General features: G+C 40.3%; 2 protein-coding genes and 1 long non-coding RNA gene across 6 annotated transcripts; 2 read left to right on the plus strand and 1 right to left on the minus strand.

The window, feature by feature from the left end:
* The first annotated feature begins 376 nt into the window (after positions 1-376).
* On the plus strand, positions 377-56383 carry ANKDD1B (ankyrin repeat and death domain containing 1B). Its single transcript, XM_064481639.1, has 15 exons — positions 377-548; positions 10283-10386; positions 12984-13082; positions 18053-18151; positions 18244-18348; positions 29545-29643; positions 30407-30505; positions 34874-34972; positions 40546-40644; positions 43252-43350; positions 45856-45954; positions 48728-48823; positions 52241-52442; positions 54662-54793; positions 55804-56383. The coding sequence occupies exons 1-15, from the start codon at positions 377-379 to the stop codon at positions 55863-55865; spliced, it is 1665 nt and encodes a 554-aa protein (XP_064337709.1). The 3' UTR covers positions 55866-56383.
* A 448-nt stretch (positions 56384-56831) lies between these two features.
* Positions 56832-90878, minus strand: POC5 (POC5 centriolar protein). Of its 4 annotated transcripts, none has more exons than XM_010975010.3 (13): positions 90766-90878; positions 87316-87408; positions 80575-80716; positions 78585-78668; positions 75786-75991; positions 73960-74136; positions 72199-72303; positions 70487-70666; positions 69126-69279; positions 65202-65476; positions 61622-61798; positions 58580-59070; positions 56832-58250 (listed from the first exon to the last, which is right to left on the minus strand). In XM_010975010.3, exons 2-12 carry the CDS (start codon positions 87394-87396, stop codon positions 58927-58929), a joined length of 1725 nt encoding a protein of 574 aa, XP_010973312.1. In that variant the 5' UTR covers positions 87397-87408; positions 90766-90878; the 3' UTR covers positions 56832-58250; positions 58580-58926. The 4 variants fall into 4 exon arrangements, with proteins under 4 accessions (XP_010973312.1, XP_031302696.1, XP_064337697.1 ...); XM_031446836.2 differs by having other exon boundaries at positions 78585-78671; XM_064481627.1 differs by lacking the exon at positions 90766-90878 and adding an exon at positions 86808-86881 and having other exon boundaries at positions 78585-78671.
* Positions 90879-91075: 197 nt separating this feature from the next.
* LOC105084806 (uncharacterized) lies at positions 91076-112257 on the plus strand. Its single transcript, XR_836741.3, has 5 exons — positions 91076-91167; positions 91610-91697; positions 103523-104805; positions 107396-107675; positions 111656-112257. It is a non-coding gene; the product is annotated as an uncharacterized LOC105084806 (long non-coding RNA).
* Positions 112258-144179: the final 31922 nt, after the last annotated feature.

The following is a 144179-nucleotide window of genomic DNA, read 5'->3' on the forward strand; positions in this document are numbered from 1 at the left end:
ACTTCATTCGAAAGAAAATTCTAGAATAAGCCCACTTAGAAATGATTCAATACTGAAGTTCCAGCAGTGTTGGTTATAAAGCTAACCTTGACACTTCTCAAAATCGTCTGAAGAATGGCTTACGTGTGCGCCGGGCGTTTTCTCCGAGCTTTCACCTCTGGTGACCACCCCACGGCGCGCGCCACACCTCAGGGCGGCCGCGCCCGGGCGGCGGGACCCGGTGAGGCCGGAGCCCCGGGGGCGGGCGGCCCGCAGAAGCGCGGGCAGCGGAGAGCCGAGCGGCCCGACGCCGCCTTCACGCCCGGGCCGGCCCGCCCGCCCCCAGCCCCGGGTCTAAGCGGCGCCGGCCCGCGCAGCGCGGGCCTCGGGGCTGGCCATGGAGCCCGCCCCGCGCGCCCCGGGACGCAGGGCTGCGGGGAGGCGGCGGCTGCTCGGGGCGGCCGCGGCCGCCAAGGGGCTGCGGGAGGACCTGAGGGGCCTGTCCCGGACTCCGAAGCAGGAGGGGCCGCGGGAGGACGAGGAGGCGGCAGCAGCCGGACACGAGTTCCGTGAGTCCCGGGACGCGGCGTGGGAACTCCGGCGGTGGCGGTGCTGGGCGCGGGGTGGCGGGCGGGCGGGGGACGGACTGGCTTAGCAGGTGCCCGTGCGGCGCTCGGGCCGCCGCGGGAAGGGCCCTCAGTGCCCCCCTCCAGCCCTGCGCCCGCCGTGGGCTGGGTTTCAGCTTCAGGATCCACCCCCACCCACGTCTGGCACACACTCTCAGGATGTTTTTCCAGGTGAACTCTGCGCTGTGGGTGGAAGGAAAGTGTTAACTCTCAGATGAAGGAAGAGGATTTTTCAAAAAATGATTAAGCCCTTTGACAAATAAGGAAAGAGTTGCAAGTGCTGTTATCCCGTGTCCTGACTCATGCACTGGTTTATTTTGTGACTTTAAATACGTCTCTTAATCTTTCTGTACTTAAGCCTTTAAAGCACGGAGTGGATCATCTATGCCTTGGGAATAATTTATAGCATAACATGAGGCACTCTGTTGAAGAGCCCTCAAAGTTGAGAATGACGGCAAGTCTCTTAAGGGGTACACCATCCAAGTGGGAAGTACCCTCATTTCCTGAAGACCAGCCTAGAGGGCAGAGCAGCAAAAACGTCTTAAGATAATGTTCAGTTATTTCGTCCATGATCCATCCGTTCATCCATCGTTCTAGAAATATTTTCAAGAGCTTACTACTTACTAGACATAGTCTAGATTTGAGGATGCAGGGAGAGCATGACAGCCCCTATTCTAGTGGAGCTCAGATTCTGGTTCTGGTGGAGGGTTGATACATGACGAGATCAGTCAGCAAATAAATGAATAAGATATTTGAAGGTAGTGGTTAAGTGCTGTGGAGGTCATGGAATAGGGTGACGAGACTGGGACAAGGACACAGGGGGACTTCAGATTTGGTGGTCAAGGCAGACAGGACATGGACAAATATCTGAATGATAGGAAGGAACCAACCATGGGAAGTTCAGAGGGGAGAGCATTTTAAGCAAGAGTAACAGCAAATGCAAGGCAGGAATGAAATTGATGTGTTCTTGAAAGAGGAGGAAGATCAGACTAGTTGGATATTAGGAGTGACAGGGAGACCAAATGAGGTAGGGGTGTACATGGAACCAGTTCACACATAGCCTTGATGCCCTAAGAAAGAAGCTTAAATTTGATACTGTCAGTATTTTTAAACTTTAGCCTTTCTAATAGGTGTGTATTGGTATCTCCTCATGGTTTTAATTTACATTTCCCTAATGGCTAATGATGGTGAACATGTTTTCATTGCTTATTTGCCATCTGTACATCCTTTTTGTTTTGTCTTTGTTCCCTTGAAGTCTTTTCCCCATTTTTTTCATTGGGTTTTGTTTTCTTACTCTTGAATTATGAGAGTTCCTTATATATTTTGAATATAGTTCATTTGTCAGATGTGTGATTTGCAAATATATCCCCCCAGTCTATAGCTTGTCTTTTTATTCTCTTAATAGTGCTTTTCATGGAAGGAAGTTTTAAGTTTGGATGAGGTCCAATTTATCTTTGTTTTCTTTTATGGTCATGCTGTTGGTGTCTTATGTAAGACAGAACTCTTTTCCTAATCCCAGTTTATGAAGCTTTTCTCCTGTGTTTTCTTGTAAAAAGTTTTACGGTTTTATGTTTTACATTTACATCTATGACTTATTTTTGAGTGAGTTTTTGTGTAAAGTGCAAAGTTTATCTCAAAGTTCCTATTTTTTCATTTGGATGTCCAGTTGTTCAAACACCCTTTGCTGAAATAATCATCCTTTCTCTATTGTCAAGACCGTCAAACCTTTGTTAAAAATCAATGGTTATATTTGTGAAGGTTTATTTCTCACAATCTATTATTATTATTTATTATTTACGTTATTCCATTGATCTATGTGTCCATCTCTTTGCCAATACCATTGGTTATTGTAGATTTATGATAAAATTATGTAGTGTGACTCCTTCAACTTTATTCTTTTTTTAAATTGTTTTGGCTATCCTAGTGGGTTTTTGTTGTTGTTGTTGTTGTTTGTTTTTTTTTTTTTTTTTTTTTGCTTCGCTATATACATTTTAGAATCAACTTATCTGTAGCTACAAAATATCCTCTTCTGGCATTTGGTTGAATTGCATTTTATATATATAGATATACAGATACATAGATCAGTCAAGGGAGAACTGATGTTTTTACTATGTTAATTCTTCTAATCATAGACATAATATATCTTTTCATTTATTTAGATATCCCTTGATTTCTTTCATCAGCATTTTGTATTTTTTTGGTATAGAGAAACTACAACTTTGGCTCGGTACTTTTTGTAAGTTTACTTAAGTATTTTTATTTTTTGGATCTGTTGTAATTATTGTAATTTAAAATCTATTAGTATTATTTTTTAAATTTTAGTTTTCATTTGTTGTGTTGGTATGTAGAAACATTACTGATTTTTATGTGCTGATTATGTATGCTGCAATTTTAACCTGCTTTGTATATTCCTTTGGATTTTATATGGAGACAATCAAGTTATCTGCAAGTAAACTAAAGACAGTTTGATTTCTTGCCAATATATATCCTTTTAATTTACTTTTACTGCTTTATTGTACTGACTAGAACTTCTAGCACAATGTTTTAAGAAAGGAGTGAGAGTTGGCCTCTCTGTTCCTGATATGCAAAGAAAGCATTGAGATTTTTATGATTAAGTATGACGTTAGCGCTCAGTTTTTTGTAGCTGTTCTTTATCAGGTTAGAAAATTCCCTTCCATTCCTAGTTTGCTAAGAAGATTTTGTTTGTTTTTGTTTTTGATCGTGAATGGATGCTGAATTTTTAAAGTGCCTTTTTTGCATCAATTTAAATGATTTCTTTTTTAGACTACTAATATGGTAGATTACTGATTGACTTTCAAATATGGATGTAGTCTTGCTTTGTCAGGATAAGCCCCACATGGTTATTGGTGTATTATACTTTTTATGTAAGACTGGATTTGATTTGACAATGTTTGAGGAGTTTTCAGTCTTTGTTGTTGAGGGATATTGGTTTGTAGTTTTCTATTCTTGTAATGTCTTTATCTGGTTTTAGAATCAAGGAAATGCTGGGCTTATAAGATGTATTTCCTCCTCTGCTGTTATCTAGAAGAGAGAGTATAGTCTTGGTGTTATCCTTTAAATGTATGGTAGAATTCACTAGTGAAACTATCTGGGCATGGGGACTTATTTTTTGGAATATTTTAGACTACAAAGTCCATTTCTTTAATAGTTACAGGATTATTCAGGTTATCTATATATTTTTGGCAATTTGTGTTTTTTGAGGGTTGTTCCATTTCATCTAAGTTGTTGAATTTCTGTGCATGGAGTTGTTCATAATATTCCCTTATTACCCTTTTAATGTCTGTGAGGACTATAGTGCTACGCTCTCTTTCATTCCTTATGTTGGTAATTTGTGCCCTTTCTCTTTTTTGTCTTACTCAGTCTTGCTAGAGGTTTATTGATTTTATTGATGTCTTCGAAGAACCAGCTTTTATTTTTACTGATTTTCGCTATTGTTTTTGTGTTTTCAGTTTCATTGATTAGTGCTTTTACCTTTGTTATTTTTCTTCTCTCTGCTTGATTTAGGTTTATCTTGCTCTTCATTTTTGACTCTCTCAAGGTAGGGGCTTAGATATTGACTTGAGACCTTTCTTCTTTTCTAATAACTTAGTGCTGTAAGCTTTAGCCGCATCCCACACATTTTAATATATTTTATTTTTATTTTCATTCAGTTAAAATATTTTATAATTTCTCTTGAGATTTATTCTTTGATTCATTGCCCAGTTTTTTTTTTTTTTCTTCTTCAAAAATTGGAAGTTCTGCTAATATTGGGCCTACATTCCTTCTTGGCAGTATTCTTCTGGAAGTGGATAGAGGCTACCCAACCCTTCTATCCATCCATCTAACAGAATTTATTGAATGCCTGCTAGCACTGGGCCCTGGGACTTTTTCTTTCCGCTTGGATAGTGTGTTCAAGTGACAGAAGCAGACAGTGAACAAGTGAACAAATGTATGTGTTGTAATGTTAGATAACAACTAATGATATGAAGAAGGAATGAAGTAGGGCGTAAGAGTAGAGAAGGATAAGGAAAGGAGAATTGGCTGGTCAGGTATGTTTTTTCAGAGGTGGTGTTACTGAGTCCAACCTCGAACTGCTTGCTGCACAACAGGCCAGTAAATCGAGAGACAAGTTGTTGGGGCAAGGAATAGCGACTTTATTTGGAAAGCCAGCAGTCAGAGAAAATGATGGGCTAGTGTCCCAGAGAACCATCTTACCCAAGTCAGAATTCAGGCTTCTTTTATACTAAAAGTGGAGGAGGTGTGGTTGGTTGGTGCAGACTTCTTGGTATCAGAATCCTTTGTTCTTGCAGCTGTCCACATAGGTCAGTTCACTACGTTCCCGTAAACCTCCCCCAAGACAAACGTTATTCTTTGTTCTACAACTTTTTATCTCAAATGGGTAAGTGTTACACCTTTACAGGTTAAAGCCTTGAGAATGGGGTATCATGTATATTTCAGGCTACAGGCAACATTCTTAACTTGTAGCAAAAGCAATAGAATACAAAGGTTAAAGTAAAAGACACAGATCCAGTATGGAGTCAGATTTGTTCTCCCTGTTACAGTGGTACCATCAGAATGAAATGAAAGAAGAGCCTGGATTTGTTTTTCTAGCTCAGCATGGTCCCCTCGTGTTCTGACCCTTTTTGTCATACTGGCTTAGCTACTGAAGGCATTAGCATGCTTGACCCCTAAAAGTTTAAGTGAATGATACAGCTCTCTGTAACCTGCTGTTTTTGATTGAACATTTAACCCTTCCTTCATCTCATCCATTATAATTTTTAATACTTATATAGTAAAGTACTCCTCTAAATACTATTTAGTCAATTGATATGTTTACGATTTTTTTTCTGGGTCATTTTCTCAACTCTGTCAGTTACTAGCAGGCAGGTGGTCAGTGGTGTGTTGATAAATGTTTAACTACCAGCTCTCTCGGGGAAGAAGTTCTGATTTGTAGTATTTTCCGCTTTCCTTTGTGTAATACTTCCACCATGACTGATTTCAAACTACAGTGTGATGTCACTGAACACAAAGCTGGGAAGAGATACACAAAGTAGGTTCTACAAGCCTGTAAAAGCTGGCTTTTTCACACCACTGAAGATAGGTTTTATAATCTCCATTTCACAGGTTAGGATACTAAAATTCAGAATTGTTACAGGGTTACCTGATTAGTAAGTTGTGGGCAAGTCAGTGAACATTTTGAGCCCCTAAAGATTCTGATGTCATTAGCTTGGGTTGAAGAACCTAATGCGGATTTTTTATTTTAAAGCAACCCAGTTGATTTCATTGTGAAGCCAGAGCTATGAACCATTGATTTAGTGGTTCAAGAGTCTTTTATGGTGCTTCCCAATTGTCTTAGAAACAGCCTCAAAATTAATTTTCTTTATAGATATGGTAGAAAAGCGGCAAGATATTCAACTTCAGGGACCGAATAGAATCTTTGTGTCACATTTCAGGGCATAGCGAGGTCTTGATTTGCCCTGGGATATACCAAAGAGGAACAAGGACCTGGAACTAGAACTTCCCTTCCACTAGATTCACACATAGGGGCAAGGAGCTAGGGTCAGGTCTGTAGGAACCAAGGTGGGGAGCTGGGAGAAGTCCAGCCTAACTGGCAGAATGCATTCGCTAAAGCATATGGCAAGTGGGTAGTTTGGATCTCTCCTTCAGCACGACACTCTCATGCTGACACCCTGGACACATGCAGTGACTGGAAGCTTGGGGGTTCAATTCAGGCTGCATAGGAGAGTTCTGTCATTTATTATCTTTAAGGCATGCTCAAATGATTTAGCTTTCTAAGTCTCAGTTTCCTCATCTGTAAGATGGGGGCAGTAATATCTATTCCATCAGGTTGTTAGTTTTATAAAAATCCTAGGGTGCTTCAACATTTGGAGATCAAGCAGAGGAGGAAGAACCAGTGAAAGGAACCGGAAAGGAACAGATGGTCTAACAGAAGCCTAGAGAAGAACTGCTACAAGGAGGGTGTGGTCCTGTGTCCAATCTGCCAAGAGTTCTGCACACAGGACAGAGAAGTGATAACTGGATTTTAGCAAGATGGAGTGACCCTGTTAAGAGCAGTTTCAGTGGAGTGATGGGAGTGATGTCTGATTTGCATGGGTTGAGATGAGATGGGGAGATTGAGGACGTGGAGACATCATTATAGAACACTTCTAAGAAGTTTGGGGGTAATGGGAGACTGAGAAATGAAGTGGCAGTGGGAAAGGAATGTGAAGAGATTTTTGTTTTTACACTGGAGGCACTAGAGGTATTATAGCATCTCTGTATATGTTGAGGAAAGTGTTCCGCTGGAGAGAGAGTAAATGATGCAGAGGAGAAAGGGGATAATTTCCAGGAGATTGATATATGAAACAATTTAAAGGCTGAGAAGGGATGGGATTCAGAGCCCAAGTGGAGGGGTTGACCTTGGGTAGGCACAAGGATGCTTCATCAGTTGTAACAGTAATACAAGCGAAGAGTGTGGGTATAAATGTCGATAGGTGGTTGGTTGACTTAGTGGTGGGAAGATGTGGGAATTCCTATCTGATTGTTTTTATTTTCCCTATGTAATATTATTATTTGCGAAGTAGATGATGGTAATGGTGGACACTAAATAAGGTAAATTAGTAGATGAGGACATTTGAAGAGAAAGAAAAAGCATGAAATTTTGGAGAATGAAATACTGGGGAAATGTAGTAGGATTGCTGTGCTGAGATCCTACTTGAGATTAGTGGGTAAGAATTTAGGAGCATGTTATTTATGTGTAGCATGTTAGTATGTGTATCAGTCAGGATAGACTAGCTTTTCCTGCAGCAACAAATAACCCCTCAATCTGAGTGACTCAATATAATAACGAACTACTTCTTGCTCATACCATGTGTCCAGTATGAGGGTCTCTACTCTACTGAGACTCTCAGGAACCCATGTGTCAAGGTCTGTAGAGGGGCCAAGATTTTACTCTACTTGCAAGCTAATGAGTTAGCCTACCCTGGTATCATAGAGGCTAGCAGAAGATACTTCTGGATCAGGTACTAAAGGTAGTTAAGATTTTATTATTTACAGTAGGAGCAGTAGCCAGAGTGTCAGCATTTGTGTCGGTTCTCCACACCCCGGTTCCCACAGGGAGATGCAGAGAGCACCAAGTGCTAACCTGCACATGCAGTGGGTTGTGTCAAGGAAGAATCTTGCACTTGGGGAACCCCAGTCACTTGTAGTGGGCAGTAAGCTTGCCTTACTCTCATTGTTTTTCAAGGATGTAGGCAAACCTGCCTCTTGCTCCAGAGGAAGACATTAGCTTTCTTTACCAGTACAGTTCGCTATATAAACATCCTGGAAAAGATGGTCCAGAGCAAAGGCAGCCAGTGCCGCTGCTTGTAAGATGTGCAGAAGTGTAAGAGACCCGTGGAGAACTGTCTCCCAATACCAAACTGATGGAGGCTCTGCCATCTTGCTACCTCTTGTATTAGTTTGCTAGGGCTGCCATGACAGGGTGCCGCAGACTGGGGGGCTTACACATCAACAATTTACCTCATGGTTCTTGATGAAGTGTGAGGGCAAGGTGCTGGCAGAGCTGGTTTCTTCTGAGGCCTCACTCTCTGACTTATAGATCCTCCCTGTATATTCACATGTCTTCCTTCTATCATGTCTGTAGCCATGTATTCCTCTTTTATAGGACTCCAGCCATATTGATCTAATTTTAATTACCTCTTTAAAGACCTTATCACCAAATATAGTCACATTTTGAGGTACTGGGGGTTAGAATTTCAACATGAATTTTAAGGGGATACAATTCAGCTAGAACACCCCTGCATTTAAATATACAGCTTTGAAAAAAATTTTTAAAAAGTTTTTTTTAATTTAAAAAACAAAACAAAACAAAAAACAAAAAGAAAAAAAAGAAAAGAGAGAAAAAAGAACAAACAAACAAAAATAAATATATAGCTTTCAGGACTGACAAGACAGGGGAAGAGAGACCTGGACCATGACATACAGGGGCTTTTCACTGACTCAGCCCCAGGTGACACACTGTCACTCCTGCTACCTCACCTAACTGCACACAGGCTTGGGTGTGTACTTATCCATGAGGTCAGATAGGAGGGGAGCATCCGATGTTGATGAGCACTAGCACTGTCTGCCACTGCATGGTTGTGTGTTTTTCTCCAGTACCATTTAGCTGTTCAGGTGCAGAAATGGAGCAGATAGCAGTTGGGTTTAATCTCAGAATTGGATCCTGTCAACTAGTCTGATGAGAGAAGAGAATGTGAGGGAGGTAAATGTGTTTGCATGGAAGTGAGTTCATAGATGGACCATAGGATCTAAACTGGGTGCGGAGGGAAGTAAGGGCCTAAGGGGTGGATAATATGAAAAGATGGTGAGAAGACTGAAGTGGAGGACTTGATGAGGTCACAGAATTTCCGGGCTGGGAAAACTAGAGCAGGTGAGCTGAATGGATGAGGTGATGACCAGAGAATGGGATTCCTGACGATGTCAGGGGTAGTGCAGTGTTTGAGGGTGGTCATGTCAAGAGCATGACTCTGAAATCAGATGGCTAAGGTCAGGTGAGGAAAAGACTATTGGAGGTGAGGGGGGTCAGGGAACTGAGAGACCAAGCTATTGGGTTAACCGTCTACATGGATGTTGAAGTTACTTAGATTGGTACAAGAGTAGGGGTAGAAAGGGAGTGGTGCAAGCGATAGAATGAATATGTGTATCTCCCTGGAAGATACTCCCTCGTCTTTGATTGGACTTGGTAATATTCTGAAAAGTCCCTGGCAGATGCTAGGGAAACCACTCAACAACACATCTGTCAAATCTCTCTTAGAGTCCTTTCTTTTTGAAGATGGTCTATTGCTGATTTCAGATCATTCCAATTTTGACTTAATCCCCCAATGTTGGGACTGTTCCCTGAGTGTTTTCCAGCTCCTTTATATTACCAAAAAAAAAAAAAAAAAAAAAAACCCACCAAAAAAACAAACAAACAAACCCCCAACAACCCAACTACAATAAACAAAGACCAACTCCATAAATCTTGGCCTCTTCTCTAGGCTATTTAATAAAACCTGCCATCTGAATGTATATATATGTGTGATCTATAATGTTCACAGTGTATTGTAATGTTAATGTTTATAGTTAAAAGTGTTAGTCTACTTTTATCTCCTTTTATATACATGAGAATAAAACATGTTCAGCCCTTTTAGCCTTTGTGCATGTTTATATAAGTGCTGCATTTTAAGGTTTTGTTTCTGCAGGTCTGGCATTCTGCACAGAGTTCTGCAGACAACAGTTTTCTGTCTGTAAGCTCGTATGGAGCACTTGGCTCCTCCCTGTCTAATCTTGTACAAACATTTTATAAACAACGGCCCCTGGAAAGTCCATGGCCACCCTCCCATCTCCCAGAGCAATACTGCATTGCTGACTTCAGGGTGGTCCCTGGGAATAATGTTTTGTTGGGGACTGGGAAGATTTTTAAGGCTGTGAAAACACTCGCAGTGTGAGGAGAAAGTAGAATCTTGATAATACGGCTTTATAAAATATTGAAGCAAAGGTCCCACGTCCAGAATAGCAGAATGGGAAAAGCTCAAGTCTGTTGTTTCAGGTTTTCAGTTCCAAGGTTTGCCACGTGAGATTTGCTTTCTCTTCAACCCCTTAAATCCCCCCAGTCATGCTTGTTTGCTTGCTTTCAGTGCTGCCAAATAAGAGAAGCTTCCAGAATGCTGCTAAAAGCAATAATTTGGATCTTATGGAGAAGCTGTTTGAAAAGAAGGTTAACATTAATGCTGTGAACAATGTGAGTAGAAGTCACAAATGTGAAAACTGACTGCTCAAGGAGTGTCGTGGGTTTACACAGTCCAACTGAAATAAAAATAAAAATGGTCTGCTGGATGAGGTGTGGGAGAGCTCCTTCCCTGACAATTCCAGAATGTTTAAGCTAAAGATAAAATCAAGCAGCGGAAGAGGCTCCAGGTGTTTTAACTGATCTAATCGGGGGAGAAGAGTGCAGGGTCTTTGTGTGCAGCTGTGCTAAGTCTGTGGGTGGGTAGTGAAGCCAGCTATGGGCCTGGATCATAGCCTGGGATCACTTTGGCCTCATACATTCTGGAAAGGCAGAACATCTTTTGCTACACAGTTCATCATTGTTTTCTTGCCAGTGATGTCCTTTGTGGTTCAGTTCTTCCAAATTTAAAATCCAAAGGAGAGTAAGGGTTTGCATTTTATTGCTTTTGAAATACATTGCATCTGCATGTTGGGCAATGGAGCCTTTTCTGCAACCTGGGTTTTACTTGTTCTTTGTATGCCTGGGTTTAGGAGAGAAGCCTCCTCCCAGAAATGTAGATTTCCAACTGCTTGGTTTTTGTTGTTGTTGTTTTTAAACATTTTTAAATTGAGTTGTAGTCATTTTGTAATGTTGTGTCAAGCCAGCTGCTTGATTTTGTACAGATTCCTGACAGCCCTGCAAGGCAGGGTTTATCAAAGTGAACAGGCCGGGGGCTGGGTCAGTTGTTTAGGACAATTAGTGGAGTGGTTCAAAGTAGGGATGGCAGAGGTGGAATTAATGCGAAATGAAGCATAAAGTTTAAGGTTTGTGCAGAGTCCTTCCAAGGCACTGTAGCGGGGTGGGGAGGGGCGGGCAGCGCTCTAGCAATGTGTTCCCATGCCTTTATGATTTTGTAAAATCTGAAAAAGTAAGAAAATTTAACTTCAACCAGTTAAGCTTTCTGACTCTGGCTTTAAAGAGGGCTCCTAAAGAGTGTAAACTTCATGTTCCACAAAACCTGAATCTATCCCAGGCAGCGAGGTCACAGAAACTGAAGTCACGCATCATGTGCAGCGGAAGGATGTTTAGCAGTTGTGCGTGTGTGTACATGGGGGGGAGTCTGTGTTTATGTGTATGTGAGAGTGTATGTGTATGTTGTGTGTGCGGGTCTGATGTGTTAGAGGTGTACATAGTATTCATTGTCCACAGACATCCTAGAACGAGTAGAAAAATAGCAAAATTTTGCAGCACAACAGTTATAAGAACAAAAAAAGGAATGAAGGAAGGAAGGAAGGGAGCAAAGAGAAAAATAAGCAAGGATCTTTGAAAGTAATATCTGAATTAATTGTTGAATAAGGAAAGCAATAATCATTTTCCAAGTAGCAGGAAATAGATTCTTTAATGTAGTTTATAACCACTTGAAAATTTTTTTCTGTACAACTTTGATATTTTAAACCATACTTTTATATTAAAGTACTTAGAGAGATAATACACTTATACTTACAGTCAATGTAGCAAGTTGTTATAAACTCCTGAAGAATTATATAATGCTTTCTAATGACGTCTCTTTTAGTCCTGTTTACAGCAAATTGTTGACATGGTTACTTGTAGAGTTCCTTAAAATCTGTGATGACAGAGATAAAAAAAAGGGGGTGATTTTATTGAATTATCTTGGATGCTATTTTGGTTTCCATCCTTATTCACAAACAGAGTTAAAGGGGGAGTTTATAAGCCCAAATCTGACGCACTAGAACAAAGCTTTAGGCTGCAGGCAAGGTCAAGGATAACGCATGTTTTGTCAGGCTTAGTTTGTCACTGATTTAGCTATCAAGGAAATCAGATGTTTAAACAGCTTTCATATTTTTTGTGATAAATTATTTATGTGAAACAAAGGATAGCAAATCCATGCCCAGGCACCTTTTTTGGAAGCAAAACAGTGTCTAGAATATGGGAAATATGACGCGTGTTTTACTTAGAAACAAAACTTCCATTGTCTGAGCACATCAGACTGTCTCTGGATCTCCCGGGAGCACCAAGTTGGCTTTTCTTTGAAGCAAAAGATGTTCATAGCTTTCTTTCTGGGTGACTGTCTGCCTTCCTTCTTTCCTTCCTTCCTTCCTCCCTCCCTCCCTTCCCTCACTCCCTCTCTCCCTCCCTTCCTTCTTTCTTTTTTGACTTGTTTGCTTCAATAAAATTTACAGTCCAAAAAATTATACAAGAAAGACCATACATAGATTACACTTCTAGGAAAATTTTGTTTTACATTATCATTATATCCTAATCACAAAAAATTACCATTTTTAATGATTACATATGGGAGAAATACAGCTTTTACTGTATTTGATTTTTGATAGAAATTCATTATATTGTTACAATCAATGATAGGTTATGCAGTGGATTTCAGCTTGAGGCATATCCTCCAGTTGATTGCTAAGTTCTCTGGTATTATCTAGTAGTAGACACATGCAAGATTATGCTGGACACCATTCTCACTGCTTTCAAAGGCAAGGCAAAGAGTAGATACTCAAATACGAACACCAGATAGAAAATTATGGCTGTTTGAGAAACAAGAATCTTAAGAAAGGTAAATTATAATAGTATGATTGAAAACACAAATTATGTTTCCTCAGATGAACCGCACAGCCCTGCATTTTGCAGTGGGGGCAAACAATTTATCTGCTGTGGATTTCTTGCTTAATCACAAGGCCAGGGTGGATGTTGCTGATAAGGTAAGCTCCTCTGCATTTGGTGGAATGGATGAGAACATAACCAATGTATGCAGAAAATCTGGTCATTTGGGTTATCTTTTCTTCACATACACGCAAAATATTTCTATTAGCAGTGTTCATTTTGGAAAGCTCTCTTTAGAGAACATATATGCACACACACACACACATATATATATATCCTCCCTGTGTTTGGTGACTAAATTGTTTACCTATTACCTATAGGACTTAGCCTTTTACTTACTTTCCCGTGTTGACCTTGTGGCCAGTAGCATGCATTTGTAAGAATAACATGGTTGCCCAGAGTATAACTGGGGACATGGAAGATAGATGCTAACTGGACCCAGGGACATGAAATCTGGACTTGGCCCTGTGAACTCTGATAAATATATAAGGCATATTAAACACATACTGTGTACTGGGCACCAGTCTCAGGACTTTGATATTTAGCCCCCACAACCTAGTGAGAAAAGTATTACTATAATATCCAATTTATTGATGAGGAGCCCGAGACACACTGAGACACTTGAGCTCCCACCTCTGCAAGATCATCTCCCCCACATTCTCCAGCTGCAAGGTCCCTCTCCACCTTTTCCTGATCCTCTGCCTAGAAAGCCAAGGGTGTAGTCTCCCAGCTCTGCTGTGTACTTCCCACAGTTAGGTCTGCCTCTGGGACTAAGAGAGGAAAAAAGCAACATGCTCCCCTCACTCCCCAACCTCCTCTCCTGACCACGGATTCCCTTCAGCAGGTTTGGGTGCTTGCCTGGTCGCTGCTACTACCCCTTCTAGGGTTGCAGCTTAGGGAGTGAGGCTTGCCTGGGGCAGAGCCAGAAGAGAAAAAAGAAACAGGATTTCCCCCACCTTCTCTGTCCTATAGAAGCCCCCTTCCCCTCCTTAGAACAGAAAGAGAGGCTCCTCTTGGAGCATTTTCTGTCCAGGTCAGGGCAGTACTGTGGTTTGTGCGGCCTTGAGTTTGAGCTGGAAAGAATAGAAGGAAAAAACAAACAAACAAAAAAACCCCCAAAAGATCAGGAAACCCTGATTGTTTATATTTTGGGTTCTGGTTTTCTTCCCCAGTCCACCTGCTGTCATGTGTTTCTCCGAGTTCCAATCATTCTGTCCAGAGATTTTAGTCACTTTTGTTGGGAGAGACAGAGTGGAGTCTACTTACGCCATCTTAACCAGGACCAGGACCCCAAATCTTGAACATACTATAGAAGTGGAGAGAACTGTACAATAAATTCTGATGTATCCATTGCCCAGGTCCAATAGCATCTTTCCTTTAAAACAGCATGTCTGAGGATTGCCATGTATCTAATATACTAAATACACTACTGGTCTATGTCAGAATGTAAGGCAGTTATACCCAAAATGATGAAGACAGGTTTTAGCAACTTGTTCTCTCTGAGGCTTTTCCAAACATATATTTGTCTTACCTTGTATTTGAAGCATAACTCTGGCAAGCGTCTGCTTCTTGTAACTTTGCCTTGTGAGACTGAAATGCTGTTAGGTGGGAAATACTGTCATGCCTGATATATCTTTATACTTTGCCTTGAAAGTTTCACTAAGTTAAATATTTTCATGTCTAATTCAGTTATTCACAGTGGCATTAGAACATAACTAATAAAATGGTTTTTATAGTTCAAGCAGTGCCCTGTTTTGGCACCTTCTCTATCTGGGTTCTGAGCCCTGAGCTTGATTTGGCAGATCTGTCTTCTAAGTTCTAATGTCTGTTTGCAAAGAGCCAACAGTTGTACCCCTTCACCATCAATATTTATTTAGCGCCTGTGGTGGGTATCAATGCCAATTACTGGTGTTTCAACTTGATATAAGTCCTTGCTACTCAAAGTAGGTCCTGGGACCAGACGCACTGGCATCACGTGGGAGCTTGTTAGAAGTGCAGAATCTCGGGTCCCACCCCAGACCTCCTAAACTAGAATCTGCAGTTTAACGAGATCCCCAGGTGGTTGTGTCGGGAAGCGCTGGTGTGAGATATAGTCCCTGCTTTGAGGAACTTACAGTCTTTGGGGGAGCAAGGGCTGAGACTGTCACAGATATGCATCATTTGAGAAATTGCTTGCTGAGGATCAGATGCATTGCCCAGAGGCTGAGGACTCCAGGTTCAAAACGGGCAGCATCCTCCAATCTGGGGACGAGGCAGACGAGATCAGTGAAGGCTCTTACCCCAGAAGTGAACAAAGAAAAGACCCCAGGTGGGATGCAGGTGGTGTTCAGAGGATGATGACAAGCATCTGCTCTCAGAGCTGCTTACCTCTGGGAAGCTTCTCGGGTGCAGGTGTTCCCCAGAGGATGTTACTGACCTTCTCACCGGGGACTAGACTGGTAATGAGGACAGGATGTCAGTGACTTGTGAGCATTTTACACGTTACAGAGCACCACGTGCTGTCTGTGAGTGCAGTCCATGACTATGCTCATAAGCTTCTCAGGCATGTCAGTTTCCTATCAGAAGACTTAGCTTTCCAAAGGTCTTGTGGAGGAACTTACATCTGTGAGGAATGATTCTTTGCCTCTGAGGAATGATAGCTCCATTTGGAATTTATGGTTTCAGAGACTCAAGTTGTTTGCAGCTTGAATTTCTGGCTTTTGGATTTTGTGATGAGTATTTAAAATCCTTAAGTGTTGGCTTGCTTTAAAATTAGGAATGACCTCTTAGGGAAAAATAGAGCTCCTGTCAAAACATGATTTATCATCTGTCCCAAATATTTCTGGCCTCTTCTTTTGACCATATGTGAAACTAGATTAAGTGATACTGGATGTAGAACATTAATTTATAGGGAAGGCTAAATTAAGGGGCAACATTTCTTGAAGAACTTCAGCTAGTCATTGTACATCATTGTTCCTTGGGAAAAAGTGCAGAAATTGGTAAGCATTTTCTTCATACCGGAGTTGTAAGTGTATAAATAGACTTAAATAGACTGACTCACTGTGCAGCGTGACAGCTGAAGTGTGCATTTTTTAGGGTGTGAACATTTAGAGCAGGGTTTCTCAGCAGTGGCACTGTGACATTTTGGTCAGATAATTTTTGTTGTGGGGGGATGTCTGGGACTATAGGATGTTTTGCAGTCTTTCTGGTCTCTACCCATTAAAGGCCAGTTATCTCCCCTGGGGCACATCAATCAAAAGTGTCTCCACACATCTCCAAATGTCCCCTGGGGGCAAAATCGTCCCTAGTTGAGAACCACTGATTTAGAGTTACACCTCAGTAATCTGGGACTTGCTTTCTCACTTCCCCATACCTGAACTTTACTAAGAATAGGAGAAAATGCAGCTTCTGGGGCAGCCAAATTTACTGCCAAAAGGCTTATATACTTAACGCATGGAAGTCCCCTGCAGACCCCCCTCCTTGTTTATTTGTTTATACTGTGTACATTTAGCAAACTGGTCTCCAGGATTACAAACATAGTTGATTAGGAGAGGCAAATAAGATGTGCTGAGAAGGCTGACTTTTTGTAAGGCGCTTGTACAGAGGGAACGGACAACTTTTTGATGGGGCTGCTAGGAAACCGAAAAGCAGACACATGAACTTACAGATAAGGGTCCTAAGCCTGAGAGTTAACTGAGTTGACTAAGATTACAACACTTGAAAGTGGTAGGGCCAGAATTTGAGGTCAGCTTCCTTCAGTCTGCAGATCACGCTCATAGTGTCTGCTCTAGCTACTTCTTTAACGAGGGGCCCAGGACGCAGGTCCCAGCTTTTCCCAGTTTACAGCCCTCCAGTCCCTCCTTCCTGGGACAGCCAGTGTTCATGGCCAGCTGTCTCCTTTCACGCTTTTCTCCCTGCTCATTTGGTAACAAATCTATGTGCTCCCAGAATCACTGCAACTCTAGGTCCTGAGTGGAATCTCTCTTTCAGCCTAAGTTATGCACATGTGCTCACACACCTATATGATTTTATAGAGAGAATATCTTAAATAATTTATATACAGATAGAATTATTTTTATAACGTCAGTTTTTTCTGTCTTTTCTTTTTTGCATAACTTCCTCTTCTCCAGTAACTACGTTTAACAATGTAGGATCTGTGTGTTTAATTTTGTGCTTTTCCTCATGCTTATATAATCATTTCTATATTGTTATCTATCAGAATCCATCCACCTACTTACCCATTTATAGATAGATATATACGTATACCTGTATGAGCTTTTTGGTCGTTGCTTGTTTTATAAACAATGGGATTAATTTCTATTTTCTCTGCATCTTATTTTCCACATTTAACAGCTACCTCACGGAAATCTCTCCAAGTCAATTGTTACAGCCCTAATTCACTATTTTTAATGGCTGTTCACTAATTTGTTCAGTGTTCCAATGTTGCACCTAGGTTTAAGGATTGCAGTTAATATCCTTGTTTATATAACGTTAGGTCTTAAAACTTATTTTCACGGAGTAAGTCCCAGGAGTGGGACTGCTGGTTGTATTTAAAATTTTAATAGATATTGCCAGGTTTCATAAACTGTAATGGTTTCATTTTCACTAATAACCTTAAGAGAATACCTTGTTTGGTCCATTTTTCAATTGGTTTAATTGCCTTTTTCTTGTTGATTTGTTAGAGTGCTTCATATATTAGAGAAAGTAACCATTTATCTTTAAGATATATTTTCAAAATCTATTGCTTGTTTATTGACTTTGCTTATCATCTCTTTTATAACTTCTGAATAAACACATTATAGTCTAGATTTTCTTCTAATGTATTGTTTGTATGCTTTTCTGTGTGTGTGATATGATATAGGATTTAATTTTATTTTCTTCTAGATGGAGAGCCACTTGTGCATGTAACCACTTATTAAATATATTCACTTTCCCCATGGAATCGAAATAGCACCTTTACTGTATATTATACTCTCTTCTTATTTCTTAATTTTCAACAGTTAGGTGTTAACTTGGCTTTCGTTGACTGAGATAGTGTATTGTGACTCACTCAAGTGATGAGTTCTTTTCCTTTCTCTTCTTGAGGAAGCATGGCTTGACAGTAATTCACCTTGCAGCCTGGTCTGGAAGCCTTGAGATCATGCTCATGCTGGTTAGAGCTGGAGCAGACCGGAGAGCCAGGAATCAGGTCAGTATGTGGGTCATACCTGGACGTAAGTGCAGGAGGGGGAAGTCCTTAGATTGCTGTGTAATTACCTCCCCTACCCTGACTGTCTTTAGGATGGAATGAATGCCCTGCACTTTGCAGCTCAGAGCAATGGTGTGCGCATTGTGGAGTACCTCATTCAAGACCTGCACCTGAAGGACCTGAACCAGCCGGATGAGGTGTGCTCGCTGTAGTGGGCCAGGTCTCACATATACCCCCACCAGATTCCGCTTTCTTCCTGCTCCTGCTGGAACTGCTGAAGCAGCCAACACAGACGGACCCGGCCCTGTAGCCAGCTCCTCCATCATTCTGGCAGAACACGGAGCAGAAGGGAAGTGTTGGTGCTGGTGGTGGCCCTGGCACCTGCATGTGGGAGGATGGGAGTACTGAGGAAGCAGGCTCTACTTCCTCATCCTGGCCAGGGTATAGACAGTCTCCACCCTCTTTGGGTGCCTGCATTGTACTCTGTTATTCCTGGCTTTTGGGGATGTATTTGACCCGAGGCTCTGCCATAATGAACATGGAATACAGTGCGGTTTTACCAGATTCATCTATATGTTTTTCTTTTCATAAGAAGCGATATAATAATAACAGCTACCACTTATTGAGCACTTATTAGTGCTCTGGGTACAGAGGAAAGCTACATACACACGTTATTTCTGTGAGAGATCTAGGGCCTGGCACGTACAGATGCTTAACAAATCATTGCTGAATGAATGAATTATACTGTTAAGCCCTGCAATAATCCTATAAAGAAGGAACATTATACTTATTTTTATGTATATCTGAGGAAGTCAAGGCTCAGAGAGGCTACGTACCTTGTGTGAAGCCCCCGTACTGGAAAGCGGCAGATGCAGGGTTGAATTCAGGTCTGGCTGACTCCAGTCACCATCGCTGTGCCGCCTCCCTTCTCAGAGGGCACTGGGCATTGCCCATGTGCTACGGACTGTCTTTTCTTTAGAATATCTCCTTTCAGGCTTTTTTCAGAGGTTGATATCCTCTGTGGGATTGATATTTTGATTTCGAATGGCACCTCCTTTTCACTGTGCCTCTAGAACTTGATTCTCCGTTAAAGTTCTCTCTAGAAGTTAATCAGTAATATTCACTTTATTTCACCTCTTTTAAAAAAACTTTCACATGTTTTTCTGACCTCAATCTTAAAAGTAGTAACAACAAAGACTAGTTCTTCAAATGAAGTCTGTAAATTTCTTTTACTTCTTCTGAGTAGGACTGAGCAACTATGTATTTATACCTTGGAGGTAGACAGACTTCGGCTAAGGTCTGGACATAAATTACCTATGTGGCTTTAGCAAGTTCTCCAACTGCTGAAAGCCTCATCTCCATCTGTACAGTGGGAATAATAAAACCAACTTCGTGGTAGCACCAAGGCATGGTGAGGGAGATGTCTTGACCTCCATGGCATTTTTTTAATCAGCAATACCTCCATTCTTTGATTTAAATGATTTTGATACTTCTTCAATCTTATATAAAAATACCTATGCCAGGGAGCTAAATGGTAAGCCATTCCACCACCCCTTTCCAATCAGACACCACCCTTAAGCCATTCCTTTGCAGTAATACTAGAGCAACCACCGTTGGAACGCTTAACTGAGTTAACAACTATAAAGCACTTAGCAAAGAGCCCGATGTGTGGTAAGCGCCCACTAAATGGTAGTTACTATAACAAGTATTGTAGGGTAAAATACTATCTGATTTCTTCAAACTGATAGCCATAATCAAACAGCATTTAATGTCAGGATGAGGAAATCAGATATTATGGTTTGATGCATGGTAACTAGGGGTGTGGCCTGTGAATGAATTCCATTCAGTTCAATTCAGCAGATATGTGTTTAGCACCTGTTCTGTATGAGACAGAGGACTGTCTTCCTTTTCACGGGGTTCTGTATGCATTCCTGGGAGACAGCGGTGTGTGGGGAGGATCAGGCAGGCTGAAGAGGCTCAAAGACCAAAGGTTTGCGGGGAGCCTTCCCCACTTCTGGAACCCCTGCCGGCCAGCAGCCTCCCTGTCCAGCGTTCTTCAGCTGGCTCTGGCCTTGTCCTGTTACACTCCTCTTCCTCCAACTCTCTTTGCTGGGGAAAAGGCTGAGGAGCCCTGACAGCAGACTGTGCAGGGCCAGATGTGCAGCTGAGAGATTCTAAAATTAAGATGGGTTGAGAGACATATGAGGAATGAGCAAATAATGAGTCCACTGGGTCATCTAGGAAGAGAAGAATCTTGGAAAGAAGTCCAATTTTAGTCCTGAAGAAACCTGGATTGATCATTGGAAAAGACAAAAATCTTTCCTTTTCCTGAGAGCTGAGATCTGGGGTCAAGGATATTGGCAAAAGCCAGTAGGAACTGGGATCGGGAGTTCAGAGTCAGTTAATTCATTATTGGATTTTCCATCTGTATTTGCTTAAAGGTATTGTGGAGCTCGTGAAATACAGTTGATAGAAAAGATTGCTCCACCTTCACAGCTAGCCCTCTTGCCTAGTTTCTTATCAACAGTAAGTGACTGACAGCCTGTATACCTGCCCAGAGTTAGTAATCCTTCTCATTAGCCTGGAGGGAGCTCCGAAAGCTAATAAGGAGAGCCTTACTGGGAGTAGGTCTTTATTAGTAAAATGGATTTAACTAGGCCCAGAAGGGATTGGTGGGATGGGAGAGATGGAGGACACAGGGAAACATGTTGAGGTTTCTCGTGACTCCATGGCTCTAGAAACAGGTGGCCTCTCCAGGGGAGAGGGATTAGAGCAGGAGAGGCTATGGGTAAAGTCGTCTAGATATTTTGAATCTACTTGTAAACACTTACCTAGCCATCGAAAATAAGTACTCGGGCTAAAATGTTTGGAGAAGGAGGGACACAGAAAGGAATGCTCTCAGAGGCCATGCCTGTATTTGTTCAGTATTCCCGAGAGTGTGGTGGTACAGCGTTAGGCTGGTTTCAGCCGCACGTGTAGGGGACTTCCACTGGTTTAAAGGAAGTCTCTAGAGGCCAAAATGCAGAGAAGCACCTTTCTTTTTTTTTGGAGGGCTGGGAATAATGAGCATGAGGGAATTTGAGAAGACATAGTTTCCTATACGGACCTGAGGCCAACCTCTGACAGCCTTGGGTTTAATCAGACCTGTCAGCTCCCATCTGGGGATAATGGACCCAGCGGCCCTGCTCACCCCAGTTGCATCCTTCCTCATACTCACCGCACTGCTCTTCTGGCACTTTTTATCCACGGCAATGTTAGATTCCTCTCTCCAATCTCTAGTTACTCAGGGACCTGCTGGTTTTCCCCTTTTGCTGGGGTTCTGCTGTGAGGTCCTGAACGCAGGGGGAAGGGAAATGTCGTGGGGTGTTGTGTGCCCAGGAGGCACTGGGGGGCTTTGTGCTGGGTTCTGCCCGCCTCCTCTTGTCTGAGGCTCCCCAGGGCGCCGTCTCTGGGATCCCTGTGGGGAGGGTGGGCAGGTTGGCCTTTGGGTGCTCATTCAATGGCTGTTTGTGAAACTTTTACTGACCTTGGTAATTTGTCAAATAGCTCTGGCAGTAAACTTAAAAATGAAAAATAATTTCTAATGAGTAATTACAACTTCTCAGACTTATTCACGTGCAAAAAATTTAAATGCATTAAGACATATTAAGTTAAATACACATGAAGTTAGTAAAGGAAAAAGACAACAGGATTTCTCGACTCTCCTTATTTAAGTTGATAAAGAGATTCCTGAGCCAGGAAGGTGTTATGATTTGTCTGGAGCCTGAAGCCTTGTCGCTGAGTCCAAACTTGTTCTGCTCACCACACAACAGGCCAGTAAGTAGGGAGAAGAGGTGTTGGAGCAAGGAATAGCGACTTTATTCAGAAAGCTGGCAGACAGAGAGGATGGCAGACTACTGTCTTGGAGAACCATCCTGTTCTAGTCAGGCTCCTTTTACACAAAAAATAAGGGAGGGGGTGTGGTTGATGTAATCTTCTTGCTGCAGGCATTCTTTGTTCTTGCAGCCATCCCCGTGGGCTAGGTCATGATGTCCCTGTAAACCTCCAGCAAAATGAAGGTTATTCTCTACTACAGTCTGAGACTCTGACACCAGGTTCCACTGTCCTCCTGGCTGGAAAATCTCCCTTCCTTCCAAGTAGGGCCAATCCTATGAGGCTGCACTGGATAGAGGCCGACTTGAACATAGTTTAAAAGGGTTGGATGGTTAAAAAATTAAATAAAAGATAAGAAACTGTATTTTTTTTAAAACCACATTTAAAAAATTCCTGTTGTTATTTTGTCTGATAACATGTACTAGAGATGCGAGAAAAGATTTAGATCTCATTTTAATGTCTCCTCACCTTTTGTTATGCTGCCTTTTGATATGTTTATAAGGTATAGATTGCTTTAAATGTCTTTATTTTGTGTAATTTGGCTTTCACTTTTTTTTTTTCTTGATGATAACATTTTTCAAAGGGCATCCAAAGTTTAGTAATTGTTTTCTTGGCATGGAAAAATGTTTTGTCTTTGATAACCTCCCATTTCTTACAGGACTAGGCCTTCTTTGTGGGTAGATCCTCTGTCGTTTTGTTTAGCCATGCAGAAATGCAGGACTTTGTAGCAACCAAGGATAAAAGAGTAAGGCCATTTGAAAGTTGAACAGACTCGTGACATTTCTAGTAGTGTTGTCTGCAGACTGCTAAATATGTGTTAGTTAGAATTTTTTCTGTTATGAGTGACAAAGATCCAGTTTAATCTAGATTAAACATTAAAGGTAATTTATTAACTCCTAACTAAAGAGTTTGAGGATGTAGCTAGCTTGCTTCAGGCATGGCTGGATCCAGCTATTTTTTCCCCCCAACTCTTGGCTATCTCTGTGTTGACATTATTGATAGATATACTCTCCATACAGTGAGAAAGATGGCTACTAGTAGCCTCAATTTTATATTCTTACATACATTGTTAGAGATACTGATTTATAAGTAAGAAAGTTTCTGTCCCATCAGATGTTCATATTGTAAATCTCAGAAACAGCTGTTTAGCCCTGTCTGAATCATATGTCCAATTCTGAACCCATCACTGACCAGCATGGGTTACATGATCATTTCATGTGGCAGGTAAAGTCTGGCAACTGACAGCATGAAGTGGACTAAATGACCTGATTTGTGTGTGTATGTGAGGGATTCTCCCAAAGAAAATCAAAGTGCTGTTACAAGAAAGAAATAGAGAGACAAAACAACAGATGTTCACTCTGGGACACAACACTCTCATGTGATATTTATGGGCTTGGTGGGTAAAGGGCTAACAAAACCCCTTTTCCTTCTGCATGAGAATTTAAACTTTGGTTGACTTTCTGGCTCTGTTTCCCTGCAAACAAGACAAAGATCCAGTATTAACTGTTACTTAGCAGCGTTGCTTATGATAAAAACGACCCCGATGGGTAAACTGCACCTGGGCATGGAGGAACTTGGATGAACTGTGAATTAAGAGGGGAATGGGCGTCTCTGAGTGCAGTGACTCTTTTAACTGACCGGGCACGTCCCTTGCAGGTCCTGGAAGCTATACTGAAGAAGTCGTTACAAGAGATGTTATTTCTGTGGGGCACATGTCTTCAAAGCCAGGATGGCTCCCACACTTGCCCAGTGTGCGACTTGACCCCTGGCAACTGAGCCATCGCCTGAGGGGACAAAGACAGCAGCTCCCGGGCAGCTGTGTGGAGGATGGTATGAAGAGGAACAGCTGACACGGACAAGCTGTGGTTTGTGGCCCCTGTCTTCTGAGTAGACAGGTGTCAAGTGTGGCCTGTGATAACTATGTGAGTCTGAAATGTTTAGTTGACCCTGAGAAGACCTCCTGATGGACTTTGAGGTCACTCATAATTCTGTGAGGTAGGAAGGGTGACAGAAGCTCAACTCAAACTACCTTAAGGGAAAGAAAAAAGGGGTGAATTTATTAACTCATTCAGTGAAAAATTTCAGGCATGGGTAGCTTCAGGCTTGTCTGAATCCAGGAGCTCAGATGATGTCAGCGGGGCTCTTTGTCGCTTCTCCCATTTTTCAGCTCTGCTCTCCGCTCTGCCAGCTTCACTCTTAGGTGGTGTCTCCCTTTTAGAAGGCTCCTTCTCCTTAAAGAGGGCTCCTGACAGCTTAGCTGATGACACTAGAGTGAAAATAGGATGTGCCAGAAAAAAAGCCACGGGGGACTTTGATTGCCCTGGCTTGGCACGTGACCATCCCTGAACCAAACACTGTGACCGAGGGCTGTGTGGTAGAAGAGGCAGGAGCTGGAATGCACAGCTCCACAAAAATGGGGTGCAGGGGCTGTTCTCTGTGGCAAAGATGGGGGCAGGAAGCTGGTCACCAGTGCTCTTTTCTCCTGTTCCAGTGCATTTGTAACCTTATTTAAAGGTCATCATCCACCCTTTCTTGTCCCCTGCCTCCGCAACCACACACACACTCACACTCAGTTACCTGCCCCCACATATCACCAGCACTCAGTCGTTGCATTTCATTATAATCGCTTGCATATGTGTCCGTCTTCCCTACGGGACTGTGAGCTTATTGGGGATGGGGCTCTATAGTTTTTATCTTGGCCACTCTTGCTTAGCACAATATCTGACATATATAATAATATTAATAACTGAATAATTAACATATAAATGTTAACTAAATAAATGATTTATAAGGATGTGTGCCTAAATGTTTTCATCTAGTATATAATCAGTGTTTCTCGTCCCCCTTTTGTGATTTGTCTATATGGACCTTTATCTGTTGTCATTATTTGCAGGTGTTTGTATAAGCCAGACACAGTCATGTGGGGTCTGTCATGCCCCAAGAGCTGTGCATGGTCAGGACTAGATCTTGCTCTTCGCTTAGGCGTCTGTCTCACAGGCAGCACACAGGGGCCACGAGCAACCTCTGTCTTTTCCGTTTGCTTCTCCTTAGTGACTCAGTGAGAACGATGATGGGTCAGGACTTCAAACTTCGAAGGGCTGGGGACATAAGTCTAATTGGCAACATATCTGGCTCAAGAATATAAATGAAGGGAACTTTTTGGTACCAGTTTGTTTTTTTTTTTTTCTCCAGCCTCTGTTCATGCATGAATACAGAGCCCTGTAGGGCTGAACCCTATACACATTTTTGGTGGTGGTGGGGGCATTTATTATTTTGGCACTTTTCCTTCAATTTTTCTCTAAGTTATTGCAGAATCATAAGCTATTATCTCAAGTTAACAGTGACCGTTAACTTTTTATTATCTTGCATTAGCAGGCAATCCGATGACGAATCTCAGATTCAGGAACCTTCTTGTAAAGAGTCTTGTATCTTGTTTTTCACATTTCAAGCATCTTGCTCAGCTTTTAGTTAATAACAGTATTGTGAATTTTTTCTTTAGCCAATTTGTGAATGTTTTCTTTAGTTGAAAAAATACTTCTGCCTCTATTTTGTCACCCCAACTTCCTTTCCTGCTTTTAAAGATTCCAGAATTGAGTTTTCTATGGGTCTTTCACTATTCTTGATGACATTTTGGCTTTTGAAAATGGAGTCTCCCTCGGCAATGTGAAAAGTTGGAGAAATTACCGTAATCAGAAGATTCTCCATTTGAACTTTCCTCCTCAACAAATCACACCTAAAATCCCTCTTAAGCTGTATTCTCTGAATAATTCCTAATTTCTCCTTTCCATTTCATATAGACCTGTTCTCAAGAGTTTTCCTGTTGATTATTTATGAACATTGGAGAGAAACATGTGAGCAAGCTAGGAAGGCCTAAAAAGAAGCAGTTGATACAATGTCATTTCTGAATGAGTCATGTAAATATTAAACCCTGGAGAATTTCTGCTTCAAACAATTTTATCTGTAGGGTGAAGTTCACTGAGTGGTGTGTGGGTGACTCAAACAGAATCTGGCATAAAATTAGCTTCTCAGAAGATAGTTGAGTGAAAGAACTATTCAGTAAATGCAGAAAGTTGGTAAAATTGCTGCATTTGAAAGGGAGTCTCATTGTCTGACTGAGGTGGCACCTCCCCAGACACCTTGGGAGGACCATTTTTTTTTTAATTAATGAATTAAATTGAAGTATAGTCAATTTACAATGTTGTGTTAGTTTCTGGTTTCAGCAGAGTGATTCACTTATACATATATATATATATATATATATATACACACACACATACATATACATATATACACATTCCTTTTCATATTCTTTCTCATTAGAGATTACTACTAGGTACTGAATATAGTTTCCTGTGCTATACAGAAACAACTCGTTGTTTATCTATTTCATATATAGTAGTTAGTATCTGCAGATCTTGAAGTCCCAATTTATCCTCTACCACCTTTTTCCCCTATGGTAACCATAAGTTTGCTTTCTTTGTTTGTGAATCTGTCTCTGTTTTGTAAATGTTCATTTGGCTCCTTTTTTTTTGAGATTCCACATATAAGTGATATCATATTGTATTTTTCTTTCTCTTTCTGGCTTACTTCACTTAGTATGATGATCTCCAGGTCCATCCATGTGGCTGCAGATGGTATTATTTTATTCTTTTTTATGGTTGAGTAGTATTCCATTGTATACATGTACGACAACTTCTTTATCCAGTCACCTGTCAATGGACATTTAGATCACTTCCATGTCCTGGCTATTGTAAATAGTGCTGCAATGAATATGGGGATGCATGTACCTCTTTCCTTGTGGTTTGATGACTAGAGAAGTTCCTTTAACATTTGTTGTAAAGCTGGTTTGGTGGTGGTGAATCCTTTTAGCTTTTGTTTACCTGTGAAGCTTTTGATTTCTCTATCAAATCTGAATGAGAGCCTTGCTGGACAGAGTGTTCTTGGTTGTAGGTTTTACCATTTCATCACTTCAAATATATTGTGCCACCCCCTTCTGGCCTGTAGAGTTTCCACTGAAAAATCAGCTGATAACCTTATGGGAGTTCCCTTGTATGTTATTTGTTGCTTTTCTCTTGATAATTTTAATATTTTTAATTTTTGTCAATTTGATTACTGTGTGCCTCAGTGTGTTCCTCTTTGGGTGGATCCTGTGTGGAACTCTCTGCACTTTCTGGACTTGGGTGACTATTTCCTTTTGTTAGGGAAGTTTTCAGTTATTATCTCTTTGAATATTTTCTCAGGTCCTTTCTCTCTCTCTTCACTTTATGGGACCCCTATAATGTGAATATTAGTGTGCTTCCTGTCATCCCAGAGTTCTCTTAAACTAGCCTCATTTCTTTTCATTCTTTTTTCTTTTTTCTGTTCTGCCATAGTGATTTTCATTAATCTGTCTTCTGGCTCACTAATCCATTCTTCTGCCTCATTTGGTCTATTCCTGGTTCCTTCTAGTGTGTTATTAAATTTCAGTAATTATATTCTTCAACTCTGTTTGAGTTTTCTTTATGTTTTCTGTTTGCTAAAAGCTTCCCCCTGTGCATCTGTACTTCTTCTGAGTTCTCTGTCCATCTTCACCATAATTACTCTAAACTTTCTCAGATAAGTTGCCTGTCTCCGCTTGACTTATTTCTTCTTCTGGAATTTTATCTTGTGTCTTGGCCTAGAAGATATTCCTCTGCTGCCTCATATTGTCTTGATTTCTATTTGTATTTTTAGGTAGCTTAATTATGTTTCTAGACCTTGGAGGAGTGGCCCTCTGTGGGAGCAGTACACTTCTCTCTTGTCACCTAAGGGCCAAGGTCCAGCTGGTCCCAGGGTAGAGTGTGGCCTGCATTTGTGGACTCCTTCCACAGGCTTTGGGATTATCGTTTTCTTACTTCTGGTACCTGCCCCTGGTGGATGAGGCTGGACTAGAGGCTTATGCAGGTTTCCTGGCAGGAGTTGCTGGTGCCTGCCCATTGCTGGGTGAAACTAGGTCCTGGATCTCTGGTGGGTAGGGCTGTGTCTAGGGGCACGCCTAGAGGCGGTTGTGGCTCAGGAAGTCTGCTGATGGGTGGGGCTCTGTTCCTACCCAGTATGTTATTTGTCCTGAGGCTTCCCAGCACTTAAGCCTACAGGCTGCTCGGTAGCAGTAGCGCTAGGTGGTAGCGCTAGGTCTTGGTGCTAATGACCCAAGCAAGATGTCAGCCTCCAGGAAAGCTCATGTAAATGAACATTCCCCAAATGTCTGCCACCAGATTTTATGTCCCCTGGGTGACAGCAGTCCCTTACCTCCCCAGGAGACCCTCCAAAACCAGCAGGCAGGTCTGGCCCAGGTTCCTATGAAATCACTGCCTCTGCCCTTGGACCCAGCATGTCCGAGATTCTGTGTGCACTTCCCAAGAGAATGAAGTCTCTGTTTCCCTCAGTCCCATGGAGCTCCTGAAGTTCAGCTCCGCTGGCCTTCAAAACCAGATGTTCTGGGGTTTCCTCTTCCCAATGTTGGAACCCCAGGCTAGGGAGCCTGACATGGGCTCAGAACTCTCACTCCTATGGGACGGCCTCTGCGACTTAATTATTCTTCAGTTTGTGGGTCACCCACCTAGGGTTATGGGACCCGATTTTATCATGAGCACACCCCTCCTATCATTCTGCTGTGGTTCCCTCTTTATGTTTCCAGTTGAAGATCTTTTTTGCTAGGTTCTGTTGTGTGCTACGTCAGGGTGGTGCAAGCTGGTGATGCAGGTTGGTAAAAGAATTTACCAGAGATAAAGCATGAGATAAAGTATGAGAGTAGTGAAGGAATTTATTGGGGTACGCTGCCATAGACAACAGCAAGTCACGTGAATGAGAGGTGCCTGTGTGAGCCCTATGGGTTAGTTGTTGGGGTGTTTTATAAGGTAGGGTCACAAGGTGCCTGATCAGCTTGTGCATAAGGCTCTGATTGATTGTAGATGAGGTAAGAGGTTTAGGGTCCGTGAAAGGTGGTGGGATTTATGACTCTGATCAGGTGGGTTGAAACAAGCCAGGCTGAGCTATTGTGGGATTAGGCATTACCTAGGGCTATTAGTCTGTTAGGGCAAACACACCCAGTAAAGAGTGTACTTTATCTGTTGGGGGATCACAGGCAGACATCTGACAGCCCAGGAGTGGGGGTTGTTGGACTTTCAAGGGCATCAGTTGTCCCCGCAGTTTTCAGTCTTTTTTTCTGATGGTTGTTTAGCAGTCAGTTGTGGTTTTGTTGTAATGGTAAGGAGAGGTGAGCTTGTGGTGAGAAGGCCATTTCTGAGCAGTACTTCTCTGCCCGCATAAAAACGATTCTGTGCTGATGCGGAGTTCCCACTGTTTGGGGCAACAACTCGGAACTGGATCTGGTTTGGAATCAGAGAGATTGTTATCACCCTCCCCCAAGAAGGGCCCAGAATTCTATGACCAGAGTCACTATCTTGTCCTTCTCGTCCCCCGCACAGTGCTGCCCACTGTCATTTGCCTCGCCTGTTGGGTCAGTGGGTAATTAACACTGGGGCGTTGTGATTGATTTTCAGAAAGGAAGAAAACCATTTCTTTTGGCAGCGGAGAGGGGACACGTTGAAATGATAGAAAAACTCATGGCCCTTAACCTGCATACTTCAGAAAGGGACAAGGTGAGATGGACTCTGGTGTCTTTGCTGAGTGCTGGAGAAAGGGGAGTGACAGCTGATGTGCAGGTTAGGTGGTGGTGGTGTGGTAAGCAGTAGAGTTGTTCAGTTGTTACTACAGTCAGAGAGAATCATGGAATATCCAGATGAAATCAACCCACTTTTGCAGTGGGTTGTCCAGATTTCCAATTTCTCTCCATAAATGCTTGTGAAATCAGTGGACTACATGGAATTTCTACTGTCAGCTCCAGTCTACTCTTTTCTTCCCCTGAGGTCTGCTGGAGACTCAGCCCCTGAGTCTGGGGAGAGACACATTGGCTGCACATCCGTGTCTATGTGCATATCTTTGATGATTTTCTTAGGAGAAATTCCTAGGTGTGGAATTGTATAGGTCACAGAGTTCTGCACATTTTAAAGTCTTTTGGTATTTATTGTTAAAACTCCCTCCCAGAAATCTTTCACCAGTTTGCCTTCCCAAAGATTATATGGGAAAAAGTTTTTGTCCCACTTTTTGCTAGCAAATGAGCAGCAAAGGTAGGGCAAGGAGCATGGATGATTTTTTCTCTACTGCTTCGAACAGCTATGTATTTTCATTTAAAACTTTTTAAAAATTGTGAATTTCACTTACAGCTGTGGATAACATGGCCCACACTCTGGCCACAGCTTTAATCAAAATAATACCTCCCCAGAAGCCCTGCAGCAGCCCAGACTATGGGAGGGGGTGTTCCTTGCTGCAGTGGAATCTACCGTGGGTGTGTCTGTGTTGCAGGAGGGGAACGCTGCCCTGCACCTCGCAGCAAAGAATGGTCACAGCCCTGCAGTCTGGGTGCTGCTCACCCAGTGGCAAGAAGTAAATGAGACCAATGAGGTATGTGGAGGTGCTCATTACAGGAGGACATGAGGCTCTAAAGTGGAAAAGTGGGAGGAACAGCTTTCAAGAAAGGAAAAGGAAGCAAACAAAAATGTTAGTGCCACAGGGTGTACAATGTGATGCTAAAAGATTCCTATTTTTTCTTTAAAGTAACCCACAGAAGTTCATTTATTAACCCATTCATTTATCCACCCATACCTCCAGGAGCTATTTAATATGTGCTCTATGCTAGGTAGACTGTGTATTCTTATTCTAGAAGCCTACAGGGCAAGAAGGTCATAAAAAAAATTCATGTATTGGGCTAAATGCCATTATAGATGTATGTACACTGTGCTGTGGGAACACAGAGGAAAATACCCAGGCTTCACAGAGGGGGTGGTATATTGTCTGGGTCTGGGCATTGGAACGGGCACAAGGGTAGAGTATTCCAGACAAGGGAAGAGCCCGTGTAAAGGAACCAAGGCGAGAAAGAGCACGATGTTGTCCTGGGAAAGACGAGCTGTGGGGTGGCAGGAATGAAGGGTGGGTGGGCCAGGAAAGGTGGCTGCTCAGTGGACCATGGGAGAGAGATGATGAAAGGTGGTGCTTACCAGGAGGAGGGTTTGGCTCTAGCTTGTTGGCAGTAGAGAACTTGAAGGGTTTTAAGCAGCAAACAGGGGTGGGATCCATCTTGGGTGCAGGCAGGTAGCTGTCAGAGTGGTTTGAAGGGGGGATTGGTGCTTGGAGGGGCTGGAGGTGGGGAGTCTCAGTCAGGTGACCACGGATGTGGCTGAAGCCCGAGCTCCGGAGAGCCTGTCACAGGCAGCAAACAGGGCAGAGGCTTGTGTCCAGGGATGAGGGAGAGGGAAGACTTTCTGACCCCAGCTCTCTGGCTTGGACTGTGGGAGGGTCGGGTACCATACCTGAGCTGTGCAGCACAGGGGAGGAGAGGGTGAACGAGGTCGGTAATGCGGGTTTGGATGGGCTCACTCTGAGGCATCCGGGATGAGGGGGTATATTCAGGTGGGGGGCAGCAGGGAGATAGAAACTGGGCCTGGGGTTCAGTGGAGAAGCTGTGTCTGTGGAGGCAGACTTGTGAGTCACCTTTTAACCTCTGGGTCAGTGCCTGTGGGGCTGGCTCTTTGGAAACTCAGGCAAGGGAGTCCTCTTGGACCTCATAGTTCAACGTTCTGATAAATTCTAACCTGACACCTCTCCTGAGAGATACTTCTAGAAGTAATATCATAATCACTTAATGTAAGACACCATTGCTTGTAGGGCACATCATTGTTTTATGTAACACTAAGAAAAAATAATGCTGCCAATTAAACTATGACACACAAAAAAGCTTTCTTTTCAGTTAGAATATTTTATACCTATTGAAAGAGTTTTTAGATTTTCATCTTAGAATTTTTTTTTTTATCACACCCATGTAGAGGAACAGATAAGCGAGGCAAGCTGGTTAAGTATTCGTGTACTTCACACATTGAGCTCAATTCTTCTAAATCACTTTCTTACTCAGAGTCTTGATGTCCTTGCCTTTCCCAACAACATTTTCCCTTCTGTGCCTTCAAGGGCGCTTGTGAGGCAGTGTTTCTTCAAAGGCTGCCTCGCTGTAGTTCCTGAGATTTTCTTCTAAGCCACTGACACGGATTCTGGTTTAATGCACATCACAAACGATGACAACTGTGTCATGTCTGCTACCTGCTGGGCTGAGATTGTGAGCTACATCCTGATCTCAGATATGTTAGCAAGAGAAGCAGTATCTGACCTAGAGTTGGTGAAGTATGACCATCAGAATAGCCACAATGTAGCCATAGGGCAACATAATGAAGACTGAAGGCTCTCAAAGTGGACATGTGTGATGCCTGGGAAAAGTCAGTATTCCCTTTGGACCACAGAGGCCCATTAGCCTGGTCCCATGCATCCCTGGACTGGGGCACACACAGATGAAAAGCAGGGCTCCGACTACTTGGGTCTGATCCTGGCTCCATCACTCCGGCTGGATGATCGTGGGCATGTTACTTGGTCCCCCGGAGCCTCAGTTTCCTCATCTGTCAAATAGCCTCATAAGGCCATGATGAGGTTTAAAATGAAAGGCTGCGCTGCACCCTTAGTACAGGGAAGAGTGCCTGGCATGGGCTAAGTGTGTAACAAGTCGTATCCGTTGTTATCACTGGTGTCATGTTGTGCAGTAAGTGGGATCATGGTTGTCATCGGAATCAGTGGTATATAGCGTTGTCATCCTCCTTTTTTCTCTTCCAGTTCCTGGGAGAATGTAAGCCAGACTTTCAGCTGAGGATCAGGGACAAAAATAGAGCCTTCATTTGTTTATTTTTATGTGTGTAACCATCTGGCATTGTGATGATCAGGTTGAATTGGTTTAACTTAAGGAAGATTCTGGGAGTTTGGTCTTCTTGAATAAAAGTTATGAATGATGTGTGGGAAACTCAAAAAGACCATGAATCACCTAGGGTAAATCTTCGGCGTGATTGCCCTTCGCAAATCAATACAGAGATCCAGTCCGATAGTCACAGGATTTAACTTAAAGCTCTAGTCGTTCTTGCCCTGCTGTTTTCATGCTTTACCACTGGAATGTGTGCGCTTGGATTTCATCCACCCTTTAGCTATTTTTGAGTCAGGGCACACTGGGGAAAAGCCATAAAGTCCAACAAAGTGTAACTGCAGATTATGATAGGTCTCATTTGCACAAAGTCAAGTATCTAGTGATAATATTAGCCTTTTGGATAAGGTCCACAGTGTTCACACAGCGTTGGGCTGCCTCCGTTTCTTTACATAGGTTCTTGCCAGACCAGTTGGAGTGACTCACGGGACTATGCTCTGCAGCAGTGGTCTCCAAACATTCTTGGTAGCAAACTCATACCAGTAAAGAAACTCACATGGACCTAATCACATGTACATTTATAATTAAATTAATATATTATAAAACATGCCAGAGAAGTAAATTTTAAAGATTGAGATAAAAATAAACATAAATGGCAATTCTCATATTTTCTCTATATTGAAACATCGGATGTATTTTCCTTCCAGTTTTCTTTGTGTTCCTATTCATGTGTACTTTTAGTGGCTGCCCAGAATTCATTGAACTGTTCTTTAGCACTTGGACGTTTAGGTTTTGTTCAGTTTTTATTATTAAAGTGATGCTGTCACGGCCTTCCTTGTATGTAAACTTTAGTCTGTATTCTTCACTGTTTCCTTTGAGTATATTCTTCGAGGTAGGATTGCTGGGTCAACGATATGAATGTTTATTAGGCTCCTGATATAGATTAAAGACATGGATTCTTTCCTTCACAATTTTTGCAAAAATTTTTCCACTGGGGTTTGCCTTTTGGCATCTCTTTTCCTGGAAAGCAAGAAGTCAGATGACTTTGTAGCAGAGGGCTGTCCCAGGCACCCAGGTGAAGCAGCCACAATACGACTTTTCCATCTTGGTAGGATAGGATCATTGGTCCTGGGTTCTTTTGTTCCTTTTGACATGATTGTTCGTACCTAATTGGCTGTGAGTAAAGCTTTCTGAACTTACCCTAATGCAGAATAGTGTCCAAGGCGGGAAGTGGTTAGGACATGGGGAAGGAATTTTGCATTTCTTCCTACTATTTTTAGGAAAGAATCCGCATGAGGAGGGGGAAATTTCTAAGTTATTATGTGAGACCAGTTCCTTCTTTTCTATGTTTTGGCCTAAACTCACCTTATACTACTAGTGTTTATCATGGTGAGTTTCAGAAAACTTGATTACAGAGGTAGGTATTACATTTTTTTGTATGTGACATACAATATTTTAAATCAGTTTTAAAGGTTAAAGCTGTACTTGGTACATACGTGCTTCTATTTCTGTATGTTTCATACTGCATTATAATTCCTCATTCCTGTGATTATCTTTCCTAACAGGCTGTTACCTTCTTGTGGGCAGGGTCTGTATCCTAGTCATCTTTCCAGTCCCAATGCCTGCTAGTGCCTGCTGAACACTAGGAGTCTCATAAATGTTTGTCAGATTAATTAATAAAGCTTAAAAGTATGAGTGGTGCAGGGAAAGCCTGAAAGGAGGCAGCATGACAGAGTAGTTAAGAATGCAGGCTTTGGAGCCAAGCAGCTGGACTTGCATATTAGCTTTGCCACTTTTCAGCTGAGGCTTAGTTTCTTTATCTATAAAATGGATATAATAACTCTGACCTCATAGGGCTATTGTGCAGTTTAACTGTGCCAAAGCATACAATCTTGGCAGTATAAGTTGGCACATAGATGCTCAATAAATGCAATCCATTAAGAGTAATGCGCCAAAGACATAGAAAAAGCATGCTGTTTCTCAGGTAATTTCATTCCATGCCAAGGGGCAATTAATTTTAACTATTTTTTCCCTTTTGTTAGAATGGCGAAACACCATTCTTCCTAGCTGTTGAAGGAGGTCATGAAGAATGCAGCAAAGTGCTCTTGGCAGCTGGAAGTGATATCAACATTCCAAATAAAGTATGTGCTCCATGCCTGCTCACTCACACAGGGAGGGGGACTTGAAATGTTCTTTGGGTAATCTGGTCCTGGGCTGGGCTTTTGTAAAATGAAGCCAGTCCCTCAGTAATCGTAGGGGTTTGGTTCAAGGACCCGCCCGGGGATACCAAAATCTTGGGATGCTCAAGTCCCTTCTATAAAATGGCATAATAGAGTCGTTGTCTGTGGTTCTGGATCTGAGGCTTCAACCAACCATATTCAACCTGTGATTGGTTGAATCTGCCAGTGCAGAACCTGGGTCAGGGGTTTGGAGGGCTGACTTTTGCTTACTTTGGGACAAGAATTAATGATTTACCTCTGATATTCCCGTATTAACTTTTCCTCAAAAACAATGCCATTCTTAATTATTTGGGGCAGGAATAATTGAAAACAGGGCCAAAGTAGCTGGTAGTTGTCACTTCTCAAATACAGAGACACTCCTACCCTAGTTTTTCTACCTTATACATGGTAGGTGTGGAAAAAATATTAATGTACTGTGTGAAAACCCAAGTGGTCAGTCTGGAGCCTGAAGAAGACAGGATGGTGCCTTCTTTTAAATACAAAATAGTTTGGTGCTAAGATCCTTTGACACTTATTTTCATTTTTCAGATGAGAAAACTAGAATTTAGAAAAGGCAAGGAACTCATCCAGGATCATACAGCCATTCAATGAAAGTGCAAGGATTCAATCTCAGAGCCTGAGATTCTAAGTGCTGAATAGCCTTGTCTTCAAATGGTTTTACTTTCTTTTTCTATTTTTCTAATTAATTTTAAATTAGAAGGAAAATAACAAAAAATCTGAATAGTACCAAAGGGTATATGATGAAAAATATTTTATTCCAACTCCCCATCTCAATTTCATTTCCTCAGAACTAATATTATTAATAGTTGATCTAATCTTGCAGGAATTTTCCGTGCAGTCACTTGGAAAATGTGGTTAAACACATGCACATATACTTACTGACCCCACATAAATGGTAGGTAGCTCACCATCTCTATGTATGCATACATATACGTACATTTAAATACACACCTGTTCACATATGTATATACTGCTCTGCACGTTGGTTTTTTTACTTGCCAGTATCTATGCATCTATCTATCTTGGAGATCTCACCATATTAGCACAGTGTGTATACACAGTTCCTTTTCAAAAAGTGTAAAGTTAAACACTAGAATTAAGAATGAAGTCCCAAACCGGAATGTTTTATATCCTTGTATTCTGCTTGCAGGAGTGTACGCTTATTTAACCCATTTGAAAAGCAATTTGTCTCTTCCTATTCATCCATATTTGGGAAATTATGTTAAGGCGATAATCTAAAAGCGGGGGAAGCTCTGTGTTTTAGGATAGATGTTAAAGTTACCACCGATAGCCAAGAATTAGATATAACCTATAAGGGCAACAAAAGGTCAGGGAAGGCTAAAAAAAGTTTGGTGAACCTATTTCTATTATGATAAATACTAAATATACCGCCATATAGAAAAATATTCATTCATGATAGAACACTAATTGAAAAGACAGTATGTGTTTGTACATGTGTTTGTCACTGTATAAAATTTGTAAAAAAATGGACAAGTTTGCAAGAGAAAATAGAAAATGAAGCTAGTGTGAGGTGATTCCACTGATGCTGCAAGGTTATTCAGGCAATAAGTGAAAGCAACGTTAAGAATTCATGGGGCCCAGGAAATATTCAGGATATGGAGAGCGGTGCTGTTTTTCTGTCATTGCCTGGGCGCCTCTCAGCCCCGGGTCTGCAGCCACCCTGGAAGGAATCCCTGGAAAGGCCTCCCTCATTAGCAGGATCCTCCTGGGCTCACTCCTGTCAGCTCACTGCATTGCTCTGTGCCCTCCCTCCGTCACTCCCTTTAATTATTTGGCCCTCAGAGGGGATTTACTTTCTAATGGCTTTCACATGCTCACGTTCTCCCCACCCTGCTAGGACGGCAGGCTCCACGTTGTCCACATCCTTATGGCCTCGACCTCATCCAGGCAGCCTGGAAATTGTCCTGAGTTCATTTTTCAGCTTTTGTATTATCTTGAGTCTCATTAGCACACTTCCTGGATCAGCAGCCTCAGAACCCCGACTGCTGTCCACACCTGTCTCCGTCCCACTCAGTGAAGACCCCAGGGAAACGGGCAGCTTGAAGCAAGAAGCCAGCAGCCTGGACACACACCCAGGGCGTGTGAGACTCATTTTGCTTCCACATCTGTGGGTGATTACTGTGTTTGGTCTTGAAAATGCTTCACGCACTGACACTGATTAGCCCTGGGCTCCCGGAGCCTGTGCCCCCACCCCGACTAAGGGAGGGCATCAAGGCTGAGTCATTTCTGCGGAAGTGCCTGGAGAGAGATTATGGCATTAGCTGCCTCTGGAGGCTTCCCCTCTTTGTGCTAAGGGGAGCGGCTGCCCAGAGTGTGGGCAGCAGGATGTCTTCAGGGCCTTACCAGCCGCCCCAGGTCTAGTGAAGACGTCTGGAGACCCTAAGAACTCTGTATTTCCGGAGGCCCTACTCTGACATCTTACCAAATATTTGTAAATGCCCCCAGATACCCTATTAAATATATCTTTTTTTGCTGTAAATTATTTTTAAAGGCATTTTTATCTGTGCTTTTACAATTATTTGCATATGATAAACTCCCCTAATGTATGATTGACTCTGGTTTCTTAGAACTCCGTGCACACTTGAGAATTTGAGGGAGGTGAAAAAATTGACCCTACATATTGTTTACAAATGTAATGAATATCTTATGAATATTACATTTAACAATCAATGAAGTATGAATATGTCTATTAAATATTTATTGACTTCAATTTCATGATTTTCTTTTGGTATCTTAAAACAGATTTTTTTTTTTAAGATTTCAGGTATTTCTTTGGCTTTTAAAAACTCTATATGCCCTACACACTGTACCTGGAATGCTTCATGGGTGAAATGGCACAGACTCCTACAGCTCTTTCTGCTGTAGGGTTCCTGGCTTTGGCATCTCACAGACTTATTTCCGCTTCACATCTTCCCACTGTGGGGCACTGCCCATCATTCTAAGCTCAGTCTAAATGCCACCCTATCCACGCAGCCTTTCTGATCACTCAGTGCAAAGTCATGCTGTTTTACTTCTCACTGTAGCACATACCACTAGCAGATACTGTTCTTCTAATAACGCCTAGAATCTAATAAATGGGTTTGTTCTAAATCTGCTGAGTTACTGATCTACCAGTCTACCATCTATAGATTAGTTGACCGTCCACCCCGACTGGAGTATAACATCAGAGATCTTGTCGGTCTAGGCATATCCCACCCCCAACTATCTAACACAGGGCCTGACACATAATAAGTACTCTATAATTTTTTGTGGAATGAATGTAATGATTGTTATGATTACTGTATACGTTTACTCGCTCATTTATTTTCCCAGTATTGTTGTTTGAGAGAAAGAAGTAGGATGGTGTGGCAGGTGGAATAATGGCCCCCAAAGATGTTTGCATAATCGTCCTCGGAACCTGTGAGTATGTGAGTTCCCACAGCAAGGGGAAGCTAAGATTGCTCATTATCTGACCTTACAGTGAGAGCAGCCTGGATTATCCAGGTGAGCCTACTGTAATCACAAGGGTCCTTTAAAGCAGAAGGAGGAGGCCGTCAGGGAGGTCAGAGCGATGCGATGTGAGAAGGACTCAGTATACCATCGCTGACTTTGAGGTTGGAGGAAGGGGACCATGAGCCAGAGGATATGGGTGGCTGCTACAAACTGAAAGAAGCAACGAAATGGATTCTCCTTAAAGCCTGCAGAAAAGCCTTTGTTTTAGCCCAGCGAGACCTTTTTCAGACTTCTGACCTCCAGACCTGTGAGATAATACATTGGTATTGTTTAAGGCACTAAATTTGTGGTAATTTGTTATTAGCAGCAATAGAAAACTAGTAATATAGGTGGTTGTGTCATTTTTACAGAGGAAGACTTAGAGGCCCGTCCCTGAGAGGCCATTTATTCAATGTCATATAGGCATTTAGTATCAGCTCAAGCTAGACTCCAGTTGGCCAGAGCGCGTATCATTCCTGTGAACATTTGTACCATTTATCTGTTGGTTCATAACAAACCAACCCAAAGCACAGTGGCATTACTGTCTTCCATGGCTCTGAGGGTTGACTGAGCTCAGCTGGGGAATTCTTAACATTGGGTCAGCTGTGTGGTTGCAGTCAGATATTGGCCAGGATTTCAGTTATTGGCAGGCTTACCTATGTGGATGTCCACAGTGGCCCACTCACAGGCCGGGCAGTTGAGGTTGGCCATCAGCTGGGGCTCTTGACCGGAGCACCAGCATGTGGCGTCTGCATGTGCCTTGGCCTTCTCGCAGCGTGGCAGCTGGCTTCCGTGTTGTAGGGAGCAGAAGCTGCCGGGCCAGCTAGGGGCCACACTGGAACCAGCGTACTATCACTTCTGCCATGTTCTATTAGTCAGAGCAGTTACAGGGTCCACCCCAATTCAAGGGGATGAAGAGATAAACCCCACTGCTTGATAGGGAGTGGCAGGGTCACACTGCGGAGGAGCGGATTGGATGGCACGTACTTATGCAGCCGTTTCAGAAAAAAATAATATCCTGTGGCATCCTTATACTGAGGATCTGAAAATACCTTGTAGCAATCTTGCAATTACAGCTGTCCCTCAATATCCACGGGGGATTGGTTCCAGGACCCGGCTCACATACCAAAATCAAGTCCCTTATACAAAATGCACAGTATTGGCATGTAACAGGGCACAGCCTCCTGTGTAAATGCTGTGTAAATAGTTGCCAGCACATGAGCAAATTCAAGTTTTGCTTTTTGGCACTTCCTGGAATTTTTTTTCCAAATATTTTTGATCCATGGTTGATTGAATTCACAGATGCGGAGTCCGTGGATACAGGGGGCCAGCTGTAATCAATCACTAACTATTCATTGGACTTTGTCTTATTGCAGGGCACCATGCTAGGCCTGTTGGAGGGCGGCAGGATAATGAAGAGTAGACCCTGACCTGAGCACTTTGCCATCTAGTGTGGGCACTAAGTGAGGATATTTGAGCAGGAGCCGGGGAGGCAGCTGGTAGCAGAGTGAAGGAGAGGTACTAAAGGGGTTGAGTAGAAGGACTGTGAGGAAATCTGCTTTGAGGCCGTCTCTGCAAAGGGGAGGGTTGCTAGTAAATGGTCAGGGCAGGAGAGTATTGGGGCATTTCCTCGGGCCAATACCAAATTCAGCTGTTTCAGCTCAAGAAGGGGGTTTGTAGGGTGTATAGAAAGGAGACTGGCCCCAGTCCTTTTTGTACTTCCTGGAGAAGGTGACAGGTTTAATTCATACTTGCCTGAGGCATGTGTTTTCTCTAGGACTTTGACTCTTTTATGGGAGACACCTAGAAGCAACAGAGAGCCCCACCCCTCCACCCAAATAATCAGAAACATGTGGATTTTCTTTTCTAAGAAGTCGTACTATTACACTGTATCAATTGATTACTAGTGAGGAACTTCAGAAAGCAGGCTGGATTCTAATGGGGGTCCCTCCCTGCCTTCTCTCTCCACCTGTCTCCTGCAGCTCAGTATCAGTGCTTTGCAGACAGCAGCCCGGAATGGCCACGCATCCCTTGTCAGCTTTCTTCTCAGTGAGAACGTTGATCTGCACCATAAGGTGGAAGTGAGTCTATTACGGTAACACGGGCTTTGGTCCCGGCTCTGTGAGGCTGGCTGTGCTGGGAGATGCTCCTTGGTGGATACGTGGGGGGCAGGGTGGGGGGAGGAGGTTTTCACCAAGGAGGGATTCTTTCGGGGAGGGCTGACCGACTTCTTTTGGAGACTGAGCTTTACTCTTGAGAAATAAGATCTGAGGGATGAATTTTAGAAAGTCATTGAAGTTCCTGAACAAAATGAAATCTTTGTGTTTTAAATGTTTATATTTGCTGCCATTAAACTTTCTCATGTGTCTAGAGATGCCATTCGTGTATTAAAGTTATCAGTCTGGGGAAATGATGAAGCTGTTGTAAATGAGAAGGAGAATGATTATTTTTTCTCCCCCATCACCGAGTGGTCTTGTTTTTCTTTGGAAAGTCAGTCCTTTATACTGATTTAGGTTTTTTGAAGTTTTAATTGGCTTTGGTAGAGTTAACAGAGGCCCTTTGTGGTGGAATTAAATGGAGAAGCACTCCTCTGTTTTTAACTCTACTTTCAGTTCTCCTGAGAAAATAGTTTTTTCTTTCATCCTGCTTAGCCATTACTATTTATTGTATCAACTTGAGAGGAGGGATGTGATTAAACCATGATTGGTAGTTCTCGGAGAATGGCGTGAGGGGAATTGGCTCTGAACTTGCCTGGTCCGTCCAAGCATGCTTCCTGTTTCTCAGGAGGGACTGGGCCCCAGCAAGGCTGGTGGTCCCAGCGGGAAGGGCACTGTCGGTGTCCCTGGGACCAGGGATATGTTCTCTTCTTTCATGCTTAGTACCTCTAGAAAGAAAGTTCTCCCCGAGCAGAAGCAGCCCGCACAGAAAGGCTTCCCCTGCCACTGCCCTCTCCCCCACCCCTCTCTGATTTCCCTTGTTCACTCTTGGACAGTCTGCAGCCATGGCATCCCATCTGCCCTTCTCCTTCTCCTCTGGGCGCTGGTGAATCCCTTGCCAACTCACTGCATCTCTCTTCCATCCATCTACCCTTGTTTCCTGGGAAGGAGCCTGGTGCTGATGTTGGAGGCAGGAAGATCTGGGTTCAGATCCTATCTCTGCCACTTCCTAGTTTTGATGCCTCATGGAACTGATTTAACCTCTGTGCCTCCTGTATCAAGTGGGGAATGGAAGACCTAACTGCTGTGAGGTAGTTGTGAATGAAAAGCTATTAGCCCAGTGTTTGAAAGAGTGTGAACTGTTGGGGATGTGAGCATGTGGTAAGTGCCATCAGGAGAATGTGCTGGATGTGCGTAACTGATGCTGAGTAGTGTCCTCTATTGCGATTGAGCAGTGCTGCGCCCGGTCCTCACCACCCGTCCTCACGGCGTCTGCCCTCCCCCTCTCCACTCGCTCTGCTTCTCAGCTCACCTCCCACTCCCCCATAGTCTCACTGGATCTGCCGCTCCTGCTCTTTCCCACCTGTGCCCTTGCCCCCTCCTCCCCACCGGATGCCTGGCACCTCGCTCCCTCTTATACCTTAACTGTGTTCTCACCTTTTTCCCCCTCGTAGCTGCCTTTTCTTCCCCCAGAGACACGTTTTCTCTAGAGCCTCCCCGGGCCAGTGGCAGCAGTGGGAATGAGGCAGCAGGGGGCTGTGTGTGTGACCCTGGCGGTGGGCACTGAGCCTGGCAGGGCTGGGCAGGGTAGGAAGCCCACAGCGGAGGTGGCTGAGTGTGTGGCTGGAAGATGGGTGTTTTAGCCACAAAAAAGGAGGAAAGGGGAGCAGGCTGAAGGGCTTGGTGAACACACTGTGGGAGGCCTGAGCGTGAGCAGTGCCCCTGGGTGAGGGGGGCCTTAGTCCCACAACTGCCTCTAGGGAGAAAGAGCCTTAGATCAGAGCAACTTGGGAAATGCTGAACGCGAATGTTGCTCCTTGCTTGTGGCTATTCCCACTGCGCTTTAGCTCTTTGAAGGCTCTGAGAAGTCCTGCGGTGAAGCCTGTTTAATACTTTCTTAGCCTTCATATTTAAGCTCAAATGTCAGTTCTTCAGGAAGGCTTTTTCTGACCTCCAGAAAGGTTGGCCCTTTGCCCACCCCACATACACTCTCATACTACTCTCCGCTTTTCCTCCAAGCACTTATCACCATTTGTAAATGTATATTTATTTTGGGGGGGTATCCTTGATTAATTTTTTTAATGGAGGTACTGGGGATTGAACCCAGGACCTCGTGCCTGCTAAGCATGCACTCTACCACTGAGCTCTACCCTCCCCCGACAAACTGTATATTTATTTTGTGACTTAAAAAAAAATCAGTATTTGCTTACCTTACTAGATGGAAAGATTCCTGAGAGTCAGTCAGGTTCACCACTGGATCCCTAACATCCTGAAAAGAGCCTGGCCCATAGTAGGTGCTCATTGTCAAGTTCCAGAATGAATAAAGTGGGAAAGCTGATTGCTGGTGAGCAGGTTTGCTGTAGAGCCTTGGGATGGAAATGATGGCAAAGACTTAACTAAGGGCCCGCCACTGTGCCTGGCAGTGCTGGAATACAGGAGATGATCAGGAAACACCTGCTGAATGAGTTGCCTTTTGATCTGAATGATGAAACAAGAATCGATTGAATTTGAAATTTTCATTTCTTTCTGCAGCCTAAGGAGTCCCCTCTTCATTTAGCTGTTATCAACAACCATATTACAGTGGTGAACAGCTTAATAAGTGCACAGCATGATATTGATGTCTTAAATCAGGTAAGCTGGGCAAATCAGAACCTGGAGAGTCCATTTTTTTGTTTCAATGCAGTATGTGTTTAGGGAGCGTTTTAATCAGGTTCAAGGTGCTCTAAAGATTGGTGGGAGTAATAGGCCCATTCTTTTTTTAATCATTTTTCTTCTGTAACCCCCACTCCCACTTGCATACACTATTTTGTCTTTTTCAAACACACAACTGGGATTCAGCCCCTGCATTATTAAACTGTTCACATTTAACAGGCCCAGTATTTCTGACAGATAAACAGTAGCTCAGAGGTAAATTGCCAGAGGCTCTAAATTAAATCAAAAGATACTCCCCCAGTGTGAAATGTTGTAATTAACAGGGAGTCCTTCTCCACAAGAAGGAAGCTTTGTTTTTATATTATAGACAGTAAATGTGTCATCTTTTTGCCCAAAGGCAAAAGAGACCTCTTGGAATTTAAAAGAAAAATCACTATGAATTCAATCCACTGGAGCAGAACTAAATGCCCCATCAAAGGCATCCAGCACTGGCTGGAAATGGAAATACTGAGGTGAAGGAGTAAAGAGGATGGGGGTGGGCGCTGTCTGAGCCAGGGCCTGCTCTGGGATGGGCTGCCCTCCTCCAGAGGTTGGGAGTGGGAAGAAAAACCCTTGGGAGACTCCTCCCTCCTTCTTGGCTGCCTCTTCCCAGAGAAGCTTCAGCTGTGCCCCCCAGGTTTCCTCATCTGTACCCAGGGCACTGACTCAGATGTCTGCAGTCTGCTCCACCTCCAGCCTGTGATGTCACTGGGGCCGCATCTGAATGGGGACTTCACTCCTCTTCCGTCCCTTCCTTCCCTGGGGACCTTCCTCCTCTCCTGTCTTCTACTATCCCAAAAGTTTGGGGGAAGAAATTCTTGTTACTAAATACATGTATGTATTCAACTATGTTAATGCCGCAAATCTTGCCTCCTGGGCAGAATCTTTGCTCGACACGTGGACAGCACTCTGTGTGATTCCGATTTCACCGGAACCGGCTAATCCACTTGAGTGAAGGAGGGCTCACTAGGCTGCCACTCAGTTACAGAACTAGACTTTATTATGTATGTTTTTTGTTGGATTAGGAATACGCAGAATGTGTAAAAATAAGAAGACATAAATAAGCTAAAAACTTACAATTTGCTTGTAATCCCTCAAAGAAAGAGAACTCTTGTTAACGTTTTGGTGCATTTCCTGCCTTCTAGACTTCTAGCAGTGTGGGCAGTGAGATTTTATGGGTGTTTGATGTATGACACTTGTGTCTCTGATCCATATTGGTATAGGTCCTTGTTAGGTTTGTCACTCAGTGTAAGTTCGACATCTCAGATAATGAGCCCCCAGAGGGGCACATCACCATCTAAAAGTGGGTCTTTAATAAATGCTTTTTGACATTAATTGTGTTAACATCCCAGGCAGGTTGGCCCTGTGCTGTAGTAGGAAGAGCCGTGGGCTGGATGCCATTGTCCAGCTGTGTGACCCTGGGGAAGTTGCTTCCTCTCTCTGATTCAGGGCTTGGGCTAAATCATAACCACTGTTCCTTTCTGCCCTGATATTTTAGAGATGTCTTCACATCAGTATTCCTTTTGGTGGGAGGTGAAGATGAGTGATTTTTTTTGTGATTTCATATAATTCTCTGAAACACTCTTATCCTCTTGATAGGAAAATGATTATTCCAGAAAGAATAATTCCAGAAAAGTTAGAAGTCTTGCACTCCTTTACATAAAATGATGTAGGAAATTTACAAAATAAAGAAAAGCATCAAGAAGGCAGTAAAAATAACCTCCAACGCCTCCATCTAGACATTATCATTCTTCACATCAGTAATACATTTCCTTCCCTTTCTCTATTTTTATATATAAATTGAGCTCAGCTAGATATAATGTTGTTTCCTAAGGTTTTTAATATTGCATCTTAAGCATTTTTTAATTTTAAAAAAATCTTTAAAATCACTTTTTATTGTGATGAAATACACATAACACAAAATTTACCATTTTTATGTGTACAGTTTAGTGGCATTAAGTACATTCACAGTGTGTATAACCATCACATCCATCTCCAGAACTTTGTCTTCCCAACCTGAAACTTCGTACTCCTTAAACAACTCCTCATTCCTACTCCTCCTGCCCAGAAACCACTGTTTTACTTTGTGTCTATGAACCTGATTACTCTAGGTACTTTCTATTGAAATCATCTAAAAAAAAAATCATTTGGAATGGTTATCAACTATTTCAGTGTGTGGATATACTTTAATTTATCTCATAAGTTTCCTTATTAAACATACAACTTCCAATTTTTCACTGTTATAAATAACACTACAATGAATGTCCCCGTAGGAACTGCATCTCGCAAAAGATGTACCTATTTAAAAATATGTGACCTTATCTGTTTTCCCTTCTGCCTGCGTAGAACACTTCTGCTTTCACTTGACCTTTTCACTATGCAAGCTTTTTTTTTTTTTTTCTCTTTAACATGCTTGGATTCTCTTTTTGAAATTTCTCATGGCAGAGGCAGCAAACCCCTTTGCACATAGCTGCTGATCTTGGAAATGTGGAACTGGTGGAGACCCTGCTGAAGGCGGGCTGTGACCTGAAGGTTGTTGATAAGGTGAGTGCATGACCTTCGCTCTGCTCAGCCCAGCTGGGTGCTGAGTCCTCCCTGCTGGCTATGAGCCTTGAGGGGCAGCGTCAGCGTGTCCTTTGTGAAATGGGCACAAACTAGGGAAACCTTGCTCTTGACAGTCAGTGAAACATCCCAATTTTGACTGAGTTGTGTTGATAAGAAGATGCAGTTCCACAGGCTCAGCCGTGGGAGGGTTAGGTTGCAGCTTTACTGAAAGGTGTGAAAGACTCCCACCGTGTCTTAGTGGCCAGGCGTTCAGACGCACATTTTACTTCAGTCCTCACGCCTCCTCTGTGAGGTGGACAAGCACGTGCAGAGAGAAGGTGCAGCTTCCCCTTCCTGGTGTTGGCCCACACTGTTCATCAGCTCCACGAACCCCTAGCTCTCAGGGCAAACCTGCGTCCTCCTGGTCTATTCAGAACCACACATTTCACGTTTTACTTTTCTCTGTATGTCAGCTTTTTAAATGAGCTCTTTTCTTTTTTCTGATCATGAAAGTAACACAACTTGGAAAACATAGCAAAGCATGGGGAGGGAAAACCCAGCCACCCGTAACCCCATCACGCAGGTGGAATCCCACCAGCGGTAACGTCCGTTAGCAGTCAGCGTTAGTATTAACACTTAGCGTGAGTAGTTTCTTCTCATGCTTTCTTTTGTCCTTTATTCTGCTCTCTCAGTAACACTTAGCACCTCCAGGGCAGTCTTGTGAGTGGAGAATCTAGAGCACTGGGCAGAGAACTCATGTTGGGTCCTCAGCATGAGGGGGCTGGATGTTCCAGGGAACATGTCAGGGCTACAACTTGACTCCGTTTTCAAAACAGAAGCCGCAGTTTCCACAGTCTGATTCCCCAGACCTTCCTTCTCCCCCTCCCTCATTCTTCTCCAGGTTTGGCACCTGGTTGGCACCCAGGACATATGTAATTATTGAATAAAAACTACCCTTTCTACCTCCTGCCACAGTTTTTACCAAAGATAAGTGATTATTTCTAAGACTGAATTAAGATCTGGATGGGGAAAAAGGAAGGTTTGGTGTAAAGTTGACTCCCCCTGTCCTCTGGGCCTGAGGCGTCACAAAGCCCCCCGAGGGCCACCCACCCTCACCAGCACAAGTATTTAGGTCTCTGTTCCAGCTACACTGCCTGGGAAGGTTTCTCTAGGAGCTTGAAACCTCTGGCTCTCAGAATGCTGCCTTCCCAAAATAGGCTAATTATGGTGATTCAAATGGCTTTACAAGCCAGAATTTAGATAACGTACAATTAGAGGCTTGCTAAATGCCTGAAAAGTGCAGTTCTTCCTAATTTCATTACTGTCTCTTTTGATTGGAATCTGATTACTTTCAGCCCTAATTTTCAAGATCACCTGGGTCCTAGTGACTGGACTAACAGTCAAATCATTTGAATTGGTGGGAGTTTAACCTCACAGATACTCAGCCATGTGACAGTTACTGGGATAAATTTCTAGATCCCTTCGCATGGAAACATGGGCTTCAAAGATTGGAACTTCTCCTGGGGTTATCTCTGAGCATTCATTAATTATCTTCAGGATTCTTGAGTAGATTCTTCATGGGTCATTTGAAAAACAAATGAGAACCATCATCTTTTGCTTGGGAAAAAAATGAATAGATGTATAGCTTGTGCACTGCATGAAATCTGGGAGACACTGCTTGCAAAGCTGTGTGCTGTAGCTTTGAGCTGTATCCACCTTGCCAAAGGTACAGTTTTTGTAATTTGTACAAAGTATTACATGGGCTCCAGACCACTCATGCCCCAGATTATATCCAGAATAGCCCTTACTGGTAATTCCATTTGGTTAGGATTCCAACCCCTCATCTTTGTTTAGAGGTGGTATGAAATCATAGGAAAAAATTCTGGATCAGAGTCCAGTGAGCTGAATTCTGTACTGTGTAGTTTTACCATTATTGATACTATTCCGAATAAGATCCAGCTCTTTTCTGTCTCATTACTGCACCCTCCTCAGCACATGGTGTCACTTCCTGGTCTAAAGTTGCTGTTGAGGCTCCTGCCATCATGCAGCATTCCACTCAAGGAGGAGGAGAGAAAGAAGGGGAATGACATCCCTCCTCTCTTTAAAGATACTTCCCAGAAGTTGCATGTGCTGCTTCCATTTACATACCATTGGCCATAAGTTAGTTCACATAGCCAAGGTTAAGGGAGGCTAGGAAATGTTCAGGGTGTCCAGTGGCCAGCTAAAATCAGGAGGTCTCTTCCTGTGGAAGAAAAGGCAATTGGGAGAGCGGAAGGGGACATACGACCTTGACTAAAGCCTCTGCCAGCATAGGTGGAGTCAGCCTTTGGAGGAGAAAAATGTGTGATGCTGTTATTTACTTGCTGAGGACTTCCCAGTGCAGTGAGCCAGGGAGACCCCCACCAGTCTTGGAGAAATGCTTGGGTTCTCATTGATAGCATGTGTGTAAAACATCACCTGTTGATGGTGGGTCCCTAAGCCCAAATCCTTCCTCCTGCCCGGCTGACACAGCACCAGACACCATCAATATCTAGTGTCTCTTGGGCAATTACCACGTGCCACACACAGTCCCAAGGGCCCTGTGTGCATTATCACTTACCCCTCACCACTACACAGGGGTAGTTCTTGAGACTCAGTGAAGCTGGGGACGGGCCCAGTTTCGCCCTGCAAGGAAGCAGGAGGGTAAGGATTTGAACCCAGGCCCCCTTGCTCCAAAGCGAGAGCTCCTAACTGGTAGGCCCCATTGCCTGACGCTGTCACTTTTGACTTTTAGCACGGGAAGACTGCCCTGGCCCTGGCCGCCAGGAGCAACCACAGCCTCGTTGTGGACATGCTCATTAAAGCCGAGCGCTACTGCGCCTGGAGAGAGGTGAGGAAGGACGACTGCAGCTCAGCAGGGTCCTCTTCTGCACCCCCTTTTCTCCCGAGCAGTGTGAGGTCCGTGTAGTTCTTTCTTCTGCTCTAGTGGGCATGGCCCTGGTCAGAGCAGTTATAACTGTCCCTTCTGTCCTGTGCTGTCCCATTCATGGTGTGAACAGCTGCCTCTCATCCTCCCCTTCCTTTGTCAGCACAAGTGGTCAGAACTGCGTGTGTCTGGGCCAAGCAGGCCAGTCCACGTCGGCTCTGAACAGCCGGGCGTGCGTGCCCCGGGGGTTGGCTCCCGGCTGTGCCCGCTGTCACACAGCCTCTGGCTGCGGTCCCTTCTGGAAGCTCCCAGACCCACATTCTGCTGAGTGGTAAGGAAGTTCATATTTACAGTTCTGCGGTTTTCCACACAGCCCTGTGCTGGCTCCTCAGCACTCAGGCATTCTGTGACAGCCACCAAAACCCTATTCATCCTGAGAATACAAAACCTGCCTCCAAGACATTCCTTGCCTGCCTTCATTAATACTCCCTGTGACAGCTGCCTCTCACGCAGCTTCTCAGTAGACCGCCCTCCCCTCCAAGGCTCAGTTTCTTTACCAGATACCACCCTCCATTTCTAGTAGGCGTTGTCATCCTAGGCTGATGTCCGCCCTGGTCCAATAGGCTCGAGCCAGAATCTAGGTCCTAGTCCCTCACCTGTCTACCCCTGAGGAGCCCCGAGCCCAGATGACTGTCTAATTCGCCAGTCCTGGGAAATTTCCCTTAAATCCTTGAGGCAAAATGCTCGATTTGCCTCCTTGCTCGCAGTCCTATTTAATTGGCTCAGTAGTCCTGGTATATGTGGATCATTTGAAAGGTCACACTGATCTCTGCAAACTTTTCTTACTTGCCTGTAAAACAAAATTAAACCAAATAACATTTGACGCCTAGAGTTCTGTTTCATCTCCTCCTTCCTTCTCCTCTGATTTCTACTCCTTCTCCTTTTGCCTCTTTGTCCTTGTCTTAGCCTCATTCTCATTTTCTAAGATCATCATTGTATTTTACTGAGGATGACTTACCCAAGTTCCATCTTTTCTCTAGCTCTTTATATTGTAGTTTTCACATTTTCTCTAAAAAGTTGGAATATTCATTGGTTCTATTTTTAATGCCTGTTAGCATTTTAAGAGATGAATAAGCCTTCTTTCCTAACAAATCTTTAAGATGTGAGAGTTAGATGAACTTTGAAAATCATAAATAATGCATAAATATAGCTGAAGTAGACTCCCAGAAATGTGCAGAGTTGTTAACCCTGGTGACAGCTGGGAACCTGCGGTCTGGAATGGGAGGAAGATTTGTTTTTTAATATATATTGTTAAAAAGCTTCTTAAAGGGTATGTTTTCAACAATGCAAAAAATGCATTTATTGTTGTTATTTAAAATTCTCTTTGTTATTAAATAAGTTTATATTCTGGCCTAATATAAAATGGTTCCTAATGAAAAGACTGAAGAGGTGATTGAAATTTCCTCTCTCATATCCGTTTATCTATCTGCCTAGCCACCCCATCATCTGTCATTAAATTCAGCGGTTCAGAGGCAAATGGGAGCTTCCTAAAATCCAGCTTATGCTATTTTTTTTCATTTTTCAGTTTTGTTAGGTAGAATTGTTACAATTTGACTGCACATAGACAATATGTTGCATGTAAATACATATATACAATATACTGCACATATTTTTTTAAATTTATATATATATGTACTGTTCATTGTTTCTAAGAATGTTTAGAGCTTTAGCTTTTTAAACTTACATAGTTATGAAAGGAATCACTGGCTTATGGTATTTTAATGTCAACTAGTCCAGGCTTATATTATTCCTGCAAATTGTTCAGTGCTTTGTGGGCAAGCTATTAATTCTTCTTCTGACTGTTGAAAAAAACCTGGGCTTTCAAAGTCCCTGGCCCTTCACTATGGAAGCCTGAAGGGACTGCCTAGCCCAATCCTGGAATGTACAAACCTTGCATGATTCTCAAAGAAATAAAAATGCTATGATGCAGAGCCAAAAGCAGAGGCATTTTGTACTCCTCCCTTTAGTTGGTGGTGTCTGGGGCTTTGATATTCCTGGATGGAACACTTCCAGGAGATGGAATGAGGAGAAAAGGGAAAGTACAGTGCCTGCAGCTCCCAAGCTTGTTGGGCGCCCCTACTCTCAGCCTGACCTCTCTTAGGATTTCCCGGGAGCCGGGCGCTGGGGGAGTAGTGCGAGCTTGGGGTGGACACGACCCTGCATTCTAGGCCTTGAAACAATTATGGGAAATTCACACCTCTCATTCCTTTCCCAACTTCTGTGCACAAAGTCCAGATGCTAGAGAAAGGCCTTCCCCTTGCCCTTGACCAAGTTTCCCAGGAGTTGGTAGACCTTCTGGAGGAGATTGCTGATGCTGTGAAGGGTGCGGGCTGATCCGTGATGGGGGCTGAGGCACAAGCCCCACCACGTTCTCCTCACGGGTCTTGAAAACCAGGTCCCCATACCCTTTAGTGCACTTCCTGCCCCAGCAGGATCTTATCTTTCATTAAGATCCACTTTTATGTAAATGAAAGATGAGAATAGATGGGAAGCACCAGGCCTCTAGGTGGGCTGTGTGAGCTGCGTGTCCCTAACTGATTGGCACCTCCGGAGGGAGGCTTGTCTGGAGCTTGACATGTGCCTGACAGGTGCAGCACTAGGAAGGCATGACACCCACCTTCACTTTGAGATTTTCTCCAGTTTTTTGGGTTGGATTCTGTAGGACTCTGGTGGATTCTTAAAAAAAGTTCAAAAGGAACCTTTAAAAAGTCAGAAAACAAGAATCAGTTAAGGCATGGTGGTGTTGGGCTGAGCCTGGCTGCACTGCTGTTCATACAAAGTGACATGGACCCCTGTCCTCTCCAGTCCTTGGCCCCAGAGTTAGGCTCCTCATTTGCTCTCCTCACACTCACCAGAGAGCAGGACGAAGTGAAGGACCAGCTATGGGGTCTAAAAAAGAGTACATTCAGTCTCGGCTCCCTGAAACTTTGATACAAGAAAACCAAACGCCCAAAGGAAGGGAAAGGGATATCGGAAGAAAGTAAGGGCTTTAAAGATGCATTTGTTACTGTGACATTTCCTTAGCCAAGACACCCCCTCCGTTTTCTGTTGGGGTGGCCAGCAGGCTGAGATAGAGGCACGGGATGCAGCACGGCAAAATCCCTCACATCTCCTGTGTCAGACGGACAGTACTCCGGCTTCTCATTTCAGACATCTGCCTCTGTCTTAGATGACGAAAAGGATCCAGTTACAATATTGAAAACATAGTTGCGGTTACCACTGTAGGGGTTCTATCTGAAAAAATACATATGAATATCCTCTGAAATAAGGCAACAGGTAGAAAATGTCTGACATCATCTGTTACTGTTACCTTCAACCTAGGAGCGTGGGGAGAACGTCAGGGACCCACCCACCAGCTTTACTCTGACATTCAAGCAAGACCACAGTCCGGAGACCAGGCACATTCGCAGTCTCCTCTGGGACCTGGCTTACCATCAGCTGAAGGCCAGTGAGTGGCAGAGGCAGGCCCGTTCGTGGCACTTTACAGACGCCCAGATCAGAGCCATCGAGGAGCAGTGGGCAGGTGAGCACGGCCCGGCGAGGTGGGCAGGCGGCATCGGTGTTAAAAGAGCCCTCCTTCCCGACGCATGTCTTCCACGTGGGTGCCCTGGGCTTACAATAAGGGGCAGATGGCAGGGGCCCAGGAGTGGGGACAGTTAGTTTAGGACCACAAAGGTGACTGAGGACCTTGAGACTGCCAGTACTCACAGGAATTTGCAGGAGACTGAGGTTTGCAAAGGGTGATTACTTTTACTGAGCCATGTTAAAAGGTGGCATTTTAGCCTAACAGGAAATTAAGTGAATTGGGCACCAAGGAAGCCAGGATTTAACAGTCGGCTTCTCACTCCTGACTTCTCGAGTTCCTTGAGATTGTCCTGGGGTGAATGGGTCCATTCCCTAACAAAAGGCTCACTGGTTAGGGCTTCCACTCCAGAGAGGAATCCCTTAAACCACGCCTGGGGCAAGAGGTTCTTGTGGGACCTGGCCTTGGTGAGACCTGCTGTGCCATGAGAGATGTGGAGGACGCAAATTGATGACTGTCTTGGTTGGAGGATTCCAAGTCATGGAATTGTTTCAGCCAGACTCCAGCTGTTAGTGAGGTTGGGTCAACTGGAGTCCTTAGCTTTGCTTTTTTATGATTTAATCCAAACCTAGGAAATATAGAAAGTTTGTTTGTATTATCAATTAATTAGCATTAAAGACAAAGAAACAAACACTTTTATTGGCAAAACTTTCTGCTCAGAGGGCTGTCCTTACACGTCTGTCATGAGATGTGAACGAGTCCCATGCCTGGGGGGGATGGGGTGGGTGATTCACATTACTGGTGGCCGGGGATTGGAGAGAGCAGAGCCACTGCCCATGGGCACATGCTGTTTACACCACACACACAAGTAGACTATGGCACTTTTTATGGCTCATTCTAAGGATACATTTCCATGTGAAAAAATGGAAGATAGTACATTGAAAATGTTGAATATTGACTAAAAAGTTTCTAAAAAAGATTTCTTTTGTATTACGATTTCTCCTTGTTGCTAACTAGGCATATAGTGTCCTGTGAAGTTTTTAGAAAGATGGAGTTGCTTTCTGGAAATCTCTCTTGACTAAAAACAATGATTTGGAAATACAGTGTGCCTTCAGAGGACTTGTCATCAGGAGAAGGGGAGTTGGAAGTGTCTCATTCACGAATGAGGGAGTGCCTAGGGGTGTTGAGCTGTGCCCGGTGAGGGACACATCGGCTCTGTAAGCCATGGTGCATGTTTGATGGAGCTGGTAACCTAGCTGGTGTGGTAACAGTAACATTCATAGTCCAATGAATTCCCTTGTAACCCAGGGTTAAGCTTTTGGCACCAACGAGTTTGGTGGGCCTCTGAGCAAAGGAGTAGCACATTGATGATGGTATTTAAGAAAAATTAGTCTGGTCAAGGCAAGACAAAGGAACTGGATTCACCTACGAGTATGTTTTTAATGCATGCAGTTCACTGACCCAACAAACGCCTGCCCCTCTAGCAGTCCGTGCAGCAGGCGTCCTCCCCAGAGTGCAGGCCCTCCTCAGTCGCGGCATCTGGTAGAGCTCAGAGCCTGTCAGAGCCCGTCCGGGGTCTGTAACTGTGAACTCCAGCAGGGAGTGGCAATGGCTTCCCATCTCCGTACCCCAGCACTTCCCCCAGCTCTTCTCAGGGGTGAGAAGTCCTGGCCTGGCCCGGGGACTGCAGGCTTCCACGGGAGGAGTTTCCTTGAAGCTGGAGCAGTAGGATGGTACGAGCTGGCTGTGCAGGGTGTGGTTAACGGGCCCCAGCAGTAGCAGCAGGACACGGGAGTTTACTAGACATGCAGATCCTCACCCCAGACTGACCGAATCAGAATCTCCATTCTGACAAGACGCTCAGGGGAAATGTGCACTTTAAGTGTGAGAGTGCTGGACTTAAGCAGTGCCATCTGAACACTGAAGGAAAAAAAGCTCCGTATCTCTCTAAGACTGTCCTTCCCTACTGAGCCAGGGACACAGCTATTAAATCTCTCATCCGTAACTGGTCTGTCAGGCACGGCAGGCACGTGACTGCAATCTCTGGTGTCCCTAGAAGTACCAGTGAGGGGACTGGAAGGGGCTTTCATCCACTGGGCTTCTCACCTAACAGCTGCCAGTGGAGGAATGAGCGTGGAACCACAGTCACACAGAAATTCAGTTAGCACTGAGTTTACAATGAGGAGATGTCAGCATTGGTCCTTCTGCGCTTGACGCAGGGGAGGAGAGCTTCCGTGAGCACGGCCACAGGGCTCTGCTCATCTGGCTGCACGGGGCCCTGGTGACACAGGCCACGCCGGTCAAGCACCTGTACGAAGAGCTGGTGCACGCGGGCTTCCCAGAACTAGCTGGTGAGTTACAGCTTTCAGCAAACTCCTGCTCCCTACCGTGGCAGTGGGCAGAAATACTCCCCTGAGCCGCTGCAGTCCCAGCCTGGTGTCAGCTGTGGCTCATACAGGACCTGCAGCTTCTCCTTCGGTGAGTGACTTCATCAGGACTGGGTCCGTTTTTCAGCCTGCTGGTTCTCAGTGTCATTCCCCTGCTGGGCATTTGATAATGAAGGAGGATTTTCATGTGTGTGTATGTGTGGGTGGGGTGGAAGGAGCAGGGGATCAGGAATGCTAACCCATCTACTAAGGTTACAGGACAGTGCTCAAAACGCCTGCTCCTGCTGGGAGCTCAACTCTGCAAGCTGGTGTATTTGAAAGTGTTACCTCTAGGTTGTGAGAAGACAGCAGGCAAGCCATTATTTTGCGAGCTGAGATTACTGCTAAAGTTGCTCTGCCAAAAACCACATTGTCAGGGAAGATGCTTTGGAAACTTACTGATAAATTAGGCGGTAGTATAACTCTCATGTAATAACCATTCAAATGAAATATAGGAACATCTGCCATTATTTTCAGTTTTACCTGAAACTGAAACCTTAAATGCACGTCAGATCACGGATCCAGTGTTCAGTTTCAAGCAGTGGTGGGTACAAGGAACAGTGTGTGAATGACGCCTACTTTCTGTGACATTATCCTTACAGCCCTGGGGTTGCTCCCTTAACTTTGAACTTAACTCGTTTCTATGAAAGAGTGTTCACGAGAACTCTCAGGGAAGACAAAGAGGCAGCCCACGGCAGGGGTAAGGGCATATGCTCTGGAGTCAGACTGTGTGGGCTGATCCCCAACAGTAATGGGCTGTGTGACTTTGAGCAAGTTCTGGAACCTCACTCTGCCAGTGTTCTCAGTTATTAACAAGAAAGGAAAAGCGTCTGTTGTCAGTGGGCTGCTGTGGGATTAAGTGAGTAATAGTGCCTGACAGGTAGCGAGTGCTTAAGAAATGTTAGCTATTAATAATATTATCTAATTTTTTCCAGAAAAGATTTGTCAGTTCAAAAGTGAAACTGACTCAAGGCCCAAGAAGTGTGCAGTTTCATAAATGCGTGAAGCAATTTTATTTAAATGATTTTGCACCCTGTATTCAGTCCTCTTAAATTCAGTTCTTTAAATGCCATAAAGGTCTTACAGCAGTAGTACTGATTTTCCTTTCAGCTATGAAGATGGTGGTGACAGGACTCTCTGAAAGAGGGAAAAATGGTACTACTCTCTAACCACTGAAAAGTGAAACATTTTTTGGGTTTTGCCTAATTGGGGCAAGTTGGGTATGATCTTCCCATTTCTGTCATTTGATGCAACATAATATGTGATCGCATGTCTAGTGATGGCATAACCTAGGATTTTGTACATCATGTTTTAAAAAATAATGGTGGGAGCATCATGGTGTGTGAACCAAGGGTCTTAGAATAGACAGTCGTGGTTTCGCCACTCACTAGCTGCAAGGCTTTGGGCGTGCTAATGGTCCAAGTTCTCAGATCTTCAGCTTCCTTCTCTGTAAGTTGGGGAAAAGGTCTGTCTCTTCTGTAATGCTGAGGTGAAGATGAAGGGAGAACACTTGTGAAGTGCCTAACTTCATCCAGAGTATTGAAATCATTTAACTGTTAGTGATTTCTGTTCCATAAGAGAAATTTGCTTTGGGAATTTAGTCACTTTTGGCTTTAATAACACCTATGTGTAAATATATTACTTAGAAGAGACCAGAGGTACACTGATGTTTTTTAAACTCTTTGTGATCTAAGTACAGATGATTTTAATTTTCTTTGTACTTTTGGTATGTTCCAATCTTTCATATTGAACATGCATTATTTTTTAGTCTGAGAAAGTTCTGAAATAACTATGAAATCAAGTATCAATTTATATCAGCTTATGTGCACCTATTCATTATAATTTAAGGCTCTCCATTTTCAAATTGACTCTTAAGTCTAAAGGCCAAAAATAAAATCATGAGCAATTTCAGTCCAATTATATCATGAATTTATAGTTTTACATCTTCATCTCATGTTGATTATAAATAGTACACTTAATACCATGTATGTTTAAAACACATAATATGTTCACATGACTCCAAAAAGTTTTTAGAAAGGTAGTGAAAAGTGTTGTCCCCACCTCTTCTTCAGAGATCGCCAGTTTTCAGACCTTGCTGCTCCTCCCTCCCCAAATCTGGGTAACCTCTTTATGCAAAAATAAACAAATATGAATACATACTCTTACTGTTTAAACAGTTTAATTGAATGTAAGTTGAATTAGGCTAACACTAATTACTTGGTGCTTTAGACAGTATACAATTTCTAGAGTTGAGATAAAGCTTAAAGAGATACTTAACAATCTTCTTAATCACAGTGTCCACAACACTCTTTATTCATGTGGTTATGGCGTGGCTGCCATTCCTAGTTGTCATGTTGGTTCCTCAAAAAGCAGAGCCCGAGGCCAAAGTTAATGAGAAATGCTTTTTTTAAGGAGTGCAAATCCAAGGAAGCGGGAGTGAAGGAAAAGGGGAGTGGGGTGGGAGGAGCGAGAGCCAAGACCAGGGTGACTTATTAAATTGGTCAATGCTTGGTATCAAGCACAACTGATTATTTGACCTCAAGGATGGACCAGTACCTCTCAGAACAACTCATACAAGGGGGAGAAAGGAAGAACTATCTGTTTACACCAATGGCGTGTTAATTCCGGGCTGCGTGTGAGTTGGCTCCAGGTGGAAAGTGCCAGTGTCTCTGCACAGGGAAGCCCTGGGCAGGAGCATGCCCCTGGTAAGTGCAGCAGGAGACGAGGTGCTGTTGGTTTGTGCTTACTGAGACCCAGGAGGAGCTGTCTGCTGCAGCAGTGGCTGGCCAGAACCCAGAACAAGTGTTGCATAAGAAGGATCTAATACTCTCTAACACATAGCCAGATACTTTTATAGTTCAAAAAAGCCTTGGTGTGTCCTTTAGAAAATGGGATATTTATCTGTCTTACATTTATTCTCTCATGTCCTGTTACAACATGAGTTAATAAGAAAAACTACTTCCAGTAGTAAAATTAGAGCACAGAGCTAGATCATATTCAGATTGAAAGAGGCTTCAGATTATTAAGTCCATCCACTTCTGTTAAAGATACGGAAACTGAGGCTGTACACAAGTTTTTCAGCGTCCACTCGTCTTTAGGTAAGCCATTAGTGCCTTGTAAAGTAGGTGAGGTAGGCAGATTGCATTATTTCACAGATGAGGATCCCGAGATTAAACTGTCTGGCCCAAGATAACCCAGTCAGCCAGCAATAAAACCATTGAGGCCCAGTCTTACTCTCCTAAAACAGTTTTGCCCAGATGGTTTCTTCCTATTGCCAGCCATTGCAAAGTCCCTGCCCAGGCCTGGAAGCCTTGCTGAATTGCCCGGGGATGTACCACCACAGGATGATGTCTGGATGTTCACAGCAAAAAAGGGTTCAACGCTGTGGAATTTCAAAAAGGTAAGAAAGAACATCAGTAACAGCGTCATTCTAACAGAAAATTTCTTTTTGATGTTTCTGTTACTGTTTTTGTACTAGTAATTTTTCTCCCTTTTAACAATAAAAACTATTCATAGGTATTGCCATTTGCCCCTATTTTTAATTGTTAGAGTCCTAGAAAAATGAGGACTGATGTACTAAAGTCACAAAAAACTTTGTGATAAAAGGTTATTATTATTACTGGTCTTTATCTTTTTAATTTTTAAATAAAAATACTACTTAGTTTCTATTATAGTTTTAATAATTTTTTTAGTAAAGTTCTCAAAGCTCACCTGATAACATTGGAAATGATTTGGCCTTTTAGAAATAACATTGCAAAAACAGGATTTATACACTTTGACGATATAATCAGTGACAGGCTGAACCTATTAAAAGAAAGTCCAGTTTCTTTTTTAATTAAAAAAGTTTTACTTAATTGCTTAAATAAAAAAATAACATTAAAATATTCCTACATATAGTTACAAAGGATGGTATAGCATGAAAAAGTCTCTTCTAATTTTGAAAAGATGAACATGATGAATGCATGATGTTCTAAGAATATGGAATTCAAAAAACTAAAGGCTTCTAATCCTTGGTAAAACCAGAAGAATTAAAAGACCTCAATGTGAACATATTCATTTTAGTCAACCACTTTTATGGAATGAATGCTTGTGAGAGACTGGCTATGAGTTGATCTGGTTCCGAGAGATCTGGAAACTGAAGTACTACTTTCAGGATGAATGGTCCGGGGGTATTTTGCTGCAGCAGCTTGAGGGATGGTTTGCTGAAAAGGCAAAAATATGCTTTAATAACTCCATAAAATTATACATATTAAATATCATTTCATTAACTATCATTTCATTATCTTTAACCCAATAAACACTAGTACATGTAGATTCCTATTAAAGTCTTCCATTTATCTTTAAAATACTTGAAGTAAAATTATATACATATCAGAACATTCACCATGTATTACAAAAGCTCTATGATACAGCTTTTGCTTAAAAAAATGAATGAAACCTCTTGAACACCTCCTGTCAGATTCCACTTTAAGACTAAGAGTTCCTCTTTGCAGAAATGGAAAAATAACCTCCTTTCTTTATATAAAAGTATTTTATATAAATGTTTCTTTGTACATAAATAACTGGATAATCATTACAAATGGGAGAGATTCTTGCGACTGTATGAAATTTAGTTGCTAACCACCTAATCTGACCCTGTCCAAAGAGCTATTTCTCCTTCAGGATGATGGGCAGGAGGGCTGCAGAAACAGATTCATGGTACCACTGGCATCGTGATGTACAAAATACAGCATAAAGTGAAGCAGCACTAGGAGAAAGCAATTATCCAGCAGATGGAGCTCAAGTGTCAGAAATCTGATTAATGGTTCATTTATAATAACTGTTTCTGGTAGTTCCAGATCTTAGATTCCCGGGATAAAATGAAAAATAGTACAGAGCACTGCCACTGTGCCTGTTACACAGTCCAAAGTAAGTAGTATTGGAAGCAGTTTATGGATATTGAATTCATGGCCGATTGCTGGAGAGTCACTGGGCATACGAGATAAGCAAAGGGCAGTTTGGGAGATAAATATCAGAAAAAGGGGTGATAAGTCTTTAATTCCTTGATTTTCTTCTATAAATATTCCTATCAATAGTACAAACCAAAGGTTGTCTGAATTAAAAATAAACACATGTGCTCTTTATATCTTCTTTGTCTTACAGATAGTCTCTCTCTCCCATCTCTTTATAAACATCATATATGCTGAGAAAAATAGAAATGAATTCATTTTTTCTCATTTTTGATAACTAATTTCACATTTTCAAAAATACACAGATAAGTCATCTAAGGACTTTCAGAGTGAGTCTGTCCAACCTATGAAGGCTAAGATAATCCTCCACCCTCCAGGTCTTCCATCTGGACTGGACTTCACTGTGGTCATACTTTTACCTGAGGCTAAATTTAAGCAGTCAATCCAGCTTCTTTGTCTTAATCATCTAGCAACAATCTAGTATTCAGAAAGAAAAGGGATTTAAAATCATTCCTTATGTTTTTTTTTTGACATACTAAGTAGGCAGGAATGTTGTTTAACGTTGAGAATCTGTATAGAGGGCACCCTCTTTTTCTCTCTCTTTTTTTTTTGTATTGAAGTATATAGTCAGTTACAATGTGTCAGTTTCTGGTGTACATCATAATGTCCCAGTCATGTGTGTGTGTATACACACACACACACATATATTTGTTTTCATACTCTTTTTCATTAAAGGTTATTACAAGGGCATTCTCTTTTAAAATCAGTCCTTTACTGTATAGCACAGGGAACTATATTCAATAACTTGCAATAACCTATAACAAAAAAAGAATCAAAAAGAATATATATAACTGAATCACTATGCTGTACACCAGAAATTAACACAACACTGTAAATCAGCTATACTTCAATATAAATAAATTTTAAAAATCAATCCTTATTTCTCTTTAGGATACGTTCGTATAACTTTTAAATACTAAACTTTTTGAGATAGTTAATTCATATGCAGTTGCAAGAAATAGCACAGGGATGTCCCATGTACCCTTCTCTAGTAATTTTTATTAAGTTAAATTTGCTTATAGCTTTACAATTTACAAAGCGCCTTTATACATCTCATTCAATTTTCATGTTACCTCATTTAGTCCTGAGTCCTGGCAGTAACTCTAGGAGCTAAGTGCTCTTATCACACCCAAAAATGGAGGCTCAAATATTTTACTTGAATTGTATATGATCCAAAGGCAATAAGTAGCAAAATTGAGACACTAATTCAGGTTTTCCTGTTTGTTGTTGCTTAAATTCCATATACTTTCTTTTATATCACATGAATTTATTGCAAATTGAATTTTTCCAAATTAAGAATACGCTGACAATTGTATTGAAAAAACAGGAAGAAGACTTCAAAAAAGGAGCAAAAATTAAAAATTATAAAAGTAGGTATTTCTTATAATAAAAAATCTGCTACATAATGAATAAACAGTTTTTGTCTCTTTTTAAATCAGTGAGAAGTCATTAGGTATATTTTACCCTTTTGGCCATCAACACACTGGATTACTTTTTGTATCTGATAATTTTTATGTTGTTGAGAAGAAACAATGTTCTGAAATTAATTTCCTAAAAGAAGAAAGGTAGATTTAGAGCAGATGTGGTAACTGTAAGTATAGAAAGACCGCAATAGTGAAGGCAGAACAAGTACCAGTCATCATGGGTTTTGATCTTCTCTTCAACATGCCATTTCAGTGTTTATATGTCTATCAGCTCTCAGGAAGGAGATTTTCTGACAGAAAGACATCATATGCAGACTCACCACTGTGACCGGATGATGTTTTTCCACAACAACAGAGCTCATGGGAGGAGAAACTCCCATTATAGCTAAACTGCTACTGATTCTGTTTTTTGAAGCAAAATCACATCTCCCTGTGATCCGGGCTGTGATTGTTCTTCCCGCTTTCTGTTGTGCCGATGTCACAACCCTGGGCACAAACTGAAAAACGAACAAATACCCAGTTGGTAGAAAATCCATGGCAAAAGTTATGGTACTTTTGGTTCTATAACTTACAAAGAAACTACACGGGCACTTAAAATAATTTTATATTCAACCAACTCTAACATGGAAAAAAATGTTTAAACAGTTAAGACTTTAAAAAGCAAAACATAACACCAAGCATCCCCAAACACCCCTTTAACCTTGGTATACCAACTATTTTATAGGATTTTAGGAACTTTAAAACTTTTTTATTCTGAAATAATTATAGATTCATAGGGAGTTACAAAGATAGCACAGAGATGTCTTGTGTATTCTTCATCCAATTTCCCTAAGTGATTACATCTTCCATAGTTACAGTATAATTACAGTATCAGGACCAGGAAGCTGATACTGGAATGATGCCCGGAGATCGATCTTTGCCACTTTATCACATGTGTAGATTCCTGTAACTGTCACTGCAACTGAGATACAGAAATCACCACAAAGATCTCCCTCGTGCTACCCTTTAGAGTCATACCCTCCTCCCTTCCTGAACCACCCTAATTCTTAGCAACTATTAGTATTTTATGAACTCTTTTGACCCTTCTACATAAACTATCATTATGCATATACTTTTGTGTCTTCCCTTTTTTCTTACTGCAATGTCAGTATACTTCTTTCATGAATAGAGACTGGCTATAATTTTTAATGAGAGGTTTTTATACCAAAAACTATAGTTCTTCTAACTGTCCCAGTTCTTTTCCTTATATGTAGCAAATTTTTGTAAACAAAGGATTTTCCTTTTCTCTTGAGAATTATTTGTAGAATGTATTGCAAAAAAGGGATTATCATATCAAAAGGTACTGTCAGCTTTTACAGCTTTTGCTGTTTACTGCTGGACAATACTCCATAAAGATTACATTTAGGTCAGGAGTAATGCATGCACGTACTCATTTTTTTTTTCCACTAAGTATATTAGCTGGGCAAAAATCAAAAGGAGCAAGAAAAAAAGGAAAAGACATATTTTAAGAACCCAGTATTTGTATTTTAATATTTGGCATGGAAACAGTGCATATCACTGGTTGACAGTATAGGGCTCTGAAGCCAGATTGTCAAAGTCTGAATTCCAGTTGTGTCAGTAATTGTGTCCATGGGCAAGTTACCCTGTAAGCCTCAACCTCACTAACTGACTAATGACAGCCTTTCAAGTTCCATTCAGATGAAGAGGAACTTTAGAAGAGAAACTTTACTAAATAGCTTAAAAATCCAGTTTAAACCTCTCAATTATTTCAGCTGGAGTTAGAAAAAGTTAAGTGCCATCTACTGTTCAATGTGGTCAATTACAATAGTACATTTGCTTAGTACATTTTTTGAGAAGCATTTTCCACCATGAGTCTCATATTTTTCTTTAACATGCTAAGGATGTCTGCAGAAAGGAATGGATTTTACAGATGAAGACATTCCTTCTCTAGAATGGTAATCCTCCCTTCTCCAGTTATTTGTTTCCCATGCTCTGTAGTTTACTTTTCTACACAGTCCTCCTTTTAGCTACTGGAAATACCGAGGAAGACAGGAAAAGACTTCCTTGTTCACAGGATGTCTCTGTGATTCAAATGAAGGGAAAGACAACTAGGCCTGATTCACAAACCTCTCTTCTTTTCTTGTACCCAGCAATGATGGTTTCATGTAAGGAAAGTTACCTCATTAATGTATCTGTTCCTGCTTTTGTCATTATAGTTCTTTTTAAAAATGAGAAGACATGTTTGAGGTGAATCTTGAGTATTTTAATTAAATAAGGAAGAAAGAAAACCAGCATGTCACTTACAGACTGAGCTGTGATTCTCTTTTCTCCCTAACCCTAAAGGCTGTACTTATGTGAATGAAATTGTATATCTGTTTCTTGAAGGAGCAGGTGTAGTTGCTGGGGTTGGGGGTGGGGTGGAGAAGAAGGGCTGTCTACACAATATTGTGTTTTTCAGGTTTCAAAGACTTCAAAATTATCTCAGGTGATCAAATTGTTACAAAACAAAAAAGGTGCTAAGCTCACTCATTCATTCAGTTCTCCCTATGCACGTTCAGAGTTATACAGAAACACAGATGTACACCCGGTGTAGTCGTATTTTAAGAAAATTTTGAAAAATCTAGTTCTGCATGTAATCTGGACAGGCAACATGAATGACAAACTCACTGTGTTTATTTAAATGAGATCACTGGTACAGGATCACACTTCAAAAATGTGTAATCCTGAAAAATAAACACAGCTGAATATGTCAGGGTTGAATTTTAGTGTCTTAATTCTAAATCAAAACTCTCCTACACATCGAAATTGCTCTTAGCAGTTGTTTTTAACCTTTTTGAATCAAGAGCAAAAATATGTTGAGATCAGCAAAAACAGCAGATCTCAATATATTTTTCCCCAAAATGACTAGCTTCCAAAAGGCAGAAGTTCAGGTCAGCCTGAATCCTACAGACGACCAACTGTCTGGCTGACTCAACACCTCCCTTAGCTAGAGAGCTGCCTGGTGCTATGGTACTAACGGCCTGCCAGGTAACCTAAGACCTAACGCCTACTCTGCCAGCTTCCTTCCTCTCATGTAAGTGGTGAGGGTGGGGGAGGAGAGGGAGACAAGCAAATCAGAGTCATACCAGGACCTTTTTAGAGCTAACTGTACGTGCCTCTGTGCCAGATCCAAGCCAGAGTCGGGAAGGGTACAGGGTTTTTAAAAAAAAAATGCCCTGCAGAGGTAAGTCTGGGAAGTTTGGCTTGTAGCCCTCTGCCAGACACTGTCTGAGGAACACAGGCTTAACCGCAGGACAACTCAGAATCACCACAGGCTTCGTCTGTAACTTTATGCATATTAACAGCTTGGTTAATCCCATTTCAGGTAAATCCTCCCATAGATACTCCATCGCCATCCAGTACTCGTCTCCACTCTATGCACTCTTCTAACAGCAGCTAGTGACTGTAGGAAAGACAATTCCTATCTTCATTCCAGTGATAAATGAAAACTTGAAACCTAATCAAATCAAAATGGAGTCACTACAGACAAGTGTTAATGGTATGTCTGCATCCAGGAAAAGGGACGCTGTAGTTGAATAGAAAATATAAAAAAGAGCCATTAACCTTCTGAGCCCTTGAATACTCAAAATTTAAAAACAAACTTTCTCAAATTAAATCTATTTTTCCTGACAAGTTTTTGAAAAACATAAAATGAAAAGTTATTTTTGTTGAATTATCACTACTGTAATAGAACTTTCAGGTATTATTTACATTACAAACTAATGTTTTCTGTGGCTTGGCCTAAATACCCTATGGGCTTTTTTCTCCACAGGAAAGTATGTTCTGAGTTCAAAATATCCAACATGCAAACAAGTTCGGAGCCCTCTTCCCAGCACGGGCCCCTGCATTCACTGTACTAACCACGTCTTCTGGGGCGGCTGCTGTGGCTGTGGCTCCAGCACCGTGAGCAGCAGAAACGGGAAGGTGAACAGAGGAAGTGGAGGCGGCCGCTGCAGAAGTGACCAAAGCAGCGGAAGGAAAGGCAGCGGCGCCGGTGGCTCCCGGAGCTGCTGCCGGTGGGGACGGAGGCAGGGCAGCCGCTGAGGCCATCGGAGGAGCGGAAGGATCCAAATGAGCAGGAGGTTCTTTTCCTTGAACACCAGGACCATGCTCTTCCCTTTTTGTGAAGTCTATCCCTATAAATCACAAATTAATTCCATTAAGATTCTTCCAAGTTAAGATTCTTTTAACTCCCCAACAATGAAAATATGTTAACAGCTAAAATTTGATCCTAACAAGAATGTAGAAATGTGTCACATAATGGACACAAGGTTAATACACTTTGTCAGTATTAACCACTAAAGACTTCAGACCACTTCCTTCAACGTGTGAAAGTTAATGAATGATTCGCTTTTATATAAAAGATAAAAACATAAATTACGTACTCAGCTGGTCACAGTAAGCCTAAGGATTAATGTTCTTTTGCATTATTTCATTCAACTAGTCTGATAACTAGCCTGGTATTTAGATCTTTAGAATAATTTTCTGGTATCACTGAACCATCATTTACCATCTACTGTTCCTATGCTAACAACACCCATGTATTTTTAATTCTTGATTTTTTTCAGCAAACAATAATAAATCAGTAAGTAACACTAAAATCTTTACTTTTGACACTGTAAAAGAAATAAATTCTTGCTGGTAGATAATATGTCATGAATCAAGAGCATATTTGCACATTTAACTGATTCTAGTGACACACATACATTAACCTTCTCTCAAAACTGAACTTTAGCCTTAGATCAAAGGATAATGTCAGCTTCCAGAAGTTAGGAGGAAGGGTTCTAGTCTAGATTTTTCCTTCCCAGTATTAGAATTTGGTTTAAATTTCAACTAAAGACAGTACCTACATGGTACCAAACACCAGGGTGACAGTTTCAAAATTCAGTCACTGAGATGTTCCAGAGTATACACACACACACACACACACACTCACATATACACAACAGAATACTACTCAGCCACAAAAAGGAATAAAATAATACCATTTGTAGCAACATGGATGGACCTGGAGATTGTCATTCTAAGTAAGCCACAAAGAGAAAGAAAAATGCCATATGATATCACTTACATGTGGAATCTAAAAAAAGGGACACAAATGAACTTATCTACAAAACAGAAACAAACTCACAGACACAGAGAACAACCAGAGGTTAAAGTGGGGTGGAAGGGATAAATTGGAAATCTGAAAACTGCACCCTTGGGAGTGATGGAAATGTTAGCCATCTTGATTGTGGTGGTGGTTTCATGGGTGTATACATCTGTCAAAATTCATCACATTGTACATCTGAAATACATGTAGTTTTCTGTACAGGAATCATACCACAATAAAGGTGTTAAAAAAACATGAAGCAAAAAGTAGCAAAATTTTAAGGAGAAATAGACAAATCCATAATTATTGCCAGAGACTTCAAAACCCCTCTCCCTACAACTGATGGAACAAGTAGAAAGAAAATCAAGGATACAGAAGACTGGAACGATGTGACCTGACAGTTACAGCATATGCTACCCTGTAACAACAGTATATACACACCTATCATGTTCACACAGAACATTTATCAAGACTGCTTATATTCTGAATCACAAAACAAGTCTAAATAAATTTTAGAGTTTATTTTAAAAAAGGCCATTTGTATTGTCACATTTTGTCTTCTTCAAAGGCAAACTATAAGATTTATTAGGATATTGTACAACATGAGATGTACAGCAGATTATGGCTAGCAGAGAATCATGAGAGATAAAAAAATCAAATATTTATTTTGCTCTAACAAGAAAGTACATTAGAAACATTGCACTATTAAAAACTGCATTATAAAAACAATTGTTTTAAGGGGACCAGAAGTAACTTTTTTCTTACGAGAATTAAAAAAAATTGTTTAATAGCTGTTATTAAAAATGGCACAAAACCTAAATATCACAGAGCAAATCCAGGATTAGATTACATTGACCTTTTACCTTCAGTAGCTCCACCGACACTCGCGTGTCTTGCTAATGTGTGTCTTACTATTTTTGTCATCTTTATCCCCCACAGCTATGATAAAGGACGCACAAGACCACTCAAAACAGTTGGGATCCCAGAACCTGGCATTAGCTGCAGATGACAGTAGACTTAAAAGCAAGAGGAGCAAAAGAAGTCATGTTGTGTGACCATCAGATACATTTTCGCCAAATCCTGTTATGGATATTTGCCTGTAGGTGACACACCTGTATTTGAATTTAAAATTTAAGATGGTAAATTTATTAAGATGGTAAATTTATGAAAACACTGACCTAAGTCAATTCATAATCTTTTTTTTTAATTTTAAAAAAATTTGGGGGAGGAGGTAATTAGGTTTATTTATTTATTTTTAGAGGAGGTACTGGGGATTGAACTCAGGACCTCGTGCATGCTAAGCATGTGCTCTATCACTTGAGCTATACCCTCCTCCTCAATATCTTCTTAAGAAGGTTATGAGAAATAGATTTCTTGCAATTGAATGTAGCAAGTTCTAATGATTATATTTTCTCACTTTACTTGTGAGACCCAGTATCTGCTACAAGCAGATAATTAAATTCTTCAATTTAATCTATACAACTTGCTAATAATTACAACCAAAAGCAGACGATTCAATCACTGAAGATGGTGAGTTTGTTTTCAGCATTAATACTCAATTAAAAGGCCATTTATTGCAGAAAGTAAGTACTCATTTGGGTATTAGCAAGATAAACCATTCCTCCTGGAGATCCCATGATTCTAAGTTTCTAACTTGACTATGGGACACACGCCACGACTGCTTCAGGGAGAAAACGATTTGCCTTAACTCACTACCATCCACCATGCACACAATTTAAATAATTAATGCTTTAAAATGAGGACATAACAAGCACAAAGAGGTTATTCATGGAACTGAAATCATGTTAATGATGTTACAAAATGAAATTGTTTCCTTGATAAACTGTGAGTCTCAAACAGGATTTAATATGAAGAAATACTGCAAACATGTTCATGTATATACATGTAACTTAAGAGGCTGAAGTAAGACTGCAACAATTGTATCATGACTGTCATCTTACAAGTTAAAGTATTTTTTGCCTTTTAAAGTGCTTTTGATTACATATCACTGCATTCCCACAAGAACCCTCTATGACGCAGGTAAGGAAGATTTATATTATCTTCTTTGTTCAGAGAAGAAAACTAAAAACCCAGTGAGAAAAACAGGCCTCACTGTAAATTGCTGTTCTAAGCCAGGCTGATGACAAAAACCACTCAGATCCCAGCAATGTATCGACTTTTCTTAAAATAAAATTATTTTAGTCGACTTCTATAGATAGGCCTATATTTATATCTGTTGAAATGAGTTTTAGTTGAGGCCCCTTACACTGGAAGACAAGAATTTTAAAAAATGGGAAACCATGACTAAACAAGAAATATTCGATCAACAAAACAGTCCAAGGAATTTGGCTATCAGAAAAGAACAGAAATGAGATCTTACCCTTAAAGGCGTTACCAATACAGTTAATAGAGCCTTAAAATAATGTGACACATTCATAGCATTATTTTAACATTGAGCCTAAATACTTAAGAGTTAACAGTTTACTCCATCAGATCTAAGATACTGTAAATAACCACAACTGAGAGAATTTTCATGGCAGATTCAAAATTGGACATGACACCATGATATTAAAAATACCAGTGTCTGGATTAAGACATAGGTTTTGCAGAAAATTAGTACTGTAGACCATACGAATTACTGAAATCTCCTCTAATTTTTTCTGAAAGTAGGCAGAGAATCTTAAAATACTAACCTGAATCACCTCTGTTTTGAAATATAGTCATGGCTTCAAGATTTAACGCACATACACCCCTCATGAAAGCTTTCTTCATGGAATCTTCAAAGTGCTCTTTTTCATGCTGCATCCTTTGGATCTCAGCTTTTGCATTTTCCAAAGCTCCAGATAACTAAAATCAGAAGAATTTTTAAAAAGCAGAAAAAAAAAAATGAGACACAAGGAAGAGTATCATTTATTGTTTATAAAAAATAGACTTACACTCTGAAGTTATTTTTATGTGGAATACTAAAATCACTTTACCACATACCTCTTCTGCTGTGTCTCAATTTATTTTAAAAGGTGCATCTTAGCAGTACTGCCTCCATCAACAAACCATTTTCATTCCTAACCATAAAGTCAAGGTTTAAACAAGGGGAATTTTGTACCAGTCCCACTGAAGACTGATATATTTAAATTACACAAAAAAGATACTATTTCTTACCATAAAAATTTTATGTATCAGGATATAAAACAAAATACATTAAGACCCCTAAACAGCTCTCACTCCTTTAGAAAGAAAATAACTAAATGCCTGGAACAATGACAGAATTTTTTTTCACTAAATGTTAGCTATAGAATTTAAAGTGCAAAGTGACATTAGGTACAACACTTTCCCACAGACCAAATCTAACGGGACTGCATTTTTTGCATGTTATTTTCAATTGCAGAAAATCATTTGCATGGTAAACTTATTTTTAACATTAAGAATTTAGTGTTAAAATGATGAAAAAAAAATTTTCCTTTTACTATTTGCTTTCAGAATGCCTACTGCATTCTTCGGTACGGCTTTTATTTTCATTTGGGTCTCAAATGTTTTCCCATGGAAACAATGTTAATTTTATTACTACAAGTCAATAGGAAGATAACCTCAATTTATATACAACTGCTTTACGTCAATCATATTAAATTCATAGTTTATTTAAATGAACATGAGGATAAACATTGTTCTTCTTTATTTTTTTGGCTAAATAAAGGCCAGACGAAGCCCAAGAAGTACGCTTCCTCAGAGGGGGAAGGGCCTGTGGGTGATGTGCATTTCTAAGAGAAATGTACACACAAAAGATTCAACACAAGGTTGGAGGGCAAAGTTGTAACTATTGAAAATAATTTTTTTAAAAGTGACTTCATAAAATGAAAAAAAAAATATTAAAAGGATAAATAAGTCTGTAAGCGTGACTTATTAGGGCTGTTCTTTCCCTACAGTCTCATCTGAACCCACACTGCGTTCACTGGAACTGGAGATGTGGGTCACTTGCCTAACTACAAACTAACAGTGAGTGGTGCTACTCACCTTTTTTATATTTATTAAAGTGAAAACTGAAACAAAATAAGTTTACCACAGCAAGTTTGGCTTCATAGTCATTGGAAATCTGGACACAAATTTCCTCGGCTCTTGCTTGGCAAGCTCGTTCCACCACTTCTTTCCACTGTTTTTGTACTATGGAGCGCCAGCCCCTCCAGACTTTCTTCAGTAAAGTTCTCTGGAAGTACTGGTCAGCTAGTTTACTTTCATAGACCTAAGGGAAAGAAATTTACAACCTCATAAGCACAGTGGACTGGCAATAATAATAAAAACATAAACCTGTGATAAGCAGGGTACAAACACATCATTAAATCTGGTGTAATCAAGTTATTCTCATCTGCAGATGGGAGAACAGGCTTACAGAGGTTAGGGGCCCAGGTCACAGAGGCAGAAAGGGAAAAGCCGGCCTTGCCTCATTCCAGAGCCAAAGCTCTTGCCCATCATTGCTTCATGCAACTAATCAAATTAGGGGAAAAACAAAAAACCAAATGAAAGACAGTAAGTAACTTGCGACTTGCCATCTTGGGTATGAATGTGCCTGACCTTTTAGCTGATTAACAGGACCAGGGCCTGGATGGCAGCAAGAGTGGTGGCCGTGGCCACCACCATAAGCAGATTAATTTAATATACACTGTCATATGTAGTACCAGACTGATCCCAATAGGAACATAAGCTATTCTTCTTTTATCAATAAACTTAAATTCTTTTGAAGAAGCAGTTTCAATTTTTAATTTTCTTAAAAATTTTTTTAATTCAAAAAGTAATGGCAACTTCAACTATTTCAACTAACATTTGAACAGAATATTTTCCCATTATGTCACTTGATAAATAACTTTCAAAATATGGCTCAATTTAAAATAGCTCTTTTCAATATGATTAATGTAGATTTAATCTATTGGGATTAAGTTTTTGAAAAAGTACTAAGAAATATTCTTAAAGGAGAAGTCCTATTCCATGATAGTAACAGCCTTTTTGTTAAACTGCAATTTCTTGGAACTAAATGCACAGAGGTTACTCCACGGCTCACATGAGCATCATATGAAAAAAAAAAAATGTATCTCCATCCCCTACACTTGTAAGTCTCTGTACTCTGTCTTCTTGTGGGATACATACATGCTTTCATAGTTTTCTACTTCTGATATGATAATTTACTATTCTCAGCTTATATTTACTCTAATATACTGATTCAGCTCTTATCTAATTAAAATAAAAGAATTCAAGTTTAAATTATATATAAACTAAGGATAATTTTTAAAAAGCTTTACAGACGGATTTCTTTGACTCTTACTAAGGTAAGTTTTCAAAACAAACATTTACATAATTTTATGATGTATAAATATAGTACTGCCTCTTTATGAAGATGATGTAGTCAGGCATTTTAGAAACAGAAACAATACAAGAAGCATATGATATGCTAAAGATGCTAAATTAATGTAATCACACCTGAGGTCAAATTTGTTAAAGGGGTTCCATCACCAGGACATCTGTAATTCAGGTACAGTCCTTATTAACCTAATATGAAGTAGTAAATGATGTATCAGTAAGTCTACAAAATACAAGAAGTATTTTTACCCAAACTTTACTGAAATCAAGTTCCTCTGAAATAAGAGTAACATTAAATTAATTCTTATTTATTAGAAAACAAATCTTCCTTTGACTTGAACAAGAGTTCTCATATGTGACTTCAAGTGCTTCTGAGTTCAGAAGTCTAGTAAGGGTCAGTGATCCTTCCTTTTGTGCACTTACGTCTTGTCTGGATTTGACAAGGCCGATTCGCCAGTGGCAGAACGTTCTCATCAACTCTGTCCTTTCCTTTTGCTTGCCTAAGGCTTGAGACAAGCTAGAAATCACCTGTAAACAGCAATTAACCCAATCATTGTTATGTTACAATAACAGCAACTGGTAAAGTGATTTTTTCACTTATCAAAAACTGCTAGAGAGAATACCCATGGATTATCACTATATTCATCCAGATAATCTCATTATCATCTTTAAAAAGACCAAAAATCTTCCCCACATGAATACACTACATATCAATGAATGAAGGAGAACAAAAGAGCAAAGAATCTTCATTATGTGTATCCTGGTAATCCTCAATAAAGAGTTTATGTGTATGAAAATTAATATGATCACTGGCATTTAATTCAGGAAAAAACAACCACACATTTGAGAGTGTTGCTACATAAACAAAACGTTTTTATTCACTAGACTTGAGGACAGAGACCAGTTGTAAAATATCTTTCTAGTCCCTAAATACCTTTGGTACCCTGGATTAGCAGTTCCTCAATAACTGTTTAATGATTTTTGAGATTCAGAAAACTCAAAAAAGCAAATAATTAACAGCTACACTTTGATGTAACTTTTCAGCAATATCATTCTTGTTCTTTTAAAAAAAAAACTATCAAGGCTTTTAAATCCTAAGGTAATATTCTCTCTTATAAAGAACTGGATAACTGAAATACATATCTAAAAATGGTCATATTAAAAAGAGATTTAGTAAATTAGGTATATTTACTGAGAGACATTTATTCTGGTTCTTTAATTTCAAAAGTGTAAAAGGGCATGAATTCTAAGATATCGGTAATATTCTATTTCTTAAGCTGTTTGGTGGCACATGGCTGTTCACTTTATTTGTTTTCAAAAACTGGACATGCATGTACACTCTTTTTGTGATACTTTGAAATAAAAAAATTACTCAAAAAATATTTAACCTTAGGACAGAGTTTTGAGGGTTATAGAGAAAATGACACATTAGTATCTATTGTTTCAAAAATCAAACTGTGTAAAATGTTCAATTTTATATTGCACCCCACAACACCCAAAAAAAGTATGTTAAAAAAAAAGCTCATAATCTTATCTAGTTCACTGAAACATGAGGGCTGCATCTGCAGACAAGTCGCTGAGGTATCTGCTGTGAGTCCCTCTCCTCTGAAAGCCACCACCCCCTGGGGGAGCCACCACAACCCTGGGGGAGCTACAGACTTGGTGCCCATCTGCTTTGTTCAAGGTGCTGTTGGGAGGCATCAGATTAGCACAGACCGAATGTTACTCTCAGGTTCTTAAGAGGCTGCAGAGATCAACGGTGCTCTCATGCTTATCAACACAATGAAGAAAGGACTTCATCAATGAATAAAGACATCATTATAGACAGAATGCCAGATACTTATGTCCCCCTAAAATGATGGTTTAAAATGTGGGTAATGCTGGTTCCCTGACATTCTCTTAAGGACAGTTAGGAAGAAAAGATTGGGGGAAAAAACTAGTGTTCTCACATTTAGTATGAACTCTTAACATTTCAAACACACTGAAGTTGATGGCAAAGGTAAAATGACATGATGCTGGCATAATATGAAGAATAAATCTTTCTATGCACCTGTTTTTCCACCAGTTTCTGAAGTGATCTTCACTTTGTATCTCATATGATCTCAATAATCAGTTCCCGGCATTTATTATTTAGCAAGACATTTACTGAATCTCAGTTAAAAAGTAATATAAAAAAAAAAAGACCTCATCTTTTCTCCCAATGGAGACCTCATAGGTTTTCTGTAGCTCCTTCAAGCTGTTGATCTGGTTGCACAGTTGTTTTAAATCTGCTGCATGTTTTTCTTTCTCTTTTTTCATTTCCATTCGGTGCCAGTCAACAAAATTAAGCCTCCATTTACTTAGTTCAGATATGATGTTTGTCTGAAAAATAAATATATTGACAATTAAGTAGTTTGATCCTTACACTGCTTCTTAAAATGACACTGAAATCAAGAAATATTTTTTGAAAATCAGAACAAGCCATCAACATAAGAGCTATTTTTAAAAATCCACTAATGAAAACTTTTGCGAGTCTGACAGTCATGGCTCTTCTTGACTCATGTTCACCAGACTAAGCAAACGGTTTTTTTCCTATTTTAAGTTACTTTGCATGAAATCTTAGTGTCATTTAAAATTTTTTTAGGTCTCATTCATTAATAAGCAGGTACTTTGTTCAGTCAAGGACTGAAATGTCCATACGAAGGTGGACCAGAGGGAAAGTGAAATGCAGGACCATGGCCTAGGCTGAGCCACAGGACTGGGACGTTACTGAGATAGGCATGAATAATGAAAACTGTCGGAGTTGAGGCTTCCTTCCTCCAAATCCTTTATCACAAGAGCCTCCTTACAACCAAATGCTAAGTCTGCTCCCTTTTCATCCCACTGACCGATCCAAGTAAAAAGAACAATCATGTTATCAAAAAACTGGACAGCAGTATGGTTAACTGAACACAGAACAATTTTTTAAATGATTGGTGGTACGCTACTCCGATGGACTTACATCACGATTAGAAATCTGAAACTTGTTCCATGGGGAAAGATGGTAGAAATTATACTAAATGATTACTTTTAGAATTTAAGCTTCCAAATAACAGAGAAATATAAATGCCACAAAACTCTAATGACCATAATTTCTCCATTCATGTGAATACTCAGTTTTCTCTAACTTGTTTCAAAGAAATTATCATTTTCTCCATTATATTATATTTTATTTTTTTAAGTGGCAATTTCTTTTTATTTACTTATTTGAGGAGGAGTAATTAAGCTTGCTTGCTTGCTTATTTATTTATTTATTATTATTTTTTAATGGAGGTACTCGGGATTGAACCAAGGACCTTGTGCAGGCTAAGCATGTACTCTACCACTGGACTTACCCTCCCCACATTTTCTTTTAAATAGCAAAAAAACTTCCATGTCTATAATACTTTGTTTTACTTAGAGTCTACTAACATCAACAAAATAAAAATCAATTTTTATCGATTTATCAGTTATATAACTGTGGTTACTATAAGGATGGCTATAAAATGAATATACATTGCTAAAATTGCATCTCGTGATTCATGTAAAAGGAGCATCTCTATTAGTTATAGCTGTGAAGTGGGAAAGGTTCAGTAGGCATCTCTCCCAGTCACACATAGGCTAAGCCTTTCAAAACATCTGACAGTTCAGTGGAACATGCAGAGCTGTCCTAGCAACTACTTAAAACCTTGCTCTTTAAAAGTCCGGTTTCTGAACCATCACTTGGGAGCTTGTTAGAAACGCATCATCTTGGGCTGTGGCCAAGACCTACTGAATAAGAAGTGCAGCTTCACAGAATCCCCAGGTGATTCATATGGACATTAAAGACTGAGCAGCCCAGATCATAGAAGCACAGATTAAGACACTGGACTGATCTCAGGCAACTATAAAATTTAAACAAAACAAAACAAAACACAAAACTCCTTAATTCAAAGAACAGAAGAATAAACAGTGGAATCAAGAGCAAAGCTGTGACAATACATATTAAACAACTGTAACTGAACAACGAATACCTTAAGACCTGAACTCCAAAGATCAAGTACATTTTCCATCTTCTGAAGGTTTTCATCAGAAATAAGAAAATCACTCACAACTATTTCATGGGCATCTATATGACTAGAATTAGACCCTGGTGACGAAGAGTCACCTAAAAGATTCGAACTAAAAAAATCCATGACCGGGTGAGGTGGCTTCCTTGGGGATGACACTGGTGATGACCCTAGAATAAAACAAAAGTTGGAGTGGTCAAGCCAAATTGAAAATAACCCAAATTGGTAAGGAGTTCTGTTAGAAGGCTAGATGTCAGTCATCTGTGGAGGCCGAGGAAAATACAGAGAAATGGCCTTTCAGTGTATTTAATCTGGCTATTTTAAACGTCACTATTGTCACTGACTTAAAACTGACTGTTATGAGATGCTTCCCACACCTCCCTCCCCACCCAAAAATGACCCCTATCACAAATGAGGATGTTTCATATATACCCAGGTGCAATCTGAGCTGAAAGTATTATCATCCATATTTTCATATCAACATTTACTAAGCGCTTTCTATGTTCCTGTAATAAAAACATTATAAGGTTTGGCTCTCATAATACATACTACTCTAAGAAGAAGGTATTATCTCCATTTTACTGATGAGGAAACCGAGGTTTAGAAAGGGTTCAGTAATTGACCAAGATCAGAGTGGTTGTATATAAGTCATTATTACTTTATGCAAAACAGTGGGGTGGGTTTTAACACTATTAAAATTCAACATTATAAGAGACTAGCAATTTAGTTTGTCAGATAGTTGTAAGGCATCCTGTTACCTTTCAATATATAGGTGAGAAATACATGCGTCTATATGTATGTATGTACATATATACCTAACTCCCATCCCCTGCCCATGTACATGGGGGTGGGGCTGAGAGCCAGAGCCAGAAAGAGAACTGGTATTCATTTTTAAAAAGAACAAAAATAGAAAAGTAGCTTTTATCACACACATATATTGGAATTACAGACTATTCATCATAATTTCTCATGTATCTCACTTATAAGAGTCCTAATAATCAAGATTAAAGGGCTCTCCTCTTTTCCTTACTGAATGAATGAAAGATAAATCTACCATAGAACTTCATACTTAAAACTAAAACTTTCAAGAATCATTTGCAAAAGGAAAAATCATTCCCTAATACATATATTTTGCATAAAAATATATCAGTAAATGTACAAACAAACCTATTTACAAAACATAAACAGACTCACAGACATAGAAAACAAACTTATAGTTACCAATGGGGAGAGGGGGTGGGGGAGAGATAAATTCGGGGTGTAGGATTAGCAGATACAAACTACTGTATATAAAATAGATAAACAACAAGGTCTATATAACACAGAGGGGAGTGTATGCAATAGCTTGTAATAACCTATAATGAAAAAGAATATGTAAACATATAAGTGAATCACTATGCTGTCCACCAGAAACTAACATGGTAAATCAACTAGACTTCAATTTAAAAAAAAAGTAGACAGCTAAGAATCTCTCACTTCGTGTTTACTCATGAAGTAGTCAATCAATTATTTATCTTTTTTTGGTATTACTTAAAAAAGATTTAACTTGTTACTTTTTTTTAGTTTTTAAATTCTAAAATACATTCAGAAAGAAAGCAAATTGAAGACTTATTAAAAAAATAATATGTATATGAATAACTGAACCACTATGTTGTACACCACAAACTAACACAACATTGTAAATCAACTATACTTCAATAAAAAAAGAATCATACATTTTAAAGTATATCAAACAAATGGTTCAGGCTAGTCATATGATGAAACACTACCTACATGTTCTGAAGATGGTTACGGAGCCCAGAGAAAAAGGCAGAATGACAAAGTACCTGAATATTCTCTTTTACTCCAACTAGATTAGATCTGTCCTCATGGGAAAAGCATGGCTTTTTTTTAAAATATATACTCACCTTTTAAAAACTAGAATTAACCTAAGAACTTTGGAGGTCCTAAGTCTTTTATTTATAAGTGAGAAAACTAAAGGGTAGAGGCATTTCTTACATGGTGGCTTAAGTGGTCCCTACGTTAAATTAAATAACACTGAATCACATAGTAAGAAAAGTCTATTTTTATTATTTTAATTATTTTATGGCAAAGAAAAAGTTTCAGTCTGGTGTTTGTATGCTTTTAAAACCTCTAACATTTGCTAATCTCTCCCTTCAACAAAGAAAAAGCAAACATCAGGCTGAACACACCACCACTAACAGTATTCAACCAAAATTCAACAATTTTGTTTTAGCTGGACTTATTTTTACTGCTTTCTATTTATAACAAGTGTTTATTAGTTTCATGCTATAAACAATAATGAAAGATGTATATATCCCTTTAAAAATGAACTTAGGCTAAAAGTGAATATAACTAAAGAAAAATACATAAATGATAGAACAGGTGGTATAAAGATAGGAAGAAAATCATGAAGTTGGTATAAGAACGCCTGAGAATTAGGAAATAATGCATTGGTTTACAAAAAAATTTAAATTGGAGAAGCTATCTGAAATCCTATTAAATCTTTTAAAATACCTGCCCTCTAACCTAGTTTTGAGAAAAAATACCACACATTATAATGCATTAACCCATCTTAATTGTACAATGTTAGCATCTCACAAAATTATTTTAAATAGTGTTACTTAATAAATTAGCAATAATAGCATTTAAAAATCCTGTCAATAAGTAATATGCTGAAACTATTCCTTTACTATATGGATAATATTCACCAAAGCACAAAATGATATATATTAATAAAAACAAGCTAAGGAAAAGTCATACCATCTGTCTTTGAATGACTTGAAATATTTAAATCACATCCTTTTCCAACTTCCATCCTTGTTTCTCTTACTGCAGAGCTATTTTCTGCTGAGAAGAAAGAAGTTTTTCTTTTAGTTAAATCTAACTAGTCTTACATAAAATGCCTAATCACACATACCTAATTTAAGAAGGTGGCAGTACACAAGTAAGATTTTAACAGGGAAAATACAATATGCTGGGATATAGAAACACTAAGGCAAAGAAAAATCAGAAAAAAAAATCTGAGACCAGAAAAATTCTTACTGTACATTAATAAGATCAATTTCACCCAACAAATATGGATGAAAGAGAATGCAGTCCACTAATGGCATTCAATTCGCACTACGAGAATACGTGGATGAATGAGATTAGGACTTAGAAAAGATGGCCTTCTCTACAACACTGGATACTTCTAGGGCTTGCCAAACTGAAGTGACACTGGTTCCCCTCAAATGGGGACTTCCTTCCTTCCATCTCAGGAACCTTTAGTCAATACAATGTGAAAAGGAAACTGGGGCAAACCTCACAAGAATGGGTGTGTCAGAGGCTTATACCTACTTTGCCAACTTCAACGCAGCCGATTTACACTAAGCACCAGCAATGCCAAGAGTAAAGGGGATGGGATGATAAATTTACACAGTCCATTCTAACTAAGTCCATGTGTGAATTAAGATATCTAAATTCACTGCAAGTTCCATGCTTAGATCTCAAATCCTTTTTGGAAAAGGCAGAACATAAACAAATAAATACTATCTTCCATGCTAGCAAAAAGCAGGGGGTCTTAGATACCAAACAACAGCCTTGAAAGGCTGGAGAGTGGGGGCAAGGATAAGACTTCTGTGTGTGTCCCAGGAACAACACAACTACAGGCAATGGAAAAGGAAACAAGCCTAAGGGTGGTGGTGTGGAGGGCTGACACACTGATTGCCTATTCACATTGGTAAGAGACTATTCAACACTTTGGGTTTACTCAGTAGAAATTGCACGTTGTAATCAAAACACGGTCAAGATCACTAACGCAGAATGAATAAATCCAAGGGTCCTATCTCTTGAAGATCAATAAAACTTAGGTGGAAAATGTGCAGTTAGTATGTTTCAGTGTTAGAATAAATACACGTGTTTTAAGGTTTTGGTCCTGTCTGTTGATCTGGTGCAGTAGCCTGTGGAGCAACAAAAACTTCACGTCTACAGACGGAGAGGAACAACAGACACTAGGGCTGTGACTTACAGACACCCAAGGGCCTGCTGACTCTGAGTGGGCTGTGTCATGTGCTTTGGGGGAGATCCTTGGAGTGACGCCTATTGTTGACAACTGCCCATTAGCAGGGCTGTTTTAGGTGGGCTGTCCATCCCCTTGAAAGAACACTTATTTTGAGTGAGCTGTTTGGGATCTTGTACTTTATAGAATAGAGAACAGATAAATGAAAGAAGCTTTACCCTCCCTTCTCCGCCTTTCACTCACTTATCCATCAGCCCACATCCTGGTTTGTTATTAGTTCTCAACTCTGTCGGTGACACAGTCCAAAGGCATGTTCACCTTTGTGGTGACAATCCAAACAGTCCTCCATGCCCATATAAAGACTCCTGGCACACGGTTCATGAACTTAAGGGATTCTGAGGGCTGTCTGTGGACCATCTTTAATCTGCAGGCTTGGGCACTAGTTTCCAAGATAATCCTGGCATACAACCATTGCAGCAAGTACAGACATGCCACGTACTCCACTGACAGACACGTAATTGCTACAGTGCTAGTTTGTTACTTTTCATAAAATAGTCAAACGAATTTCAAATAAAAATCCAGCTGTCATATAAGAGCCAAGAAAAACATTAAAATGTCAAATCTCCCCCAGATGATAATAATACACACCAATGACTGAGAAGAATCACTGGAGAAGCATTTTCACAGTCATAAGTCAATCGCATCAATAAGCTCAGTAAGACCTTCAGAGATACCTTGAAAAATATACACAACCTTGATTCTGAAGAATATCATCCATTATAGGAGGAATTCTAGTCTCTGGCACCACTTCTCCCTTGGAATGAGGCGGCTGTGAAGCACCTGAGTCAATATTTGGAGTCACTACAGCATAACGAAGCAGTTCTTCATACTCTTCCTATGAGAAGACAACAGTAAATGACACATTATAGCCCTGTCACAGTGGAAACTCAGGCAAAAGAGTGGTAAAGACACCAAGATGTTCTCTGCTTCAGTTCCCAAAATGGTACTCCCAAACAGTAGTCAGGGATGTGTACTTTTGATTTATGTTTTCCATTCATCCATCATCATTTATCTACTCTATCATAGTAAAATTTCTTAAAAGCAAACCAAAAAATCCAACAAATATACCCACCCAAATTGCTTCGAGTTACAGTGCCTTAGTACCCAGATTCCCTCAGCATTAGAATGGTGGCACGAAGATTACTCAGGGCAGTTCCCCTGAAGCCAGTCATCAACTACAACACAGAAGAGCCCTCTTTCAACTGGCAGCTGCTTGCAGGTGGAAAAAGACACAGCCGTTTCTCTGCTCTTTTGAAATTTAGTTCGGAGATGCTGCTGCTGAAGTCGCCACAACAGGAAGGTCCAGGGATGAAAAGTAGTTTTGGCTCCGACCTACCCTGCCCTTGCCCAGTTCTACAGCGACCCTGAGTCTCTTTACTACATAAGCGTGGAAAGAATGTAAAAGAAATATCAGGAGAGGAACAATACTGAAGGTAAACAGAGAACACGAATGCCAACCTCTTCAGTTCTATCTGCTGACAACATCATACACGTGAGAAAGGAGGATTTTAAAAAGGCAAGTCACAAAGTGTAGATCTTACAGGAATAAAATTTAAAAAACTGAATTTCCTAATATAGATGCTTAGATATTTGTTTAGCCAAATTAAAAAAAAAATACTATCAGTGAAGTAAAAGTATACTAGAGCCTAGTCTCTGTTCAAAAAGTGTCGGTCACTGATGCAACAAACATTCCTATTAAAAAGGAGTAATTTCTAAGTCTTATGGCATGGACCCAGAAAATGTCTTTGCATAAAAAATTGGGAGAAGGCTGTTAAGAATATGAAATGCCATTACTCTAAAGGACTTTTAATATTAATTTTTCTCTATAAAAAGTTTAGTTCAGATACAGAAAATCCCTCTATCATCATTTCATTAGTTATCACTGTCTTATTTGATTCTCTTCAGGATGAAGATAACTGATGCTCAAAATTACTTCCCTGAGTGTCACAGTAAATATCTGCTGAACTGAATTAACAGAGATTCTGTCTAAATCAAAGAAAGAAACTTATCTTTAATAAGACCATTATGACATGGTATAGGTGTTTTTAGCAACCCTTATTTTTTCCCTATGGTTGTCTATGAGTAAGAATATTTAACCATCTAAACACACCCAAGCTTCTGGCCATGAATATGCCATAGTTAGCTGAAATAAGTGTCTTGGTGCTTCCCAAAAGGATAGATGTAACTGCAGCCCAAGTTCTGAAGTCAGAACTACCTTGCACACTGTGTAAGTAGTCAATATCAATGTATTTCAAACTAGTTTCTAAGAAGGTATTTCTGGGAATCCATAATATTTTAGTCAAATTTCATTTTTAGGCTCTTTCTCTCTTAAAAAAAAAACCATAAAAGGAGCATTCACGCTCAAAGGTCCCCTATATACTAAATTTTAACAGGCCAGAAACTATAAATTCTTACATTTGTTGGTTGGAATAAAGCTGCTTCTGCCTTTGAGGTCAAATTCCTATAAATGTGTCACAAGTTAGAAAGGTGGCAGCTCTGCCCAAGTTTATTTTTTGTTTTAAATTCACACTTGTCCACACCTCCTCAAGTAAACTGTGTAAGTGAGCATACAACTATGACCCATGTGGGCCACGTCAATTACCAACCAAACTCAAGCACATCTGACGGGATCAGTCCCTCCTTACAACATGAGAGTGATGAGCTGTGCGGTAGCAAATGACTTCCGACCACGTCACACGCTTATCATTAGCACTTAACTCTAAGTGTGAGTCTTCTGAGTGCTGCTTGTGTGATTTTTGCATTAATGATAAAAAGTTTGAAGAAGTGATAGATTTAGTTGGTGATTCACCACTGAAGCAAAAATTTCTCATCAATTCTTTTTTATGCTTCATATCAGTTTAACTGAAGATGAGATGCGCTATTAAAAAGGTAGCTCACGGTGAAAAAGTATGGGACAATGAATATACGTATGTTCATGTATAACTGAAAAATTGTGCTCTACACTGGAAACTGACACAACATTGTAAACGGACTATAAGTCAATTAAAAAAAAAGCGCTACCATTTTCAACTACCTAAGTTGAGAATCAGAATTTTCTTCTTTTTTAATGGAGGCACTGGGGATTGAATCCAGGACCTCATGCATGCTAAGCATGCACTCTTCCACTGAGTTATAACTCCACGCCCCAGAACTTTTTTGATATTATGTAATCCTAACAAAATAGAGAAGTAAATTAGATACTTAGGCTTATAAAACTACCCCAGCCTTCTATTATCCCTCAATGTCAAATGCAACTCCTTTGTCAGTGATGTCCTCTTCATGGCAATAAACACATGTCTGAGTTTTAAACTGACACTCCCTGATAGAAAATAAAGTCAGTATTTCACTTAATAGTTATCACCAAGGCAGAAGGCTCTTATTAGAAAAAAAAGTCATTTGGAATATCAGAGATACAACGTTTAATTTCTATGTTAACAAAAATAACTGCAAGTCTTTAAATAGATTTAAATAGCCTAAGTTCACACTTCCTGAACCATATTAGCTTTCAGTTATTACAATAAAAGGAAACTCTCTATAACCTTGAGTGCATGAGTCAGTCCTAATGAACTAATTATCAAATTATATAAAATTTCAAGTGCAATAACTTCCTATCCTAGAGAGGCTAACAGTCCAGAAGCATCCATTCCCCCTTTATTTCTTTAAGTTAATAAAATTGCAGTGTCTGACCTGGGCCAATGGCCACCCGGTGACATTTCTCAGCCTCCCTTGCAAGCAGGTTTGGCCAAGAGACCTGGTCTATGGAATTAAAATAGAAATGATGTGCACGACTTCAGAGCAAGTTTTTAAAAATGAAGCTGCCTGCCCCCTGTTCAGCTCTTCCCAGGGGCCAGAGGTTGTGGGGAGCCAGTACCTGATGATGCAAATGCAGTCAACACCCTAGGGCAGGGCAGAGCAACAGGAGAGAAAAGACTGGGTCCTCAGATGACCACAGGACTATGGACCAGCTCAGATTTTTACAAGAGAGAGAATCAAACTTTAAGCCACTCACGTAAACCATTCTTGCTTGGTTCTTGTTAAAGCAGCCAAAAACAACATCCTATTACACTTGGCAAACAGCCAAAGCAAACTTCCGATTTTGGCAAAGAAGGTATAAAAGTATGGCTGTCACAGACTGAACGTTTGTTTCCCCCAAATCCACACGTTGAAGCCCCAACCCCACCCCTACCCATCCCACCCCAAAGTATGACTGTATTTACAGATGGGGCCTTTAAGAAAGTAATTACATAATTAAGATTCAATGAAGCCATAAGGGTGGGGTGCTGATCTGAAAGGATTAGTGTCCGTTTAAGAAGAGAAAACAAAGGGCTCTGTCTCCCCCTGCACCAGTGTACTGAGGAAAGGCACGAGAAGGTGGCCATCTGCAAGCCAGGAAGAGAGACCTCATCAGAAATTAACCCTGCCAGATCTTCAGCTGGTACTCCTAGAACTCAGAACTGTGAGAAGGTAAGTTTCTGTTATTTAAACCACTCTGTCTGTGGCATTTTGTTATGACAGGAGGAGATTAACACAGTGACTGTATTCTATTTACATTTTGATGTCAATAACTTTTTAGCATCTCCTTCCTCTGGAGGCAATTACAGATACTTTTAGCCAAATCAGCTCTGCTCAGCTAGTTTATTCGCACAGGAGTAAAGTGTGCCTCTTGGAATGGAAGTGAAGGGGAAACAACTCTAACTTGTGGCCTCCCTAGTTTGACCTATGAAAAGGAGAAAGACCCAAACATTTATTTCCAAGTTTCCACAACAATCAGTATGAGTGATAGGGGATGTAAATAGGTATACATTAACAGTGTTTAATGTACATATATATTTTAACTTATTTTCAGGAAAAAAATTTAAAATTAGTTATTTAAACAATGACTTTAGTTTCATATATGTAGATACAGGTGAGTCATTTTTTAGTTAAGGATCAAAATAAATATTATCGTCTTTCTTAACAGTCAAAGAAAACCTGCCTTAAGGTAAACAAGAATCCTAGAGTAACAATCAAAACTTGTAATTTTGCCTCCCCCTGCCCTCCTCTCCACCCTACACCAATGATGTGACCATAAAATATAGCTGAACCCATGCATACCAGGTGAAGTCAGGGCAACTGGCTGGTATATTGGAGTTGTGCCTAGAGGAAGTTATCAGTGAATGAGCACTATGCATGTTGCCCATCCTTCAGCATTTATTACTGACAGTTTTATGAAGCATTCCCAAAACCAAGACAGTAATTAAAATGCCCTTAAGGGGCATAGTGATTTATGAGGGGCTTTTGTATTAATTATTTGGTTTATATATTTAATATATGTAGAGGTATATACTTATTTTATGTTATTTTATTTTTAACATAGTTTTTGGTATTATATTTGGAAACGTTTCCCGTAATGGAATATGGGCAGGTTTTCAACTGTAGTCAAGAACAAGTAAGGTCTTAAGTTGAGGGTTACTAAAAACAGAATCTCAGCTGGGGCGACATTCTAAGCAGGCAACTAGTAACACAAAATTATTTCTGGCATGTCTAGAAAACTATCATCCATCTCTCTCTTAAAATTCTACTTTAGAGATTTATCCTTTTGATGTAAAGCTTTGTTTCTTGAAAAAATGACAACTTGGGATCTTATAAGGTGTTTACATTTTAGTATTAAAGAGTTCTGGACCCAACAATTACAGTGTGTGGGTTTTTCCCCACCACCACCAAACAATTCTCAGACACCAGTTGGGGGTCCTACAATTCAACCCAATTCTAACACCATCCACCAGAGACAGCATCGGATTCCACAGGTTAAGGAATCAGTCCCACAAGACTGCCCCCCTACCCCCAACTTCAGATGCCATTCCCAAGCCCAGGTGGTGCTTCCGACCAACCAGCTATGGACTGGAGTTTCCAAAGACCCCCCTCCTTGAGTTTGATTGGTTTGCTAGATGGTTACAGAACTCAGAGAAACATTTTACTTACTAGATGACCAGTTTATTATAAAAGGATATAACCCAGGAACAGCCAGAGATAGAGGAGATACATAGGGGAAGGGGCACAGAGTTAACATGCCTTCTCCTAGCAGGCCAGTCACCCAGCATCTCCGTGTGATCACCAACCCGGAAGCTCTCTGAACCCTCTCCCTTTGGGTTTTTACAGAGGCTTCATTACACAGCCATGGCTGATTCAACCTATGACCACTGGTGACTGATTCAAACTCCAGACCCTCTCCCCTTCCCCGAAGTCAGTGGGGTGTGAATGAAAGTTTCATTATCACGTGGTTGGCTCTCCTGGCAACCAGTCCCCACCCTTAGGTGTGGTCCAAAAGTCACCTCATCACCATAACAAAAGACACTTTCATCATTCTCACCAGTTAGGAAATTCCAATAGTTTTATGAGCTCTGTGCCAGAAATGGGATGAAGACCAAATATATGTTTCTTATTGCAAATCACAGTATCACAGGTATAAGTAAGTTAATCCATTCTCTCTTGAAGAAAGTCTGGATATGGCAAAGATGAAGGGTGCGGAAAAGTGCTGTGGCCTAAAAAGACAGCATGAAGTGGAAGAGGTACCATTTAAAGGGAAGGCAAGGATGAAGCGTGTGTCACAGCCCGGGCCACTTTGATCCTAGTAAATATTCACACATACTTTGCCAAAAGCTTCCCAATTCCTCAATCTGTAACTTCCATTAAAGGAACTTATTTGTTTTATAAAATCTTTTCCTAAAGCTTCTGTCATATTACACAGGGCCAATAACAACTCGCTCTACTTAGGCATAAACACGCCATCCAGCATTCCCCCTCTTAAGTGATCTAACCCTAAAACCCAAGACAGACCATGTCAGTATTCTCTCACTTAAAATCTTCTCCAGAAATCTGAACCATATTTTTGATAATAAAAGATTTAGAATTAAAGACATTTAAAACATTTCATATAAAAGCCACACCTTCCTTAGTCAATGCATCTGTCACCGTCCGGGTCCCGGGCAGCAGTGGGTGCTGAATGCTGTGGCAACAGGGACTGGAACCGAGAGTGGAACACTGGGGAGTCCAGGGGCCCAGAACTCTGGATGCCATGATACTCCATTAATTTGCATTAAAGTGAAAGGATCATTCATAAGAGAGAGCTACAATGGGAAAACTGCAAGAAAAAAATGTCTCTTGAGATTTTCAGCTTCTTCTATCATTGAATGGTTTGAAGCCTTCGTACAAAGAATGATGGGAAGAGTTCATGATTATTTTCTGAAAGGTTAATGAAAACAATGCAAGGTATTTCCCAGAATTTGTAAAATCATTCCCAAAGTTTGATATTATTATAATTTGATACACATTATATACACAGTATAATTATAAATGTATAGTATGAATGAATGAAAAACGCATTCCTAGTTTTTCCTTGTGTTATCACTTGGTTGAAATAAATAAGTCATGACAAATTTCGCTGTGTCTTCCTACCTGAAGATCTGAAGAGACAGAGCTGCCTCGGTCGGAGCCACTTTGCAAAACTGGAGGTGAGCATTTCCCATCTGATGACATTCTGTACAGATGCTATAAAACAGTAGAGGTTAACTTTAGTTTGCTTCCCTCAATATTTAAACTAAAACAAAATGTTTTTTAAATATATATGTGTGTGTAATAACATCCTAACCTGGAAACAACGATCATTCAATATGTTAAAATCATTCCATATACTGAACACCCATAGACAGAATCAATGGGCAAGAAAAAACAGTTCAAGACTCAGTTCCCAACATTAATGAGTCTATGATGCAGTCAAGGAGATGAGACAAATACACGAAAGGTTAAAGAAAAATAGAAGATCCTTGTAAAAAGTCACAGTGGGGGCTGTTGAGAAAAAGAGAGTGTGATCACTGTTCAATAGTATGTGTTAAGCTGGGTGCTGTGTCCTTTCCTATGCGATCCTGAACCAAGAGAGAATGAACAATGTATGCAAATTCTCTGCTTGGGGAACGGACCTTCTGGGAATATTATTTTAAGAAAAGCAAGCCTCCACAAAATAACAAATTCTAATACCATACACAGAAAAATTGTTTAAGGATTTAACCACAAAAATAAATAATAATAAAAGTACTTTTAATAACAAGTACATAACTTATTTAAAAGATAAATAGTGACTACTCAAACTATCTGAATGCCTGTTACATGGAAGACATTGGTGAGAAATGTTAAGATGAAGAAGTCTTTGTCTTCAAGGATTTTGCAATCTTTAGAGAGGGCCAGACATGTACATAAGATGACTGATGAAAAAAGTGCAGTTAGACCCTAAAACAAGGGCATAAAACAGGGAGACAGGAGCAGCCTTTTTCATGGGGTGGAATGGTGAGGGCATGAGGAAGTGGGAATAGATGGCAGGGGTGTTGAGACCTGAAAGACAGATAAAACATTTCAGGCTATGTGAGGCAGCAGAGCAGCAAAAGCAAAGACACAGAGGCGTGGACACGTACCCCAGGAACTGCAAGTAGTTTGTGAGGCTGAAGCAAAGGGTACAAAGCAAGGCTGGGCTAAGGATGAAACAGGCAAGGTAAGGGCAGCCAGGTCATGGAAGATCACAGTTGTGTCGTGTTAAAAAGTTTAGTCTTTCTTCTAAGAGAAGTTACTTAAATGTCTTAAACGAGTGGGAACATGATCAGGCTTGTCCTTTAGAAAGATCACTTTGGCAGCTTTCAGGATGGATTGGAGAGGTGGGATACTGAAGAAGAGAGCGATTAAGAGTCAAGAGAGAAATGTTCCCTCTGGCAGTAATCCAGGAGGCAGCAGTGGAAAGTGGATGGAGGTGTGACTATGAGACAGTTGCATTTTGGCAGTGGAAGTTCAGGATGAATAATTGGTTAAGGGGTTATAGGGTGGAACTATTGATTGCTTACAGATTTCTGGCTTGCCATTAGATGGATGGGACTGCTGCTCTCCAAGGCAAGGAATACAGGAAGATGAGTAGGTTGGGAGGAAGGGTAATTAGGCTCAATATCAGACTTGTTAGGTGTGAGGTGCCTCTGGGGCACTGAAGTGAAGCTGCAGGTATGCAGTATCTGGCCACACCAGTTATGCAATGCACAACTCCAAGAACTGTCATTCACAATGGCTACAACGTGAACAGTGCTTCCTGGAGTTAAGCAATGTGCGTTGCATTGGAGGTTTAGGTTGGAGATTCATTTTGAGGAATCCTCAGCATAATGGGAACTGCTGAAAAAGGGCAGAGGATAAGATCATCTACGAAAAGGAGCAGGAGAAAGAGTTCTTATTCTGAGGTCCTTACACCCAAACTGTAGCCAATATTTTTAGCAAATGTGTATTTTTCTAGGAAGAGGATTGTCAGCTTCCAATGTGTCCAGAGGGTACCATAACCCTAATAAAATTAAGCACCACTACTGTAACAAGAAGAGGGTTAAAATCAGAACTGCTAATATTTAAAGGGGAAGTGAAGAGGAGCCAGCAAAGAGTGAAAAGGAAGTGAGAACAGCAGAACAACAGGAACAGCATCACAAAAGCTTCCAGGCGGGAGTGGTCAGTCAGATGCCAAAGAAAGATGAGAATCTGATAGAGGCCCTTGAATTTGGCAACCAGAAAGCTGCTGGGGCATGTGCCTGAAGAATTTTAGTGTAAAGTGGAATAAATCCCAATCACAGTGGGCTGAAAAATGAGATGAGGAAATTGAAGCAAGTGCAGATCCAGGGAAAAGGGAAATATTAGAATGGAAACACAGGTTGGGGCTCCATTGTGGGAAAGAAATTTCAAGTTTATTCAGTGAATGTTACCGTGCGGAGACATGGTAAGTAAACTAAATCTCAGCATGGCTGACTTTAGTTAAGCCAATTAGGGAGGATAAAATAAGCACATAAGTCTGCAGCTAGGAATGGCTGCTTCATGGACTTCAAGTCCACCACTGTGGTAACATAGTCCTTTCTATTTCCAATCACTTCTTCCTTTAGGATGTGTTTGTGGACCGGTAGTAAGGGGTTGGGGGTGGTGACGGTGGTGTGCTGATTATTTAAAAAACAAATGAGCTGTAAAGTATGGTCAGTCCTCAGAAAGACTTTCTGAATGTAGATACTGCAGACACAAAACAACTATTGTACTTTTGGAAAATATGCTATCAATTTTCCATCTGCCCTGCTTTGATGCCAAGGTATGACAGTTTATCTGAAATTCTACCAATAGCAGTATTTTTTCTGATTGTTTTTAGTTCAAAAACAAAGGAGATAAATGAAGTTTAATGGGTGGTAGATTGTACATCAGATCACTAAATTTTCAGTATTCCCTAATCCAAGATATCAGAAACCACGAGATAAAAACTTCTGAGTGCTCCTCTAGTGCCAGAGAAATCAAATCACACCTCGCTGATAGGGAAAGCGCGGTGCGGGAATTCAAATTAACCCCCAAGGGGCAGAGGAAGAGTGAATTAACATGCGAGCTAGCAGGAGGGTGACGTCCCTGCGCCCTTGACCAGTCCTAGCTGGAGGCAAGGAGAGGGGGTGCACCAGCCCCTCCCCACGTCAGGGACTACAGGCAGAAGGGGAAGCAGCTGCGTGCCAGCAAAGGACTGTAAGTTCTCTTCAATCACTTTCTCTTACTCACCTCTGTTAAATTCTCACTTAAAAACAATAAGGTGTCAGATACGGTTATTTTACCCACTACGTTTTAAATGACTCGAACCTATGGCAACGACACCGCTATACTCAGACACCCCTCACTCTGCCCTCTTTCCCGACGCCCTGGAGGGGAAAACCTCTCGCCCCTGCCGTCCCGCATCCCAGCAGAAGGGCTCGCGTCTCGGGAAGAGGCCCCTAGCCCGGCCTCTACGATCCCCGGGAGTGGCAATCCAGGCCGAGGCACTTTAACCCCACTCCAGCGCCTCGGCGCAAGCTCGCCCGGGGCGCCGCTACCCACCGCCTCGGTTCTCCGCAAACCCGGATTCCTCCCTCCGCGTCTTCTCGCCGCTTTGCCGCTGAAACAACAGCGAGTCCGGCGGCTTCCTTAGCAGCAACCTGACAGTTTCAAACTGCAGGGAGGAAATAAGGACCGCTCCGAGCATTGGCCCCGAGCTTCAGCAACCTGCCGCCTGATTGGTCCGCGAGCCGGGGGCGGGGCTCTGGACCGCGGCGGGGAGAAGCCGGAATTAAGTTACTTAGGGAGAGCCCCGCCCCCTGAAGGAAGGGCGGAGTCTTAGGGAACCCCGCCCAGCGTTCCGGAGCGCTTGCCCAGTTCCGTTCCGCTGCTGCGGGGTATGAGGCGCCTCTGCGAACGAACCTGGTTGGAGACTTCCCAGGAGCGCTGATGTCTGCCAGGGCGGTATGCTGTTGTCTTTCGATGATACTCATAGCCTGTGCGTGTGGTCCTCATGTATATGAATTACCTGCATCCACAGGTGCCCTGCAACAGAATCACTACCCCGTCACCCACCCCACACCCGCGCTTCGGTCTTGGGCAGGGCCAGGGAATCTGAATTTTTAACAGAGACCAACAGTGGTTCTGCTGCAGGGTTCTGCGGACCGCGCTTCAAGAAGAGGCTGGACTGGGTTTTAATAATGACTTCAAACATGTCAGACTGCAAGGCAAGCCCTTCTGGCTAAGTGAATATAGACCTTAGAAATATCATAAGTCTATCCTGGCCCTACCACCTACTCATTGTCACTGGTAGCATTATGTGGAATGCTACCACATAAAGGGTTGTAGGGAGGTTAAATGACTTGCTCTACCTGCAATACCTATCACATAAACATCAAAAAACTAGTCTTTCAGCTGATACTGGCAAAATGGCGAGAGGTATGCTAGGATCCGGCTGGCAAAAGGAGCGCCCCAATCTGGAGAACAAGTTTCGGGTGAGTTTTCAGGCTCCCTATGTTACCTGGCAAATGAAGTATCCGTTTCTTTTTCTGTAGCTAGAAATAGCATAACCTGGGTCTCATCTACTTCCCTGTTGGCAGACTTCTATTTATACAAGCAACGTAGTAACAAGAGCACCAGCAGTTTCTTTGGCATAAGCTATGCTTGTCCCCCTCCCCAATCTTTTCCATGCTTATTATAATTCCTACTGATAGATAACAAATTTATACCTGATTCAAAAACCTGTTTTTTAATTGAATTGCCATGTGGTGGTGCCCCCTTACACTGTAATTGTTTCTGATTCACTACCCCTGTACACTCCTGTACTTGGGTCCATATTTCTCTTCTCTGTCCCTTTGAGGGACAGTTTTTCATAGAAAACTGTTGGGTAAGCCATCTCCATTCTTCTGTGAAGCTACATCGAGAAAGAGAACAAAAGTTTCTGGATGTCATGAATTTAGAAAGGATTCTTTTTCCAAGATTCCTAGAGAGAGAGTGAAAGAGAGAGAGAGAGACTGGGAGGAGAGAGAAGGAGACTAAAGGCCCCAGAAACCCATGAAAATTGAAATTACTAGCTTGAGCCCTGCATAATTATTTATTTATTCAACAAATATTTATCTAACAGTTATCATATTCAAAGCATTTTATTGGTGCTAGGAATAGAGTGGTGAACAAAACAGACACACTTTGCTCTCATGGAACTTAGTCTAATAGGAGAAAACAGACATCTCATTAACAACAACAAAAACTCCACACAAATGAATAAATAATTATGAATTTTGCTTGAAGTGAGGAGAAATCAGGAAATGCCTGTGTGATAAAGCGCATTTAAGTTGAGACCTGAAGGATGAGCATATAAAGAACTCACTTTATCTAATAAACATACATATAATGCTTTCTATATTCTGGGCAGTGTACAAATTAACTCATTTAATTTTCAGATTATCTCTGTGATGTGGACTCTACTTCCATCTTGATTTTATAGATATGAAAACTGAAACCCAGAGAGGTTAAGTGGCTTGCCTAGGCACACACAGCTAATAAGAGCAAAACTGGTATTCACACTGAGGCAGTCTGGGCTCCAGAGTCCTTGTTCTTATCACTCAGTATGTTCTGTGGGATTAGCATGGCTGTTATGGGTTGAATGGTGTCCTCCAAAAAAAAGGTTCAAGTCCTAAACACTAGTACCTGTGAATGTGACCTTATTTGGAAATGGGGTCTTTGCAAATATAATCAAGTTAAAATGAGGTCATATTGAATTAAGGTGGGCCCTAATCCAGTAACTAGTGTCCTTATAAGAGAGGGAAATTTAGACACAGAAGGAGATACAGCAGAAAGGGATCAGAGATTGGAGTGATATGACTATAAGCTATGGCTTGCCAGCAACCAACAAAAGGCAAAGGAAAGATCTTCCTCTAGAGCTTTCAGAGAGAGCATGGCCCAGCTGACACTTTGTTTTTGGATTTTTGGCCTCTAGAACTTGTAGTAATTTATCATGGCATCCCTCAGAAGCCAATACAATGGCCAAGGCCTTGAGGTAAGAAAACACTTACTGTATCTGGATAATGAATACAAGCTAGGAATCTTAGTGAAGGAGGGGCAGAGTGACATGGGATGAGGCTGCAGATGGAGGTGAGGCTCTGACTATGTTAAGGGTTTGAGATTTTATTTAGAGTCCAATGGGATATTTTTTGATGTCCATTAGAGAGATGAAAACAATTTGGAATGGAAGGGTGGCAAGGGAGGTGGACAGAAAATGACAAGTTTGAGATATATTTTGGAGGTAGAATTGATGGGACTTGATGGATTGTATTTGAGATGAAGGAGAGACGTGTCAAGAAGTCTCCAGTTTCAGGTTTGTGACTCGAGCAACTTGGTGAATGGCAGCATCATTTACTAAGAAAGAGAACACTGGATGAGAACAGGTTTTAAAAGGAGAAGATCAAAAGTTCAATTTAAATATGCTTTTTAGAATGCCTGGAGATACCCAAGTGACTGTCTACTAGGCCATTGGACAAACATTTCTAGAACTCAGAAAAGAGATCAGGACCCAGATCAGTCCAGGAGGCTTTGTATATAGGTATTGTGGAGGAGTTCAAAAATGGCTCCAGTTATTCATCTCTCCCTGTATCAGTGTCCTTTGCCATGCTTTCTCATTAATGGCAGATGGGATGTTAACAAGCCTGATGGAGGCAGAGGCTTTAAGGATGCTTGTTGTTTGGCTTGGCCTGCTTTTGCCCTGTTACCATCATGAGAACATGCCTCAACTAGCCTGATGGAAGATGACAGTGTAGTAGACCTGAGTTGCCTGATCATCCTGCTGGGGCCATCCTAGATCAGCCTACAGCCACCTGACACCCAGAAAGGTAGATAAGTCTGTTAGCGGATGGAGAGTCCCCTAAATTAGAAAGCCCACCAAAGTGGTCTTTGCCCTGGCTGTGCAAGAATCCATGCAACAGAGGCATAGGGACAAAGTGAACGGCCACTTTATTGCTCAGAAGGGAAAATGGAAGGAAAGTACTCAAGCAGGGAGAAGGAAAGAAAGGTGTTCTAGTGGGAAGGGAAGCCCTCAAGCGGGGAGCCATCAGCCAAGATGGCTGGTAGAGACAGCTCCTGCCCAGGTAGGGCTGAGGGATCTTTTGTTAGAAGGCTCAGCCATCATTATCTTCACTCTGGTCGTTGTGTTAATTATTTTCTGCTATAGGCTTCTTCCTCCCTCAGAGCTCAGCCTTGAAACAAAAAGCAATTAGCAGAAACTTCAGCTGGAACAAAGCAAGAGATACTGGAGCGTGTCCTTGGATTTTAAGGAGCCAGCTGTGGAGAAGAGGAATGTCCTCCCTTTTCATCAGCTGGGTACTTCCTTTCCCTTGTTAATCGGCAGGGGTCAGTAAGCCTGCCTAACCACCTGCGTCAGCTCCCCACCGAGAGACTTCATATCAAGAGTCTTCTTGGGAAGAATGCATGGAGGTCTCTCCCTTCTGTGGCTTCTTCCTGCTGTACCAGAGTAGAAGTCTCTATCTACTCTAAATCTCGGTAATCTGTTCCTGGGATAGGCTTTCATCTGTGTAGCAGCAGAATCTCATTTTTAAACTACTGGAGACAATTTGAAATGAAGTGGAAAAGTACTTGAATTAAAAATGGCCCAAGAAGCCAGGATAATTATGGCAGGGCCTAAGGAGGGCAATAGCCAAGGCAAGACGCTGGACATTTGCCGGCCGAGTTTTTCATTCCCTTTTTCTGATGCTTTCAGCCTGTTCTAATAGACTTCTGATCTCTACCTGGCCTGATTGGTTGTAATCCCCTGTGTGGCCAGGTTTAGGGCAGGCAAGGGAGAAAGGCATGGATTTAAATGCTGTATGGCCTTGAGAATTCAATATTCCAGGTAGAGAGTGCTGGAAATCTTCCCACCACAGGGTAAGATTGGGAGGGGTTGAGATTCCTGACAAGTAACACTTGTTGGAATTTCCAGTTTTCTTAGGAACCAGGAGGCCATGGTATGATTTTTGGGTCATCCAGAGCAGAACAGGGGTACTCTATTCTAACCAGTTTTTGTTTCTTCTCTGCATCTGCCTCCTGAGACTTAGGTAAGAGAGAGTAATTGGTTTCTAGTCGAGGGAGGGGCAGGGGTATGATCCTGGGGGCAACAGCCTTGGTAACAAAAAGGAAAGTTGCTTTAACCCCCCCAAAAATCTCCAAAGATTCTCTTCAGCCCTGGAAGTTCTCAAAGGAATGGAGGAGTAATCTCAGTTAATCGTTGAGATAGGTGGTGAGAGTCGTCACCATCCCCCAGTCCCTGCAGGCTTGTCCTAATCAACTGCTTGAGCCTGCTCTTGTAAGACTTAGGGAAGCCTGGGAGACTTCAGATTCTCCACAGACAAGAAGTGTTGGGAGGGGGGCACAGGGTCCTACTCCCTTTCAAGTCCAGTAAAAGATGGTAGGACCACCCAGCCAACCTGCGTAGTCACAAGCTAAATAAAGTTGATTGCTTAAAGCCATTGTGCTTTGGGGTGGTTTGTTACATAGATTTATTGCGATAATAAATAACTGTTAAGATGCAATTGAAAGTTCAGAAACTAGATGAGACACCCAGGGGAGAGAGAGTAAAGTGAGTAGAGAAGAAGGTTCAGAACTGAACCCTGGAGTCCTCTAATGTTCAGAGGTTGGGTAGCAATGGAGGAGCCAGCAAATGAGCCTGAGAAGGAGGGGCTGGAGAAATGGGAGGGAAACAGGAGAGTCTTCAGTAAAATGCTAGTGAAGTGACTGTAAGTTTAGCAATATGGATGCCTTTCCATGGGCCCTAAATTCTAAACCTCTGCTCTGGTATCTGTTTTCTTTAAATCCCCACTGTTTTGGGTTAAGCCATTGCTAAAGTTGGGCTGTTTCTCTAGTTGCCTGTCTTCGTTTCTTCTTTCTATGATTCGCTCTTCACACTGCTGATAAATCATCTTCTTAAAAGTTGGATCACATCACTTCTTCCTCAGAACCTTCTGTGGTATTGCATGGTATTCAAAGCTCTCCTAAATTCAGAAGGCCTATGCTAGAGTTTTCAGATTTACCATGTACTAAGTGTACAACTTTGGGGAAGCTTTGTATCCTTTATAAGCCTCATCTCTTTAAAGCTGAGAAAATAAACTACCAAATCTAAATTTAAGTCTAAATCTGACCCTGAACCTATGTCTGTCTGTCTGTCTATCTATCAAAATCTATTCCCTTCTTCCATAGTAAAATCATTGAAGCTGGGCACATGGCTGCCTAGTTAGACCACATTTCCCAGGCTACCTTGCAGGAAAGTGAGGTGATGGAATATGAGTGGAAGCGAAATGTACCGATTCCTGGGATTTAAGACATTAGTTATACTTTCCCTAAGCCTTCTCCTTCCCCACTGTGCTGGGCTGAATGATCATGTGGAGTGGCATTCTGTGAATTCTGTAATATAAGAAAACAAACCAATTGTTCTTTTTTTCTCCTTTAAGTCACTTTTTTGGGGGGCAATCTGTTATAGCCATCACTTCAGCTAATATAATAGCTAGATCTATGCAGATGGACATATGAATTTGTTGGGAAGCAATGTATGTGAAAGCACTTTGCAAATTTTTACAAGTACCCTGGGTTCAGGTTCATAAGAGCTGATGTTTAACCTTCTCTGAGATGAAGGCAAGAAGCTAAGATGACTCTAGGTATCTGTTGGGAGAATCTCTGGGTTATTATTGGTGGAAAGAGCTGGAACCCACATTATTTTTGCTATGCCTGGGTTAGGGGACTTATTTGAAACCTATTTATTTTCAGGACATTTTTGACTCATCTGAAAAGCCTCCTGTCTCCTCACCCTGTTATTTGTTTAGCTAGGACTAAAAGGGAGCATTCCTCCACCTGGAAATCTTGAATGGCTCCTTGTCCTAGGGTGGCAACTGTAGTCTGGTCTATTACTTTTATTTCACGGAGGAGTAAATTAGATCCAGAGAGAACTGTGTTTGCTTTCTTTTGAGTTGTGAATAGAAGGAATAGAAGTGGAGATGGGGAGAGATTCCAAGATTAGAGCCCTTTCCAGGGCTGTATCTGGGTGAGGCTGCTGTGATGTGCCCTAAAGTCTTGATACATTACAGCTGACCCCATGGATGTTTTTCCATGAGACTGCTGGACTCACAGGTTTTCCCTGCCTTCTTTTTCATCTACCTACCGCTCAATTTAAATGCACCTGCCTTTGTCACAGCCTCTCAGGCTGGACTTTGTTTCTCCAAATTACAAGTGGCTGATGTAGTAATTTAACCTCCACAGATGAGAGAGGTACGAGCCTCCAGGGAGCTCTATTCTCTGTGAACTATGACTACTGGCCTTCTGGAAACAATGCTCCGGTTTTTCTAAATCAGAAAAATGACTTGATGGTGGAATCTGAGTTTCAGCAGGAAGGTGTGCAGAGAACATGGTAGATTACTTTGGGACCAGTAGCTCACAATGCATGTTCCCACACAGAACTTCTCTAGCTGGGCTACACGTTGTCTCTACATCCCTCCATACGCTGAGAGTCAAAAAGATGGATTCACTGAACACATTTAACTGAGGGAGAACAGAGGGAGAAAGACTGTGTAAGGCAAAGACGGGGGTGGGGGTGGGGGTGTGCCCATCGTGGGCACAGTTGTCTGCAGACGAGGTATCCTGGCAGCGCTATGCAGGGGTGGGTATTTGTAGTGCAATAAGGGCTTGTTCAGAATATTTTGATTCCCTGGAATCCACAGTTGCATTTTGCAACACAGCATTCCCTGGTCCTTTTATGGCAGAAGGGAGTTCATTTCCTAGCCCTCATCATCGGCCGTCTGTTCTTCCTAATTATAAAAGACATGCCCTTGAACCTCTCCGTTAGCATCCTCTAGCTATATAAAAGCTGCCTTGGCCTTAGCATTTCTTTCTCTTGATAAAACAATGTATGCCTTGCTGTGAGAGGCAGATTAATTAGTTTTTCAGAGAACAGTATTACTGAATCCCACTGACGTTTTGAGTACCATACAGATGTTGTATTCTTGGGTTGTTAGGGCTTCTAAGGGTAGGTTTGCAGATGAGGGTAATTCAGCTCAGTGATGAGAATCTATGCAATTCTAAATTACGACTGTTTCCTTCTTCCCTACGTCTCTCCTGCCTTCCTTCCTTTTTTCCCTCCCTCTTTATTTATTTGTTTTTTAATGGAGGGAAGAGAAGAGAAGTTAGATCCAGCATTTCAAAACAGATTTGAGCCCTGTTGTGGTAGACTTTGTTTCATCTCCTTGATGGTACCCTTTGAATAGACATTTTTTGTTCCAGCTGGTGTGTGAGGGTCATGCTACCCCCTATCTGTGATTATGATCCAAAGTTCAATTGTAAATTTATTGTTTAGAAATTGAAATGCATTTTTCTACCGAAAAATGAAGATGTTGTAGCTCCAAGGTCAGCTCCATTATGAGTCCATAGTAAGGCTGAAATGTTCACAAGCAAAAAAAAAAAAAAAAAGTAGAAAGCAATACTGTTGCCATGCTGGTAGATTTAATAAAGAGAAGAAATAACACTGAATAAGAAAGATTTTATTGTGTGTTTATACCAAATGCTGATAAAAAAGATAATGGATGATACGGTGGGAGTGAGAATGCACTGTTATTCAGAGGAGGCTACATGAAAATGTATTGAGTGTCTAGGGAATTGATGGGGGATGGCAGGAGAGGAGAGGCCATGGCAGGATTAGTGTCAAGCAGATCTGTGTTTTCTGCTCTAAGATACTACCTGAGGCTGCCATGCTCCTAGCCTTTGTAAGCATCTTTGCCTATCAATCTCGCACAAGATGCTTTGTGAGTTGAAATACTAGTCTCACTATATACAGCTTGTGTATATGTCTTAATATGTCTCTCATTTCAGAATCTGTGGGAGGACAAGTAAAAGGAAACAAGGCTTCCCAGATCATAGGTTCCATCATATAGCTTATTATTTGGAGTCTATCTTACCTGTGGTGTTAATCTCCACTATATAGCCCCCTTCCCTCCCATCTTTTGGGTCCCTTAGATCCCCTAGTCTGCATCAAAATCACCTGAATGGATTATTAAAACACAGGTTGCTAAGCTCCGCTCTCAGATTTTCTGATTAAGTAGGCTAGGGTTGGGGCCCAAGAATTTGCATTTCAAACAGGTTTCCAGGTGGTACTGGTGCTGCTGGTCTTGGGGCCACATTCTGTCCTTGATCAGTCCGGTCTGACCCCTGGTTGTGAGCGCCGTACTCTCTGGCTGTAAGCTTCTGCCTTCTCCACTCAGTCACAGACAGTTCTCTGGCTTTGCCCTAGGCACTCCAGGTTCATATCTGGTCCTCTGGAGGCTGAAGTCCATTTCCTTCCTAAGCCCCAAAGATACTTTTCCAGAATGAAGACCGTGGAGCTTTGTTCTGACAACTGTCCACCCTGGAAAGCTCTGTGGCTCTGGGTCTTGGAAGTCTCTTTCTCTCTTCATCCCAGCTCCCCCTGCTCTTTCCAGTTGCCTGCAGCAGGTCCCACCCCCAGCAGATCCCGCCCCCCCCCCCCATGCTGAAGCTCAGCGTCTTACCTCCTCTTCTAAGTAGCACCAGGTCTTAGCTCATCCTCTTCATGGCGAGTGTATGATCCTGAAAGCCAGTTTGTGTCACACCTTTTCCTTCTAGTAGCTTTTAGGAGACCTCTGTTCCCTGACTCAAAGCTGCCGTAATTGAAGTTGTGAGGTGGCTCCCGGGAACGGAGTTCCACAGCTTTGGCTCCCAGATAAGTTCAGGTATCTCCCAAGTCCTATCTCATCACTCCCATGTTGATCTTTCTCTCAGGGAAATGGTTTTTCAGAATTTCAGTTTCAAGCCCACCCCAGCCTTGGAGTGAAGCCCAGATCGCTATAATATTCTTTTGTTTGGCCCCCACCAACTTCACAACAAAGCCTTAATCTTAACTGGTTTCTGTGAATCATAGGAGCTAGCTCACATACAGTCACAAAGAGCATCCTCTCAGGTACCACGAAGGGCTTGCTGATTTCTTCCTTTCTTGCTCTGGATTTTTCCCACAGCCCCCAACCTCCATCCTCACATGACCCACTGCTGACACCTCAGATTCCCCCAGAGACACTGCTGGTGCCCAGCGAAACTTCACCTTCCACGCCCAGAGCTCTCCAGGGCTCTGCTCTCTCGGTCCCCTGCCAAAGGCACTGCTGCTGGCTGTCCTGCTCCGTCAGGGGTGAGACCACCCAAGTCAAAGATGCTGATGTCTCTGCGGGACCTTGGCCCCTATTGCTGGCAGCGTTGCTAGTGTCCTGCCTGTTGATGCAGACATTGGTGGTGGCACTGATGTGATAAAGACTTCATGGCACAATAGATTTCCTGCTAAACTGGGAAGGATTCCTTTATGTCTTTTGTCTTATGCTTTTTACCTGGGTTCTAGCACAGTGCTTCTTGGAGTTGACAGAGACTGGAGAGAATTTAGTGAAGGAGCCTTTGGCAGAGATGGCTAGCTGCCTCCCAGAATTCTGTTATGTAGAATTAATGCCAGGAAGTAGATGTGCAGGCGTTTAAAAACCTTTCCAAGGCCCTCACTCCACCTTTGCATTCACTGGAGTTACGGAACTAGTTCCCTGCAATGCGAACAGACCTGATGTGTATCATTTCCAGGCCAAGGAGTTTAAGAAGTAGGTGTGCCTCCTATCTGTGCTTTCTTCCCCCTCCCACTGGCTCTAAGACCTCAGGGAATGTCAGAATATAGGATGAAAGGAACCAGGACATGCACCTTGGACTCTTCTATAAGTGAGAAATACATTTTCTGTATACTTTAAAGTGATTAAAACAGTAAATTGCATGTTATGTACAGTTTACCACAATTAAAGGAATGCATTTCTATTGTGATAAGTTACTGAAAATTTGAGACTTATTTGTACAGCAGCTAACATTACCCTAATTAATTCTCAGCTCCCTAAATCTGTTCTATTTTAGGCTCCATTTCCCAGAACCCTGATGCAAGTCACTCACAGAGTGCAGTAGGAGAAACACTCCAAACGCCTCCTCTCTTTTCACTCTGGCCCTTTGTCCTTGGCAAGTCTATCTGTGCCAGGACTCCCTTCACACTCCTTTAAAGACTTTTCTAGAAGCAGACTCTTGTTATTATAGAATGGTTGTTAAACTCACAGACCCCAGGGACAATTTGCCTGGGTTTGAACCCAAGCTCTTCCCTTACTAGCTGTGTGACCTTGGGCAAGTTACTTAACCTCTGTGTGTCTCAGTTGTCTAAGGTGCAAAATGGGGCAATGGCATCACTTACCTTCAGACGTTCTTGTGAGGATTCTATGAGTCCAGAGAGGTAGAATACACATACTTGACTGGAGTACATATTCCTGCTAAATTTTAACTCTGCTACTATTGCTAATGTACCTCACAGCCCCTCCAATCAGACTCCCACATGTGTGAATCTCAGGTAAATAAGTTTGAGCCAAGCTTCTTCCTACAAAATAGTAAAAGGCCATATTAATAACAGATCACTCAGGGAGAGAGGACAGATCTTTGCATTTTGGGGTACTCAACCCAAAAAGTACTTGAGTACTTTTATGTATCAAACTATGTGTTAGGCCATTTCACATATATTTTTCTATTAGTTGTTACAAAATTCTGTATAATTAAACCATAAGACAAGAAGAATACATTCACAATAAAAATTTGGTTTGATAGTATGTGGGGAATTGTGATGCAATATTAACTGTTATTACATATTACAACACTGTATTGAATATTTATCTCTAAAGTACAGAATTAGTTTTTAGAATGTTATTTATTCTTTAGGATTTTTTTTAATAGGAAAAAAGAAGAGAGATCAAACCAAATCAATCAAAGATTATTTATATTTTAGAAACACACTTAAGAAAAACAACATTTAAAAAATGAGATTTTGTGGGGAGTGGTGGAGTGTATGCCTGGTTTCAATTCCCAGGTCCTCCATTAAGAAAAAGAAATCAATAACAAAAAAAAAAAGTAAAAAAAAAAAAAGATTTTGCAATCCTCCTCATTTTTATCGAACATACGTAAGATATATAATCCTAGTATCACATAAAGCAAGCTCTATCATATACCTTTAATATATGTATATATGTATGATTCTGTTCATATAAAAAACGGAAAGTTTTTTTCCAAAGTTTTGGATTCATAGAATTTTATATTTAAAAAGCATTTTGTTGTGGTTATTATTCAACCTACATAAATCATTATTTTCTCAAGATTAGTGGACATGTATTTGAAGACTATTCTAATAAAAATTCAAAAGTTACCGATTTGTTTTTCTGACACTGAACACTTACAAAATTCTTGAAAAAATGCTAAGAACATGCTTTTCTATGAAATCAAAATTTAAATTCAAAACTGCAAAATACCATGGTAGCTCTGTCTAGACTATAGTTCAGATACATGAAATTACAGTTGAAGATGTTGAAAGAAACACGTACAGTATAAAAGTATTAATTTTACCATCAGACTAAATGAGAGGATGAAGTTGATATGAATTCCTACGTCGTCACATAGGTTACCAAGCAGTTTTTAAAAAGCTTTAACAACTGTTAATTAATTTATGGTCAGTGAATATATAAATAAGCTTGTCTTTGATCTATATGGAAGAATTTTTACCTTTTACTTATTCATTTATTCATTTTTAGGCAAAAGAGATTTGAAGAAAACAATGGAAGTATTATCCAACACTATCATTTAGGAATTACTTTTCAGAGAAAGCAAACTTTGTCAGTGTTTCTAGTTAAGTATCTTTCACCCTTCTAATAATAAAACTCTAATCACAAGTGACTATGAAAACTATAAATTTTCTGTTCTACGCTTTGGCAAATAAAATTTTGTAGAGGTTTCTCTTCTACAAGTGGCAAGATAAAAATAAGACTCTTTTTTTAAAAAAGAGTAAATTAAAAGAGGTTTCAATTTATCATTTTACTGTTTTTAGTGTGTGTTTCTCCTCTTCCTCCTCGGTTTCCTGTCTCAGCCTATAAACTCCCAAGTCTTCTTCAACGCCTGTTCCAAATACCGTGCCCCTAAAAGTCTGTTTTTGTTTTGTATCATTTCTTGTGATCCCTTTAGCCTGTGCACTTTGTGTACTCAGCGTGTATTGCATGCTGTTGTAAATTGCTAAATCCTCTGGGACGGGGTTTGTGCCTTCCTCATGTTTGTGCCACGTGTGGGACCAAGCACAGACCTTACCTGCAGTGAGCCCTAAGAAACATTTGCTGAATTAAAATGCTCAATACTTATGGTTTTCCCCTCCTCTATAAAATGATTTGTGTTTGCTCTTGATGCAAACCTCTCCCCTCATATTATGTAGGCCTGCAAAGTCCTCCAGAGCCAAGTTCAGCCTGAGGCGTGACTCAGCAATGGCGTCCCTTCCCTGGTAGCTTCTACAGAATGGAAGGAAGTTTGTCCCAGCCACACCAGGTGGCAGTGTGACCCACGCCTGCCTCACCACCAAGGCAAGTGTGTGAGGAAAAACAATGCAGTGATTCTACGAAGAAAACATTTGAAAATGATATCCCATAAAAGGGTTAAATGAACTCAATTTTCTGTATTTAATCAGAGATTCCAAGACTTGCATGATTTATAGGACAGCCGCTGACAGGAAAAAGTGAAAAAAAAAAGTCATTATTTGCACTGTCAACATGTATACAGAGAGAAATAAATATGTATCGTGGCAGACAAGAGGAAATCTTTGCATTATATAAAGGAATAGAAGTAATCATATTGAAAGTGAATGTTATTATACTATTTTGTAAATATGAGAATAGCTGTAAAAGGCACAATTATTCTTCAGAATTCAGATGCTCAGACTACCCTACCTATCAAAAACTGAGATTATTCTGATTCTCAAGAAACAATATTTTTGAAGTTATAAAATGGTTGCGTTTTGGTGCAGGTGAATGATTTCTGCAAACTATTTTCCATGCACATTTATACCATTATTGTGTTAAAGTTAGGATTACAGCTGAAGTCCCTCTGAATTTGGGATATGGTAAAATAAGGGGTAACTGCATTATTCTGGTATCAGTGTAGTAGGGAAGAACAGATCTGACTCCATATCAGATCTGTTCCTTTGTCTCTAACCCTGTGCTCTGTTTTTGGTGCTTAGTCATGCTGGCTCTGCACCTTTTCTAAAAGAATGTTGCCGATAGCCTGAAATATATAGGATAGCCCATTCTCAAGGTTCTGATCTTTAAGGGTATAACACTTTCCCATTCATATAAAGATTAAAAAATTGCAGAATAGAAAATAACTTTTGTCTTATTGGAGGGTTGCAGGAATGCCATGACCTGACCTATGTGGACAGCTGCAAGAACAAAGGATTCTGACACCAAGAAGCTTGCAACAACCAACCAAACCTCCTCCCCTTTTTAGTATAAAAAGAGCTTAAATTCTAACTTGGGGAAGATGGCTCTCTAGGACATTTGTTCTCCATCTTCTTGGTTGGCTGGCTTTCCAAATAAAGTCATTATTCCTAGCCCCAACACCTCGTCTCCTGATTTATTGGCCTGTCATGCAGCAAGCAGAATGAGTTTGGACTTGGTAACATCAGTATCATAGTCCTCCACGAAGTAGCACACTCTGCAATACTTGGTAGGTATCATCACTTCTGCAGTCAGTTGGTTTTTTGAATATTGTTGCAACTGTGAAATAGAGGAAGTGGAAGTTCTCATTAACAGAAAGAAATCTCTCTTTTAGGGGTTATTGTGGACATTTTTCATTTAGGGCATTTCTGGTTGCCCAGCACTGTCTGAACATTCTTCTAGTATTTGGAAAATGTCCTGTCTTATGAGTTCCACTTCCCCAGGCTGAAGCGAAAAACTAGCTTTCCCAGGTCCCACAGGTGTGTATGGCCTGAACTCCACCAATCGGATGCACTTGAATGTGACTTTGTTTCAGCAGCAAGCAATGGGAGAAAGGAGGCTTGTAGAACTTCTCGTCTGGCAAGCACGGCAACAGTAGCGTTGGGTTCTTTGGGAGCATCACTATCAGTTTCTGGCATCCATTCCTGAGTGTTACCGGCATGAGCTGGGCAGCATCTGTACAGGTCATGGTGGAGGTGCCAACTGGTGGCAGCAGGAGTGTTGAACTATAGTGGCTCCTGCAGAGTAATTGGACATTGTTCCTGACTGCTTAGCATCCAAGCCTGGTTCTCAAACCTTCTTGGAGCTTCTGTGAGCTCCCTACTAGCCTTTAATTAATTATTTTCCCACTTAAGACAGCCAAGGTAGATTCTGTTGTTTGCCACTTAAAACCCTGATAGAAACAAGGAATAAGAGGACATACTCTTTTTTTTTTTTTTTCTAGACGTAAATTTTGGAATAACTTGTAAAAACTTTATCATGTTACCAATCAAGGGAAAATTTTATATGAAAGGAAGAAAGAAAGAATATAATATAATTGTAATCTGGAACTGATTGAAGATCCAATAAATGAGATAAAGCAACCACAACTGAGTTTTTAAAAAGTCATTTTAATATTTATATTTATAAGTGAAATAATTTTTGTAAATAAGGAAGAAATAATTTTAATATTTACAACTAGGGATTTAAATGTTCATACTAAGAAACACTTACATTTGGTATCAAAGGGTAATTTAGCAAAGTACCAGTCTTTTAGAAAAGCAGAATAGACTTGTTTTTGTTCGACCAGTACCCCACTTCCCTTGTAATTACAGAATCCCTCTTTATCATGGGGAACCCTTGGCATGGGACTATCCATGAGAAGGTAAGAAATAATTGTCGAGATAAGTGGGGCAGAGGATTAACTAGGGCAATGCTGGTAACACTATCGACCACTATAGTGGTCATGAATTCCAAATGAGGCTAGTCGTCCTACTTGGGTCATTTTTCTCCAACCACATCCAGCTGATTAGGCATGGGTGTGGAGTAGGCAGAGTAATTTAGTCTGGGATACTGTTCAGCCAGTTGAAGTGCAGGGCAAGAAAGGTGAGGGATGTAAGGGAGTGATTCTAACGATAGACCATGGGATCTTAGTGGGATAAGGAATAAAAGAAGGACAGGAGTTAGTGAGGGAGAGTGAAAAGATGGAGAGCCCACTGGGGTCACAGCACTGGTAATATACAGAGTGAGTGGGAGAGGAAGAAAGTGAGGGTCAGAATGGAATTATCAGCATTGAGATTAAAACAATTTTTTTGTGTGTGAAAAGGATATCGTTTATCACTTTTCAATAATATTCTTTCTTTTAATAAAAAAGTTAATGTATAATTTATAATAAAATTCACATATTTCAATGATATGAGTTGATGACTTGACAAATATATACACCTATGTAATTGCAATCAAAATCAAAATATAGAACATTGCCGTCTTCCCAAAGTTCACTTGTGCCACTTTATAGTCAGTCTGTCTGCAATGGACTGAATGTTTGACACCAGCTCTCCAAATCCCTATGTTGGAATCCTAACTTCCAATGTGATGGTGTTAGGGGGTGGGGTCTTGGGGAGGTAATCAGGTCATTAAGATGGAGCCCTCATGAATGGCATTAGGGCACTTACAAAAAGAGTCCAGAGAGCTAGCTAGCCCACCTCCCACCATGTGAGACACAGCAAGAAGACAGCCATCCATGAAGCAGGAGGCAAGCTCTCACCAGACACTGAATCTGCTGGCACTTTGAACTTGGACTTCCCAGTCTCCAGAACTGTGAGAAATGAATGTTTGCTGTTTAAGCCATCCTAGCTTATGGTACTTCTGGTGTAGCAGCCCCAGTGGACTAAACACTCCCCCTATCCTCACTTTAATAAAACACTGGTGTCATTTTTTAAAACTGCTGTGAGTTTTAACTTACTCTAGAATTTCATATAAGTGGAATCATTTAGTATGCACTCTTTTTATGCCTGGCCACTTTTACCTAGTGTAATGTTTGTGAAATTCATCCATGTTATTGTGTTTATCAATGATTTATTCCTTTTTGTTGCTGAGTGTTATTCCATTGTATAAATATACAATAACTTGTTGATCTATTCACCTATGGGTAGGCATTTGGATTGTTTTTAGTTTGGGCTGTTACTAATGTTTATATACAAGTCTTTTTATAGGCATATGTTTTCATTCTCTTAGGTAAATACCTCAGACTAGTTACAGCTATGTATTATCTGATTTTACATATTGTTGGATATGATTTGCTAATTTTTTATTTAGAATTTTCATGTCTGTATTCACAGGGGCCAAGGGAAGTCACAATAACCATCAGAGAGGGAAGAATTTAGTCCTTTGTTGGAAAGTTGAGGCGAAACTAACCCTTTGGCTCTTTCCCCTGGGTTGGAGCCATCACAGCAGCAGTCCCTTGATCCTAAACAATGGCAAATGGAACCAGAACACATGGGAGCCAGATGGCATCATCTACTACCACAGCAGGGCAGGCATAAGAAGTGAATATGGGGCCATGGCAATGAAGAATAATGCAGAAATTCAGAGGCCACAACACTCCATCCTTCTAACTAGGTAAACGTGCCCTACATGTCTTCCAGTCTTTGTGTTTTTTGGGCCACATGTACCCATATTCTTAGGCAACCAGCTCTTAAGTTGATGGTCTTCTGATGGCAACACAAAGAGCCCCCAAAGGGACGTCGTGTATTTGGGGGGACTAACAGTAGAATTTAGAATGTCATTATGAGGCAGACTGTTTTCAGGTGTAGCAGTGCAAGCACTAAACCACTATATCCCAAGGTGGGTCCAGAGAGGAGCACAATCACCCTGGATCCATGGACTTACAGCTATTGACACCCGGGTCAAATGTCCCCTTGCTTACGTGTGAAATGTCTCCGGAGTGTTATTGCTTTAAAGACTGTCAGGTTCCCAAAAAGTAACAATTGTTTATTCCATAGCAAACAGTTCTATTTGCAAGTTAAGATGTACAAGTAATTTACTGGAACCTCTCTTTCCTGCATACTTCTTAAATACTTGACTGAATCTCTGCTGTGTACTGAGGCAATCAGTAGATTTTTAAGAAAGTAATCAAGATTCCAAAATGTCTCATCACAAAATTAGGAATTATGTAAAGATAACTGAAGTAAAAGACAAAGAACACATTGTTCTCTTGACTCATTTCAGTTCTCCCCTGGCAATAAATTTTCATGAGCTGCTTGGACTATTAAGGTAAATTGATATTTTAAGGTTATGATTATTTGTGACAGGTGTACAATATTTGTAAGCCTTTGTTTGTATATTTATATTTATACTGATTATGAGCAACTGTGAGTAAAATACCTTCTTTTATTTTTAATTACTTTTTAAAATTGAAGTATAGTCAGTTTACAATGTTGTCAATTCCTGGTGTACAGCATAATGTTTCAGTCATACATATACATATATATTCATTTTCATTACAGGTTACTACAAGATATTGAATATAGTTCACTGTGCTATTTGCCATAAACTTGTTGTTTATCTATTTTATATATAGTAGTTAGCATCTGAAAATCTTGAGCACCCAATTTATCCCTTCCAACCCCCTCTCCCTGCTGGTAACCATGTTTGTTTCCTATGTCTGTGAGTCTGCTTCTGTTTTGTAAGTAAGTTCATTTGTATCTTTTTTTAGATTCCAAATATAAGTGATAATCATATTTTTTCTTTCTCTTTCTGGTGTACTTCACTTAGAATGATGATCTCCAGGTCTATCTGTGTTGCAGCAAATGGCATTATTTTATTCTTTTTTATGGCTGAGTAGTGTTCCATTATATATATATAATATTGGAGTGCATGTATCTTTTCAAATTAGAGTTCCCTGTGGATATATGTGCAGGGGTGAGATTGCTGGATCATATGGTAAGTCTGTTTTTAGTTTTTTAAGGAATCTTCATACTGTTTTCCATAATGGCTGGACCAAACTACATTCCCACCAATGTGTAAGTGGGTTCCTTTTTCTCCACACTGTCTCCAGCATATATGATTTGTGGACTTTTTAATGATGGCATTCTGACAGGTGTGAGGCAATAGCTTATTGTAGTTCTGATTTGCATTTCTCTGATAATTAGCAGTACTGAGCATTTTTTCACATGCCTATTGGCCACTTGTAGAATATCTTCTGTTTTAAAATGGCTCATTTAGTACAGTACTTCCCAAACATTACTTAAATGAATACTTACGTATGTGAAATACAAGTGCTATATTGATTTGCTTTTAAAATATTTAGTTGAGGTGAAGAAATTAAAAATGAAGGTATAGGATCTTAGGGCACAATATAAATAGCTTAGATGACTTTGGCAGGAGAAAGATCTATTAGACTAAGTTTTCTAAACACTTAAAGCTAACTTCTTCAAGAGCTGCCTTTTTTCTTTTAATCAATTAGGTAATATTCTTTCAGAATGTAATGCATGGAGGGGCGGGGCAAGATAGGGATAGGGGATTAAGAAGCACAAACTCTATATGCAAAATAAGTAAGCTACAGGAATATGTTTTACAGCACAGGGGATGTAGCCAATATTTTACATTTATTTTAAATGGTGTAAAATCTATAAAAATATTGAATCACTATGTTGTACTCCTGAAACTAACATAATATTATAAATCAACTATACTTCAATAAAAAAAAGTAATGTTTGATTTCCTGCCATCTTAGCAGAACATACAGAATATAATCTATGTGTCCTATAGGGAATAAGCATGCATGTCAATTCACCAAGGGGTGTTGCCCTTGGGGTTGATTGAAGTTCATGGACACAAAGGAGGTCAAGGGATGGAGCAGCATAGCAGTTTGGGGCTGTACAGTCAAGGGCGAGTCTACCTCCTCTCCCCTTCCCATCTCCTCCCTCCCACACCCATTTGTGTCTCACCTATTCATTTCAACTCAGGAAGATTGAGTGTTGATACAAGGAACCAGATAACCTTGGTTATTCTCTCACTAACTTCATTTTATATTCTATTACATTTTGGTTTTGAAGAGTGGCCCAAGGGGGACTCTAAATGCTTTCATGTGGGAGTAAAGTGCTTATATTCGTAGGCCTTCTTCTCTCATTTTTGTTCCTATAAGTCTCCCCGTTTATTAAAGTTAGCAAAAGAGTGACTGCTGGATATGAAGCACATTGCTGGACTAAGGTCTATGTATTTCACAAACTTTCAGTTCTAAGATGAATAAGTTCTGGGGATCTCATGTACAATGTGGTGACTATAGTTAATAATACTGTGTTATATACTTGAAATTTGATGAGTGCATAGATCTTGTGTTCTCACCACATACACACAGATGGCAACTGAGGTGATGGATATGGGTAACTAACTTGATTGTGGTAATCATTTCACAAAATATACAAATATTAAATCATCATGTTGTACATCTTAAATATATACAACTCTTATTTCTCAATTATACTTCAAAAAAGATTGGGAGGGATCTTCTGTGTACTTCAAAGTGTAGGAAAAGCATGGTTGGCACACTCAAGACATAGCTTTGTTATTCTTTTCTGTTTGTCTCTTTTCTTAAAACAGATCCTCAAAGATTCAAATGAAAGTACAGTCAGCCCTCTGTATTCACAGGATCTGCATCCTCAGATTCAACTAAGCTTGGGTCAGAAATGTTTGAAAAAATACTCCAGAAAGTTCCGAAAAGCAAAACTTAAATCTGCCCCAGGCTGACAACTATATTTATGTAGCATTTACAACGTATTAGGTATTATAAGTAATTGAAAGATGATTTAAAATACACAGGAGGGTGTGAATGGGTTATATGCAAATATGTTATTTTTGTATAAAGGACTTGAGCATCAGCAGATTTTGGTGTCCGCAGGGGTCCTGGAACCCATCCCCTCCCGTTCCGAGGGAGGACTGTAGTTTATTTGGTAGATGAAGGCAGGGCAATGAGGGCTTCAGATAAGGAAGTGAAGGCAGCCAAAAAAGCGTGTATTAATCAGGCCAGAACCCCGCCCCCACCCCCGTCCTGGTCAGCTGAGCTCGAGTCCACTGCTTGCTGGCCCACAGCAGAGCCACACCTGTAGAGTCCCCACCATCCGAGTGTCAGTGGTGAAGTTGATGGAGTGTAGGCATTTCCCCACTTTCCATTTGCTTGCATGGGGCATTGTGTGCTTGGGTGGCCAGAGAAAGCCCTCAGGTAAAGAATCATAGGTTCTGGTAAGGTGGAAGTAAGGCATGTTAAAAGAGAAAGGGAAGCATATAAAAGTTTTTAAGAGTTTATTTGAGCAAAAATCGATATGAATCGGGCAGGGACAACTGAAAGTGGTCAGAAGTGCTGTGCACCCGCAGGAGCTGCAGGAGAGCCCTTTATGGAGGAAAGATGGAAACAAAGTCAGGATGTTATTGATTGACTATGGCTTAAAGTCTTAGTTGGCTGTTTGTGATTGGTTGTCCTTAGGTTTTGATTTTGTAACTTTGAAGCATTTATAGGCTTAGATTTTGGTTTGCCTATGCCAGTCATTATGGCATTAAGGTCACCTCAGTCTAACGGCCTCCTTGTTTAATCAATTTAACAGGCTGCATGCACCAAAGTGACCCTGGTGAGGAGACCACCAAAGTGTCCACTGCAGCTGGAGACCTGACACAGACATGGCCGCTACTCACAGCCCAGTGATTTGTAGACTCACATTTTGAAAACAAATTGTCAGCCTAAATAAAGAGGTGAACTGAAGCAAATTTCAATGACCAGAAGTTAAGTTTATTGTGGAATAGCAGAGGAATGGTAATTTAGGAAATGCAAACTGTAGCAAGCTACAAGCGAGTCCCTTGAGGGTTTGGAGTGGGCTGTATTTATGGGAAAATGTACAAAAATAGGGTCCACCCAGAGTCTAGCTGTAAGCTCACTGGCCTGAGGATGGGGAGAGATTCTTAGTGGATATTTATTGGTCAGGAGATGAGTTTCCAGTGTTCGATAAATCAGGTATTTAGGAGAAGTCATTCTCTCAGTTCGTAAGTTGCATTTTCGTGAGAGCCCATGTGTGAGATTCTCCATCTCATGTACTTGGGTTCCATTTTGGATTGAAATCTTTTTACAGAATTGAGACAATTATGACTTTCCTTTAACCGTACTAGTGTCTAGAAACGTTGTTTCTGGAAGAAAACTCAGCCGCTATTTAGTAGGTCCACATTCTACCTATCTATGTAGCCTTTTCTGGTTTATTTCCAAAATAAGTTACCCAGTGAATCGTCTAACTCAACTCTGTCTCCGCTTTTATAATAATTTAACTACTGCCAGTTTGAATTTCTTCTCTCTTGAGTAGTCAGATGGGGTAGGATGAGTGAGAGGCGATTGATTTTCTAGTGTCAGTTTACTCCACTCCCTCAAATCAGACAGTTCTTAAATATGTAAGTCAAAGTCTGCTGATTTACAAAAACTTTATACTGTTCTTATAAGATGCTCAGCGGTGGGAGCAGGGAGTACAAATAAGCAGGGATTCTGTCGCATGTTGTAATGGGAAGCTCTTTTTGTCGGCCAGTATCTTTCTTTAACAGTTTTCAATGGCTCTTGCATTACATTACCGCTGAGAGGAAATGATGGCTAATATTTATGTCAATTTGCAGAAGAGAAAATAACTTCTGGATATGTTACCCGAGCTTTTGGGTCCCAGTAATGGTCCTCCTGTCCAGTGTTGCTCATGCCAATAGAAGGAGACCAAGTTTGGTTCAGAGGCAAAAGAAAGTTTTATTTGATCAAAAAGAATGGAGAGGCCGGAGCTTGTGCCCTAGAGCGCATGCTCTCTGCGGGCTGTGGGCGGGGCTGCTCTATGGGGCCCTCCTCTGGGGAGGGAGGGGCGGAGCCCTTGCCTGTGGGGCGCAGGCGTGAGGCTCGGGGGCCCTTCAGACTGAGGTGCCGGCCGCCGCCATCTTGAGCTGAGGTGTCCAGCGCCGCCTCTGGGCGGATGGGCCCAGCTGGGGCGTCGGCGCAGCGGTTCTGTGCGGGGAACTCTCCTCTGACGACTTAGGTGCAAGGCCTCCGCACACAGCCCCCTATAGGTACGTGAAACTAGGCTAAGCCCCAAAGGAGCGATTTGGCCTTATCACCTAGATTCCATCTTATTTTTCCCCCGAACCCCTAGTGGGTTTTACCCGAGACAGATACTTTCGTCTCTTAGCCTCCAATTCCAAGTAAGTTTGTGAAAGTTGGCGAGTGAGTAAATGTGTATATTCTTTCATAATCTAATTAGTATGTGCAACTTTATTTCCAGAGCTAGGAAATTAGGGTATTAGGTGAATCCCAAGCATGAAAAGCACTTGATGTGCAGTGTTTACGCTACGCAGTGAATCAGACGGTACTTGTAATTCCTTCAAGAGTTCGTCAGAAAACCATGGGCTCTCACTTGATGTCTGGCCTTGGAAACCTCAAAAGTTCATTTTGGGATGGTGAGTCTTAACAGCAAATCCCTGGTCTCTGCTGATCCCCAGGACCTCTCCCACCAAGCAATGGTCTTAGCTATAGCTGCCCTACCTTGAAAGTGACCCTTAGTTGTGCAACAGAAATGAATGACTTGTAGCGCATCGATGGGCTGGGACCCCGTGTGAAGGTGCAGAACCGGGTGTGCCCTGCCATGTCACATACTCGTGGAAATAGCTAGGGTTGTAAAGAACAGGGAGGGTCACAAATCATTTGTCCTCAACCTTTTTGTTTTCAGAACCTCTTAACTCTTAAAAAATTATTGAAGAATCCAAAGAGCTTTTGTTTATGTGGATTACATCTATTTATATTTACCATATTAGAAGTTAAATAAGGAAAACTTGTAAGTATTGGGAAGCTTACAAGCTCATAGTGAAAGATACGAGTTTCCAATATTCTGATTTATTTTGGAAGATTAGAGTTTATCTTTGGCAACAAATACTGTGCTCTTTTCCTTAAAGTGACTAGAATGTGAAGTGAAAATGTCCACCAGTACCCCAATCCGAATAACAATAACTTTGTCAGTGTTTTTTAAGACAACATGGAGTTCCATGAAAAACGTGTCTAGTTCAACTTGCAACATACTCAAGTTGTTCTCGAGCCAACCATTGTACTTGTTACACAGCAGAAGTGCTCTATGAGTACTTTCCATTTTGTGACTTAGAATATTAGATAGAAATATACTCTAGGCTTGAGAACAATTTTTAGCGCTTTATCAAGGGCATTCTTAAGTGAAGCAATTGTGAGTGCATGGCAATGAGTTACACACAGTTGCAGGAACAGTTTGGTATTACTGCCTCAATTGGTGCTAAGGCAACAGCAGCTTTACCCACATTGCTTTTGCACCATCAGTGTAAACGACAGTACAGTGAAAAAAGCAAGTATCATCTTAGGATCATTTTGAAAGTAGTTTTGACCTTGTGGATCCCTTGAAAGGATGTGGAAACTGCCAAGGGTTGGCAGACCATACTTTGAGAATCACTGATTTAAGAAATGCTATCATTCTATCATTCGAAAAAAGACTTACTGAGTACCTATTACTGCCAGGCACTTCTGAGTGCATGGGGTGTGTCAGTGGACAAAACAAGGAGCTCTGCCTCTGTAGGGGTTATTTTCTAGCAGCTTTCTGTTTTCTGACACATAATAAGGTTATAGTTATAATCAATAGGTATAGTAGGAGATGTATCAGGAGATGATAAATGCTCTCAAAAAATAAAAAGCAGAGGAAGGTAAGGATGATTGGGAGTGCTGGTAGGTGACAAGTAGGTGGAAATTTTAGACTTCACCAAAAAGCTGATATGTGAGTAGTCTTACAGGAGGTGAGGGAGTTAGTCCTGTGGCCGCCTAATGGAGGAGTGTTTCCGTCATGGGAGCAGCCATATAATGACTAAGTGGGAGTATGTCTGGCGTGGTCAAGAAGCATCAGGAAGCCTGTGAGGAAGCCTGAGTGGAGGGATTGAATGGTAAAAGCCTAAGATAAAATGGTCAAAAAAAGGGAAGGAGGGAGCACACGGTGTAGAAACGGGAGCTACTAGAGGGTTTTTGGCAGAAGTGTAATCTGATCTCTCTCATGCTTTAAAAAGGTCATTTTTGTTGCTGTGTTGAGGATAGGCTGTACAGGACAAGGTAAGAAAACAGAGATTAATTGAGAGGCATATATAGTGATCTAGATGAGATAATAGTGGGTCAGGCCAGAGTTGTACATGTGAAACTGGTGAGAAGGGAGAATCAGCAGAACTCCTTAATGGTTTTGGTGTGGGTGTAAGAGATAAGAGGCAGAGGTAACTTCAAAATTTTTGGCCCGAGTAACTGAAAAGAGAGTGTGTCTATTATACAAAAATTAACTCAAAATTTACCATAGGTCTATGTGTAAGATTATAAACTTTTAGAGGAAAAGACAGAAGAAAATCTTCATGACTTATGGGTAGGCAAAGAGTTTCTAAACATAACACAAAAAGCATGACTCATTAAAAAAATCAGTATATTGAACTTCATCAAAGTTAAAAATATTTGCTCTGTGAATTACATCATTAAGAGAATGAAAATAAAGTCATACCATGGAAAAAATTACTTGGAAATCACAAATCCCACAAAAAATTTCTATCCAGAATATATTTTTTAAAAACCCTTTGAATTCAACAGTAAGAAAACAAACAATCCAGTTTAAAAATGAGAAAGGAATTTGAACAGATACTTGGACAAAAGATAGCAAATAAGCACATGGAAAGATGCTGAACACACTAACCATTAAGGAAATGCAAATTAAAGCCACTAAGAGAGGATGGAAGGAGGAGAATTCCAGTAGCAGGTAGAAAGAGTGTGGGTCTGAGTAAGGTTGGGGGAGCTGCTCTTACACACAAGCAAATTTGCTGGCTAATCCCAGTGAAGAACTTCCTGTGTGTCAGTTAGAAATAGTGAAAAAAGAAGTAGGCATAACCCAAGAATTTACCCACTTCAGTATTTTGAAATACAAATACACACTCACACATGCGTTATCCAATTTTGCATTTTGTATTTTGAGTATGTGTGTATCTATGAAATTTCCAACATACAGGGCAGAGCATCAGGGCAGTGCAAAATGAAAATGCAAAGAACAGGTTTTTGACATGCACCTCTGATTTTTATACAACATAGCTTGGGAGAACAGAGAGAAATGATTTATTTTTCCAGAGTATGTTTAAACAATAGAAGGTTTTGATTTCCTCTGGAAGAAAAACCTGCTCTCTGTTTTACCTGTTCTTTGAAGAATGCAGCAGACAGGGCAACTAGCTCTTGGGTAACTGCAATCAGCAGTGCAGTGTTCTTTCTCAAGATCACAGGTTGCCATTTATTTCTTAAGCTGCGGTTTTGTGCTGTTATTTTTTCCTCTCCATCTGATTCATTCTGAGTCATGGGGATCACACGCTTATTGTGATGGGGTGCACAGCAGAGAGAGCTGCCTTGCTTGTTCTGCACCATTAAATGTTTGCTTGAGTCTTCCTATCAGAAATAGCTTGGAGAGTCACAATGCAGGGAGAAAAAGAATGGGAGTAGGAGGATTCTGCCTAGGAGGACTTGGATTAGTAGAAATGGGATTAGTGAAGAGAGTTTTCTGAGGAAAAAAATAATGAGCGAATGTGCTTGATGGGCAGCTAAATCTCTCTGTGTGTCATGATTCTCAAGCAATCAAAGAGCTGTTTAACACTGGCATTCTCTCCTGATTACAGGGTCCATTTGAGCAAGCCAGGTTCCCAGGCAGGGCGTATGGGGTGTGGGAAGGATCACCTTAGTAGCAGAACAGCTTTACCAAATGTCAGATTTTCTTGGTCATTAGTCTTCCCCGTATCCATTTACTTGTAATCCCTCAGCAGGAAATTGAAGGATGTCATCCCAGTCACACTGAAAGGACGTGATTTTTCAGGATGTGGGAGGCTTCTGTTCATTAAGCTGAAGCTGAGCGTAGCTTGAAGAACTTAATCTGAACAAAATGGCCCTGAACTCAGTGAAAGTTACTTTCAAGGAGATAGAACAAGGGCAGTATACCTTGAGGATATTAAAAGCTAGAATAGAATGGAAGTGTGGTACATTTCTCTCCTTTCCTCCGTCTTTCTGTGCGTAATACAATTATTTCAAACATAAGTATGATACATTTAGAAGATGGAGACAGTGGATCAAAAATCACTCTTTGACCTCTCTTTTGCCTCAAAACATTAAGATCCAATTGATTTGCTCTAATAGTAATAATTCCACTCACAAGAGAAAAGAACAATAACACCAGTAAATAGATAGAAAAATGCAATTTGTTACATTAGTGGCAGGCAATTGGAACAAAATGTGTTAGTTTAGAAACCATTCTGTGTGTGATTCTGTGTGTACTTTGTATTATGGAAAAAATACACAAGGTAGAAGGATGTAACACACATTTCATTGGCATGATCCTTTTACTCGAGAGTCCTTCTGTAGTTGTAAGTTACCAAAAAAAAGTATGTTTGCCCCCAAAACTGTGTAGCTTGCAGTGAAATCCATTTTCAGCATTTCTGAATTCAGCTCACATAGCCTACAGTAGGCTGTAAGGAGGTTCCAGCTGTTCTAAAACAGTCATCACGATCCATTACACTTTGTTCCCTGTAGCTTTTGTTACCTTTTGCATGTGATACTGTGATTGGGAAAGAAAATCTAAAATATATGCTGACTTTACATATGGAAGAATTATAGTTTTGCTTGTTCAGAACATTCTTGAATCTAGTATGAAATCCAGGGCAAAGGTAACATTTCAAAAGAGGATATATCAAATTAATATTCCCTTTTTGTTAAAAGAAATATCTTAGGAGAAAAATACTTTGAGTTGTGGATTGGTTTAAATGTGGGAAACAGAAGCCAATAATTTAAAGCCCAAAGGATTTACTGCAAATACCTGTGTCACTGAGGCAAAAGCATATTACCTAAGTACACATTAAAAAGTTTATCCCTAATTGGAGAGTGTATTAATTTTTAATTAATAATAAAAGGCATCATATCTAATACTTTAGTTTATGTTTGGAATATAAGTACTCTGTTTTTGGATGTTGCAGATTATGGAGAAAGATCTACTTTCAGAGGATTAGAAAACAATGAAGGGAAAACACATATTTTTATACCAGGTTATCCTCTCAAACTCTAGGGGAAAACTCAGTGTTTTCTCCCAGGAATCAACTCTTGCTCCTTATGATCATTATAGCTTCATGTCTTCCCAGTCATTCGATCTTCTTTGAAATCTTTCACTTTCTTTCCTTCTCTATATAATCAGTTACCAAGTCCTACCAAGTCTTCTCTTTTAAAACTGCTGTCTCCTCAGTAGAACCTCAGATTTCTTATGTCTTTGAAGGAAGCTCCTGTAGTCCAGTTTTTTCAAAACTTTTAAGGTAGCAGAACTTTCTCTAGATGATACCTAGAAGCCTGCAAGTTACTACTGTTACTGCTGCTGCTACTGCTGTCACCACCACTGCTGCTGCTGCTGAATGGGATTTGGTTGAAGCAAGGGTAAACAGGAGAGTCAGAGGCGTCTTATCTATTTGGTCCTTTTTTGTTGGCTTGCTGTCATTTTCAAAGACACTTTGTTTAATCCAAAGAGATCCTGGGAGTGGAGGAAACAAAAGTCCAAAGGCGCAGAGATTGTCTTGTCCAGGATCATTAAGCCAGATAGTGCAGAGCTGGGACTAGAAGTCAAGTTAAAGTTTAGTCCCTTTTGGGTTCATCACTCATACCATCACTGTCACCCCCTGTGACCTGGCTTATTGCAGTACATTCTTGTCAATCCCTTATCTCTCCTCTCATACATCCTCATTTACAGAACCTAAGGTATTTTGTGTCCTTTATATCTCTGCTGTGTACATCAGGCTCCTATGGCTTTCCATTGTCTATACAATCAAACCCCAGTCTTTATGGGCTCATTTTAGACTTCATAATCTGAGATTTTTCTTGACATTGTTCCCCAGTTCAAAACCACTGTGCAGCCTGTTTGATTTCTTCACTGATCCTTGAATCATCTCTAACTCTTTCCTTATGCTTTTCCTTCTACTTGGAATGCTGACTTTCCATGGAACATGTCCTTCAAGGCTCAGATCAAGATCCCTGATGCCTGTTCTAACTATATAATTTTACAGTTACCCCTTTTATCTTTTTCAGTTACCCCTATTTATTCTGTACCACTTTTTTGTCTTTTAAATTTCACATGGGTAAGGATATGTATTGTCTCATCAGTAAAAATATAAGTTCTGGGAGGAGGGTATAGCTCAGTGATTAGAGTACATGCTTAGTCGTACAAGGTCCTGGCTTCAATCCCTGGTGCCTCCATTAAAATAACTAACTAAATAAACCTAATTCCCCCTCCCTGTAAAAAAAAAGCCACAAACAAAATTTAAAAAATAAAAGTTCTGCTAGGACATGGACCGTAGCTTATCTTGTATGTAATATTGACATGATGCTGTGTGAAGACAAACTGTGTTTTGTGAGTGAGTTAAATTGGACTGAGGTGATGAAAAACTGTCCCTGCTCTTGGTCACCATGCAAGGATCCCTTGCAACACTTTTCATGTATCAGATAATGGGTATGCCATCCATTTCATCCATTTTCCTTTCCCACCATAAAAAATTGGATCTAAGAAGACTTTCTATTTGATCATGTTCTATAACTATGCCACCAGCCTAATCATTAAATAACTCTAATTGAATATAAACAGATATCAATAATAATAATTATTATTTAAATGTTTTATTGCAAATACCTATTTCTATGTTTTCAATAAATGTCTTTATTCTTGCATAGTCCAATGAATATAATTCCTTTTCAAAAATTAAGATTCACACCAAAAGCCGTATTTGCTCCTAGAACAGAGGCTGTCCATGCCTCTCTCATAACCAGGTGACAGACTCAGGCAGGACTTCATTTCTTATCTACCTATATATCAACAATTAGAATTCAGAAGGCAGGGTTATTTGAAATGAAAAATAGAATCAGAATTCTGATTGGTTATTGGTTTGAGAATGAGGAATAACTTTGCTAATTAGGTTAATTGATAAGTATTTTTGATGTACCATTGTTAATACCTTTTTAAAAAAATGCAAGCTGAAGATTTAACTCAATTTATTGAAAGCATATTATCAATATTGAATATAATTAACAATATCTTAGTTTTACCAACTTGTTCTGAATATATCAGGCTAAAGAATATGCCTCTAAATAGAAGAGTAGGAGGTATAGTTAATTGTTATTTGATCAACCTTGGAAAAAACTTTTTAATATATTTCCTAGAAATTGAGAAATTAATGTCTCTAATGATGGGTAACAAATCTCTTCACAATTCAGGATGATTTCTGTTTCTTTGCTTTCTATGAAATTGAGGAAAATCTAATTGAGTTGTCAGCTGATGGGTTACAAAAATAATATTTGAAGATGTGCCACTGTGTGGTTTTGGAATGTAAAGTGTAAGAAATTCAAAGAGTTGAATAACATTTCTACAGCAAATTTTGCTCTAATTCGATGGATTTACATATGTGAACAAAGATTCTCAGAGCTCACGAAAGTACTTTAGAATTGATACTGAACTCATTCATTGTAGTAATAAGTAATATTCATCCACCAAAACATGAAATGAAATAAAAAATCTTCATCTAACCTATTAATAAAAGAATTTCCAAATTTTTTCTTTTTATGTTTAAATTTTATAATAAATTAATTTTATTTATATTAATGGATGTACTGGGGATTGAACTCATGACCTCATGCATGCTAAGCATTCACTCTACCACCGAGTTATACCCACCCCACCCACAACACTCATCCTTTTTTAGTTCTCCGGTTGCTTCTAGTTGCTTCCTGCCTAAGGACTTTTCCCAGTTCCCTGTCTACTCAGAGGCACCACTCTGCCCCCAGTACTAACTCAATCACCCTTAGCCAGCTGGTATCCACTCATCCTTCTGAACCAGGCTTCAGGGTTAGGTCTTAGAGAAGCCTTCTCAAAGCCATTTACCAAAAGTAGGTTCCCTAGACTCCTCCCTAACCCCATAACACCTTGATCTTTTCCTTTGTATCTCTTATCCCAATTATGAGCTAAAAAGTTGATCATATTTTTTTTTTTTACTATGAGTCCCATAAGGGCAGGTACCAACTCTTTCTTGCTCACTGCTGTATATCCCCAAAAGAGTACCATGGAGATGATGTTAAAGATTGTGACAAGAAATTACTCATGGCCTTTGTTTAAGATGGTGAGGCAGACTTTATTCAGTACTGTCATGATAAGTACAGGGACCACTTTGATAGAATTTTGCAGTGGCGAGAGAGATTGAATTTAACTCCAAAAACAGGATGGGGAAGTGGGAATTTGGGATGGGGGGATAAAAAATTACTAAGGTAAATGTCAGGAGTAAGGTGGAATTCTGGCTAAACCTATATAACAGAACTCATACTGGAGATAGTCTAGGGTGATCAGATATCACCTGGGGGTTGGTGGAGGATAAGGAACCTGATCAGAGAGGGTGGGGTGTTCTTGCTAAATTGACTGAGCAGAGTTCTTATTAAAAGTGGATTTTATAAGGAAGTACACAGATGGGCCTATGAGAAGTTTCAGGAGCCTGACTAAAATTTAGTCAAGCAAAAAAAATCTTTGTCAATGGATGCATAGTAGTGAAGTCACTCGGTATTTGTTGAATGGATGAATGAACAATGCAGCTTATTCCTAACAGCCATGTGTGGTCACAGATACTTGTAGAGTATTAGTCATTTAAGGAAGAAGGACTTCTATATTCATGAGAGATCTCAAGAAGATATTTCAAATAGTTATATGGATCCAATAAGATTATGTACAAAAAGAGACTTTGAAGGGGTTAATATTATTATTCAAATGTTGACTATTTCATGTAAACTCTGCATGACTTTGAATTCTCTGAGAAGCAGTCATCAAGATGGGCTCAGATCTGCGGGAGATTTTTTTGAGGAAAATGTATGTAGAAGATACAGGAGACATAGCAGGAGTGGCAGCAGGGAGAGCTTCAGACTGTGATGCAGTTAAGACACTTTAGAAGGAGAGGGAAAGGGAAGGAGGATTTGAAAGGAAGAGTCTGAGACTGCAGTGCAGTTCTAAGAATGTGTCAGCCAGCAGTGAGGAGTTCTCCAGCCTAGGTCACCCATTAGAGGAGCCTCGCATCCTACAAGATAGACCTGCACTCGTACCCCTGCCATGTAGAGGCAAGACTCGGGGAGGACTAGGGGAAGGAAAGCATGGCCCTGGTGCAGACGTGGTGGTAGGTCTCAAGGGACGCGGCTGGACCTGTTGATCCGTTCTGCTCCTGCCAACAGGAGAGCTGAGTGGTGCATTCTCATGGCATTCACACCCAGAAATCTACAAGTATGTCATCTGGGCAGCCGTATTCTCATTTGTCTATCGGGTCACTATGCACAGGGCTGGGGGCAGGGCTTATATTCTCTGATTTTCAGTTTGTAATTAATGAGGTGTGTTTTCCCCCATGAATTTGACTGAACTCGTTTGATCAGTGCCACCAAGCTTCTTGGCATAACTGCTGTTTGCCATCAGTTTATTGCATATTCCAGACCATATCTCACTTCTTGATGACCATCAGCCCATTTACCACCTGCAACTGACAGGTTGGTTCTTGGTTATTCCAATGTTGTGTTAAAGAACAGTAGAAAGCAAATGAGGAACAAAGGTGGGACATTAACAAACAGTTTTCATTGTTGTTAAAGTTCTCTGGCAAAACCACTTCCAAAATATTGTAACAAATAGGAATTCAAAGGGACAAAAATTCAGAAACATTTAATTGTTAAAACACCTCCAATTCCCACATCTGATCACCGTTACCTGGCAGTGAGTTTCACTTTGGAGAAGTTCAAAGACCCTGGGGATAATATTTATCCCTTGTAAAGGCCAGGGTAGACCAGCTCCTGTCTTCTCCTTGGGGCTTTATCTGTCCTCAGTACTTATAACTGAACTGTCAGTTGTTATATTTGCTTCTAAAGGAGTTTTGTTAATGGTTCTGCTACTATCCTTTGTCAAGTCACCCTTGGAGAAACAGTTTCAAGTGTGGTCACCATGGTGATGCCACATGAGTCAATTTGCACTTCACTCTTGCATGACCCAGACTTCGCAGACCTTGATTTAGGCCAGCTCTGGACTCTCTTTAGGAGGTATGTAATTATGAATCAATCATGTAGAGCACTAATACTCATCATACAGAGGTCTGATATTAAAATAGCATTGAGGAGTAAAAAACTTTCAAATTTGCGCCCTCTCTTATTATTTGACATTCCCTCCCCAGGGCAGCCTGTTTTTGAGTGGCTGTATAATTGCATGATGCTTTTGCTGGATGTTCTTTATTTTTTCTTCTCCCCTGATTCTTTGCACTAGACTATTTCGAGGCCTTTTTGAAGTAGAGTATGGATTAGGAAATGCAAAGAATATACATTTTTCATGTGTACTGACCACTTATTTTCATTATCAAAGTAATGAATATAAGGGTCTCTGATCAAGATAGGATCAGAAACCTCTATTTCTCTTTTGTCTCATGGGTTGCCATGGTGATAGGAGGAGAGTAGAACTGGGAAAGAACTAGAACTTACTGTAATATTTGAAACTTATAAAATCCATGTGAGCATTTATTTCTGAGTTGGATATTGACTAACCCCTAGTATGTGAAGGATTCCATCTGTCTCAGAAAGTCTCGTAGGATCCCAGCCCTCCCAAGCCATTTTGACAATATTAATTCTTTCAATCCAAGAGCATGGGGATAGCTTTCCATTTCTTTGAGTCATCTTCAGTTTCCTTTGTCAATGTTTTATAGTTCTCAGCGTGAAAGTCTTTCACCCCCTTGATCAGGTTTATTCCCAAGTATTTTATTTTATTTTTGATGCAATTTTAAAAGGGATTTTTTTAAACTTTCCTTTTCTGATATTTCTTTGTTAGTGTGAAGGAGTGCAACAGATTTCTGTACGTTAATCTTGTATCCTGCTGTCTTGCTGAATTTGTTAATCAGTTCTGGTAGCTTTCGTGTGGAGTCTTTAGGGTTTTCTCTATATAGTACATGTTACCTGTATATAATGACAATTTTACCTCTTTCCTTCCAATCTGGATACCTTTTAATTCTTTTTGTTGTCTGATTGCTGTGACTAGGACTCCCAAAACTGTTGAATAGAAATGATAAGTGTGGGCATCTTTGTTTTGTTCCAGATTTTAGTGGGAAGACTTTCAACTTTTCAGTGTTGACTATTATGTTGGCTGTGGGTTTGTCATAAATAGCTTTTATTATGCTGAGATACACACATACATTTTAAATTTGTATTGCCTTCTGGGCTCTGTATCATCTTTGGAAAGATTTTTAATCCAGGACCATAAACCCATTTAGTCATATTTTCTTCTAGCACCTCTATGGTTTCATCTTTTATAATAGTTAAAATTTTTGGCAGCTTTATTGAGATATAATTTACGTATCACCAAGTTCACTCATTTTAAATGTACAATTCAATAACTTTCAATAAATTCATAGTTAGGTAATCATCAGCATAATCTGGTTTTAGAATGTTTCCATCACCTCCAAAACATTCCTTGTGCCATCTGCAGTTACTATGATTTTTAATATATCTGAAATTTATTTGGGTGGAAGGAGTGGGTTAGGAATCTAGTTCTATTTTTTTCCTGAATGGCTAGCCTGTTGCCTCAGTATCTCTGCTTCACAGAGTTCAAATGCTACCTTTTATCATGAACTAGATTCTTGTATACAGATGCGTTTAGGTCTATATTCTAATCTGTTCCATTAACTGGTGTTTATTAATCTGGAATGATCATATTATAAATTTGTGGAACATTATGATGTTTTAATTGTGGAGGTGCTAACTTTCAATTAGTGTCTCCTTTTTCAGATTTCCCCCAAATATCGTGTATGTCTATTTTTAGGCTATTTTGTCAGATTTTCCCATTTCCCCACAAAATACAGTTTTCTGACATTTTGTGTTGATATCACGTTGATTTATAAATTCAATAAGGAGAACTGAACACTTGACAAGTGCAGCTTCCTATCCAAGAACCAGATATTTTGAAAAATTAAAGCGATCTTATTGTCTCTCAGTTGAATTGAAAAATTATCTTCATTCAGATTTTTGTTAAGTTTACATGGTTTTTGTTAAGTTTACTCCTTTGTTAAGGTATTTGTTTTATTAATGTTGAAATTAGTATTTATAAATTATTTATGGTTATTAAAAATAAATAAAATATTATTTATACTTAGCTATCCTACTGATCCTCTAAGTGTTTCTAGTACTTTTTTTAGTTGATTCTTTTGGGGTTTCAAATATATAGTGATATGCTCTTTAAGTAATAATTTCACTCGTTCTAGTGGGAATCTATCTTATTCTTGAATTTACTGGGAACCTTTCTGGTCTTTATTAGGCACAAAGCTGGATTTTTGTGGTTTATATTAGTATCTGTTTCACGAAGTGTTTTTATTTTTTTGTTAATCAGGAAGAAATGTTGAACTTTATGAAAAGCTAACTTTTCTCTTTAAAATGTCCAGGAATATAATTCTGTTCGTCCTTTTAGAAAAATCTTCTGTGGAATCTGTTGGTTCGTCCTTTTGGAGAGTGGCAGTTCCATTATTTTATCCTCTGCTTCAGTGACGTCCAACCAAAAGTTGGCTCTCCGTTGTTTGTCCCTCACATTTATTATTGTCTTTAGGTTGCTTTTGTTTGGTTTTTTTTTTTGTCTTTATCTCTTCATTGTGTGATTATAGGTCACTCACTTAGTTTTCCCCTGTTTTGATTGTGTTTCTTCCTGCATTTAGCTTATTGCTAGGTCCTTAATGGTGTTGATTTTACTCATAATTTTTCCCTCCAGTCCTGAAACTTCAGTTAAAAAAATTACATTCTTCTGTCTTTATTTTCTTTAAGTTTTTCAAGTGTGGAGAATTTCTTTAAGGGCAAGAAAAATTTGTTTTCCTGAAATTTGTTCTGTTTCTTGGGATATATCGTCTCTCTGAGTGGATTATATATCTGTTTTTTAAGCTGTATGTAGTTTCATTCTTCTTACTCTTTTTTTCCTCGTTTTATAAATTGTCTTACTTTTCATGCTCTTTCTTTCAGCTCTCTCAAATTTTTTGGCAATTAGCACCACATAGATCTTCAATTGGTCCAACAATCATATGGGGGAATTCTTATTGATTTACTTCCCACTTGTAGCAGAGAATGTGTTGTCCCTCAGTATTCAATTCCCCTGCTCCTTTAGTGATAGAAACCCTGAATCTGAGTAGAGCACATGGGTGAATTTTCCTAGTACAACTGGCGATGGGGATGCACACTCCCTTTAGGAGGAAGCCCGAGCTACCTGACTGGGGTCAGGCTCCTTGACCCTAAAAATGATTATTTCCTAAAGGAGTTGTGCACATAATAGGCACAACCTTATTAGTCTTATTGAAAGAAGTGTACATCTTTGCTGTGAAAATTTAGACAATATAAAAAGGTAAAAAGAAGTGTATTAAAGGCATTATAATCTCACCATTTAGAGATAACTTGTTTATATCTTGTGTATCATTTCAGTCTTATTAAATATATATATGTCTTTTCTAAGATAAAAATGAGATAAAATATTTTCATGGCTTAATATTTTTCACTTAATAATACAAGCAAACTTGTTTTTATATGTTATTATTTTTATAAAATTATTTTAATACTAAAATATCTGATACTTACTGAACACTTCCCAGATGCCACTTACACTTCTAGTTATTTACAAATAGTAACCCACTTAATCCTCATAATGACCCCATGAGGTAGATATTGTCAGTGTCTCCACTTAACCAATGAGGAAATTGAGGCACCAAAAGGTTAGTTTTACCTCCAAGTACTTTCAGTCACTATGCTTGGCACATAGTATGTGCTCAGTTAATATTGTTGAATGAATAAATGAACTGAATCTGGGTAGCATGACTTGGATCTTAACCAAGTTAATCTTGCTCCAGATACACTATTCTTTACTACTAAAACACCTCCACATTTTACAGCTTGCTACCCAACTTCCCATTTCCTCCTCTCTCCACTTATTCTCACTCTCCCTATAAATGTCTTAGCTCTTCCAAACTTTTAAAGAATAGTAAGTATTCATAAATTGTGTGAGGAAAATAAAAAAAAAGATCTCAAGTATTCCTTGAATCAGGTAAGAATCTGTGTATACAGTTGTACCTCAATATCCATGAGGATTGATTCCAGGACCCCCGTACATACCAAAATCTGCAGATGCTCAAGTCCTTTATATTAAATGAAGTAGTATTTGCATGTAACCTATGCACATCCTCCTGTATGCTTTAAATCATCTCTACATTACTACCTAATATACAATGTAGATGCTATGTAAATAGATGTCAGCCTGTATCAAATTCAAATTTAGCTTTTTTGAACTTTCTGGAATTTTAAAAAAATATATTTTTGATTCACGGTTGGCTGAATGTGAATGTGGAATCTGTATACAGGGAGGGCTGACTGTAGTTGCAGCTAACAGAAGTGGACTATAATTGGCTTAAACAAATAAGGATTTACATTTAAACCTAGCAGGAAGTCTAGAAGTAGGCAGTTGGAAAAGGTAAGTAATACTTCCTCCATGCCTGCAGAGCTGCAGGTCATGCAACTTTTAAACTCCATTTTTGATGCCTCTGGTTGTAAGATGGCTGCCTGTACTACAGTATCACCTCTGAATCCCAGGTAGAAGTAAGAGAAAGGGCAGAAGCTGTTGTTATTTGGCTAGCCTCCCTTTACAGAGCATTCCCGGGAGCCTCACTTTTGCCTCATTGGCCGGAACTCTGTCACATAGATACTTCTGGTTTCAGGATGGCTGGGAAATGTATTTTATCAGCTGGGTACATTGCCACTCCATTAAAAATCAAGATACAGTTGGGAAGGAGTGGGAAGGGGTATCGGCAGACACCCAGCAGCACCTGCCACCCTGCTCTGCGATGTTTTTGCAATGATAGGACCAGAAACGTCTTGTTTTCTTCTTGTTCAGTGTAATATCAATGTATGTTCACACTCCTCAATTCACATCACCATCCATTTTGGTAGGGACCAAATCATATGCAAACACGTGAGCTGAAACACATGACCCCTCCCAATAAGAAGAATAGTGTCTATTGACTTTTGGTGTGAAGAGTCATTGGGGAACACTGAACTTTTCACATTTTACCAAGGGGGTATTTGTGCCGTATGTCTGTCATTCTATTTAATGTACATGAGTTAGAGATTGTCAATTTGATAGAAATGAGAATGGGGCAAAGGAAATGGGAACAGTAAGGCAGGTTTAGCAAGGGTGCACACCAGCATTGAGTTGTTAAATAGCCCTGGTTGGCACTTTTCTGCCCAGTGCTTTGACCATGGGATATGGTTGAAAAATAAAACAAATTTATAAATTATGTTAAAATAGAGATGTTAACAATTTCTCTAGTGAGCATTGTGTTGCCAGTACTGACTGCAGTGATGTGCACTAATACTCGGGGAAGTGCTGTATTTTCCTCCAGAGCCTTCCCCTGGGAGCATATTTTCTCACTACCAGGATTTCTGTTTTGAAAGACACTCTAGCAGAGAGTAGTAATAATGTCATTGTATGCATTTTAGAGGAGGTATTTTCAAAGTATGTCTCTCATGGATAGATCTAGGTTTTGTAGGGCCTGAAAATCAAATGTTTAGGCCTTCTTTAAGAAGAGAATACAAAATAGATACAAATGTGAAAATGTATTTAGAATGAGAGAAGAGAATCAAAACAAATGATAACATTTAAAAAGCTGGTAACAACACAAGCATCACAGAAATCCAGAAAACATAACAATTAAAATACTAATTGCTTTATTTACCTCTGTAGTACTTTTTATCCCTTGCTTTTTTTTTTTTCTTTTGGCTTCATACTTGATCATGTTCTTCATATGACAATGATTTTGTCATCTTTTCTATAGAGTAAATAGAAAGATAACTTGCTCTTTCTTCTATAAGAGTGTATCAGAATTTATTTTATAATAACTGTCTTTCAGTTTGACTACTCATTATTGGTAATGCCATGTAATAGTTAGGGTTCTTGTCAAATTTTGGAAAATTCCTGTTAAATTTCTTTTATATGTGAGCTATAAGATCTCTGGGCATTTCAAGTTTTCTTGTGCAGTAACTAGGCTTAAGTACTTTTTGAACTGATGACAGTCATTTACCAGGCCTCATGGGTTATCCTCATTATCATGGCATATTATGAGTTTTATGTTATCTGACAGGAGAAATTCCATTTTGACTAGGCATTGTTGAGAACCATACCTTTTACCTATCATTTTATACGTCTGATGGTGAAAGGATTTTCCAGAGATTAGCATCTGACTCCTTACATTTTCATACTGTTTTCTCACCACTCCCCACAAAATCCCAGTATCTGGTGCTATAGGACACATTCACTTCTCAGTACCACACCTCGCCTTGCACCATTGTGTCCTGACACTGAATTGGCACAGTGGGTGCGAGTAGTATTCCTGGAAACCATTCCCACAATAGGACAGCGATCCATAACTGTTGACTATACAGGAAGTGTCTGTAAACTACATAAGTGTATCCCATCAACTCAGATGAAATTTATTCCCAAATGTCATAGCCACTCCAGCACCACACAATGTGATGGGGAGCAAGAGGGAGCAAAAGTTGAGATAGAGACAGTAATCTTAACCAGTTACAGCTAAAATATCTTACTTTCGCAAATTTCACAAATTTGCTGAAAGAATAGCTGTAAGACTCCTTCCCTGGGAAGCACGCTGAGAATTTGAGCAGGCAGCGTGTTTATTAGTGAGTGCCCTTGGGGTCAATACCTTTGGATGAAAATGGGAGAAAGCAGGATTGGGCAGAAAGAGCAGTTGACTTGGCGAAGAACTCTGGAGCTAGACTGGCCTTTCCACGTTGTCTGGTTTTTGATTTTCATTATTTTTTAAAGAAGTAAAATAATCAAATGGTAGAAAATTCAAAATATTCAAAAAGAGTATCCAGAGGAAATTGATTCTCTTACCCTAGACCCTCAGCCCCCAGGTGCCTTCTCCCGAGTTAACCTACATTACCAGTTCTGTACTTCCAGGGATATTCTAACCACGTAAAATCATGTTCATATGTCTGTTTCTTTATTTCATTTCTCTCCCTTTTATACAAATGGCAGCATAGTATATACATAGGTTCTTCATTGTTGTTGTTTTTAAAAATACTTATTTTGAGTTAATCTCAGACTTACAGAAGAGTTTCAGAAATAGTACAGAGAGTTCCCATATACCTTTCACTCAGCTTCCCCTTATGTTAACATCTGTCAATCCTGAATACACTAACCAGACCTATCAGTACTGAAGAGAAACAGCAAGCCTTGGGGAGTAGGGAGGGAGTAATTAAGTAAAGCATCTAGAGAAAGATGTCTTATATCCCCAGATGTTCCCATTCCATCAAATCTGTTTAAAAAAAATAGAGCCAGGATTAACATTACTGATGGTTGGTTTTTATGTGAGCAACTATAGACTTGAATATGAGGCATATTTTTTCCTGATTCTTGCATTGCTGCTCATTCTGAAAGTGAAACACTTTGCTTCTGAATTTTAGCTCATAAAATAACTCTAGGAATAGATTTAGTTCAGAAAATACTTTGGGGCTCCAGTTAAATAGTTTTAGAAAATACAACAGCCCATCCCTCTTCCCAGGGATATATCTAGGGTGGACAGATCCCCATATACTACATTTTTACCAGTTGTAAGTGCGATAAAAATCAAGTATTTTTTTTAAAAAAAGATTAGACCCATAAACAGTTGTCTGCTATATTGGATGCCTGCACTTTAACTTGTTAGTTTGGTATTTATATTCCAAATATTCCTGGTCCCTGTGTCTGGAATGTTCTTACAAGACACTCCCCTACCCGCATCATCAGAACTATCACTGGCCCCCAGCCTCTCCCTCCCTTCTCTCTCTCCTTCCCCTCCCATGCTGCACAGAGACACACATTTTTCTCTCTAGCTCTCTTGGGTGGTTAATTTTCAGTTATTTTGGGTCTCAGATGAAATTTTACTCCCTCGCCAAAGCCTCTTTTATTCAATCACCAGCATTCAGCCCAATGCCTGAGCTATAATAGACATTTAATTAATTTATATTATTTCTATTTTTGCTGATGAGTAATGTTACAATTAACATCGTTGTGCACATATCTCCATCCATATTTCAGGCTATTTCCTCAGGAAACAGATTGGGTTTAAAGGTATGAATATTTTCAAGACTGTAAATATATACATTGCAAAATTGCTTTCTAGCAATTGTTCCAGTTTCTACTCATACCATTAGTGTGGTCTTTCTGCATCCTGACGAGGAAACAATTAACTTTGGGGAGCGTTGTTTTCTGGCTTCCTGAATTCTGCAACTTTATTTTGAATCGATTGAAAATGTGTTTGCATTCCCTTTTTATTTCTTCTGTTGACTGCTTGTTTTTTTTTTTTTTAATCTCATTTCGGTGAGTAGACATGTTACTGTCACACAATTATTTATTTGCTTACAGTTTTCTTATTCAGTATCACATGATCTCTATACTGAAAGGCATTTTTTCCCCCAAACCCACAAATGATTCCCCTTTTGTAATGGCTTAAATTAAGCTGTCATCTAGTTCACTGATCTAACAAAAGGGTGATAATACATTTTATATAATTTAGTAGAATTTCTCCTTTCAAAACAAAAAGTGGCTCTAAAAAGAAGCCAATATTAACAGTAACAATTCAGAAAAACTAGTATAACAAATCCACAAATGATACTTCACATGTATCTTATGCTTTATGTGTGAAAGCCATACCATATATTGCAAATAATAAACTATATTTTAATATCAGGTTCTTAATTCACTATATCATATAGCAGTTGAGGGGAGTCATTAAGAGAATAAGTGTTCTTTTTAGAGAAAATATGGCAAAAACCAATCACCAAACAGGTAGATTAAGAGTTTTCTCTCACTGGCCAGTATGTGAACAATACAAATTGGAGTTTGGATATGCTGATGTTTTATATTGATTCAGAATATTTGAGTGCCTATGTCAGGGATTGACAAGACTTTTTCTGGAAAGGACCAATAGGACATATTTTGGTTTTTGTGGGACCACTGGGTCTCTGTTGCAACTATTCAACTCTGCCATTTTAGTGCAAAAGCAGCCATAGGCAATGAGTAAACAGTGGGTTTGGCAGTGAACCAATAAAACTGTTTACCAATTTGCTGACCCATGGTCTATATGATACATAGGACAGCCATAGGAAGTGTTGCACCAGAACCTCAGAGTCCAAGGCATAACTGCAAGGAGATATATGAAGATTTATAAAAAGCATGTTACAAAAGCATGGAAACCACACCTTAAAAATGGCAAAAAAAAAAAAACAACAAAAAACAAAAACAAACAAACCCCAAGAAACCCAATGTAGATAGAATCTGAAATAATGTCATAAAAGTTTTCAAAGCTGGTAGAAAGAGGTGAGAAGAGACCAAGTTAGATTATAACAGAGCAGCCTCTGCCCCCTCAAGGCAAGAGGGAAAAGAATTCAGAGGGTGAGTGGGGACTAGGTATGTTTCATGAAGCTTGGATTGCAGACTTGTCTCAATGTCAGAACCCCCAGGAGAAAGGACCTTACTTCCTTAGGTACCTAGGGAGGGGATGACTACTAAGATAAACTTAGCTTGGTGTGTAGTGAGTGGTTTCTAGTTGGTCTCATCCTGCCCTTCCCACAGTGGTGATCCTGGGGGCCAGCACAGAAACTAGGTTGCCCATATGTAACCCAAATTATCATGACCCAAGACCTACTGGCTTTATTTACCGTCCCAAAGGTGTGCTCAGAAATGTTGGAGAGGTCCTGCAGTGCTGCCTCATATGGTAAACCCCACGTCCCCACCCTCTTGTCCTCCACCCTCCCTGTCACATCTGCACAGCGGTGCCTCTCTGGCTGAGTCCCCTAATGCTTTGCATGGCACAGTTGTCCCTCTGCTGGTGCTGGTGAGCCCCACTGCTCTAGGAGAATGGGTATATTTTCCTCCTCGTAGAGATGGCATTCAGCTTTGACTAAACTGTAGTGACTTAAATGGATACAGACCTATTTTTGTCATAAAACAAGTTTGGAGGTGTATAGTCCAGACTCCTTTTGTGCCACCATGCTTAGTCCATGGTTTTTATCCTAATGGTTGCAAATTGGTTGCTTGTACCTCCATATCATATCCACAGACCAGGCAGGAACAAGGCAAAAAGTGCAGGCACCAGCAGACTTCTACTTACATATTTTTGGCCAGAACTCTGTCAAATGGCCATATATAGTTGCCATAACACCTGAGAAATTTATATGTATATATATTATATATATATATATTTTAAGTGTGTATCTTTTTTTTTTTTTTGAGGCTTTACTGGTTTAATTGGCCAGGGATGGTCAGTACACTTAACTTCCTACTGACCACACCTTGGCAGAAAGGGGGAATGCTCAAAGAAGAATAATGAAGGATTGTAAGAATCAGGTGATCTAGACATGGTTCCAGTGAGGAGAATAGTAATTAGGTGGGTTTTCTTTTTTTACAAAATTTTGAAAATAATCAACAGACTGCAGTAATCCAATCATAAAGGGCAGTCAAATGTGCTTACACTATATGTATGTATTTTTAATAGCCTCAGTAAAGCAGTAGTTGGGTTAGCCAACCTGTACTGAATTCTTAACTTCTTGTTTACTTCATCCCATTAATAGGACAGTTCCTTCTCCTAAATTCCCCAAAGTGTAGTAGAGATTAGGCTTAACTTTTAAAAAATAACTCTCTTATTTTGAAATAGTTTAAAATTCACAAGGAGTTGCAAAAATGGAGACACAGGTCCTGCATACCCTTTATTCAGCTTCCCCCAATGATAATATGTTACATAAGAGTAGCATATTGTCATAACCAGGAAATTGATGTTGGTACAATTCCATTAACTCAGGTACAGACCATATTTGAATTTCACCAGTTTTGTGTGTAGTCTTCCTTGCCTTTTGGTGTATAATTCTGTGATATTTTGTTGCATGTTTAGATTTAAGTAACCATTACCACAATAGGGATAGGAATGTTCCATCACCACAAACTCCCTCATGTTATCCCTGAATAGTCACACTGTTCCTCAACTCCTTAAGAACTACTTCTTTCTTCTCTTATCACTAAAATTTTTTTCACTTTGAGAATGTTACATATAAAGGAAATAACAGATTATGTAGCTCTTTGAGATTGCCTTTTTTTCACTTGGCATAATGTCCTTGAGATCCATCCAAATTTTGAATGTATCAAAAGTTCATTCCTATGCTGAGTAATATTCCATTGTATGGATATGCCGCAGTTTGTTTATCAACTCACTCCATGTAGAACATTTGAATTGTTTCCAGGTTTTGAATATTACAAATAAAGCTACTTTAAACATTCATGTACAGATTTTTGTGTGAACTTAATTTTTAATTTTCCCTAGATAAATTCTAGGAATATGATTGCTGGGTTGTAAGTTAAGTGTATGTTTAACATTATAAGAAACTGCCAAGCTGTTTTTCCAAAGTGAGTATACCGTTTTACATTCCCATTATTGACGTTAGCCATAAGGTGGAAATAGCTCAACCCAAATATCCACCAACTGATGAATGGATAAACAAAATGTGATACTTCCATATGATGGAGTATTATTTGACTATTAAAAGGAATGAGCTATTAATACAAGTTAATCGTTTTTAACAAATACTTCAAAAATATTATGCTAAATTAAATAATCCCGACTTAAAAGGCCACATGTTATATGATTCCATTCATATGAAATGTCTGGAGTAGGAAAATATATAGAGAAAGCAAAAGCAAACTGACCAGTGGTTGGTGTGGGAGGATGGAGTGACTACTAATAGGCATAAGGTTTGGTTTTCAGATGAGAAAAATGTTCTAAAATTAGGTTGTGGTGTTACCACTCTGTAAACATGGTAATCACCATGGAACTATACACTTAAAATGGATAAACTTTGCAGTATGCAAGTTACATACAGTTCAGTAAAGCTATTAAAATTTATATGAAAATGTAAAATACTTAGAATAGCCCAAAAATCTTTGATAAAGAAGAACAAATGTGGAGGACTAACCCTACTTGATTTCAAAATTTTATAAATACACACTAATCAAGACAGTATGGTATTGGCATACAGATAAGTAAATAGATCAGTGGAACCAAAGAGTGAGTTCAGAAATGGATACACATATAATGACAACTGAATTTTGAAAAAGGTATGCAGGCAATTCAGTGGAGAAAGTATAATCTTTAAGAAAAAAATAGTGCTGGAGTAATTATATGTTCATATGTAAAAAAAGAACTTTAATCCATACCTCACACCATGTACAAAAATTAACTCAAAATCGGGGATCATAGACCTAAATGTAAAATGTATACTGTAAAACTGCTGGAAAAAAAGGAAGATCTTTGGAGGTTTTGGTCATATTCTTAGATATGACACTAAAAGCATGATTCACAAAATGAAATATTGATGAGTTGAAATTCATCAAATTGCTTTTTTGAGGAACACTGTTGAGAGAATGAAAAAATAAACCACACATAGTAAGAAAAATTTAACAAATTATGTTTCTGATAAAGGACTTGTATATAGAATACATAAAGAACACTAAATCAATCAGAGAAAAAACTTTCCAATTAAAAAAGTGGACAAAAGAGTTGAATAGACACTTTACCAGTGACTACATACAGATAGCAAGTAAGTACCTGAAAAAATGGTCGCCATCATTAGGAAATGGAAATTAAATTACAATGAGATAAAACTAGATACCTTGTAGAATGGCTAAAATAAAAAAGACTGAACATACCAAGTGTTGGCAAAGATATGAAGGAATTAGAACTCTCATACAGTACTGGTGGGAGTGTAAAATAGAACAACCACTTTGAAAACCATTTGGCAGTTTCTGAAAAAGTTAAATATTTACCCAGCATGTGATCTAGCCATTCTATCCCTAGATATTTATTCAGATAAAATAAAAGTTTATTTCTGTACAAAGACTTGAATACAAATGTTCATAGCAGTTTTATTTGTAATAGTTGAAAACTACAAACATCCTAAATGTTCATCAATATGTGGATGGATAAACAAATTGTGATACATCCATGCAGTGAAATACTACCGGGCAATTAGAAAGGAATAAACTATTGAATCATGTGGTGACATGGATTAATTGCAAATTAATAATGCTGACTGAAATAAACCAGACAAAAAAGAGCACATATGATATGATTACATTTACATAAAATTTGAGGAAAATGCAAACTAATCTATAGTGACAGAGAGCAGAATAGTGATTGCCTTGTGGTGGAGGGGCCTAGGGTGGGGCAGTTTGGATGCAGGAGGGAGATTCCAAAGAACACATGGAAAATTTGAGATGATAAATATGTTCACTATCTTGATTGTGGTCATGATTCTGAGATGTGTATGTATGTCAGAGCTCAAATTGTATGCTTAAAATGTGTATAGTGTGTTTTATGTCAATTATACCCCAATAAAGCTATTTTAAAATAGCAACACCTAAATCAAGTAAAATAATACTGAATTAAATCCATGTATCATCACCAAAGTTATGATAATGATCAACATTGTAATTTATTGAGTGGTTACTACCCCCCAGGAATTCTAAGCACTTTACATGTTTTTGAACATTTAGTCACCACACTAACCATGTGAGGTAGTACTGTGATTATCAGATTTTACAGCTGAAGAGACAGAAGCATACAGAGGTTAGGAGATTTAACCAAGATCATGTAAAAAAGTGGCAGAGTCAGGATCTGAGCCCAATGATGCAGCTGTAGAAATTGTGCTTGTAGAATTAGTCATTTATAGATGAAAACTGAGAGAGGATGTTTAAATATGGGGCAGAGGAAAGATCCAGAGATATATAGCTACCCTGGAGTGAGAGGTATCGGTATCCCAGGCAACCTGATATTTCTGGGCCCTCTTCAAGTCAATAGTATTTAAATATTTAAGCTTTTTTTGAGGTTAGAAAGGAACTGATTTTTCTATTAATAATAATCTTACAATATTTTTAATGTTCTAAACAAATATTGACTGTTCAGAAAAATTCTTACTAGCTTGAAGTTATCTTTCATTTACCATTTTTTTCCTATTGAGCCTTATAACCAATTCCCTAATGATAGATGTAATAGAAATTTGGTGAGAAAGTCTTGTTCTGTTTAAAAGCTATTTTTTCCCACTTGTCTGTGCGTTTTGTTCTCTTGTTTTCTTGGATAAACAAGAACTCAGACAAATTCTTGGCAGGTACATCACATAACTCAGATTTTCTTTCTTCTCAATAAATGCACTATGCTGTGCATTCTTTAGCTCAGTAATTTCATCAACTGCTGTGCTTCTGTGAGATGACTGGTCTCAGTGTTGCTGAGATAGACTGTTGGGCCATGTAACTTGTGTGTCACAAAAAAACACTCAAAGGGTATGGGTTGACTCTGGCAAGGAGTATTTTTTCCATCACTCAAGACTTTTTTCTACATTAGCAAAATTACATTTTGCCAGTTATATAAAGGATCGATTCTGGAAACCCGAGTTTGTGGCATTATATTTCTGGTTTACTCCAGAACTGTCTTAATGCTTATTATAGCTGGCTACTGCTTGCTATCTCATGTCTGAATCCAGTTCTGGGAATATCTGAATCCTAACAGCTGGATCAGAATTATGCTCAGTGAAATAGGATGGAGTAAGACTGTAATTCAGGAGGTCCAGCGGTACTGAAATCTGTGAAGAGGCTAGAAACTGAGGAGTCAGTGAGGAAAAATTTGCTCAGTGTTTATCAAAAGTGCTGAAGACCTGAAAGGTACTGCACTTGGAGTGTTTGTGCCTGGGCCCTCGACATTATTAGTACCTCTAGTTTTCTCCATAACAGGAACAGTGGGTTAATACGAGGTGACGGGAGAATGTGTTGTTCTCTTCAGTTCAAATGAATGGCTTCATTTTCAAGCTCATTAAACACTCTTGCACTTGGTCATGAGTCTCCGTTAGGTCAATAAAGAAAAAAAACCCACCCTGAAGTGTAACAGCACTGTGGTTATTGATTCGTTGTGTAATAACTAAAGTTGATTTTACTTTGTGGGGTGAGATTCAAATTGACCAACAGTGAGGAAAAACACCTGTTAGTTTTCTCACCATCAAAAGCATGCTTGGTAATAAAAAAATAATTGCATTAGGCTTATTCTTGCTCTTTCTCTTAGGAATTTGGCAGACTAAATAATTGATCAATTTGTATTCCAATTTATGATGTATAATAGCATTGGAGCTTTTGACTAGGGAAAGGAAGATGTTGATTTATGACTTGGAAAAATGGTCAGATATTGATGTGCCATCAACATATGTAACAAATGAATCATTGAGATCCCGACCAGGAATTTGTGTGTGTCTAATTGGGTGTGGACTACCAAGAAGTCTTCGATGATAACTGGAAGACAGTGATGAGAAGGAAGAGGCCAAAGTCTCACTGTTTATCATTGACTCTAATGAATGATTGTAGATGCAGCACTTCGATTTTTTGTTATCTTGGTCTTTTCATCCAAAAAACAGGTATTTAAAGATTGTCTCTGACTTTCTGAGTAAAGATTTCTTGACAGGACTGAACTGGGAATGTCCCAAGGACTTAGTTCAAGGACAACGGAGTCAGATGGTATGGGAATATACCGAACTATTAACAGTGGAGGTTTCAGAGATGATTTTTATTTTCTGCAAAATTCTGCTATGAATAGGTATTGATGTTATAATTAGGGCAAGTTAATGTATGTAATTTAGACAAGAACAATGGACTTAAACCTCATTGCTTATACTCCCAACTAAACTTAACCACACCCCAAATGCCGTTGCCACTCCAGCACTACACAATGGGATGGGAAGCAGGAAGGAGCAGGAGTTGAGGTGGAGTCAGTAATCTTAACCAATTACAGCTAAAATATCTTACTTTTGCAAATTTTATAAATTTGCTGAAAGACTAGCTGTAAGATTCCTTCCGTGGGAAGCACACCCTGAGAAGAAGTTTAGCAGGCAGCGTGTTTATTAGCGAGCACCCTTGAGGTCAGTACTTCTGGATGAAAATGAAAGAAAGCAAGATTGAGCAGAAAGAGAAGCTGAGCTGTGTCTGCTGACTTCACAAAGAACTATGGAGCTAGACTGGCCTTTCCAAGTCGTCCAGTTTGTGATTTTCATTATTTTTTAAAGAAGTAAAATAGTCATATGGTAGAAAATTCAAAATATTTGAAGAGTATCCAGAGGAAATTGATTCTCATACCCTTGACCCTCAGCCCCCAGGTACCTTCTCTAGGGTTAACTTATGTTGCACTTGTGTGTGTAGTCCAGAGATGTTCTAACCATATAAAATCATACTCATATTCTATTCCTTTTCTTCCCCTTTTTTGCCTTTATAGGGCAGAAAGGATTTTGCAGATTTGATTAAATTAAGGGTGTTGAGTTGGGGTGATTATCCTGGATTATCTGGTGTATATGTAATCACTAGTGTTCTTCTAAGAGGGAGGCAGGGAGAGATTTGAGTACAGAAGAAGGCAGTGTGAAGACTAAAGCAAGACACTACTCTGCTGGCTTTGAAGATGAAGGAAAGGGCCATGAGGCAGGGAATGCAGCTCTAGAGGCCAGAAAAGGCAGGGAAATGGGTTCTTCCTTAGAGCCAATGAAGGGAGAGCAACCCTGTGACACCTTAATATCAGCCCAGTGAAACTGATTTTGGACTTCCGACCTCTGGAACTGTAAGCTCTAAGAGAATAAATGTGTGTTGCTTTGAGCCACCAATTTGTGGTGATTGTTACAGCCACAGGAAGTGAATCCACTGGTCATATCCTGAACGGGCAGTAGTGGGCTCTTGGTGTCAGCAGCTTCCTCAAGTCCTTCATTGCAATAGGAGTACCCAAATGCAAGCAAACTTTTCTTTTGTTAACAAGGATTAATCTTCACGGCTTAACAGTTTTACTAAGACTTCCAGCTCCCTGGGAAGGAATGAGACAGGTGAAGGGGCCTGAAGACTCCACCCTGCATCAAGGTGAGCTGAGCACCAATCATCCCATGTCTCTCTTCTATACATTAATGTTGGTCCTAGCCCAGTTTCTGAGAGCCAGGTAAGGCTAATGTGATATAACCATCTAATCTGCTCTAGTCGGCAGCTTGGCAACATGGAGAGGCTGTCAGCTCTGGGCTGACAGCCTTCTCTAGGAATACCTCTTAGGGAAAGTTTGTTGTCAGATATTTGTTATGTTCCTTTATTTATGTGAGACATAAATCTATCATAGCATCCTTCCACACTCACCTGGCACTGGATCTCTGAATGCTTCTCGATACAGACCTCCCAGTGGCTACTGCCAAATGAGGGACATGGCTCTAGCAAGAGGTTTTTCAACTCCAGTCCTAATGGTGTGTTGGGCCAGAGAGCAGTCACAATGACTCCAGACTGGCTGTATTTCTCCCACTAGACAGTGGACAGAAATGACCTGATTAGATTTATCAGTGTTTCTTTCCTTTTTAAAAATACTCCTTCAAAATCTCTTACATGAATCATGAGTCGTATCCCTGGAAAAATCTCAATTATTAGGAAACTCAAACTGTGAGAACGCATTAGATGTGCATGTTAATTGCTCTGACCTCATCAGTGGAAGAGGTGTCATAGAATTAAAGATTTCTAGCTAATTTTCTTTTAAAGTCACAAACAAATTCTTTAATATTTATTCTCTCTCAGTTGGCTTTTGTGTGGTGGATACCAAATATTATCGTGTGTCACTCTGTCTTTAGCACCTTCCCTCTCAAATTTAAGTCACATCAAACTTAATTTGGTTTCCACTTAAGGTACCCAGTATTCTGCCTGAATCTCTGGATGGTCTCAAGCTCAGGATCTCATCTCCTTATCCATTTGTCTCACAATCCCCATTGGCATTCAAGGTAATGGAACATTCACCACCTCTGCTAGGTCCCTAGGAGCCAGTGAACAAAACCTATATGTATCTGGTTGCTCTTAGCCATGACCCTCCCCATGGTCTCTACAGAGAGATTTGAACTTGGCCAGAGTAGGTTTAGTTCATTAGTAGAGATGGCCCAGTTTATGAGCTGGGCTTTTAGCACATGGGCTAACTGAGAAGGGATAATTTTCGTGTCTTGGTGAATTCAACAGTAGCAGAGCTGGCTTAATTGAATCTCTTATCTGTCTCTACACTTTCTTGTAATTCCTTTGTTCATAAGTAGTTTAAACATTAAGTGTATTTTGTAATGAGCTATGAGATGGAAATTTGAAATGAGTACATGTTTTATACATTTGGAATTGATTCACTGCAAGTGGTATATTCCTAGAGGTCACCAAATATGTTCATTTTGTTGGACAACTTTTCCTGGTGCCCACTGTTAGTGCCCTCATAGCCACTATTCCAGAAAGCTGTTTAGAATAATTCTGAAAACTGCAGTCATCAGATAATTAAAGCTGTCTGCAGGAAAGGAGACACTGACATCCCAGTTTTAATAAGAAGAATTTCTTGACAGGTTGACTATTAGTGTTGAGGCCCCTTTTATTACTGCGTTTAAAGAGCCAAGTTTTAAGTTGGCAGGAAGAGTGAACACATAGTTTTTGGGGAAACATGCAAAACAGGATAGCCATGGGTATGTTTACTATAAATATCTGCATATTTATATATACAAATATGTGTATATTCTGTGTATATTCTAATTGCTAAATGGAAGCAAAGGGAACCACTGAACTTTGATATTTAATAACACAATTTCTTCTCTGTATGGCCCATTTGGACCCCAGTGCCATTAGGTATCATTTTATTTCCCTGCTCAAGGTTGCTGCCATTCCAAGGCATGGGTTCTATACTCTGGGATTCTTTTGTAGGCCTTTGGCTGTGTACAAATCAACACAGCTTTGAAAATTCCATCATTCTGGAGCCTATTATTAAATCTCTCTTTGTATAACTAACTTCCAGTCATCTCAGCTTTCATGGTAAGGGACTTATTTCTGATAAATTGCCTTCTGCATTAAAACTTTCTTGAAATCTCACATTTTATTTTATTCTGTTGATTTTGTCTAGGTTGTACTGGGGAACTTTCATCAGCTGAAAGTTTTTTTCCTGCTCTTTTTGCTCATCCTTGCCCCTCATCCTCCACCATTACTAGCTAGGCTCAGGAGGTGACCAACACTTAAGAATAGGTTGAACAATTCAGGTGGGTCATCACTCTGGGGAGGGTGAGGACCACTCTGTCCACAGGGAAGAAGTCGTCCTTCAGATGAAGGCCTGAGGGCTGTATTGCTGCAGCGCACATACAGCCAGGGACATGGGGCTTGGAATAAACAACAGCAACAGTAATAGTGGTCATGATGGTGATGCCAGCTGCTTAGGTCAGATTTCCCTAGATGGAGATTTGTGTGCATAAGTTCATTAGGAAGAGCTCTTGGAAATAACACTTGTAAGGGATTGAGGGTGGCCGGATTGGGCAGAGGGAAAAGTTGGAATAAGATGCAATTGCAACAGAAGATCCTGCTGATTCTATTTAGAGCTCTGGAGCTGGGATGACCCTTCAGGGTTGTCTTGAATTGTCTTGAATTGAGAAAGGGGACTGGGCATTGATAGTCATTATATACTGCTATATTACAACTACCATATAAGGAGAGTATTACTTTTCCCATTTTGCAGTTGGGAAATCAGGATCCAGTAAAATTAAGAAACTTGCCTAGTGGCACCTGGCTAGTATATAACAAAGGCAAATTTTGAACCCAGGGCTCAGGTAAAGGGCCATAATTATAACACCCTTCTCTCTTTGTGTTGCATTTAGTCTCCTGAAGATAATCATTTAGTCTTTTTAATTCCTGAAATTTCTTATATTTAAGATAGGTAAAATATCAGTATACATGGGATTAAGTATACATTTATTTGCTCAGGTCTCCCAGTAGCCTTTCACAGTAAGAAGCTGGCAGGTGCATGCTGCTATGGCAGTTTTTTTGAAAACTGTGAATGTAAATGTGCATAGGATGTGTTTGCTGTGCAGGGGAGGCAAAGAATTATACTCTTTTGTTCCCTCAAACATAAGTCCTGTCTCCACAGAGTTATTGAATTTCATGATTTACCCCCAAGAAGGTATGAACTTTGGAAACTGAGTATCTACCTAATTCTCATGACAGAGCTGTTTTATAGAAATGAGATTCTATGTAATTAAAGGCTATTTATTCTTGCAGTTTAAAAAAATCTGTTTTTTCAGCTATCATTTGTTGCTGGTAGTACTGCAAAATGGTACAGCCAGCTAGTTGGAAGACAGTTTGGTAGTTTCTTAAAAGCCAAACATAGTCTTACTATATAGTCCAAAAATCACACTCTCAGATATTTCTCCAAATGAGTTGAAAATTTCTGTCCATACAAAGCCCTGCATATGAATGTTTATAACAGCTTTATTCATAGTCTCTAAAAGCTGTGTGCATCTAAGATGTCTTTCAGTATATAAATGGATAAACAAATGGTGGTATATTCAAACAATAGAATATTATTCAGTGATGGAAGGAAATGGACTATTAAGGGGTAAGCCATAAAAAAGACATGGAGGAAACTTAAATGCATATTGTCAAGTGAAAGAAGCCAGTCTGAAAATGCTACATCCTATATAATTCCAACTATATGACAGTTTGAAAAGGCAAAACTATACAGAGAGTGAAAAGATTAGTGGTTGCCATGGATTCAAGGGAAGAGTGAGGAGTGAACAAGTGAAGAGCAGGAGATGCTAGGGTGGTGAAACTATTCTGTGTGATATTGTAATAGTGGATACATGCCATTGTGCATTTGTCAAAACTCATAGAACTTTTGCAGCACGAAGAGTGAACCTTAATGTATGAGAATTAGAAAACAATCATTTAGGAGGTCAGGGGATGGAAAGCAGACTGGCACATATAAAATCATAGAGAACACCAGCTCCTCATTGGCAAATGTGAAAATACTGGAGGTGAGACAGCAGCCCATTCAGGTGATTTCTTATATGATAACCCATGATAAAATTGTGAATGTTCACTTCATATGCAAGATTTCCAGCAGCACCTTTTACCATTT

Source organism: Camelus dromedarius, chromosome 3 (genome assembly GCF_036321535.1).
Source record: "Camelus dromedarius isolate mCamDro1 chromosome 3, mCamDro1.pat, whole genome shotgun sequence".
Taxonomy (NCBI): domain Eukaryota; kingdom Metazoa; phylum Chordata; class Mammalia; order Artiodactyla; family Camelidae; genus Camelus; species Camelus dromedarius.

Coding starts and splice junctions, on each gene's coding strand:
- ANKDD1B (XM_064481639.1), top strand. CDS start 377: ATGGAGCCCGCCCCGCGCGCCCCGGGACGCAGGGCTGCGGGGAGGCGG. Junction 45,955..48,727: donor ACCTGAAGGTTGTTGATAAG/GTGAGTGCATGA, acceptor TTTGACTTTTAG/CACGGGAAGACTGCCCTGGC. Junction 54,794..55,803: donor GGGCTTCCCAGAACTAGCTG/GTGAGTTACAGC, acceptor AATTTTTTCCAG/AAAAGATTTGTCAGTTCAAA.
- POC5 (XM_031446836.2), bottom strand. CDS start 87,396: ATGTCATCAGATGGGAAATGCTCACCTCCAGTTTTGCAAAGTGGCTCC. Junction 74,137..75,785: donor TTTGGAGTTCAGGTCTTAAG/GTATTCGTTGTT, acceptor TTTATTTTTCAG/ACAAACATCATATCTGAACT. Junction 69,280..70,486: donor ATGAAGCCAAACTTGCTGTG/GTAAACTTATTT, acceptor TTCTGATTTTAG/TTATCTGGAGCTTTGGAAAA.